The 134,107-nt window shown below is 50.0% G+C and overlaps 1 long non-coding RNA gene across 1 annotated transcript; it reads right to left on the minus strand.

Annotated features, from left to right (window-relative positions):
* Positions 1-80,180: 80,180 nt before the first annotated feature.
* Positions 80,181-116,553, minus strand: LOC134956634 (uncharacterized). Its single transcript, XR_010186039.1, has 6 exons — positions 116,450-116,553; positions 103,111-103,319; positions 102,928-103,022; positions 95,832-96,040; positions 95,649-95,743; positions 80,181-80,249 (listed from the first exon to the last, which is right to left on the minus strand). It is a non-coding gene; the product is annotated as an uncharacterized LOC134956634 (long non-coding RNA).
* Between the last annotated feature and the right edge of the window lie 17,554 nt (positions 116,554-134,107).

Here is a 134,107-nt window from a genome sequence, read left to right on the forward strand (position 1 = left end):
AGAATCAGCGAGAGAGAGAGATGACATGATAGAGCGAGAATCAGCGAGAGAGAGAGATGACATGATAGAGCGAGAATCAGAGAGAGAGAGAGGAGGTGATAGAGCGAGAATCAGAGAGAGAGAGAGAGGAGGTGATAGAGCAAGAATCAGAGAGAGAGAGAGGACGTGATAAAGCGAGAATGAGAGAGAGAGAACGTGACAGAGCGAGAATGAGAGAGAGAGGACATGATAGAGCGAGAATCAGCGAGAGAGAGAGAGAACGTGATACAGCGAGAATGAGAGAGAGAGAGAGAGAGGACATGATACAGCGAGAATCAGAGAGAGAGTGGACGTGATAGAGCGAGAATCAGCGGGAGAGAGAGAGAACGTGATAGAGCGACAATCAGAGAGAGAGAGGACGTGATAGAGCGAGAATCAGAGAGAGAGGACGCAATAGAGCGAGAATCAGAGAAAGAGAGAGAGAGAGAGGACGTGATAGAGCGAGAAGCAGAGAGAGAGAGAGAGAGGACGTGATAGAGCGAGAATCAGAGAGAGAGAAGACGTGAGAGAGCGAGAATCAGCGAGAGAGAAAGAGGACATGATAGAGAATCAGCGAGAGAGAGAGAAAGAGGACGTGATAGAGAATCAGCGAGAGAGAGAGAGGACGTAATAGAGCGAGAATCAGCGAGAGAGAGAGAGAACGTGATAGAGCGAGAATCAGAGAGAGAGAGAGAGGACGTGATATAGCAAGAATCAGAGAGAGAGAGAGTGGACATGATAGAGCAAGAATCAGAGAGAGAGAGAGAACGCAATAGAGCGAGAATCAGAGAGAGAGGACGTGATAGAGCGAGAATCAGCGAGAGAGAGAGAGGACGTGATAGAGCGAGAATCAGCGAGAGAGAGGGGACGTGGTAGAACGAGAATCAGCGAGAGAGAGAGGGGACGTGATACAGAGAGAATCAGCGAGAGAGAGAGGACGCGATAGAGCGAGAATCAGAGAGAGAGAGAGAGAGAGAGGACGTGATAGAGCGAGAATCAGCGAGAGAAAGAGGACGTGATAGCGCGAGAATCAGCGAGAGAGAGAGAGAACGTGATAGAGCGAGAATCAGAGAGAGGGGACGTGATAGAGCGAGAATCAGAGATAGAGAGAGGACGTGATAGAGCGAGAATGAGAGAGAGAGAGAACGTGATAGAGCGAGAATGAGAGAGAGAGAGAACGTGATAGAGCGAGAATGAGAGAGAACGTGATAGAGCGAGAATGAGAGAGAGAGGACATGATAGAGCGAGAATCAGCGAGAGAGAGAGATGACATGATAGAGCGAGAATCAGAGAGAGAGAGAGAGAGAGAGAGGAGGTGATAGAGCGAGAATCAGAGAGAGAGAGAGAGGAGGTGATAGAGCGAGAATCAGAGAGAGAGAGAGAGGACGTGATAAAGCGAGAATGAGAGAGAGAGAACGTGATAGAGCGAGAATGAGAGAGAGAGGACATGACAGAGCGAGAATCAGCGAGAGAGAGAGAACGTGATAGAGCGAGAATGAGAGAGAGAGAGAGAGAGAGAGAGAGGACATGATACAGCGAGAATCAGAGAGAGAGTGGACGTGATAGAGCGAGAATCAGCGGGAGAGAGAGAGAACGTGATAGAGCGACAATCAGAGAGAGAGAGGACGTGATAGAGCGAGAATCAGAGAGAGAGGACGCAATAGAGCGAGAATCAGAGAGAGAGAGAGGACGTGATAGAGCGAGAAGCAGAGAGAGAGAGAGAGAGGACGTGATAGAGCGAGAATCAGAGAGAGAGAGAGGACGTGATATAGCAAGAATCAGAGAGAGAGAGAGAGAGGACGCAATAGAGCGAGAATCAGAGAGAGAGGACGTGATAGAGCGAGAATCAGCGAGAGAGAGAGAGGACGTGATAGAGCAAGAATCAGAGAGAGAGAGAGAGGACGCAATAGAGCGAGAATCAGAGAGAGAGGACGTGATAGAGCGAGAATCAGAGAGAGAGAGGACATGAGAGCGAGAATCAGAGAGAGAGAGGACGTGATAGAGCAAGAATCAGCGAGAGAGAAGACGTGAGAGAGCGAGAATCAGCGAGAGAGAAAGAGGACATGATAGAGAATCAGCGAGAGAGAGAGAAAGAGGACGTGATAGAGAATCAGCGAGAGAGAGAGAGGACGTAATAGAGCGAGAATCAGCGAGAGAGAGAGAGAACGTGATAGAGCGAGAATCAGAGAGAGAGAAGACGTGAGAGAGCGAGAATCAGCGAGAGAGAAAGAGGACATGATAGAGAATCAGCGAGAGAGAGAGAAAGAGGACGTGATAGAGAATCAGCGAGAGAGAGAGAGGACGTAATAGAGCGAGAATCAGCGAGAGAGAGAGTGGACGTGATATAGCAAGAATCAGAGAGAGAGAGTGGACATGATAGAGCAAGAATCAGAGAGAGAGAGAGAACGCAATAGAACGAGAATCAGAGAAAGAGAGAGAGAGAGAGGACGTGATAGAGCGAGAAGCAGAGAGAGAGAGAGAGAGGACGTGATAGAGCGAGAATCAGAGAGAGAGAAGACGTGAGAGAGCGAGAATCAGCGAGAGAGAGAGAGGACGTGATAGAGCGAGAATCAGCGAGAGAGAGGGGACGTGGTAGAACGAGAATCAGCGAGAGAGAGAGGGGACGTGATACAGAGAGAATCAGCGAGAGAGAGAGGACGCGATAGAGCGAGAATCAGAGAGAGAGAGAGAGAGGACGTGATAGAGCGAGAATCAGCGAGAGAAAGAGGACGTGATAGCGCGAGAATCAGCGAGAGAGAGAGAGAACGTGATAGAGCGAGAATCAGAGAGAGGGGACGTGATAGAGCGAGAATCAGAGATAGAGAGAGGACGTGATAGAGCGAGAATGAGAGAGAGAGAGAACGTGATAGAGCGAGAATGAGAGAGAGAGAGAACGTGATAGAGCGAGAATGAGAGAGAACGTGATAGAGCGAGAATGAGAGAGAGAGGACATGATAGAGCGAGAATCAGCGAGAGAGAGAGATGACATGATAGAGCGAGAATCAGAGAGAGAGAGAGAGAGAGAGAGGAGGTGATAGAGCGAGAATCAGAGAGAGAGAGAGAGGAGGTGATAGAGCGAGAATCAGAGAGAGAGAGAGAGGACGTGATAAAGCGAGAATGAGAGAGAGAGAACGTGATAGAGCGAGAATGAGAGAGAGAGGACATGACAGAGCGAGAATCAGCGAGAGAGAGAGAACGTGATAGAGCGAGAATGAGAGAGAGAGAGAGAGAGAGAGAGAGGACATGATACAGCGAGAATCAGAGAGAGAGTGGACGTGATAGAGCGAGAATCAGCGGGAGAGAGAGAGAACGTGATAGAGCGACAATCAGAGAGAGAGAGGACGTGATAGAGCGAGAATCAGAGAGAGAGGACGCAATAGAGCGAGAATCAGAGAGAGAGAGAGGACGTGATAGAGCGAGAAGCAGAGAGAGAGAGAGAGAGGACGTGATAGAGCGAGAATCAGAGAGAGAGAGAGGACGTGATATAGCAAGAATCAGAGAGAGAGAGAGAGAGGACGCAATAGAGCGAGAATCAGAGAGAGAGGACGTGATAGAGCGAGAATCAGCGAGAGAGAGAGAGGACGTGATAGAGCAAGAATCAGAGAGAGAGAGAGAGGACGCAATAGAGCGAGAATCAGAGAGAGAGGACGTGATAGAGCGAGAATCAGAGAGAGAGAGGACATGAGAGCGAGAATCAGAGAGAGAGAGGACGTGATAGAGCAAGAATCAGCGAGAGAGAAGACGTGAGAGAGCGAGAATCAGCGAGAGAGAAAGAGGACATGATAGAGAATCAGCGAGAGAGAGAGAAAGAGGACGTGATAGAGAATCAGCGAGAGAGAGAGAGGACGTAATAGAGCGAGAATCAGCGAGAGAGAGAGAGAACGTGATAGAGCGAGAATCAGAGAGAGAGAAGACGTGAGAGAGCGAGAATCAGCGAGAGAGAAAGAGGACATGATAGAGAATCAGCGAGAGAGAGAGAAAGAGGACGTGATAGAGAATCAGCGAGAGAGAGAGAGGACGTAATAGAGCGAGAATCAGCGAGAGAGAGAGTGGACGTGATATAGCAAGAATCAGAGAGAGAGAGTGGACATGATAGAGCAAGAATCAGAGAGAGAGAGAGAACGCAATAGAACGAGAATCAGAGAAAGAGAGAGAGAGAGAGGACGTGATAGAGCGAGAAGCAGAGAGAGAGAGAGAGAGGACGTGATAGAGCGAGAATCAGAGAGAGAGAAGACGTGAGAGAGCGAGAATCAGCGAGAGAGAAAGAGGACATGATAGAGAATCAGCGAGAGAGAGAGAAAGAGGACGTGATAGAGAATCAGCGAGAGAGAGAGAAGACGTAATAGAGCGAGAATCAGCGAGAGAGAGAGAGAACGTGATAGAGCGAGAATCAGAGAGAGAGAGAGAGGACGTGATAGAGCAAGAATCAGAGAGAGAGAGTGGACATGATAGAGCAAGAATCAGAGAGAGAGAGAGAACGCAATAGAGCGAGAATCAGAGAGAGAGGACGTGATAGAGCGAGAATCAGCGAGAGAGAGAGAGGACGTGATAGAGCGAGAATCAGCGAGAGAGAGGGGACGTGGTAGAACGAGAATCAGCGAGAGAGAGAGGGGACGTGATACAGAGAGAATCAGCGAGAGAGAGAGGACGCGATAGAGCGAGAATCAGAGAGAGAGAGAGAGGACGTGATAGAGCGAGAATCAGCGAGAGAAAGAGGACGTGATAGCGCGAGAATCAGCGAGAGAGAGAGAGAGAACGTGATAGAGCGAGAATCAGAGAGAGGGGACGTGATAGAGCGAGAATCAGCGAGAGAGAGAGAACGTGATAGAGCGAGAATGAGAGAGAGAGAGAGAGAGAGAGGACATGATACAGCGAAAATCAGAGAGAGAGTGGACGTGATAGAGCGAGAATCAGCGGGAGAGAGAGAGAACGTGATAGAGCGACAATCAGAGAGAGAGAGGACGTGATAGAGCGAGAATCAGAGAGAGAGGACGCAATAGAGCGAGAATCAGAGAGAGAGAGAGTACGTGATAGAGCGAGAAGCAGAGAGAGAGAGAGAGAGGACGTGATAGAGCGAGAATCAGAGAGAGAGAGAGGACGTGATATAGCAAGAATCAGAGAGAGAGAGAGAGAGGACGCAATAGAGCGAGAATCAGAGAGAGAGGACGTGATAGAGCGAGAATCAGCGAGAGAGAGAGAGGACGTGATAGAGCAAGAATCAGAGAGAGAGAGAGAGGACGCAATAGAGCGAGAATCAGAGAGAGAGGACGTGATAGAGCGAGAATCAGAGAGAGAGAGGACATGAGAGCGAGAATCAGAGAGAGAGAGGACGTGATAGAGCAAGAATCAGCGAGAGAGAGGACGTGATAGAGCGAGAATCAGCAAGAGAGAGAGGGGACGTGATACAGCGAGAATCAGAGAGAGAGAGGGTGCAATAGAGCAAGAATCAGAGAGAGAGGAGGTGATAGAGCGAGAATCAGAGAGAGAGAGAGAGAGAGAGAGAGAGGAGGTGATAGAGCGAGAATCAGAGAGAGAGAGAGAGAGAGAGAGAGAGGACGTGATATAGCGAGAATCAGAGAGAGAGAGGACGTGATAGAGCGAGAATGAGAGAGAGAGAACGTGATAGAGCGAGAATGAGAGAGAGATAACGTGATAGAGCGAGAATGAGAGAGAGGACGTGATAGAGAATCAGCGAGAGAGAGAGGACGTGATAGAGAATCAGCGAGAGAGAGAGAGGACGTAATAGAGCGAGAATCAGCGAGAGAGAGAGAGAACGTGATAGAGCGAGAATCAGAGAGAGAGAGAGGACGTGATATAGCAAGAATCAGAGAGAGAGAGTGGACATGATAGAGCAAGAATCAGAGAGAGAGAGAGAGAGAGGACGCAATAGAGCGAGAATCAGAGAGAGAGGACGTGATAGAGCGAGAATCAGCGAGAGAGAGAGAGGACGTGATAGAGCGAGAATCAGCGAGAGAGAGAGGGGACGTGGTAGAACGAGAATCAGTGAGAGAGAGAGGGGACGTGATACAGCGAGAATCAGCGAGAGAGAGAGGACGCGATAGAGCAAGAATCAGAGAGAGAGAGGACGTGATAGAGCGAGAATCAGCGAGAGAGAGAGGACGTGATAGCGCGAGAATCAGCGAGAGAGAGAGAGAACGTGATAGAGCGAGAATCAGAGAGAGAGAGAGAGAGGACGTGATAGAGCGAGAATGAGAGAGAGAGAGAGAGAGAGAGAGAGAAAGGGGACATGATAGAGCGAGAATCAGAGAGAGAGAGGACGTGATAGAGCGAGAATCAGCGAGAGCGAGAGAGAACGTGATAGAGTGAGAATCAGAGCGAGAATCAGAGAGAGAGAGGGGACGTGATAAAGCGAGAATGAGAGAGAGAGAGGGGACATGATAGAGCGAGAATCAGAGAGAGAGAGGACGTGATAGAGCGAGAATCAGAGAGAGAGAGAGAGAGTACGTGATAAAGCGAGAATGAGAGAGAGAGAGAGAGAGAGAGAGAGAGAGAGGACGTGATAGGGCGAGAATCAGAGAGAGAGAGGACGCAATAGAGCGAGAATCAGAGAGAGAGGACATGATAGAGCGAGAATGAGAGAGAGAGAGAGAGGACATGATAGAGCGAGAATCAGAGCGAGAATCAGAGAGAGAGGACATGATAAAGCGAGAATGAGAGAGAGAGAGGGGACATGATAGAGCGAGAATCAGAGAGAGAAAGGACGTGTTAGAGCTAGAATCAGAGAGAGAGAGGACATGATAGAGCGAGAATCAGAGAGAGAAAGGACGTGATAGAGCGAGAATCAGAGAGAGAGAGAGGACGTGATAGAGCGAGAATCAGAGAGAGAGAGAGGACGTGATAGAGCGAGAATCAGAGAGAGAGAGAGGGGACGTGATAGAGCGAGAATCAGAGAGGGAGAGAGGACGTGATAGAGAGAGAATCGGAGAGAGAGAGAGGACGTGGTAGAGCGAGAAACAGAGAGAGAGAGAGGACGTGATAGAGCGAGAATCAGCGAGAGAGAGAGGACGTGATAGAGCAAGTATCAGAGAGAGAGAGAGGACGTGATAGAGCGAGAATCAGAGAGAGAGAGAGGACGTGATAGAGCGAGAATCAGAGAGAGAGAGAGGGGACGTGATAGAGCGAGAATCAGAGAGGGAGAGAGGACGTGATAGAGAGAGAATCGGAGAGAGAGAGAGGACGTGATAGAGCGAGAATCAGAGAGAGAGAGAGGACATGATAGAGCGAGAATCAGAGAGAGAGAGAGGACGTGATAGAGCGAGAATCAGCAAGAAAGAGAGGGGACGTGATAGAGCGAGAATCAGAGAGAGAGAGAGAGAGAGGACGTGATAGAGCGAGAATCAGAGAGAGAGAGAGAGAGAGAGGATGTGAGAGCGAGAATGAGAGAGAGAGAGAGAGGACGTGATAGAGCGAGAATGAGAGAGAGAGAGAGGACATGATAGAGCGAGAATCAGAGAGAGAGAGAGAGAGAGAGAGAGAGGGGGGACGTGATAGAGCGAGAATCAGAGAGAGAGAGAGGACGTGATAGAGCGAGAATCAGAGAGAGAGAGAGAGAGAGAGGATGTGAGAGCGAAAATGAGAGAGAGAGAGAGGACGTGATAGAGCGAGAATGAGAGAGAGAGAGAGAGAGAAAGAGAGAGGACATGATAGAGTGAGAATCAGAGAGAGAGAGAGAGAGGACGTGATAGAGCGAGAATCAGAGAGAGAGAGAGAGAGGACATGATAGAGTGAGAATCAGAGAGAGAGACAGAGAGAGAGAGGACGTGATAGAGTGAGAATCAGCAAGAGAGAGAGAGGGGACGTGATAGAGCGAGAATCAGAGAGAGAGAGGACGTGATAGAGCGACAATCAGAGAGAGAGAGAGGATGTGAGAGCGAGAATCAGAGAGAGAGAGAGAGAGAGGGGACGTGATAGAGCGAGAATCAGAGTGAGAGAGAGGACGTGATAGAGCGAGAATCAGAGAGAGAGAGAGAGAGAGAGAGAGATGTGATAGAGTGGGGGGCACATAAGAAGAGATAAACTGTATGGGGTATGAGATTAGCTGTGTAAGGGAGGGCAAGCTGTATGAGCGGGGAGAAATTTGAGGTGGGAGAGCTGTGTGAGGGATAAGATGTGTTGGGGAGTGAGCTGTGTGAGGGATAAGATGTGTCGGGGGGAGAGCTGTGTGAGGGATAAGATGTGTCGGGGGGAGAGCTGTGTGAGGGATAAGATGTGTCGGGGGGAGAGCTGTGTGAGGGATAAGATGTGTCGGGGAGTGAGCTGTGTGAGGGATAAGATGTGTCGGGGGGGAGAGCTGTGTGAGGGAAAAGATGTGTTGGGGGGAGAGCTGTGTGAGGGATAAGATGTGTCGGGGAGTGAGCTGTGTGAGGGATAAGATGTGTCGGGGGGAGACCTGTGTGAGGGATAAGATGTGTCGGGGGGAGAGCTGTGTGAGGGATAAGATGTGTCGGAGGGAGATCTGTGTGAGGGATAAGATGTGTCAGGGGGAGAGCTGTGTGAGGGATAAGATGTGTCGGGGAGTGAGCTGTGTGAGGGATAAGATGTGTCGGGAGTGAGCTGTGTGAGGGATAAGATGTGTCGGGGGGAGAGCTGTGTGAGGGATAAGATGTGTCGGGGGGAGAGCTGTGTGAGGGATAAGATGTGTCGATGGAGAGCTGTGTGAGGGATAAGATGTGTCGGGGAGTGAGCTGTGTGAGGGATAAGATGTGTCGGGGGGAGAGCTGTGTGAGGGATAAGATGTGCCGGGGGGAGAGCTGTGTGAGGGATAAGATGTGTAAGGGGGAGAGCTGTGTGAGGGATAAGATGTGTCGGGGGGAGAGCTGTGTGAGTGATAAGATGTGTCGATGGAGAGCTGTGTGAGGGATAAGATGTGTCGGGGGGAGAGCTGTGTGAGGGATAAGATGTGTCGGGGGGAGAGCTGTGTGAGGGATAAGATGTGTCGGGGGGAGAGCTGTGTGAGGGATAAGATGTGTAAGGGGGAGAGCTGTGTGAGGGATAAGATGTGTCGGGGGGAGAGCTGTGTGAGTGATAAGATGTGTCGATGGAGAGCTGTGTGAGGGATAAGATGTGTCGGGGGGAGAGCTGTGTGAGGGATAAGATGTGTCGGGGGGAGAGCTGTGTGAGGGATAAGATGTGTCGGGGGAGAGCTGTGTGAGGGATAAGATGTGTCAGGGGGAGAGCTGTGTGAGGGATAAGATGTGTCAGGGGGAGAGCTGTGTGAGGGATAAGGTGTCGATGGAGAGCTGTGTGAGGGATAAGATGTGTCGGGGAGTGAGCTATGTGAGGGATAAGTTGTGTCGGGGGGAGAGCTGTGTGAGGGATAAGATGTGTCGGGGGGAGAGCTGTGTGAGGGATAAGATGTGTCGGGGGGAGAGCTGTGTGAGGGATAAGATGTGTCAGGGGGAGAGCTGTGTGAGGGATAAGATGTGTCGATGGAGAGCTGTGTGAGGGATAAGATGTGTCGGGGTGTGTGACAGGACGGTACCGTACGAAAGCACTCGCCGGTTTCGCGTCCCGTTGACTGCGCACAGACTGGAAGGTCAAGCCGCACGAGGCCTGACCACATAGGGGATTCCCGCTTACCGTCAGTAACCGCCTGTTACTGACTCCACCCACTGCGTTGTGGGTGGGTTCTTGCTGCCACCACCAAACTCCTAACCTGCCGTGGCGTTTGGAACCACGGTTCTGCTCTGTATGTGCCGACGCACTGCCTTACCACAGCTGTGTGGTGCTGACGAATCCCCACTAGCCACTTGCTAGGCCTCTACCGGTAGCTGGCGGAAGGCGGAGCTTGGAGACGCTAGGTGCTTCCCTGGACAGCCGGAGGACGGGGCTAGGTTTGGCCTAACCCTGTTGGTCACAAGATGAAGCAGTCTTGAGGCAAAGATGTTTATTGCTCAAATAACCTTTAAAAAGGCTCCTCCCTATTGCTAGGGGCAACAGCATACAATCAAGATGTTTTCAGCAGAAGAAGATGTTACAATACACTCCTATGGGCCAACTGCCCTGCTTTTATCCCTCTCCAAGACCCCTTACCACAGGGGGTAAGCCCGCCCTGTGGTGCACAACCAATCAATGTTTACACATGAGCTGTGCATGCTCTGGTCTCATGCACACCTAACATTGTTCCCTATGGACAGTGGGGAGTGGTCGGTCTCCTTGGACTCTCCCATCTGGGAGAGTCAGAATACTCCCCGGTGCCGTTCAGTCTGGCTGGGGGGAAGTTTTTCCCTCCTAAACTGACTTCCAGAAACCTGCCCGGGACCCTTCTCACTGCCTGCAGCCTGGATTTGGGCTCCAGAGCTGGGCAGCCTGGCTCCCCGGTCCAGGTTTCTTGGCACTACGGCTGATCTCCATGGAGCTCCAAGAAACCACTCAGCTTGTTTCATAGCTAAGCTGCTTCTCTCTCTCCCTGTGCCTCTTGGAAATGTGAGGCTGGATGGGAAAACATTCCGTTTTTGGGGAAAAGGTCTGGGAGAATCCATCAGCCTGCACAGCTATGGATTCCCCCCTCCTGGGACACACAATCAAGTAAGTGCAATTTATCTTTAAATACATTACATTTAAATCACACTGTACATTTCCCTGTAAATATACACTGAGCCTGTGCCCTGCACAGACTCTACATACTCAGGCACTGCAGTGCCTTACAACACTCTGGGGTACATTTACTAACATTCGTAATTCCCGAAAATAGGTCAAAGTTCAATCACGAATGACATCGACAGTGTAAAACTGCAACTTTTTGAATTTATTACGATGGATTTACTAAGCTGTCGTATTCGGGTTTTTCTTTTCTTCCGATGTCGATGTCATTCGTTTTTTTTTACCTAATTTTACGGCAGTGATTAGCAAAACACTGCCGTTTTTTTTTACAATCAATCTCGGCCGGATCTGTGTGATCCGTGCTGGGGTTCTTTTTATTTTTTATTTTTAATTAAACAATGTAAAATCCCCAAAAAAAATGCGTGGGGCCCCCCCTCCTAAGCATAACCAGCCTCGGGCTCTTTGAGCCGATCCTGGTTGCAGAAATATGGTGAAAAAAATGACAGGGGTTCCCCCATATTTAAGCAACCAGCATCGGGCTCTGCGCCTGGTCCTGGTCCCAAAAATACGGGGGACAAAAAGAGTAGGGGTCCCCCATATTTTTAAAACCAGCACCGGGCTCCACTAGCTGGACAGATAATGCCACAGCCGGGGGTCACTTTTATACAGCGCCCTGCGGCCGTGGCATCAAAAATCCAACTAGTCACCCCTGGCCGGGGTACCCTGGGGGAGTGGGAACCCCTTCAATCAAGGGGTCCCCCCCCCCCAGCCACCCAAGGGCCAGGGGTGAAGCCCGAGGCTGTCCCCCCCCATCCAATGGGCTGCGGATGGGAGGGCTGATAGCCTTTGTTGTAAAATAAAAGATATTGTTTTTAGTAGCAGTACTACAAGTCCCAGCAAGCCTCCCCCGCATGCTGGTACTTGGAGAACCACAAGTACCAGCATGCGGCGGAAAAACGGGCCCGCTGGTACCTGTAGTACTACCACTAAAAAAATACCCCAAAAAACACAAGACACACACACCGTGAAAGTATAATTTTATTACATACATACACACATACATACATACTTACCTTATGTTCCCACGCAGGTCGGTCCTCTTCTCCAGTAGAATCCAAGGGGTACCTGTTGAAGAAATTCTACTCACCAGATCCAGTGGTCCAGGCTCCTCGGATAATCCAGGGTTAATCCACGTACTTGAATAAAACAAAAAAACGGTTGCCCGACCACGAACTGAAAGGTGACCCATGTTTGCACATGGGTCACCTTCCCACGAATGCCAGAAACCCACTTTGCCTTCTGGCTAAGTGGGTTTCTTCAGCCAATCAGGGAGTGCCACGTTGTAGCACTCTCCTGATCAGCTGTGTGCTCCTGTCTTCACTGACAGGCAGCACGCGGCAGTGTTACAATGTAGCGCCTATGCGCTACATTGTAACCAATGATGGGAACTTTCTGCTCAGCGGTGACGTCACTTTAGGTCAACCGCAGGGCACAAAGTTCCCATCATTGGTTACAATGTAGCGCATAGGCGCTACATTGTAACACTGCCCTGTGCCGCCTGTCAGTGAGGACAGGAGCACACAGCTGATCAGTAGAGTGCTACAACGTGGCACTCCCTGATTGGCTGAAGAAACCCACTTAGCCAGAAGGCAAAGTGGGTTTCTGGCATTCGTGGGAAGGTGACCCATGTGCAAACATGGGTCACCTTTCAGTTCGTGGTCGGGCAACCGTTTTTTTGTTTTATTCAAGTACGTGGATTATCCCTGGATTTGCCGAGGAGCCTGGACCACTGGATCTGGTGAGTAGAATTTCTTCAACAGGTACCCCTTGGATTCTACTGGAGAAGAGGACCGACCTGCGTGGGAACATAAGGTAAGTATGTATGTATGTGTGTATGTATGTAATAAAATTATACTTTCACGGTGTGTGTGTCTTGTGTTTTTTGGGGTATTTTTTTAGTGGTAGTACTACAGGTACCAGCGGGCCCGTTTTTCCGCCGCATGCTGGTACTTGTGGTTCTCCAAGTACCAGCATGCGGGGGAGGCTTGCTGGGACTTGTAGTACTGCTACTAAAAACAATATCTTTTATTTTACAACAAAGGCTATCAGCCCTCCCATCCGCAGCCCATTGGATGGGGGGGGACAGCCTCGGGCTTCACCCCTGGCCCTTGGGTGGCTGGGGGGGGGGGACCCCTTGATTGAAGGGGTTCCCACTCCCCCAGGGTACCCCGGCCAGGGGTGACTAGTTGGATTTTTGATGCCACGGCCGCAGGGCACTATATAAAAGTGACCCCCGGCTGTGGCATTATCTGTCCAGCTAGTGGAGCCCGGTGCTGGTTTTAAAAATACGGGGGACCCCTACTCTTTTTGTCCCCCGTATTTTTGGGACCAGGACCAGGCGCAGAGCCCGATGCTGGTTGCTTAAATATGGGGGAACCCCTGTCATTTTTTTCACCATATTTCTGCAACCAGGATCGGCTCAAAGAGCCCGAGGCTGGTTATGCTTAGGAGGGGGGACCCTACGCAATTTTTATTGTAAAAATAAGCACTTTCCCACCCCTTCCCACTGATATACATGCACGGATCTCATGGATCCGTGCATGCCTATCCAAACACGAATAAAAAAAAAAGTTCTGTTTTTTTTTAGCACTTTTTTACGAGTTGTAATTTTTCACGGCAGTGTTTGTTCTTTTTTTGCTTTGCACTTCTTAGTAAATGACCGAGATTCATACTTAAACAGCCGCGTTTTGACCGATGGTGTATTCATTCGTAATTTTTTACCTGAACTAGCAAAAAATTACGAATGCCCTCATCACTGCCGTGATTAGTGTTTAGTAAATGACCGAGATTAACCGAGATGACACTTTGAAGAAAAAACGGCATCTCGGTCAAAATCGGGAGCTTAGTAAATATACCCCTCTGTATGTCATTATTTAACTACTGTGTACTAGCCCTGCAGCCTGGCTGCTAGGGCTCTCTGTGTGCTGGAGGTATGGGGCTGGCTTCCCCCACCCTCCAGCCTGTCTGCCTGCCACTGGGGTCCAGGGAGCTGGCTCTCCCTGTCCCCCAAGTGTGGCACTACTTTTGTGGCCCCGCCGCACGCAGCGGCGCACCCCCCTGTACTGAAGCCTGGCGGCCCGGGACACTTGTCCCGGCCGCCGTGACCCTGGCTTGTTTCAGCGCTGAGGCGCCGGGAGCGTAGCTCCCGGACCCCAGCGCTTCACCATCCTGCTCGCCAACCTAATTTCCCCCACACCGCTAGGGAGCCGGCTAGCCCGGTCCCCCATGAGCGGCGCCTGTCTTGTAGCCTCGCCGCAGCGTCCGGCGGGGAGCCAGGCTGCGGCGCACCCCCCTCGCCGGCTAGCAGCTCGGGACGTCCGTCCCGGCTGCTGCGGCTGGCCACCTCCAACGGGCTGAGGCGCCGGGAGCAGAGCTCCCGGCCCCCAGCGGCGGCTCTTACAGAGAGCACTGCAGCGGGAGCCGAGCTCCCAGCCGCAGCGCTCACCCTTCTCCCCGGCGCGCACACTCCAGTGCGCCCGGGGCTTCACCGACCGCTGCCGGGAGCGGAGCTCCCGGACTCCGGCGGTCAGCGGCTGCCTCTCTCCCCCGGCGCGCACACACTGCTGAGCGCGCCGGGGGGCTGTCCTCCCTGCCGTGGTCTCCGGAGAGGTCCGGGACCACGGCATTACTTAAAATACATTTTCTGCAATATTTTACAAACACGGCGCCTAGCGCCCAACACATTTAAAATCTGGCGCCAAGCGCCCTTTGTTCTTTGAAAATGGCGCCGGGCACTAGGGGTTAACCCCTTCAGTGCCGCAGGCGGCCATTCTCCTCGTGGCTGGGGCTCTCCGGCCACACTCCTCCCCCTCCATTCAAGCGGGTCAACCAGGGACCCATGTCCCAACGATTTGGGTCCTGGTCCCGCAGTCCGTTGGGGTGAAGGGGACGCTACCTGGGGGGTGTAGGCTCTGGCCTAGACAGTTCATCCATAGTGTAGTGGGCCTCTCTTCGTGGGTGCACAATGTTCAAATAGTCCGCCTGAAGTGCAAGTTCAAGGCTCCACCACAAAAGTCTGTCCAATTCCCCCAAGGTAGGTTGCAGCCACCTAACAGGTAGGTGGTAAGTCACCACGGTGGGGGGCCGATTACAAACAAGTGTCACCCACGGTGTCCCAACTGTGGCATACCCCACCTCCCACCATAGCAGTTTTCTGCTCAAACAGGCCACAGGGTGCTCCTGCCCATATGGCTCTTTCTGGCTCGGTACTGCTCCCAGTCCGTGCAGTGGCGCAATAGTTCGTATCACACAGTCCTGGTCAAGAATGTGCGCCATCAGCACTGGAGCGGGTACCCGAGCTTTCTTCAATGACTGGAATGCCAACTCGCAAGCGGGTGCAAAGTACACTGACTTGGGAATGCCCTTCCTAGCCATCTCTGTCAAGGGGTTCACTACAGGACTAAAGTCATTGACAACATGTCCGTAGGGCCTTACAGGTTCTAAGGTCAGTACCGGTCTGGGTGATGTGGGTCGGGGACAGCCTCTGGTTGTCTCCACCCCCTCTGGGTTGGGCCTACCCCGTCTCCTCCCACATGGTGCCCCAGGCACTGCACCTCCGTCATACCTATCTGGCAACGGTCTGCCCTAACTGTCAGACCTGCCCTCCAATCCTCTTCTGTCAACCTATGACTCGGGAAACCTACCCTGTCACCTAGGCCTACTCTTCCCTCCTCGTCCGCTACCTGTGCCACAGTGATGGCGGCCAGACCACCAGCCTCTGGATCCTGTGTGGCATCCACTACAGGGAGGCTGCGTGTCTTCCCCGATCTACTGTGCACAGGCAATGGACCTGCTATGTCCACAGCAACTTGCTGCAAGGGTTCTCCTATGGGCAGAGGCCCAGAGACAACACAACCGCTGGAGTGCCCCGGCTGCCAACGCATGGCACCAGCCTTACATGTGGTCTGGGCGTCATCCGACATTCCAGACCAGGGTAAGCTCTGTATCAGGCACTTCAGGGTACGGTCTGTCTCCGGGTTACTGTCCAAAGGGGTTTCGCTGGCAACCGACACCGGTTGCGCAGGAACGTTCCCTGAGGGGACCAGTTGGACACATTCCCTATCTGGTCTATCCCCTCCCACTTTCCTGTCTACCCTGTACCTTAACCCTTCCCGCCAGGTCAAACTTCCCGCCCCAACCCTGTCAAGGCCGCTGCCAGAGTGGCGCCTCATGCCTTTCGGGGATGGGTCGGAGAGTTGAACCTCCCTAAACTCCTGCCTGTGGCCCTCAATCTCTCCTAAATTGGGACACTCTACAGGGGGATCTAGGTGGGGACTACTAGGGTCAGTCTGGTAGGGGTCAGTCATGGAAAAATCAGTGTGGTTTCTCATACTCACCGCCGGAGTTGGCAAACCACTTGGGTCAGGAGCATCATTGGGCACCCCCACAGGATCACACGAGCTGGAACCGACATCCTCTGCGTTGCTAGGGGACGTAGGCATACCAGAGGCAAAAGGCATGCGGGGTCGATGTACTGATCTAGCCGCTGTAATCTTTTCCTCTGGGCTGGTTGATGCTGTGGTTGGCTGTGCTGGCAGTTGTCTAGCAGCTGTAGTCTTTTCCTCTGGGCTGGGCGGTGCTGGAGTAGCTGATGTCAACGGTGGGTTTGGAACTTGACTCCGGGGAATGGCGCCAACAAACATAGTGACGATCCCACCACCCAGATCATTTCCTAGGACCACATCAGTTGGGAGACCATCCATGACGGCAACTTCTCGCAACTCTGGTCCAGCTCCCCAGTCCAGGTAGACTCTTGCCATGGGAACCGCTTTTTCTGTTCCTTCTGCCAGGGTGATCGTGGCAGTGCGACCCTGCAATACTGCAGCAGGATCTATAAGGTGGGGGCTCACCACAGTGATTGAGGCCCCAGAGTCTCTTAGGCCTTCTCCCTGCAGGGGTCCCACGTGGACTGGCTGCAGGTGCCTCCACATGTTGTGTAGGGGCTGTTTGGCCATGCAGGTGACTCTCTCCGCAGAGTGCACCTGTCTCTCGCCACACTCCATCGGACTGACTGGAGGGGGAACAGTCTCTGTAGGCTCATCTCCTCTCGTCAAACAAGCGATCCGGGCTCCAGCACTCGGATTTGGGGCACGAGTCTGGGGTGCTTGGGATGCAGGACAGTTCATCCTCAGATGTCCGATTTTCCCACAGCCGTAGCACTTCTTCTCCAGTCGTGGCACCGATGATCTCTGATCAGTTGCAGGGACGCTGCGGTGCGGTTGCTGGCTAAGAGCACCCGGGTTGGAAGATGCTTGTCTTTGGGGGTGATGAGCTGAAGAGGGGGGTCCCCTTGGTGGTACAGTCTGTTGGAGCTGGCTGCTGGCGGGGCGCTTCTGCCCCCGTGGCCGAATTGCCACATACTTGTCGGCTAATTGGGCAGCCATTTTTAAGCTGGGTGGCTCCCGATCTAGCACCCACTCCTTCACTTCTGGGGCGCACCTGCGGTAGAACTGCTCCCTGCAGATCAGGTCGATCAGTGCGTCCCATGTAGTGGCTTCCGAATCCTTCACCCACTTCACCACGTACTGCCGCAGCTGGGTGGCGAAATGCTCATGGGTGCTGCTAGGATTCTTGGGCAAGTCTCTGAACTTCTTCCTGTAAGACTCTGGAGTGATGAAGAATCGCTGGAGGAGGGCCTTCGCGACTTCGTCGTAGTTCCCACAGTCCTCCGACGCCACTCCTCGATAGGCCTCCAAGGCCTCTCCATGCAGAGTGGGCACAAGGTGTCTCACCCACTCTGACTTGGGTAGATCGTGTAGTTTACAAGTCCTTTCAAAGACTTGCAAATGTCCATCAATGTCCCCATCACTGTCTGCAAACTTGGCAAACTGAATTCGTCCTGATCTGTGTACAACAGCTGACAACAGCTCCCGGGGTACCACGGCCTGTGGTGCCCGCTCATCACGCCACATCTGGATGATGATCAAGCGCTCTTGCTCTGTTGCCCTTTCCCCCAATTCCGCTAACCGATCTGCTAGGGTATCCGGGCCGCCCCCCCTGGGACGTTGGGATCCTGGCCCTGCTAGGGATTGCTGGGAAACATTGCTGCTGTGAGAGAGGGCGGGGCTTGTGGTTCTCACCGGTTCCTCACGAAGGTCCACTGTTGGGCCGTCCTCTGCGATGCTGACGCCGTCAGTGCTTTCCGCCTCCGCCCGATGAGACTCCTCCCAGCTCCTGAGCGCCGCCTTCATGACGCTTCTGGACGCGTTGGAAGGGATATCCACACCCTTCCCCTGGCATACGATCTCCAGATCCTCCTTGGACATTCCGCTGAATTCCGCCATCTTGTGCGTTCTCCTGCGCTGCAGTTACTCCTCTCCTGAGTAACTCGGCTTCTCCAATCAGGTGATGAAAAGCCGCCTGGGATTATCCCACCGCTGCCACCAATTTCTGTGACAGGACGGTACCGTACGAAAGCACTCGCCGCTTTCGCGTCCCGTTGACTGCGCACAGACTGGAAGGTCAAGCCGCACGAGGCCTGACCACATAGGGGATTCCCGCTTACCGTCAGTAACCGCCTGTTACTGACTCCACCCACTGCGTTGTGGGTGGGTTCTTGCTGCCACCACCAAACTCCTAACCTGCCGTGGCGTTTGGAACCACGGTTCTGCTCTGTATGTGCCGACGCACTGCCTTACCACAGCTGTGTGGTGCTGACGAATCCCCACAAGCCACTTGCTAGGCCTCTACCGGTAGCTGGCGGAAGGCGGAGCTTGGAGACGCTAGGTGCTTCCCTGGACAGCCGGAGGACGGGGCTAGGTTTGGCCTAACCCTGTTGGTCACAAGATGAAGCAGTCTTGAGGCAAAGATGTTTATTGCTCAAATAACCTTTAAAAAGGCTCCTCCCTATTGCTAGGGGCAACAGCATACAATCAAGATGTTTTCAGCAGAAGATGTTACAATACACTCCTATGGGCCAACTGCCCTGCTTTTATCCCTCTCCAAGACCCCTTACCACAGGGGGTAAGCCCGCCCTGTGGTGCACAACCAATCAATGTTTACCCATGAGCTGTGCATGCTCTGGTCTCATGCACACCTAACATTGTTCCCTATGGACAGTGGGGAGTGGTCGGTCTCCTTGGACTCTCCCATCTGGGAGAGTCAGGATACTCCCCGGTGCCGTTCAGTCTGGCTGGGGGGAAGTTATTCCCTCCTAAACTGACTTCCAGAAACCTGCCCGGGACCCCTCTCACTGCCTGCAGCCTGGATTTGGGCTCCAGAGCTGGGCAGCCTGGCTCCCCGGTCCAGGTTTCTTGGCACTACGGCTGATCTCCATGGAGCTCCAAGAAACCACTCAGCTTGTTTCATAGCTAAGCTGCTTCTCTCTCTCCCTGTGCCTCTTGGAAATGTGAGGCTGGATGGGAAAACATTCCGTTTTTGGGGAAAAGGTCTGGGAGAATCCATCAGCCTGCACAGCTATGGATTCCCCCCTCCTGGGACACACAATCAAGTAAGTGCAATTTATCTTTAAATACATTACATTTAAATCACACTGTACATTTCCCTGTAAATATACACTGAGCCTGTGCCCTGCACAGACTCTACATACTCAGGCACTGCAGTGCCTTACAACACTCTGTATGTCATTATTTAACTACTGTGTACTAGCCCTGCAGCCTGGCTGCTAGGGCTCTCTGTGTGCTGGAGGTATGGGGCTGGCTTCCCCCACCCTCCAGCCTGTCTGCCTGCCACTGGGGTCCAGGGAGCTGGCTCTCCCTGTCCCCCCAGTGTGGCACTACTTTTGTGGCCCCGCCGCACGCAGCGGCGCACCCCCCTGTACTGAAGCCCGGCGGCCCGGGACACTTGTCCCGGCCTCCGTGACCCTGGCTTGTTTCAGCGCTGAGGCGCCGGGAGCATAGCTCCCGGACCCCAGCGCTTCACCATCCTGCTCGCCAACCTAATTTCCCCCACACCGCTAGGGAGCCGGCTAGCCCGGTCCCCCATGAGCGGCGCCTGTCTTGTAGCCTCGCCGCAGCGTCCGGCGGGGAGCCGGGCTGCGGCGCACCCCCCTCGCCGGCTAGCAGCTCGGGACGTCCGTCCCGGCTGCTGCGGCTGGCCACCTCCGACGGGCTGAGGCGCCGGGAGCAGAGCTCCCGGCCCCCAGCGGTGGCTCTTACAGAGAGCACTGCAGCGGGAGCCGAGCTCCCAGCCGCAGCGCTCACCCTTCTCCCCGGCGCGCACACTCAAGTGCGCCCGGGGCTTCACCGACCGCTGCCGGGAGCGGAGCTCCCGGACTCCGGCGGTCAGCGGCTGCCTTCTCTCCCCCGGCGCGCACACACTGCTGAGCGCGCCGGGGGGCTGTCCTCCCTGCCGTGGTCTCCGGAGAGGTCCGGGACCACGGCATTACTTAAAATACATTTTCTGCAATATTTTACAAACACGGCGCCTAGCGCCCAACACATTTAAAATCTGGCGCCAAGCGCCCTTTGTTCTTTGAAAATGGCGCCGGGCACTAGGGGTTAACCCCTTCAGTGCCGTAGGCGGCCATTCTCCTCGTGGCTGGGGCTCTCCGGCCACAGGGGGAGAGCTGTGTGAGGGATAAGATGTGTCGGGGGGAGAGCTGTGTGAGGGATAAGATGTGTCACGGGGGGAACTGTGTGAGGGATAAGATGTGTCAGGGGGAGAGCTGTGTGAGGGTTAAGATGTGTCGATGGAGAGCTGTGTGAGGGATAAGATGTGCCGGGGAGTGAGCTGTGTGAGGGATAAGATGTGTCGGGGGGAGAGCTGTGTGAGGGATAAGATGTGTCGGGGGGAGAGCTGTGTGAGGGATAAGATGTGTCGGGGGGAGAGCTGTGTGAGGGATAAGATGTGTCGGGGGGAGAGCTGTGTGAGTGATAAGATGTGTCGATGGAGAGCTGTGTGAGGGATAAGATGTGTCGGGGTGAGAGCTGTGTGAGGGATAAGATGTGTCGGGGGGAGAGCTGTGTGAGGGATAAGATGTGTCGGGGGGAGAGCTGTGTGAGGGATAAGATGTGTCGGGGGAGGGCTGTGTGAGGGATAAGATGTGTCAGGGGGAGAGCTGTGTGAGGGATAAGATGTGTCGATGGAGAGCTGTGTGAGGGATAAGATGTGTCGGGGGGAGAGCTGTGTGAGGGATAAGATGTGTTGGGGGGAGAGCTGTGTGAGGGATAAGATGTGTAAGGGGGAGAGCTGTGTGAGGGATAAGATGTGTCGGGGGAGAGCTGTGTGAGGGATAAGATGTGTCGGGGGGGAGAGCTATGTGAGGGATAAGATGTGTCGGGGGGAGAGCTGTGTAAGGGATAAGATGTGTTGGGGGGAGAGCTGTGTGAGGGATAAGATGTGTAAGGGGGAGAGCTGTGTGAGGGATAAGATGTGTAAGGGGGAGAGCTGTGTGAGGGATAAGATGTGTCGGGGGAGAGCTGTGTGAGGGATAAGATGTGTCGGGGGGGAGAGCTGTGTGAGGGATAAGATGTGTCGCGGGGAGAGCTGTGTGAGGGATAAAATGTTTCAGGGGGAGAGCTGTGTGAGGGATAAGATGTGTCGGGGTAGAGCTGTGTGAGGGATAAAATGTGTCGGGGGGAGAGCTGTGTGAGTGATAAGATGTGTAAGGGGGAGAGCTGTGTGAGGGATAAGATGTGTAAGGGGGAGAGCTGTGTGAGGGATAAGATGTGTAAGGGGGAGAGCTGTGTGAGGGATAAGATGTGTCGGGGGGAGAGCTGTGTGAGGGATAAGATGTGTCGGGGGGAGAGCTGTGTGAGGGATAAGATGTGTCCAGGGCAGAGCTGTGTGAGGGATAAGATGTGTCTGGGGGAGAGCTGTGTGAGGAATAAGATGTGTCGGGGAAGAGCTACGTCAGGTATAAGATGTGTCGGGGGGAGAGCTGTGTGATGGATAATAAGAATTTACTTACCGATAATTCTATTTCTCGGAGTCCGTAGTCGATGCTGGGGTTCCTGAAAGGACCATGGGGAATAGCGGCTCCGCAGGAGACAGGGCACAAAAAGTAAAGCTTTAGGATCAGGTGGTGTGCACTGGCTCCTCCCCCTATGACCCTCCTCCAAGCCAGTTAGATACTGTGCCCGGACGAGCGTACATAATAAGGAAGGATTTTGAATCCCGGGTAAGACTCATACCAGCCACACCAATCACACTGTACAACCTGTGATCTGAACCCAGTTAACAGTATGATAACAGCGGAGCCTCTGAAAAGATGGCTCACAACAATAATAACCCGATTTTTGTAACTATGTACAAGTATTGCAGATAATCCGCACTTGGGATGGGCGCCCAGCATCCACTACGGACTCCGAGAAATAGAATTATCGGTAAGTAAATTCTTATTTTCTCTATCGTCCTAGTGGATGCTGGGGTTCCTGAAAGGACCATGGGGATAATACCAAAGCTCCCAAACGGGCGGGAGAGTGCGGATGACTCTGCAGCACCGAATGAGAGAACTCCAGGTCCTCCTTAGCCAGGGTATCAAATTTGTAGGATTTTACAAACGAGTTTGCCCCTGACTAAATAACCGCTCGGCAAAGTTGTAAAAGCCGAGACCCCTCGGGCAGCCGCCCAAGATGAGCCCACCTTCCTTGTGGAATGGGCATTTACATATTTTGGCTGTGGCAGGCCTGCCACAGAATGTGCAAGCTGAATTGTATTACACATCCAACTAGCAATAGTCTGCTTAGAAGCAAAAGCACCCAGTTTGTTGGGTGCATACAGGATAACAGCAAGTCAGATTTCCTGACTCCAGCCGTCCTGGAAACATATATTTTCAGGGCCCTGACAACATCTAGCAACTTGGAGTCCTCCAAGTCCCTAGTAGGTGCAAGGCACCACAATAAGCTGGTTCAGGTGAAACACTGACACCACCTTAGGGAGAGAACTGGGGACGAGTCCGCAGCTCTGCCCTGTCCGAATGGACAAACAGATATGGGCTTTTTTGAGAAAAAACCACCAATTTGACACTCGCCTGGTCCAGGCCAGGGCCAAGATCATGGTCACTTTTCATGTGAGATGCTTCAAATCCACAGATTTGACTGGTTTTAAACCAATGTGATTTGAGGAATCCCAGAACTACGTTGAGATCCCACAGTGCCACTGGAGGCACAAAAGGGGGTTGTATATGCAATACTCCCTTGACAAAATTCTGGACTTCAGGAACTGAAGCCAATTCTTTCTGGAAGAAAATCGACAGGGCCGAAATTTGAACCTTAATGGACCCCAATTTGAGGCCCATAGACACTCCTGTTTTCAGGAAATGCAGGAAACGACCGAGTTGAAATTTCTTTGTGGGGCCTTCCTGGCCTCACACCACGCAACATATTTTCGCCACATGTGGTGATAATGTTGTGCGGTCACCTCCTTTCTGGCTTTGACCAGGGTAGGAATGACCTCTTCCGGAATGCCTTTTTCCCTTAGGATCCGGCGTTCCACCGCCATGCCGACAAACGCAGCTGCGGTAAGTCTTGGAACAGACATGGTACTTGCTGAAGCAAGTCCCTTCTTAGCGGCAGAGGCCATAAAACCTCTGTAAGCATCTCTTGAAGTTCCGGGTACCAAGTCCTTCTTGGCCAATCCGGAGCCATGAGTATAGTTCTTACTCCTCTACGTCTTATAATTCTCAGCACCTTAGGTATGAGAAGCAGAGGAGGGAACACATACACCGACTGGTACACCCACGGTGTTACCAGAACGTCCACAGCTATTGCCTGAGGGTCTCTTGACCTGGCGCAATACCTGTCCCGTTTTTTGTTCAGACGGGACGCCATCATGTCCACCTTTGGTATTTCCCAACGGTTTACAATCATGTGGAAAAAACTTCCCGATGAAGTTTCCACTCTCCCGGGTGGAGGTCGTGCCTGCTGAGGAAGTCTGCTTCTCAGTTTCCATTCCCGGGATGAAACACTGCTGACAGTGCTATCACATGATTTTCCGCCCAGCGAAAAGTCCTTGCAGTTTTTGCCATTGCCCTCCTGCTTCTTGTGTCGCCCTGTCTGTTTACGTGGGCGACTGCCGTGATGTTTTTCCCACTGGATCAATACCGGCTGACCTTGAAGCAGAGGTCTTGCTAAGCTTAGAGTATTATAAATTTACCCTTATCTCCAGTATATTTATGTGGAGAAAAGTCTCCAGACTTGATCACACTCCCTGGAAATTTTTTCCTTGTGTGACTGCTCCCCAGCCTCTCGGGCTGGGCTCCGTGGTCACCAGCATCCAATCCTGAATGCCAAATCTGCGGCCCTCTAGAAGATGGGCACTCTATAACCACCACAGGAGAGACACCCTTGTCCTTGGATATAGGGTTATCCGCTGATGCATCTGAAGATGCGATCCGGACCATTTGTCCAGCAGATCCCACTGAAAAGTTCTTGCGTGAAATCTGCCGAATGGAATTGCTTCGTAGGAAGCCACCATTTTTACCAGGACCCTTGTGCAATGATGCACTGTTTTTAGGAGGTTCCTGACTAGCTCGGATAACTCCCTGGCTTTCTCTTCCGGGAGAAACACCTTTTTCTGGACTGTGTCCAGAATCATCCCTAGGCACAGCAGACGTGTCGTCGGGATCAGCTGCGATTTTGGAATATTTAGAATCCACCCGTGCTGTTGTAGCAGTATCCGAGATAGTGCTACTCCGACCTCCAACTGTTCCCTGGACTATGCCCTTATCAGGAGATCGTCCAAGTAAGGGATAATTAAGACGCCTTTTCTTCGAAGAAGAATCATCATTTCGGCCATTACCTTGGTAAAGACCCAGGGTGCCGTGGACAATCCAAACGGCAGCGTCTAAAACTGATAGTGACAGTTCTGCACCACGAACCTGAGGTACCCTTAGTGAGAAGGGCAAATTTGGGACATAGAGGTAAGCATCCCTGATGTCCCCGGACACTATATAGTCCCCTTCTTCCTGGTTCGTTATCACTGCTCTGAGTGACTCCATCTTGATTTGAACCTTTGTAAGTGTTCAAAAATTTTTTTAGAATAAGTCTCACCTAGCCTTCTGGCTTCAGTACCACAATATAGTGTGGAATAATACCCCTTTTCCTTGTAGTAGGAGGGGTAATTTAATTATCACCTGCTGGGAATACAGCTTGTGAAATTTTTTCCCATACTGCCTCCTTGTCGGAGGGAGACCTTGGTAAAGCAGACTTCAGGAGCCTGCGAAGAGGAAACGTCTCTACATTCCAATCTGTACCCCTGGGATACTACTTGTAGGATCCAGGGGTCCTGTACGGTCTCAGCGCCATGCTGAGAACTTGTCAGAAGCGGTGGAGCGCTTCTGTTCCTGGGAATGGGCTGCCTGCTGCAGTCTTCTTCCCTTTCCTCTATCCCTGGGCAGATATGATCTTATAGGGACGAAAAGACTGAGGTTGAAAAGACGGTGTCTTTTTCTGCAGAGATGTGACTTAGGGTGAAAACGGTGGATTTTCCAGCAGTTGCCGTGGCCACCAGGTCCGATGGACCGACCCCAAAAAACTCCTCTTCCTTTATACGGCAATACACCTTTTTGCCGTTTGGAATCTGCATCACCAGACCACTGTCGTGTCCATAACATCTTCTGGCAGATATGGACATCGCATTTACTCTTGATGCCAGAGTGCAAATATCCCTCTGTGCATCTCGCATATATAGAAATGCATCCTTTAAATGCTCTATAGTCAATAAAATACTGTCCCTGTCAAGGGTATCAATATTTTTAGTCAGGGAATCCGACCAAGCCATCCCAGCTCTGCACATCCAGGCTGAGGCGATCGCTGGTCGCAGTATAACACCAGTATGTGTGTATATACTTTTTATGATATTTTCCAGCCTCCTGTCAGCTGGTCAGACGGTACCGCCACTTGTTTTGATAAGCGTGTGAGCGCCTTATCCACCCTAAGGGGTGTTTCCCAACGCGCCCTAACTTCTGGCGGGAAAGGGTATACCGCCCATAATTTTCTATCGGGGGGAACCCACGCATCATCACACACTTTATTTAATTTATCTGATTCAGGAAAAACTACTGTAGTTTTTTCACATCCCACATAATACCCTCTTTTGTGGTACTTGTAGTATCAGAAATATGTAACACCTCCTTCATTGCCTTTAACGTGTGGCCCTAATAAGGAATACGTTTGTTTATTCACCGTCGACACTGGATTCAGTGTCCCTGTCTGTGTCTGTGTCGACCGACTAAAGTAAACGGGCGTTTTAAAACCCCTGACGGTGTTTTTTTTTTTTTTTTTGAGACGTCTGGACCGGTACTAATTGTTTGTCGGCCGTCTCATGTCGTCAACCGACCTTGCAGCGTGTTGACATTATCACGTAATTCCCTACATAAGCCATCCATTCCGGTGTCGACTCCCTAGAGAGTGACATCACCATTACAGGCAATTGCTCCGCCTCCTCACCAACATCGTCCTCATACATGTCGACACACACGTACCGACACACAGCACACACACAGGGAATGCTCTGATAGAGGACAGGACCCACTAGCCCTTTGGAGAGACAGAGGGAGAGTTTGCCAGCACACACCAAAAACGCTATAATTATATAGGGACAACCTTATATAAGTGTTTTCCCTTATAGCATCTGTTTTATATATTTCTAACGCCAAATTAGTGCCCCCCCTCTCTGTTTTAACCCTGTTTCTGTAGTGCAGTGCAGGGGAGAGCCTGGGAGCCTTCCCTCCAGCCTTTCTGTGAGGGAAAATGGCGCTGTGTGCTGAGGAGATAGGCCCCGCCCCTTTTTCGGCGGCCTCGTCTCCCGCTTTTAACGGATTCTGGCAGGGGTTAAATATCTCCATATAGCCTCCGGAGGCTATATGTGAGGTATTTTTAGCCAAAAGAGGTTTTCATTTGCCTCCCAGGGCGCCCCCCTCCCAGCGCCCTGCACCCTCAGTGACTGCCGTGTGAAGTGTGCTGAGAGGAAAATGGCGCACAGCTGCAGTGCTGTGCGCTACCTTTAGAAGACTGAGGAGTCTTCTGCCGCCGATTCTGGACTTCTTCTTACTTCAGCATCTGCAAGGGGGCCGGCGGCAAGGCTCCGGTGACCATCCAGGCTGTACCTGTGATCGTCCCTCTGGAGCTGATGTCCAGTAGCCAAGAAGCCAATCCATCCTGCACGCAGGTGAGTTCACTTCTTCTCCCCTAAGTCCCTCGTTGCAGTGATCCTGTTGCCAGCAGGACTCACTGTAAAATAAAAAACCTAAGCTAAACTTTTCTAAGCAGCTCTTTAGGAGAGCCACCTAGATTGCACCCTTCTCGGCCGGGCACAAAAATCTAACTGGCTTGGAGGAGGGTCATAGGGGGAGGAGCCAGTGCACACCACCTGATCCTAAAGCTTTACTTTTTGTGCCCTGTCTCCTGCGGAGCCGCTATTCCCCATGGTCCTTTCAGGAACCCCAGCATCCACTAGGACGATAGAGAAAAGATATGTTGGGGGGAGAGCTGTGTGAGGGATAAGATGTGTAAGGGGGAGAGCTGTGTGACGGATAAGATGTGTCAGGGGGAGAGCTGTGTGAGGGATAAGATGTGTCGGGGAGTGAGCTGTGTGAGGGATAAGATGTGTCAGGGGGAGAGCTGTGTGAGGGATAAGATGTGTCGGGGGAGAGCTGGATGAGGGATAAGAAGTGTCGGGGGGAGAGCTGTGTGAGGGATAAGATGTGTCTGGGGTAGAGCTGTGTGAGGGATAAGATGTGTCGATGGAGAGCTGTGTGAGGGATAAGATGTGTCGGGGAGTGAGCTGTGTGAGGGATAAGATGTGTCTGGGGGAAAGCTGTGTGAGGGATAAGATATGTCGGAGAAGAGCTACGTCAGGTATAAGATGTGTTAGGGGTAAGAGATGTGTGAGGGATAAGATGTGTCAGGGAAGAGCTGAGTCAGGTATTAGGCTGGGGCCACACACAGCGGCCAAGCAGGTCCCTGTTTTGTTTATACTGTATGTTTGTAAATCCAGTCATCAGGACACAGAGACATGTGAGTTCACTGCTGTGCTGTTTTTATTCCACCACCAACTTCAGACAAACTGCACACTGGACCACCCACTTCCCAGCATCCCCCTGGTCTCAGGGACCATCACTGAAGATTCAGGCTTACACATATAGTAAGGGAGTGTCTACAAATATTAAGCATTCTAATACACTAACATCATATCCTCTTTTCTTTACAGATAAGCCCTGTATGCGTCAATGCAACAATTAACAACGTCTTATTGAGAACATCATCTAACACGTTTCAATGAGTCTCTCAGGTCTGCGTATTTCCCTTTTGGGTCTTTCATACACAGTCTGTGTTTCATCGACCATGTTGGATCTTTCTAGAATTGTGGTTTGTTCACCATTATGAGGATCATCATACATGTCAGATGAAGGGTATTCTTCAGTCATGTTGTCTTCATTATGGTTAGGTTGAGATCTTAAATCCACCCGATTTCTTCTTACTTCCGTTCCATGCTCTGTACGTATAGTATAAGATCTTGGTGCTATTTATGCTTGCACAATACCTTTCTGCACCCAAATACCTTTCTCGTGATCTCTGAGACGGACTTGGTCACCCAATTTTAGATCAGATAAGCTTTTTGCTCGCCTGTCATGGAACGGTTTCTGTTTCGCCTGTTGACGTACCTTACTCAGTCTGACCAACGCTGAGTTATGTGTATTAAGCAGTTCATCATGTATCGGGAGATTTGCTCTAATCTTCCTTCTGATCAGCATTTGTGCAGGAGAAAGTCCATTCTGTAAAAGTGTACTGCGGTAGATTAAAAGACTTTTGTAGAAATCTTCTTTACCTTCTTGAGCTTTTTTCATGAGACTCTTTACAGTTTTTACTGAACTTTCCACCAACCCATTTGAGCATGGATAGTGGGGACTTGACGTAGTATGGACAAATTCCCACTCATCAGCAAATTGTCTAAATTCAGCACTGGAAAACTGAGGACCATTGTCAGTGAACACTTCCATAGGAACACCATGCCTTGCAAAGATTGACTTAATGCAATTGATTACGGCTATACTAGTAGTTGTATGTAGTGTCTTCACCTCAGGGTAGTTAGAGTAATAATCAGTCATGACAATGTACGTTTTCCCATTACAATCAAACAAGTCTGTGCCAACTTTCTGGTACGGTCTCTCTGGCACTGCGTGAGGACTCAGTGGCTCGACTTGTTGTTTTGGTCTATACGTAAGACATAATTCACATGTAGCTGTAGTCTGTGCTATGTCTTGGTTCATTCTTGGCCAATACATAACTTCACGCGCTCTCCGCTTACATTTTTCTATTCCTAAGTGGCCTTCATGTATCTTGCACAGCATAGTTTTTCTTAGTCGTGCAGGTATGACAAACCTATTGCCTTTGTAAATAATGCCATCGACAACTGTAAGGTCACTGCGGTACATCCAATAATCATGGATAGACAGCGGGCACGCATGTTTTTCTGCTGGCCAACCTTTCAGAATGATATCTTTCAACACATTCATTGTGTCATCTGTCTCAGTTTCTTTCCTAATCTGTTCTTGTCTTGCAAGAGACACTGGTAGAGAAGCTACGATCAAATTAACATAGGCTTCTATCTCTTCATCCATCAGACTTTTGGAACCTTCACTTTTGTCCACAGCACGAGAAAGTGTATCAGCAATGTACATGTATTTGCAGGGACAGTACAGCAAGTGTACATCATATTTCTGTAGTCTGATAAGCATTCGTTGAATTCTCATGGGACAGTCATGTAATGATTTAGTCATGATAGCTACCAATGGCTTGTGGTCAGTTTCCACTGTAAATGTTTGACCATACACAAACTGATGAAATCGCTCACATGCATATGTGATCGCTAGAAGTTCTTTTTCTATCTGAGCATACCTTGTTTCAGCACTTGTCAGTGCTCTTGATGCATAGATAACTGGTTGCCATGTATCCTCATGTTCTTGTAACAGCACTGAGCCTAGGCCAAATTGCAAAGCATCTGCTGAAATTCTTATTCTTTTCGCAGGATCAAATAATTTTAGCACTGGTTGCTCTGTAATGATCTGTTTCAAGTTTTGCCAACTGTCTTCTTGTTCATGTGACCACATCCACTCGTTATCTTTGTCCAACAACCATCTAAGAGAGGCTGTTCGTTCAGAGAGTTGAGAAATAAACTTTCATAAGTAAGTAATCATTCCTAGGAATCTTCTGACGTCGTCTTTGTTGTTAGGATGTTCCATGTTCACTATGGCTGATATTTTCCTTGGGTCTGGTTTTACACCTTGATCCGAGACCACGTCGCCCATAAAGGTAAGTGTATTCACGCCAAATTCACATTTGTCCTTGTTTAGCTTTAGATTCACTTTCTTGACAAGTTCCATTACTTGTCTCAATCTAGAATCATGTTCTTCCTTTGTAGATCCCCAGACAATAATGTCATCCATCATTGTTTCAACACCTGGAATATGTTCAAAAATCATGTGTATCTTTTTGTGATATACTTCTGGAGCAGACCATATTCCATATTGTAGTCGAAGAAATCTGTATCGACCTTCTGGTGTATTAAATGTACAAAGCTTTGAGCTGGCCTCATCTAGCTTCATTTGCTAGAATCCTGAAGATGCGTCCAATTTACTGAACCATTTTGCTCCCGCAAATTGCGACATGATTTCATCTCTGGTTGGTAGTTTGAAATGTTCTCATTTAATAGCTTTGTTTAAATCTCTGGGGTCTAGACATATTCTGAGTTGTCCATTTTTCTTTTCAACAATTACTAAGGAGCTTACCCATTCAGTAGGCTCATCAATTTTCTGTATCACACCCAAGGCTTCCATGCGATTTAACTCTTGTTTCAGTTTTTCTCTCAGCGCAAACGGCACTTTTCTACAGGGGTGTATCACTGAAGAAACTTGCGTGTCTATATTTATTTTATGTTCTCCAGGCAAACAACCTAGACCTTCAAACAAGTCTCTGTATCAGCTCCACATGCAGCAAGATATATATTAAACCTTTGCTTAAATCTTTTCCAGTTTTCAGACAAGTTACCAGACATCAGCATGCCGGATGGAGGAGCTAGTTTATCCATGGTTACTCACTGGTTGAAGAGAGGAGCACACGGCAGGCTTTGCAGACACTGGGTATCACAGCCTTACAGACTTCTGCAAGATTCTTTCACACTCTGAGAGCACTAGCTGTCCAAGTTACACTTCTTCTGACACCATGTTTTGTTCATATGTTTGTAAATCCAGTCATCAGGACACAGAGACATGTGAGTTCACTGCTGTGCTGTTTTTATTCCATCACCAACTCCAGACACACTGCACACTGGACCACCCACTTCCCAGCATTCCCCTGGTCCCAGGGACCATCACTGAAGATTCAGGCTTACACATATTAGTAAGGGAGTGTCTACAAATATTGAGCATTCTAATACACTAACATCACAGTCCCGTTCAATGGGACCCGCTTGGCTGCAAGGAGACTGCACAGGGGTGCCTATGCAGGCGCCCACACATATGCGTCAGTCCCACCGCCGCAGGATCCAACCGCAGCATTCCATGTGTCACTGGCCGGATCTGCGTGCAGACAAAACCCCACCCCCGGCCAAGTGGGTCCTGTTCAGTGGGACCCGCTTGGCCGCTATGTGTAGCCCCAGCCTAAGACGTGTCAGAGGAAAGAGCTGCATCAGGTATCAGACGTGTCAGGGGGAAGAACTGCACATGGGAAAAGGTGTGTGCAGGAAGTAGTTCCAGGATGAACAGTGAATATGTCAATCCCAGAATGTAGATGCCGGTATGTTGACATCCTGTTACTTACAGCATGTTAACTAGACCAAGAGGAACAATTTATACATACTGCCTACCCAGCATGTTACTGTTGTAATTCCGATCCAGTTAAAATGCTCCAAGTAATGTTACCCTTGTTCATTCTGGGATTGACTTAGTCAGGGTCGATCCCACTTATCCATCCCGTTCAGTCCTCCCCCATTATTTTTGCATTCTTAATCTCTCCCACTTGCACTAATTTTAAAGTTGTGCTAGACACGTCCAATAGGTGGTGCTAGACACGCCCAGTAGGTGGTGCTAGCCACACCCAATAGGCGGTACTAAACACACCCCTCTAGTGGTGCACATCCTAATAAAATGTGCTGCGTACGCCTATGCTAGTGCTTAACCTCCGCTCTCCCCTCCTGTAGCCTAATCTTCCCCTCCCTCTAGTGCCTGACCCTCTCCCTCCCCCCCTAGTGCTTAACCTCCGCTCTCCCCTCCTGTAGTCTAATCTTCTCCTCCCTCTAGTGCCTGACCCTCTCCCTCCCTAGTGCTTAACCTCCGCTCTCCCCTCCTGTAGCCTAATCTTCCTCTCCCTCTAGTGCCTGACCCTCTCCCTCCCCCCCTAGTGCTTAACCTCCAACTCTCCCCTCCTGTAGCCTAATCTTCTTCTCCCTCTAGTGCCTGACCCTCTCCCTCCCCCTCCCCCCTAGTGCTTAAACTCCGCTCTCCCCTCCTGTAGCCTAATCTTCTCCTCCCTCTAGTGCCTAACCCTTGCCTCTCACAGCCTAACCCTCGCACAAGTGCCTAAACCCCACCCTCCCATCCCGCAGCCTAACCCTTACCCTCCCCTCCATCAGCCTAACCCTAACTCTCCCCCTAGTGCTAAACCTAATCCTCCCCCAGTACCATAGGCGAAACTGGGGGGTGGTCCGCGGGTGCACCAGACCACCCATTAGCCTGAAACACCGATTTATTAATTTAATTAGCATCCTCAGGAATGCATTTACTGACCGGGAGTACTATAGCCGCGTTGTACCTCACCCGTGTTAGCAACTAATTAAATTCTATTGTATGTGCACAGGCAGGTTTTGACGGGCGCGAATGCAGTGTGACATCATCACGTCACATCTCACTTGCGCCCTGTCAAAGCCTGCCTGGCCGCCACAGCAGAGGTGATACTGCTGTCCTTATGCCCGCCTGCGCTGTCTGACTGCCAGAACCTCTGTCCTCCTGCTGGGCACGGGCAGTGCAGTGTGCGGCCATACTACACCGGCCGGCGGCCACCCAAGCCCACCTCATCCATTACAGCTGCAAAGCTGCTGCTGTCTTCCCGACTCGAGCCCACCGTCCCGCACTGTCCTCCTGCGCTGCCTCCCCCTCCTGTGCTGTCCTCCTCCGGGGTGCAGGCTGTGGCCATTACTACACCGACCATCAGAGACTCAGAGAGAGGAGAAGAGTCCCGCCCTCCCCACTTACCATGCTGCCTGCCAGAGCCTCTGTCCTCCTGCGGACTGCGCAGCGACTACACCATCTGACTGGCTGGCGTCAGAGGTCCTCTTCTCAGGTCCTAGTCTAGACAAGTTTTGTACCTATTCTGAAACACTGTGTTAAGGGGTTGATTCAATTAGCTGGGATGTGCTGAACATTGCATTCTGGAATGGCTCATTGTGGGACCTCTAAACCTCCCCGCTCATTTCGGCCTATGGTTATGTTATAGTGCGGGGCCAAGATTAGGGACAGAGCCCCCTGCTGCCGATTCCCACACTGTCACCGCCCTGGCTGGGGGGCTCCCATGTGTACAGGTCATGGTGTGGTGAGTGATATCGCAGGGGTAGGTGATGGTGTGGCTGAGAGACGATGTAGGGGTAGGTGATGGTGTGGCTGAGAGACAACACAGGGGCTAGGTGATGGTGTGGCTGAGAGAAGACGCAGGGGGTAAGTGATGGTGTGTCTGAGAGACGACATGAGGGGGAAATTATGGTGTGTCTGAGAAACGCAGGGGGAGATGTTGTGGCTGACAGACTCAGGAGGAGATGGTGTGGCTGAGAAACGCAGGGGGAGATGTTGTGGCTGACAGACTCAGGGGGAGATGGTGTGGCTGAGAAATGCAGGGGGAGATGTTGTGAATGAGAGGCACAGGGGGAGATGTGGCTGCGAGACTCAGAGGGAGATGTTGTGGCTGAGAGACTCAGGGGGAGATGTTGTGGCTGAGAGACTCAGGGGGAGATGTTGTGGCTGAGAGACTCAGGGGGAGATGGTGTGGCTGAGAGACGCAGGGGGAGATGGTGTGGCTGAGAGACGCAGGAGGAGATGGTGTGGCTGAGAGACGCAGGAGGAGATGGTGTGGCTGAGAGACACAGGGGGAGATGATGTAGCTTAGAGACGCAGGAGGCAGGATGTGAGTCTGGTTGAACCGCTATTGTATGATGCTGATCTTGTTAATATTCTTACACAAAGAGGCATCTTCTGTATGATGTTATCTCCTACATGAATAGTGAATAACGACTGAAGACGCCGTCTGCCTTAGAGGATACAGTTCTACAGAGGTTCCACATTGTGAGAAACCATCGTACAGGTAAGGTGCATATGGAATTGAAAAGAATGTTCCCAGTGTGACGAGAAACAGGTGGCATGTCATGTGGACACGCCCCATTTTCAGTGACCACGCCCCTTCTTGTGTGTGGTCACGCCCACTTTACTTTGAGGGTTGTTGTTTTTTTGAGAGGGGGGCCCATTCTTAATCTTTCCATGGGCTCGGGGAGCATCATGTGTCAGCAAAAGGATGATGAGGTGCAGAAAAGAGGCTATGGGAATGAGCGGTAAAAGAAGGCTGTAGATTTTTGGAGACAATTAGGTGGTGCCTGCCATTTGCAAAATTTCTGGTGAGGGGTTGGAACTGGGACCACCTATTATGCCCAGTACCTAACCCTAACCCTCCACCTAGTGCCTAACCCTCCCCTCTTACAGCCTAACCCTCTCCCTAGTGCCTAACCCTCCCCCCTCACAGACTAACCCTCTCCCTAGTGCCTAGCCCTCCCCTCTCAGAGACTAATCCTATACCTCTGGTAGTCTAACCCTCCCCTCCACCTAGTATCTAATACTAACCCTCCCCTCCTGAAGCCTATCCCTCCATTTGCCTTACCCTCTCCTCTCACAGCTTATCCTCCCCTGTAGTACATAACCCTAACCCCCCTCCCGTAGCCTAACCCTAACCCTTCCACTAGTGCCTAACCCAAAGCTCTCCCTAGTGCCTAACCTTCCCTAGTGTCTTACACTAACCTCCCGCAGCCTAACCCTACCCTCCCTTCTCATAGCCCAACCCTAACCTCCCCTCCCGCAGCCTAACCCTACCCTCCCTTCTCATAGCCCAACCCTAACCTCTCCTCCCGCAGCCTAACCCTACCCTCCCTTCTCATAGCCCAACCCTAACCTCCCCTCCCGCAGCCTAACCCTACCCTCCCTTCTCATAGCCCAACCCTAACCTCCCCTCCCGCAGCCTAACCCTACCCTCCCTTCTCATAGCCCAACCCTAGCCCTCCCCCTAGTGCCTAACCCTAACCTCCTGCAGCCTAACCCTCATCTGCCACATCCTAACCATCCCTGCACAATGTCGACATTCACATTTTGACTCTGTGAACATGTCGACATTCTGCAAGTGCCAACATGTTCAGTGTTAACATTTCAAAAATGGCAACATCATTACTGTCAACATTGTGATGTCAGAATTATGACTGCATTCCCATTTCACCTGGGCTATCAGAAACCGCACAAATCCTCCACAGAGCCACCTGGAAGCAGACAATTGGGCTTCCCCGATAGTTATTGGGCGCTATTCAGACCTGACCACTCCTCTGCGGATTTGCGATCCCATAGGAGTAATTCAGATCGGATCGTAGATGTACTCAATTTAGCACATTTACGATCATTTACTCTGACATGCGGGGGGACACCCAGTACAGGGCTAGTCTGCCCCGCATGTCATGCCCCCCTCCCCCGCAAGGGTGCAAAAGCATCGCACGACGGCGATTCTTTTGCACCTGGCGAGTAGCTCCCGGCCACTACCCGCGGTGTCCTGGTTCGCAGCGGCTGCATGTAGCGTCACACAGCCACCACGTCCCCCCCTTAACGGTCCAGACACGCCTGCGTTGTCCGGACCGGCCCCACCAACGGCGTTCTACCACCATTGGCACGCCCTCTCACGCCCCGCGACAATCAGGCAGAGGTGATCGCGGCCCAGAGATGCTGTTAGCATCCCACTGGGCTCCGGGAGGGCGCAAACGCAGTGATCCAGTCTGAATTAGGCCCATAGTCACCACCCGAAAAGAGTGAATAACCACCCCGTGCAAGTCTGCGTACGCCGTGTGAAAATCTCTGCATACGCCGGTCAGCCTCAACTCACTCACCATCGAATGATTTTACCAGTCTGTGAGGTCTGTGTGTAGCCGAGGACTTACTCCTACAGTGCGGTACAATCAGGCTGATCGGGTCCGGAGCTGATGTCACACACCCTCCCAGAAAACACATGGGAACGTCTGCATTTTTCCTGACACTCCCAGAAAACGGCCAGTTACCACTTCCAAACGCCGGCCTTCTGTCAATCAGCCTGCGTACGCATAGCAATAATAAAAAAAAAAAAACTTCTGGATTCTTTTGCAGTTTGACCTCACGCATGCGTATTACGATCCGTACGCATGCGCAGTCGAACGATAATCGTCCGCCCTGCGAAAAACGCACAACAGCGATCGGGTCTGAATCGGGCCCAGTGTCAATTCGGTACTTGATGGTGTAAACCAAGAAAGAAAATAGTCAAACCGAATAAAAAGAAAATTCCTGTTTTAGACATAAAAAATAAATAAATATACAAAATAGATAAAAAGTGAATAAAATGACTGAATACCTAAAAATAAGGCGGGACTGTGCATGGGGCCTCATTCCACTTACCTGGATAAATATGGATTACCACAACGAACAATGAAGGGTAACTACAACGGGTGCATGCCCTTTGTACCCATGAAGGGAAGAAAGCCCGGCTTATAGCGAGAAAAGCTTAAGTTATAGCGGCTCCTAGTTTTCCATTTGGAAACCAAATGATTGCTGAAGATAGTGCTAATTATACTTCAGTCTAATAACGAGCTGGGTCATTTGTCTTTCTTTTATATGTGTCCGTCTCCTGCCTGGAAATAAGTCGCCAGTGAGATGAATTGATGTTTGATGCACCCATGTGACAGTTTTGCGGCAGCGGATGATGTAAGGGTCTGTCTGAGGCTCGGGCACCCGGCTGTATTCCTCATTGTGTCACTGGACGGACGTGTGAAGGCTCGGTCTTGACACTCTGGTCATTGATTCTTTTTGTCTCAGCAAATGTACAGACGCGGGAAGTCTGTAACGCTTCTGGGAATAATGTAATATGGCCTAATTCACACTGCGCGCCCGTTGTGTCCTTACGCCGTGTCAGAAGCTTCCAGTATAACAGATATTTATTACTGCGGTGACAGCGGCAACATCCGTCTGTGGACTAAAGTCAGTGTATTGCTGCTAAATACATATTCTTTCCATAAAGAGCACCAGACAGAAATATGCAGCGCACTTCCCTTATATGCACTCAGCCGACAATGATTTATAAAAATGATTCCGGCTAGTAGTTGCCAGAGTAAGCCATCACCACACGGGCAAACGCAGAACAGAAAACACGGAACCTAAGGTGTTCTGAATAGTTAATTGCTGAGCCGAAAAGTCTTGCAGGTATTGAACCACCTGTTGCCAAGGGGCTGGGTATGCGTGACCAGCGGTCAGGAGACCACCGGTCAGCATACAGATGGAGCCCTTCTCATCTATCCCTTTAATAGGATCAATAAGCCTTGGTGCACCTAAGCGCAGCAGAGAAGGCTAGATGAGCGAGGCTCCATCCGTACCTCCGCCGGTGCCCTGGCAGCGGAATGCCGGCCGCGGGGGGGGGGGGGGGGGGGGGGGGGGGGTAGCGCAACAAGCCCCATGCAGGCTTGGTGGCGACAGGTTCTATTCCCACTCTTGGGTGTCGTGGACTGTCAGGATTCTCAGGGGGTGGGATGTAGGGGGAGGTGTTATGACCGGCGGTCTCCTGATAGAATCTGATAGGATGTTGCCCATAGCAACCAATCTTAAATTGAACTCTCATCTTAGTAAATTTACCCCTAAGAGTAACCGCTGAGAAGATCTTGAAGGTAAATAGCATAGAAGTACTCCAACGACTGACTGGAGATTGAAGATACTGCAGACACAGGAGGAACTGGACGAATAACTCAATGTGATCTATAGCACTCAGTAGTTGAGAACTGGTGAACTTGAAAACACTTGAAGAAACCCTAAGTGATACACCTGTAGGAATGCTCTGGGAGTGAACGTGGAGACACAGAGTGGAGCCTGGAACTTGTAGCAGCAACACACAGCAGCATGCACTGGAGAAGGAAATTGTACAGGCGACTTCCTGTTCCCAGGATCCCACTTATATACCCTGAGACAGATAGCCATTGGATAGAGTAGTCAGCTGAGCACTTCCAGGGTTTCCATTGGGCATTACTGCAGTCAGCTGACTCTGAACATGGCTGCCCGGGGTTCTGTAAACACCAAGCATTCCACAACAGTGTAACCAATGAGGAAACAGAAGCATATATATCACGGCCCCGGCCGGCACCATAGCTGACGACTGACAGCACCCTTGAACCGGAATAATGGTGGGTAACGGCTAGCTCTAGTCCGGATCCCGACATGATGTTGACATTGTTGAAATGTCAATGTGGAACATGGTGGTATCTGCAGAATGTCTGTGTCCCTCTCCGTCTGCCACCGATGAAGCATACTCAAGTCGAACTGACGCTGACCCCAGAGACAGAGTGGCAGCGCAAGTTAACCAAGCCACACTGGAGCCACTGCAGCCGTCGGGACCTGGAAAGTAACTGCTGGGCCATTAGTCGATATTCTTCATGTTGACTCATCATTTGTGTAAACATAATGAATGCCGACATGGTGACTGGCAACATTCTAATCATGTCAACATTTCGACCTGACACAAGTCAACATGATAATTGCTGCCCTAACATACCACACCCCCATGCAACATTCAAAGGCCGCCGCTCACTAAATGACACCGCCTGCCGGCGTGGGGGGAGGCGTGTCACTGCCACACACGGTCACATCCTGGCGTACAGACCTAGTACCCAGCACTGGTGCTTTGTGCAGCATCCCCAGATGTGCAGGCGATAATCTGGATTTATAAAACCCAACAGATGAGGATAAAGCTAGTATGAAGATCCTTTCACTGCACGCAGGAGGGTTCCATCGGAATTACATTACACCAGGACCGTTCCGCTGGCTAGATACAAGCATCTCGCTGTGATCACAGATCAATAAACACACTTGTGCTTACAGCGAGGCTGATTTCTGCTTTCCATAGACCAGACGCTGAGCCGCACAGCCTCCCGGGTCTCTCCCATGCTGCGGCTGTACCTGGTACTAATAAGAACTGCCAAGAAGTGCTCTGTAGTGCAGGATGAGTGCTCGCCCTCATGATTAGGGTCACCGCTCTGCGCAATATGGAAATCCCACTGCACATATATCTAGGAGACTGTCACATAAAAGCGCCCATTGTTTATTTTATATATATATATTAATATATATACATACATACATACACACACACACATACATATATACACACACACACACACACACACACACACACACACACACACACACACACACACACACACACACACTCAAACAGTACTGTGCAAAAGTTTTAGGCAGGTGTGGAAAAAATGCTGCACAGAAATTAGAATGCTTTCAAAAAAAGATGTTAATGATTTAATTTTATCAATGATCAAAGGGGGTCATTCCGAGTTGTTCGTTCGTTATTTTTTTTCGCTACGGAGCAATTAGTCGCAAACTGCGCATGCGCAATGTACGCAGCGCGCCTGCGCCAAGTAAATTAGCACAAAAGTTTGGTATTTTACTCACGGCGTAACAAAGTTTATTCATCGTTCTGCTGATCGGAGTATGATTGACAGGAAGTGGGTGTTTCTGGGCGGAAACTGGCCGTTTTCTGGGAGTGTGCGGAAAAACGCAGGCGTTTCAGGGAAAAACGCGGGAGTGTCTGGAGAAACGGGGGAGTGGCTGGGCGAATGCTGGGTGTGTTTGTGACGTCAAACCAGGAACGAAACTGACTGAACTGATCGCTATTTGTGAGTAGGTCTGGAGCTACTCAGAAACTGCTAAGAAATTTCTATTCGCAATTCTGCTAATCTTTCGTTCTCACTTCTGCTATGCTAAGATACACTCCCAGAGGGCGGCGGCTTAGCGTGTGCAATGCTGCTAAAATCTGCTAGCGAGCGAACAACTCGGAATCACCCCCAATATTCGGTGTGACCACTCTTTGCCTTCAAAACAGCGGAGGTCATTCCGAGTTGTTCGCTCGCAAGGCGATTTTAGCAGAGTTGCTCACGCTAAGCCGCCGCCTACTGGGAGTGAATCTTAGCATCTTAAAATTGCGAACGATGTATTCGCAATATTGCGATTACACACCTCGTAGCAGTTTCTGAGTAGCTTCAGACTTACTCGGCATCTGCGATCAGTTCAGTGCTTGTCGTTCCTGGTTTGACGTCACAAACACTCCCAGCGTTCGCCCAGACACTCCTCCGTTTCTCCGGCCACTCCTGCGTTTTTTTCCGGAAACGGTAGCGTTTTTTCCCACACGCCCATAAAACGGCCTGTTTCCGCCCAGAAACACCCATTTTCTGTCAATCACACTACGATCGCCTGAGCGAAGAAAAAGCCGTGAGTAAAAATCCTAACTTCATAGCAAATTTACTTGGCGCAGTCGCAGTGCGGACATTGCACATGCGCACTAAGCGGAAAATCGCTGCGATGCGATGAAATTTACCGAGCGAACAACTCGGAATGAGGGCCAGCATCAATTCTTCTAGGTGCACTTGCACAGAGTTTGTGAAGGAACTCAACGGGGAGGTTGTCCCAAACATCTTGGAGAACTAATCACAGATCTTCTGTGGATGTAGCTTGCTCACATCCTTCTGTCTCTTCATGTTATCCCAGACAGACTTGATGTTGAGATCAGGGCTCTGTGGGGGCCATATCATTACTTTCAGGGCTCCTTGTTCTTCTTTACGCTGAAGATAGTCCTTAATGACATTGGCTGTATGTTTGGGGTCATTGTCCTGCTGCAGAATAAATTTGGAGCCAATCAGACGCATCACTGATGGCAGTGCCGTAACTAGGCATTTTAGCGCTGTGTGCAAGAAACGGCATTGGCGCCCCCCCATGTAAGATAGGAGCAGTGCACGCGTAGGCGCACAAAAAATATATAGGGGCGTGGCTTCATGGGGAAGGGGCGTGGCCACAAAATAATACCAATTCATACTACGGTGCACAGTAGTCTCCATTATTCAAATTACGCTGCACAGTAGCGCCGCTACACCAGGTAGAGCCCCTTTTACACATTACGGCAGACAAAGTCCCCCTTATTACACATTACGGCAGACAGCGTCCCCCTATTTACACATTACGGCAGACAGCGTCCCCCTTTTTACACATTACAGCAGACAGAGTCCCCTTTTTTACACATTACGGCAGTCAGCATCCCCCTTTTTTACACATTACGGCAGACAGCGTCCCCCTTTTTACACATTACGGCAGACAGTCCCCCTTTTTACACATTACGGCAGACAGCATACCCCTTTTACACATTACAGCAGACAGCGTCCCCCTTTTTACACATTACGGCAGACAGTCCCCCTTTTTACACATTACGGCAGACAGCGTCCCCCTTTTGCAAATTACGGCAGACAGCATCCCCCTTTTTACATGTTACGGCAGACAGTCCCCCTTTTAACACACTGCGGCAGACAGAATAAATATATATATATAGAGAGAGAGAGAGATACTTACCATCTCTCCCCGCTGGCAGTCAGGCTCCTCGTGCTGGCAGCTCCGGATGCAGGGGGGAAGGAGGAGGAGGGAGGGGGACTGGAGCCGCAGCAGCGCTATGTAATTGGTAGAGGCGCCGCTGCAGCAGTCCCCTCTCCTTCCGTATTGGCTGCCCGCCGCCGCTGTGAATGCTGGGATGAAGGAACCACATCCCAGCATTCACAGCAGCGCCGGGCAGCCAATAGGGAAGGAGAGGGGACTGCTGCAGCGGCGCCTCTACCAATTACATAGTGCTGCTGCGGCTCCAGTCCCCCTCCCTCCTCCTCCTTCTCCACTGACTCCGGCGCTGCTGCTCTCCTCCCCTGCCTCCGGACCGGCTTCTCCAGCGCGGTGCACACAGCAGAGGCGGCTTGTAATGAGTCAATTTGACTCATTACAAGCCGTTGTCGTTGTCCGTTGCGCCCTCAGGGCAACTGTGCTGTGTGCCAGGCACACCTGGCACACACGTAGTTATGGCGCTGCCTGATGTTACTGCATGATGGATAAGTACCTGTCTGTATTTCTCAGCACTGAGGACACCATTAATCCTGGCCAAATCCCCAACTCCATTTCCTGAAATGCAGCCCTAAACTTACAAGGAACTTCCACCATGCTTCACTGCTGCCTGCAGACACTCATTATTTCTCCATACAGTGTATATATATATATATATATATATATATATCTCTCCTATATAATAGCCCTGTGTCTCTGTGCCTGGCCCTCTAACGCTGGGTGGAGTCACGGCCTGGGAGCAGCAGCCACAGAATCCGACCACCATCCCCAGCCAGAAGCCACCAGTGCACGGACGCCCCACAGTGCCAGGTAAGCACGGACCCGTCCCTTGGCACCTACAACCCACTGACACTCAGACCACACACCTCCAAACCCCCCTCCACCAGCTCCCACATCCAGCCATGGACGGCCCAGCCACCCCGAGCCCCGACGTCCACATAACTGTCCAGCACACACCCTAACCCCACAGCACCGATCCCACCCTCCGCACACCTCCCACATACATCCGTGCCAGGGACACGCACCCCACACCACCCTGCATCCGCACAAACCCACCACCACCTAGCACACCCACCTTCCCCCCATGGCCGGACACACAGCCGCAGCCACCCCGCCGATAACATCCCCTCTGCACCATCTGTCACTTTGCAGCCGCGGACACACAATCACGGCAACACGCCGCACAGACCGCTTCCGCCCGCCCCACAACATCTCTCATACACCTGGCCCACACTGTACCGCCACACGCCGCACGCACCATGGCCGCACAGACCGCTCCCGCCTGCCCCACAACCTCTCTCATAGACCCGGCCCACACTGTACTGGCAGATGCTGTCAGCACAATGGCGCAACCCCCTCCACTTCCACATCCCTGTCACCCGCACCTGTCTGTGTGCCGGCCCCCAGCCTCACGCTACTCCTGCCCCCAGATCCACATAAAGTCGCTCCCCTCCCAGCAGCTCTCCAGGAGCCATGCTGCCTGGGGGACTGCTCAGTGTCAGGGCCGGCGCCAGCATTAGGCCGCTGCCTATGGACGTCTGCCACGCTCCCGCTCCACTAACTTTTCACTGGACTGGCAACGGAGGAGGCTCCGGCGGGGGACCAGAGCACGCTGCGCTGTGTGGGGAAGGGACGGCCTCGGGGGATGCCGGTCCACTGTCCACCTGATGGAGGCGCCGGGGAGCGGAAGAGGCTGCGGCCGCCGACCCCAACGTGCTGCTGCTGCTGTGTGAGGAGGTGACTCTCTCAGGGGCTTCTGTGGATAACGACACCGAGGAGCGGAGGAGGAGGTGCCGGCGGTGTCTAGCATACTGCAGCTGTGTGGGGAAGTAACAGGCCATGGGAATGCCGGGGCCCAGTCACAAGTGGTGAGTGCGGACAGGAGTGCAGTCGCTGTGTCTGTATATGTCCATGCTGTACAGACCAGTATCCTGCTGTGTGTATAGGAACCCGTCCCCCACCCACTGCTACCCCCACACCTGCGCCTCCACCACCCGCAGCACTTCCAGACCCCCGCCCCCATCCGCCACACCACCGCGCCTACCTCTCTTCCACCCGCACCACCCGTGCTTCTCCACCCCCACACGGCACCTCCCAACCCCCTACCCCACCTGCAGCACGCCCCCTCCCCCACCCGTGTCATCCACGCACCCCCACCACCCGTGTCACTTCCACACCCCCTCCCCCATCTGCCAAACCACCCCACCTGCCTCTCTTCCACCCGCACCACCCGTGCTTCTCCCCCCCCACACTGCACCTCTCTACCCCACCTGCAACACCCCACCTCCCCCACACGCACCCCATACCTGCCCCTCCACCACCCACAGCACCTCTGGACCCCCTACACCATCCACCACACCCCCGCAATCAGCCCCTTCTCCACCCGCAGCACCTCCGGACACCCTCCACCATCCAACGTACCCCCGCAATCAACCCCTTCTCCACCCTCAGCACCTTCGGAACTCCTCCCCCATCCCCAACAGCCCTGCACCTGCCCCTCCCCCACCACATCCCCTCTCCTCGACTATTCACACCGCCTCTGAAGCCCCTCCCCCATTCGCAGCACCTCCTCCCCAGCACCTCCCGAACCCCCTCACTCATCTGCGCCCCCCCATCAACCCCCTTCCACCCGTAGCATCTACAGACACCCTCCCCCACACAACAGCAAACACCACAACCCCCCATCCCCTACCGCCCTCAGACACCGTCCCCCACCCGCTGCAACACCCGCAACCACCCCGCAACCACCCGCCGCACCTCCTGACCTTATCCGCCACACAATTGCACCTACCCCTCTCCCACCTGCACCACCCATACATCTCCCCCCCCCACACGGCACCTCCCAACCCCCTCCCCCACCCGTGGCATCCACGCACCCCCACAACTGCCCCTCCACCACCCGCAGCACCTCCGGACCCCCTCCACCATCCACCGCACCCCCGCAACCAGCCCCTTCTCCACCCGCAGCACCTTCAGAACCCCTCCCCCATCCCCAACAGCCCTGCACCTGCCCCTCCACCACCCGCCACACCCCCTCTCCTCTACTATTCACACCGCCTACGGACCCCCTCCCCCATTCGCGCACCCCCCCCCTCCCCAGCACCTCCCTACTCCCTCACCTATCCGCACCCCCCCCTCAACCCTCTTCCACCCGTAGCATCTACAGACGCCCTCCACCACACAACAGCAAACCCCGCCCCCGTCCCTTCCCCACCCGCGCCACCCACCCCTCCCCCACCCGCGCCAACCCCCCTCCACCCGTACCATCTACAGACACCCTCCCCCACACCACAGCAACCCCCGCAACTGTCCCTTACCCACCCGCACCACCCACCCCTCCCTCACCCTCGGGACCCCCACAACCCCCCCTCCCCTACCGTCCTCGGACCCCGTCCACCACCCGCTGCAACACCCGCATCCACCTCTCCACCACTCCTGACCCTATCCGCCACACAATCGCACCTGCCTCTCTCCCACCCGTGGCACCCATTCTCCTCCCCAACACACGATACCTCCCGACCCCCTGCCCCCCCCGCGCTACCCCCCCCCCCCCCGCCCACACCCGTTTCATCCACGCACCCCCCCCCCCCTCCACCACCCACAGCACCTCTGGGCCCCCTTAGCCATCCACCCAACCCCCACAACCAGGCCCTTCCCTACCCGCAGCTCCTTCAGAACCCCTCCCCCCATCCCCAACAGCCCTGCTCCTGACCTCCCGCATCACCTCCGGACCCCGTCTCCCATCCACTGCCCCCACGCCCTCGCCTTCAGCACCTCCCGACCCCCCTCACCCATTTGCGCCACCCCCATCCAGCCCCTCCACCCGTAGCATCTACAGACACCCTCCCCCATCTGCAGCAACCCCCGCAGCTCCCCCATCGGCACCCCTCCCCATCCGCCTGCCCTCCACCCGCAGCATCTACACACACCCTCCCCCACCCGTGGCACCCCCACACCCGCAGCGCCTCAGAAAACCACACCTGCCCTTCCCCCACCCATAACACCACCGGACCCCACTCCCCCGCCCATCCCCACCCGCAGCACCTTCCAACTCCCTTCCCCATCCGCCCCTCCACCTGCAGCATCTACAAACACTCTCCCCCATCCACGGTCCCCCCCCCCCCCGCTAAATTCTCTACATCGTGCCTTGCAGGCGCTGTTCACGCCGTAGCAAGAGTCGATGCCCCCTTCACCATCCACTGGCCTTAAACTGCGCAATATTTTACCACTAACAACAGTAGGAATGCAGGTAATACTCCATATAATACATATATTCAACCACACAAAGGCATGCAGGGTTGAAGGGGGCATACGACGGTGTGAAGAGCGCCCGTAGGGCGCGATGAAGCACCTAATATATATATATATATATATACACACACACACTGCTCAAAAAAATAAAGGGAACACTAAAATAACACAGCCTAGATCTGAATAGTTGAATGTGCTGACAACAAAATCACACAAAAATTATCAATGGAAATCAAATTTATTAACCCATGGAGGTCTGGATTTGGAGTCACACTCAAAATTAAAGTGGAAAAACACACTACAGGCTGATCCAACTTTGATGTAATGTCCTTAAAACAAGTCAAAATGAGGCTCAGTAGTGTGTGTGGCCTCCACGTGCCTGTATGACCTCCCTACAACCCGCACAAGTGGCTCAGGTAGTGCAGCTCATCCAGGATGGCACATCAATGCGAGCTGTGGCAAGAAGGTTTGCTGTGTCTGTCAGCGTAGTGTCCAGAGCATGGAGGCGCTACCAGGAGACAGGCCAGCACATCAGGAGATGTGGAGGAGACCGTAGGAGAGCAACAACCCAGCAGCAGGACCGCTACCTCCGCCTTTGTGCAAGGAGAAACAGGAGGAGCACTGCCAGAGCCCTGCAAAATGACCTCCAGCAAGCCACAAATGTGCATGTGTCTACTCAAACGATCAGAAACAGACTCCATGAGGGTGGTATGAGGGCCCGACGTCCACAGGTGGGGGTTGTGCTTACAGCCCAACACCGTGCAGGACGTTTGGCATTTGCCAGAGAACACCAAGATTGGCAAATTCGCCACTGGCACCCTGTGCTCTTCACAGATGAAAGCAGGTTCTCACTGAGCACATGTGACAGAGGTGACAGAGTCTGGAGACGCCAAGGAGAACGTTCTGCTGCCTGCAACATCCTCCAGCATGACCGGTTTGGCAGTGGGTCAGTAATGGTGTGGGGTGGCATTTCTTTGGGGGGCCGCACAGCCCTCCATGTGCTCGCCAGAGGTAGCCTGACTGCCATTAGGTACCGAGATGAGATCCTCAGACCCCTTGTGAGACTATATGCTGGTGTGGTTGGCCCTGGGTTCCGCCTAATGCAAGACAATGCTAGACCTCGTGTGGCTGGAGTGTGTCAGCAGTTCCTGCAAGACGAAGGGATTGATGCTATGGACTGACCCGCCGTTCCCCAGACCTGAATCCAATTAAGCACATCTGGGACATCATGTCTCGCTCCATCCACTAACGCCACGTTGCACCACAGACTGTCCAGGAGTTGGCGGATGCTTTAGTCCAGGTCTGGGAGGAGATCCCTCAGGAGACCTTCTGCCACCTCATCAGGAGCATGCCCAGGCGTTGTAGGGAGGTCATACAGGCACGTGGAGGCCACACACACTACTGAGCCTCATTTTGACTTGTTTTAAGGACATTACATCAAAATTGGATCAGCCTGTAGTGTGTTTTTCCACTTTAATTTTGAGTGTGACTCCAAATCCAGACCTCCATGGGTTAATAAATTTGATTTCCATTGATAATTTTTGTGTGATTTTGTTGTCAGCACATTCAACTATGTAAAGAACAAAGTATTTAATAAGAATATTTCATTCATTCAGATCTAGGATGTGTTATTTTAGTGTTCCCTTTATTTTTTTGAGCAGTGTATATATATATACATACATAATTCGGTTTTACTCGGCTTTACTCGGTTCTCAAAACCGAATCTTATTGGCTATCCAAAACACGTGACATCCGTGAGCCAATAAGATTCGGTTTTGAGAACCGAGTAAAACCGAGTAAAACCGAATCCGCTCATCTCTAACATACATACATACATACATACATACATACATACACACACCAGTCAACAGTTAAAACCAATATAATTACCATAGGCAGAATTACAATTGCAATATATACTGCATTACACAGAACGTGTTCTCATATTCTGTGCACACGGGCGTAGGCGGGTTTCCATGTAATTGTTAAAAATAAAAAATCATTAATCAATAACACAGCAAATGGCATTTTTCTTATTAGTGTCCTTGCATTCTGCTGCATAATCCCGGAGCCCCATCACATTTCTTCATGAGAACACACAGACGTTTCCTTTAAACCGTAGCCTCTATTAATCAAACCCTATTTAAACCTGTAACATTTTATTCAGCAATATTGTCAATTAAAATGGCCGGGCGCAGCGACAGCTCAGGACAATGGAAACGGGAAAAGAGCAAATCAGTTACAATTACGGGGTATTTCTTATGTGATAATTGCAGAAAGTGAGTCATAGTGGAAGAAGGCTGCAGATAAGTGTGACACTCTCAGCCCATTGTTACAGTAATGAGCGTCTATTTCAAACAGAATAAAAAGGCCTCATTTGGTGACATTTTCCTCAGTCATGGGTTTGATCTATTTTGTATATAAAAACCTTCATCTTCTAACGGTACGTGCACAGGCCTAAGAGATAAACCAATAAATGCTGCACTTTTTTCTTCTTAAAGAGCAACTAACTGCCTCACACAGCGAAGGCGGCCATTTTGTATGTTGAACCAATATTCATGACGATGGTGAATAAATGGCAATTTACTAGGAACCAATTCCTTGTGAGTAGTGCATACCAACGGCTTGACTGACCGTCTGGCAGCGCCGTAACTACCTATGTGCCAGGTTTGCCTGGCACACAGCGCAGTTACACTGAGGGCGCACGGCGAGCGGCATGTAATGAGTCAAATTGACTCATTACATGCCGCCTCTGCTGGGTGCCGTGCGCCGCACTGGAGGGAGAGCAGCGCCGGAGGCAGAGAAGGAGGAGGAGGGAGGGGGACTTGAGCCGCAGCAGCGATATGTCATTGATAGCAGTGCCGCTGCAGCACTCCCCTCTCCTTCTGTATTGGCTGCCCGGCGCTGCTGTGAATGCTGGGATGCGGTTCCCTCATCCCAGCATTCTCAGCAGCGGCCAGCCAATACGGAGGGGAGTGCTGCAGCGGCGCCGCTATCAATGAAATAGCGCTGCTGCGGCTCAAGTCCCCCTCCCTCCTCCTCCTTCTCCCCTGCGGCTGCCCGGGATCTCTGCCAGCACGAGGAGCCTGAGAGATGGTAAGTATATAGCTCTCTCTCTTTCTCTCTCTTTCTCTCTCTCTCTCTCTCTCTCTCTCTCTCCCCCCTTCTGTCTCTCTCTCTTTTTCTCTCTCTCTCTCTGTGTCTGTCTGCCGCAATGTGTAAAAAGGGGGACTGGCTGCCGCAATGTGTAAAAAGGGGGACTGGCTGCCGTAATGTGTAAAAAAGGGGACGCTGTCTGCCGTAATGTGTAATAAGGGGGACGCTGTCTGCCGTAATGTGTAATAAGGGGGACGCTGTCTGCCGTAATGTGTAATAAGGGGGACGTTGTCTGCCGTAATGTTTAAAAAAGGGGATGCCGTCTGCGGTAATGTGCAATAAGGGGGACTCTGTCTGCCGTAATGTGTACTAAGGGGGACGTTGTCTGCCGTAATGTGTAAAAAGGGGGATGCTGTCTGCAGTAATGTGTAAAATGGGGGACGCTGTCTGCCGTAATGTGTAATAAGGCGGACGTTGTCTGCCGTAATGTGTAAAAAAGGGGATGCCGTCTGCCATAATGTGTAATAAAGGGGACTGTCTGCCGTAATGTGTAAAAAAGGGGGACGCTGTCTGTCGTAATGTGTAATAAGGGGGACGTTGTCTGCCGTAATGTGTAAAAAAGGGGATGCCGTCTGCCGTAATGTGTAATAAGGGGGACTCTGTCTGCCATAATGTGTAATAAGGGGGACGCTGTCTGCCGTAATGTGTAAAAAGGGGGACGCTGTCTGCCGTAATGTGTAAAAGGGGGACGCTGTCTGCCGTAATGTGTAAAAAGGGGGACGCTGTCTGCCGTAATGTGTAAAAAGGGGGACGCTGTCTGCCGTAATGTGTAAAAAGGGGCTCTACCCGGTGTAGTGGCGCTACTGTGCAGCGTAATTTGAATAATGGAGACTACTATGCACCGTAGTATGAATTGGCATTATTTTGTGGCCACGCCCCTTCCCCATGAAGCCACGCCCCTATATATTTTTGCTCCTGTCTTGCGTAGGGGGGCTGCCAATGCCATTTCTTGCACACAGCGCCAAAATACCTAGTTACGGCACTGCCGTCTGGCACTTGTGGCACCATGGTCTGAATGCCTGGCCATGCAGTTCTGCCTCCCGACGCTCTACTCACCCTGTATACTGACAATGGGGGAGGAATTCAAATGTTTTTGCACCAGCAGCCAGTAGATGGCACCCAAATGGAGCTATTCATTTGCAGCTCCGTTCAGGCCCGATGGCTGCAGGTGTCTGCATTTTAGCTTGCACCCTCCGGGGAGTGGCAAGCAGTAATGCGCGAAAAGTGACCCGTTTGGGCACCTAAACGGCACTTTTAGTGATCGCGCTCAGTTTTGCCACTTTACGCGGCTAAACCCGACTGCTATGGGCGCAATATGTGCGATAATGAGGATCAATTGAAAATCGTCCTGCGATCTCCCATCACTTTAAACAGGTGATCGGGCGTGATAACAATTGAATATCGCCCTGGGAGTGCCGTGGGGTCACGCCCCAAGCCTTGTGGCTACACCCCTTTTTCCTTGCACCAAAGGTACCAGAACCGAATAGTCCAAGCTGGGCCATACCTCATGAATATTAGCGATAAAGGGGTATATACATCAGTGCTTGGAGAGAGATAAAGTACCAACGAATCTGCTCCTAACTTTGAAAAATTACAGTGATGAGCCAGTGGCGTGCGGTGAGGTCAGTGGCTGGTGAGGCACTACAGCCATAATGTCCGCCGAATCCTGCCGATGACCCCTACCGCCGCTGAGCCAATGCCCGCTACTGCCTCTGAGCCGATGCCCGCTGCCACCGCCAATGGCTTACAAACTTGCCCACCATCAACTGACCCAGCCCTCTGCCACTAATTTGCATCTCAGTCCGATGCCGCCAATGCCCACTGCCTGCCTGCTCATCATACTTGTGATATATTGTACATTTTTATAGAAAAAAAATTATAATTAGTGTTTGGGACTGGGAAGGGAGTGGGAGGAGGACATGTCATGAATGCAATTTTTTTGTCCAGGGCTTCTATTAACTTAATGGAGAAGGGTCTGAATGGGTTAAAAAATGTAAAAAAAAAATGCGTGAGGTCCCCCCTCCTAAGTATAACCAGCCTCGGGCTCTTTGAGCCGGTCCTGGTTGTTTAAATACTGGGAAAAAATTGGACAGGGGTTTCCCGTATTTAGACAACCAGCACTGGGCTCTTAGTCCGGTCCTGGTTCCATAAATACGGGGGACAAAAGATGTAGGGGACCCCCGTATTTTACCAGCACCAGGCTCCACTAGCCAGGGACATAATGCCACAGCCGGGGGACACATTTATGTAGGTCCCTGCGGCCGTGGCATTACCCCCCCAACTAGTCACCCCTGGCCAGGGTTCCCTGGAGGAGTGGGGACCCCTTAAATCAAGGGGTCTGCCCCCCCTCCAGGCACCCAAGGGCCAGGGGTGAAGCCCGAGGCTGTCCCCAGCACCCCTGGGCGGTGGATGCCAGGCTGATAGCCATAAGTGTGTAAAAAAAAGAATATTGTTTTTTGTTGTGGAACTACAAGGCCCAGAAAGCCTCCCCCGCTTGCTGGTACTTGGAGAATCTCAAGTACCAGCATGCGGGGAAATAACGGGCCCGCTGGTACCTGTAGTTCTTCAACAACAAAAAACCCAGAGAGAGAAATAAATGAATATTATGCTGACGCGGGAAGACGTTAGCACAGACAGGGGAGAGTGCTGCTACTGGCTGGGAGGATGGAGCAGGCGACCCCAATAGTTGTGAGCCCAGTAGCTTTGCCCCCTGTAGCAGTGCCCCCTGTAGCAATGCCCCCAGTAGTTGTGACCCCTGTAGTTGTGACCCCAGTCGCTGTGCCTCTTGTAGCTATGCCCCCTGTAGCTTTGCCCCCAGTAGCTGTGCCCCTTGTGACTGTGCCCCCTGTAGCTGTGCCCTCTGTAGCTGTGTCCTGAGTAGTTGTGCCCCCAGTCGCTGTGGCACCTGTAGCTGTGCCTCCAGTAGCTGTGGCACCTGTAGCTGTGCCTCCAGTAGCTGTGGCCCCAGTAGCTGTGGCCCCAGTAGTTGTGACCCCTGTAGTTGTGACCCCAGTCGCTGTGCCCCCAGTAGCTTTGCCCCTTGTGGCTGTGCCCCCAGTAGTTGTGACCCCTGTAATTGTGCCCCCAGTAGCTGTGCCCCCAGTAGCAATACCCCCAGTCGTAGTGCCCCCTGTAGCTTTGCCCCCTGTAGCTGTGCCCCTTGTGGCTGTGCCCCCTGTAATTGTGCCCCTTGTAGCAGTGCCCCGAGTAGTTGTGACCCCTGTAGCTGTGCCCCCAGTCGCTGTGCCCCCTGTAGCTTTGCCCCCTGTAGCTGTGCCCAAAGTAGTTGTGACCCCAGTCGCAGTGCCCCCTGTAGCTGTGCCCCTTGTGGCTGTGCCCCCAGTAGTTGTGACCCCTGTAATTGTGCCCCCAGTAGCTGTGCCCCTTGTGGCTGTGCCCCCAGTAGTTGTGACCCCTGTAATTGTGCACCTGTAGCTTTGCCCCCAGTTGCTGTGCCCCTTGTAGTTGTGCCCCCTCTAGCTGTGCCTCCTAGCTGTGTCAGTGCCCCAAACACAAACACATAAAAAACCCCAAAATAAAACACACATACTTACCGCTCCTGCAGCGCTGTCCTCCGTCTCCGACCGCCGGATCCTCTCTACTATGGGAGAGACGTCATGACTCACGACGTCTCTCCCATAGCAGCGCCGCTCAGACACTAGGGGTCAATTATGACCTCTAGTGTCAGTCAGCGGCGCCGGCTGCAGCGGGCGCCCACACAGCCCACGGCGCCTGCTGCAGCCGGGAAGGGGGCCCGCTACTGATTGGGCAGCGGATCCAGCACTGGATCCGCTGGGCCAATCATATCTGAGGGACTGACAGGGGCGTGCATTCATCGGGGCTGAATGCACGCCCCTGTCATTGAGGCACCAGTAAAGGTGCCGCTTCCCCGTTCTTTTTCAATGGGCTTTCACAGCCCATTGCTGCGCCCCGCCCCCTGCCCGGACTTTAATGTTAGCAGCGGGAGGCACCTCTCCCGCTGCCTCCCAGCCCAACATTTTCACGGGGGGGACACATTATTAAAATAATAAATGAAGATATTTATCACAGACTCTGTTATAAATAACTTCTTTTTATTATTTTAATCATTATGACAGGGGAGGCACTGCCTCCTACCTCCCCTGACTGCACGTCCCTGTTATGAGCCCCATGGTTGGTAGTTTGAGGTCTATGTACTAAGTTTTGGAGAGAGATAAAGTACCAGCTCCTGTCATCTTTCAACCACAGCCTGTAACATAACAGTTAGCAGCTGGTAGGGCTGGAGCTTTATTCCTCTCCACCTTATCTCTCTCAGTCCTCCAAAGCTTAGTACATAGACCTCTTTATCTCTGTCCACTTTTACCTCTCTCCAAAGGCATGACGCATCGCATTTTGCACAAGATGCACTCCGCCACTCTTCGCAAACATAGTGGTGTTTGTTTATTAGCGCGGTATGCTTGAAAAAAAAATCACAAAAAGGACAGGTCTCCTGGTAAGAGCCGTCCTTGGCGATAGACGGGCCGCTAGAAAGTCCTACGCATTTGTCGAGTGATGCACGTGCCGCAGTGGGGTGCTGGGAGGAAACAAACTGGATCCATCTAAAGGGGGGAAACGTGAAAAAGAAGCCCCTAGGTCCTAGGCCACCGCATCCAACCTTCAGAACATATCGCATTCCAGAGCTTGGTGCATATGCAGTTAGTGGCCAAACCTCCAAAAATGGCATTTTTGTAGGGTTGACCGCAAACATGCATTGCTGCCTCCTGCCCCAAGTCTTAGTACATACACCCTATAGTCACTTATAGGCCCTACACACTGGGCGATAATACTCATAGATATGAACGATCTTGATCATTAATGAACGAGATACCGTTCGTATCTTTGAGTGTGGAGGCACCAGCGATGAACGATGCGCGGCCCCGCGCTCGTTCATCACTGGTGCCGCGTCGGCTGTGCATGCAGGCCAATATGGACGATCTCGGCCATATTTGCCTGCACTTCTATGGAGCCGGGTGACAGGGGGAGTGAAGAAACTTCACTCCCCCCGTCACTGCCCCCCCACGCCGCCGGGTCGCCCGTCGGCTGTATCCGCCGTCGGCCAGCTCGGCGGCAGATCACTTCTAGATATCTTCCCGATATCCTCTGTAAATCACACAGAGATCACAAATAACTTAATAAAAGCAAAAACAGCCAGATTGCCTCATCTTCCCCAATGTCTGTTTTCTCGCTACATATATATATATATATATATATATATATATATATATATATATTTATATTAGGACAGAGTATTACAGGACACCGCTAGCTCACATCACATTTTACCCTGTGTTGGCTTTTGCAGCTTCCACATGAAAAGATTGAGTGAAACATTAATGCCGTCTATATTGCGCTGCTTTGTGAAAATGTCATAGATTTTTCAACTGTTGGAAATGAAATCTTTCGGAACATGTCACAGTGGCGACACTCATTTCCCCGCACGTCTTTCTTCAGGTGGGATCATAATCAGTTTAGATTTTCCGCCAGCAAGGTGTAACATTGCAATAATGTCAGAGCATCTGCAAAGCTGTGTAAGGGGAGAAGTATACATAGGAGTATGATGCTGTCTGCAGGACACACTTAGTAACAGGCCTGGTTATGGGGGAAATAAACGTATAAACTTTTGTTTTATTTTTTGGGGGGCTATTTTGTTATTCTGTAAGTTATTCTGCACCTACCACTTTATGGCCCAGATGTAACTGCCTGCGGGCTGCGGGCTGTGGGCTGTGGCGAGATTTTGACAATACGTTCTCTGAATTTAAAACAGATTAAAAATATTTTTGTTTTTTACTTTTAAATCCAACCTGTTTTTTGCCTTTAAATTTTTTAAATTTTTTTTAATCGCCATTATAAATCTGGAGGACACGTTGCCGACATCAAAGCCCTGGGGTATTACATTTGGGCATATATCTCTATATACAATGGTTGTTAAAATTATTCCCCTCTTGGTGATTTTTCACATTGTAATAAAAAAAAAAAAAAAAATTCTAACTAACAATAAAAAAAAATATTTAAATGTGCCAAGGCGTGCTCTCTGTGCGGTCTTCTTGTAGGTGACAGTGGGACTACAAGTCCCACTGTCACTGTGGCATGTGCGCACTACAAACACCATACGCTACCTGCATTAACCCACTCCTGCCTGGATCTGTCTCCTATTGCATGTTCATGCATTGTGCTGCATTAAATATGTGCTTACCTCCCAAACTTTCCCCCCCACCCACGGAACACTGCGGCCCGTGGGTGGCACAGCAGGACAGTGTCCGAACAATGGGACAATTGGGAGATATGCTTGGGTTATCTCACATCCTGCTGTTCTGCCGAGTCCAGAAACCAATCCCTGGTTAATTTATTCATGATGTGGACTGACCTCCATCACACACCGCTGACCCCTATCAGCATAGGTTCTACCCATAGTTACTGACATTCTGGCTGCTCTCTGCGGGAGAGAGCAGCCAGGTCGGCTCAGAGGGCGGGCAGGGGAGGCTGTGATGAAGAGGAGGGGGTGGTCCGGAGGCGGGATGGGGGTGGAGCAAGGGCGGGACCACAATGATGCCTCCTTTAAGCCACACCCCCGATCTGTAATACCGCGATCACCAGCATTACACTGCAGGGGGCGTGGCTATGATGACGCGATTCTGCAAGAATTGCGTCATCGACTGCCCGGACCGCCCACTTTACACACTAAGTGGGCGGACGGGCAGGGGCGACCCCGCGAATCGGTAGACTTGCCTGCTCTTCCGTGGGGCCGGGAGGGTCACCCGATTTTCGGGAGCCTCCCGGCCATTTCGGGAGAGTAGGCAAGTATGGTTCTACCAGAAACATAAACATTCAGATATATTTCCTAAAGCACACCTGAAATACCCCTATCATCTAGATCAGTGGTTCTCAAACTCGGTCCTCAGGACCCCACACAGTGCATGTTTTGCAGGTAACCCAGCAAGTGCACAGGTGTATTAATTACTCACTCACACATTTTAAAAGGTCCACAGGTGGAGCTAATTATTTCACTTGTGATTCTGTGAAGAGACCTGCAAAACATGCACTGTGTGGGGTCCTGAGGACCGAGTTTGAGAACCTGTGATCTAGATCCAAGTGGCCTAAGGGACCTTTTCCGTCAGGGGGAGGAGCCACGACACAAGGGGGAGGAGCTACCCCAGCGGTACAGTTGGTCTAGTATCCACACCACCAACTATTACCTTTAGTAATTAGGTGGCGAGCGAAGCGGAGCGAGCCACCGTGCCCGAAGCGTGGCGAGCGAACTTTTCGGGTACCTTGTTCGGCCGCAGCTCCTCCCCCTGGGGACGGGTCTCCTCCCCTAGGTACGTCAGAAGGTCCCTTCTCCCACTCCAATATAGAACCAACCATCATGTTAGGGGCCTGCCTGATGAGGTTACCTTGACGATGGTGGGCTGGCTCATACTATTGGCCAATTTTATGCCAAATACCTGAGATATGATGAAGAATTAGTAAATTTCTTATAATTCTAATGGTCGTATGGTGCACCTGCTCTTGTTTCTATGTTATATCCCTGGTGCAATCAGAGGTTGCAGGATTAATGAACTGGAGTCTCTCTGGGCACAATTAAATGTTTTAATTGATTCAAGAACAAATCTAGCTGTCTGCGAGAGGTCTCACAGTAGTTTAGTCAATTTACAGTCTAAGTGAAAGCTTTACAAGTAACTAGGAAAGGTGGCTGGCAGAGCTTAATTCAATATATATGTGCCAGGTCCCTGCTAAAGTAAGGGAATGGAGGGGGGTCCTGCCGAGTTACTATTAGGAGTCGTCTGCAGGGCTGCTGACGTACACTGATAAAAACTGTGGACAGAAAGCTTTTAGTGCGTCATGGTGTACGAGGCTTTATATAGAAGTACGCTCTGGTCTGGAACTTCCCTGCAGCTACCTGTGCTATGTACTCAGCCACCGATTTTATTGAGCTGTATTATACTGTACGGAGAGTTAATGCAGCCGGCCGCTGAAGGCAAAGACAAAACTTATACAAAGAGAGCACTTTGTGAAACGTTCCAGTCACTAACGTTACGACGATTAGTACTAAAGTGCTTTCAATTGCGGATTTTAGGACAGAAGCTACATGTGTATATACTATATACAGCCACAACCTCACTAAGTGCCCGAATCCCAGTTTGTGAAATTCTATTATCTAACCCTGGATTTTTTTTTACCCACAAGCACCGAAAAGTGATTATCTATAGCAATGAGTGATGCAGGCCCCTCGCTGGCCTGAAGAGCGCAGGGTGCGTTTTGTAAGCAATAAAATGAAGCCTCGTTTATTATAATTGCATACAGAGTTTGTCTTTTGTGCCGCTCAGAAAGAACTCCGGCAAGAAAGTCGCTCGGGGATTTCTGACATTTGATATAAAGGGATTTTTTATTTTTTTCCCCCCGCTGTATTGATCAGATTATTTGAAATTCCTTTAGAAGTGACTTAATACCACGGTCTTAGTTTAAGAAGTCTTCAAAAGACAGCGGAGGGGTAAAAGCATGGGAGATCCTGCGGGGAGCAGAAGAAAGACCTAGAATAAGGGAAGGAGAATACGCGCGCTTTGTACTTTCTTACAGACAGGACCCATACTGTACCTGCACAGAATTATAGATTGGAAAATAAATCGCAGCTTACTGGGCTATTGAAGAGGGCTTAAATAGTCTAAATTTACTTACATTCCCAGTAGTTGCCTCATCTGCTGCAGGAGTGGAACAGAAATGCTGCAACAGTACGCAATTTATATATATACTAGGTGCTTCATCGCACCCTACAGACGCTCTTCACACCGTCGTAAGGGGCTACCCCCTCTTAACTCCTGCACGCCTTTCTGGGGTTCAATATATGTATTATATGGAGTATTACCTGCATTCCTAGTTTTGTCAGTGGTTAAATACTTCACAATGAAAGGACGGCCGATGGTGTAGGGGGCGTAGCCCCTTGCGACGGAGTGAACAGCCCCTGCAGGGCAGGATGTACAGAATGTAGTGGGTGGGGGGGGGGTGACCGCGGATGGGGGAGGGTGTCTGTAGATGCTGCAGGTGGAGGGGCTGATGGGGGAGGAGGTCGGGAGGTGCTGCGGGTAGGGATGGGCGAGGGAGTGGGGTCCGGTGGCGCTATGGGTGGGGGAGAGACGGGGGTGCTGTAGGTGGGGTAGGGGCAGGTGCGGGGATGTTGCGGATGAGGGAGGGGTTCCGGAGGTGCTGCGGGTGGGGAAGGGGCGGGTGCGCCGTGGGTGGGGTACGGGTCCGTAGGCACCGCGGGTGGGGGAGGGGCGGGGGTGCTGCGGGTGGGGGAGGGGCAGGTGCGGGGGTGGTGGTGGATGGGGGAGGGGTTCCGGTGGCACTGCAGGTGGAAGGGCATGGGTGAGGGTGCTGCAGGTGGGGTAGGGGGTCAGGAGGCGCCGCGGGTGGGAGAGGGGCGGGTGCAGGGGGGCCTGCGGATGGGGGAGGGTGTCTGTAGATGCTGCGGGTGGAGGGGGGCGAGTGCAGGGGGCGCGGATGGGGGAGGGGGTTGGGAGGTGCTGCGGGTAGTGTAGGGGGTCCGGAGGCGCCGTGTGTGGGGGAGGGGCAGGTGCAGCAGATGGGGGAGGGGGTCCAGAGGCTCTGCGGATGGTGGAGGGGCGAGTGCGGGGGTGTCGTGGGTGGGGTAGTGGGTCAGGAGGCGCTGCGGGTGGGAGAGGGGCGGGTGCAGGGGGGCCTGCGGATGGGGGAGGGTGTCTGTAGATGCTGCGGGTGGAGGGGGGCGAGTGCAGGGGGCGCGGATGGGGGAGGGGGTTGGGAGGTGCTGCGGGTAGTGTAGGGGGTCCGGAGGCGCCGTGTGTGGGGGAGGGGCAGGTGCAGCAGATGGGGGAGGGGGTCCAGAGGCTCTGCGGATGGTGGAGGGGCGAGTGCGGGGGTGTCGTGGGTGGGGTAGTGGGTCAGGAGGCGCTGCGGGTGGGAGAGGGGCGGCTGACTGCGGATGGTGGAGGGTGTCTGTAAATGCTGCGGGTGGAGGGAGGGCGGATGCGGGGGGGCGCGGATGAGGGAGGGTGTTTGGATGTGCTGTCGGTGGGGGAGTGTGGGCCGCGGGTGGTGTTGGAGGTCCGGAGGTGCCGCGTGTGAGGGAGGGGTGGGGGTGCCGCTTTTGGGGGAGGGGCGGGTGCTGTGGTGCGGCGGATGGGGTCCGGAAATGCTGCCGGTGGTGGATGGGTGGGTGCGGGGATACCGCAGGTGATGTAGGGGGTCAGGAGGCACTGCAGATGGGGGAGAGGAGGTTGCGGGGGATGACCGCGGATGGGGGAGGGTGTCAGGAGGTACCGCGGGTGGGGTAGGGGGTCAGGAGGCGCTGCGGGTGGGGGAGAGGCGGATGCGGGGGATGACCGCGGATGGGGGCGAAGTGTGGCGAGCGAAGCGAGCCCATGAGGGTACATTTCGGTTACCCTGTTTGGCCATGGCTCCTCCCACTGGTGATGTGGCTCCGCCCCCTGGTGACATCAGAGGTCCCTTACCCAACTTTGATTTAGAACCAACAGTCACTATAGCGCTGTACCGGACAGCCGGGGAGCACTGCAGTCTGTGGTGTCCCTGCTCCCATGTAACCCGCTCTGTTACCGTGCAGGCTGCTGCCTCTCATCTCCCCCCCCCGCCATCCGCCCCACATGCAGCGGTCCGCACTGGCCACAGCAGGAAGCCAACTTGTCTGGAGCAGGGTCTGGTCCGGCTCTACCGGGCGCACAGGACGGAGAGCTGTGGGAAGGCTGTGCCGGCAATGGGAGCGTCAATCCTCGCTGTGTCGGGGCGTTGCATGGACCACTGTGACAGCCGGCAGGGAAGAGGCACCGGCGCTCAGATAGGTGGGAAGCGGGAGTGAGACCCGCACAGCGTCAGATGGAGAGCCGCCTACCGCCCTCAAATCACCGCCGCGGCACCGGGGGGACGATGGATCCGGCTGGACCAGACCTTGGTCGGAAGGCTGGGGACATGAGCGCTGAGAAGAAGCATGTTGTGTGGCAGAGAGTGAAGCTATTCCGCGCCAGCGAGCCCCTGCTGAGCGTGCTGATGTGGGGGTCAAGCACACGGTGAGCCGCTGCCCCTGTCTGTCTGTACGGCGTACCCCCTCACACACCCCTGCCTGTGCCATGCCCGTGCCAGCTGCTCTTCATTGCCAGGCGTCACTGATCTGCACCTAGTCTCCTATAGATTAGCCAACATCTGTGACACCGCCCAGCACTGTGACTCCGCCCAGCGTTATACACACAGGCACAGAGTCACAGATCTGGGCTAATATATAGGAGATGCTCTCAAAAGGTCTAATAATAGAAAAATGCATTTACATAACCCCTAGTTGACAAAGCAATAGTTGTATAACGTCGATGACCAACACTCTGGCCCATAGCGGTACAATGGAATCCCCGGTGGGCCCCAGTTCCTGTGAGCCCCAACCCCTCCTTTAATGTCAGGTTCTATTGTACATTATTACTCTATTAGAGGGTCCGTTACCTGGCAGAGCAGGAACATGGATGAACATTGTGTCACAATCCTGACTTATTATTCTCAGTCATATTGTATTAGCACTAGCAGTGTCAGACTGGGGCAGAAGGGCCCACCGGGGAAATGCAGTGAAAGGAGCCCATATCTAGGGGTGTGGTCAGGCTGCACAGAGGCCTGAGTAACATTTATATATATATACTGCTAGTGCATAGTAATGTACAAGATTAATAATAAAAGCAATGCACTGTAGAGGATACACCACATTCCTGTGCAGTATAATGTAACATCACAGTAACACAGTCTGGACTGGAACCTGATTCATAAAGGAGGGGGCGGGCCCTTAGGCAGTGGGGCCCAACGGAGGGTTTCCTCTTGTACCCCCTGTGGGCCAGTCCGGCCCAGTATACTAGTTCTCTACTAGCTGTATGTGTCTGTGTTGCTGGTGATGGGTCTCCTCTGATTATGCACCTGAGAGTTCTCTGTGAAGTCTGCAAAATCCTTCTTACAGCAGAGGTTGTAGTCCAGCTAGCAGTGCTGGTCCTAAACTGCAGAGATCACATACCTCCCAACACAACCCTCTACAGGAGGACACAATGCTCTGCTCCTTCTCTTACCTCTTACTGTATGATTACCATCACCTGTGCTGTACCCTAATACTGACCCAGTGCTCATACCTATGTCATACCTCCCAACACAACCCTCTACAGGAGGACACAATGCTGTGCTCCTGGACTTCCCTTTTACTGTATGATTACCATCACCTGTGCTGTACCCCAATACTGACCCAGTGCTTATACCTATGTCATACCTCCCAACATGACCTCTCCAGGAGGACACAATGCTCTGCTCCTGCTCTTCCCTCTTACTGTATGATTACCATCACCTGTGCTGTACCCTAATACTGACCCAGTGCTCATACCTATGTCCTACCTCCCAACATGACCTCTCCAGGAGGACACAATGCTCTGCTCCTGCTCTTCCCTCTTACTGTATGATTACCATCACCTGTGCTATACCCTAATACTGACCCAGTGCTCATACCTATGTCATACCCCCCAACATGACCTCTCCAGGAGGACACAATGCTCTGCTCCTGCTCTTCCCTCTTACTGTATGATTACCATCACCTGTGCTATACCCTAATACTGACCCAGTGCTCATACCTATGTCATACCTCCCAACATGACCCTCTCCAGGACACAATGCTCTGCTCCTGCTCTTCCCTCTTACTGTATGATTACCATCACCTGTGCTGTACCCCAATACTGACCCAGTGCTCATACCTATGTCATACCTCCCAACATGACCTCTCCAGGAGGACACAATGCTCTGCTCCTGCTCTTCCCTCTTACTGTATGATTACCATCACCTGTGCTGTACCCCAATACTGACCCAGTGCTCATATCTATGTCATACCTCCCAACATGACCTCTCCAGGAGGACAGAATGCTCTGCTCCTGGACTTCCCTTTTACTGTATGATTACCATCACCTGTGCTGTACCCCAATACTGACCCAGTGCTCATACCTATGTCATACCTCCCAACATGACCTCTCCAGGAGGACACAATGCTCTGCTCCTGCTCTTCCCTCTTACTGTATGATTACCATCACCTGTGCTGTACCCTAATACTGACCCAGTGCTCATACCTATGTCATACCTCCCAACACAACCCTCTCCAGGAGGACACAATGCTCTGCTCCTGCTCTTCCCTCTTACTGTATGATTACCATCACCTGTGCTGTACCCTAATACTGACCCAGTGCTCATACCTATGTCATACCTCCCAACATGACCTCTCCAGGAGGACACAATGCTCTGCTCCTGCTCTTCCCTCTTACTGTATGATTACCATCACCTGTGCTGTACCCTAATACTGACCCAGTGCTCATACCTATGTCATACCTCCCAACACAACCCTCTCCAGGAGGACACAATGCTCTGCTCCTGCTCTTCCCTCTTACTGTATGATTACCATCACCTGTGCTGTACCCTGATACTGACCCAGTGCTCATACCTATGTCATACCTCCCAACATGACCCTCTCCAGGAGGGACACAATGCTGTGCTCCTGCTCTACCCTCTTACTGTATGATTACCATCACCTGTGCTGTACCCTAATACTGACCCAGTGCTCATACCTATGTCATACCTCTCAACACAACCCTCTCCAGGAGGACACAATGCTCTGCTCCTGCTCTTCCCCCTTACTGTATGATTACCATCACCTGTGCTCAGGGGTGTATCTAGGGGTCTGAGCGCCCCTGGCAACTGACGTAACTGGCGCCCCCACCTCCCCCAACCAGGGACACAGAGGGGGGAGTTACAGATAGGCTGAGGTCAGGGACACTGACAGGGAATTACGGGGAGGGTGCGGGCAGGGATACTTAGGGGGAATTATGGGAAGGGTGTGGGCAGGGATACTGAGGGGGAATTATGGGAAGGGTGTGGGCAGGGACACAGAGGAAATTACAGGAGTGTATGGGCAGGGTCACTGAGGGGGCAGTTACAGGGATGGTGCGGGCAGGAACACTGAGGGGATATATGCACACATACATACAGTTAAAAATAACCTCTCTAGTGCCAGTATTTACTAAAAATCCGAGTATGGCCGATTTGTGTTTTTTTTTCTAAGTCCCAATCCGGGAATTCACTAAGCAGAAAACTCGGCAGTGTCTGGTCTATTCGTAATGGTTTGATTGGCAAAGTTCTGAAATACGAATGAATAGTCCACCGGTCAAACGCGGCTGTTATTTCATACAATATGGGCATTCACTATTCATTCGTATTTGGGTGTTAGTCTCTGAGTGCTCAAGTGCGGGTCTATTTTTTTTCGATTCGTTAAAAAAAGCAGCAAAAACATAGACCTGCTTTTTCCAGTCGAGTTTGGATAACCATGCATGGATCAGTGAGATCTGTGCATGGTTATCTATGGGAAAGGGTCTGTTTAGTGTAAAACAGGAAAAAAAATTGCGTGGGGTCCCCCCTCCTAAGCACAACCAGCCTCGGGCTCTTTGAGCCGGTCCTGGTTGACAAAATATGGGGGAAAAAATGACAGGGGTTCCCCCATATTTAATTAACCAGCACCGGGCTCTGCACCTGGCCCTGGTTCCAAAAATACGGGGGACAAAAAGCGTAGGGGTCCCCCGTATTTTTGAAACCAGCACCGGGCTCCACTAGTCAGAGAGATAATGCCACAGCCGGGGGACACTTTTATATAGGTCCCTGCGGCCCTGGCATTAAATCACTAACTAGTCACCCCTGGCCGGGGTACCCTGGAGGAGTGGGGACCCCTTAAATCAAGGGGTCCCCCCCCCTCCAGCCACCCAAGGGCCAGGGGTGAAGCCCGAGGCTGTCCCCCCCATCCATGGGCTGCGGATGGGGGGCTGATAGCCAAGTGTAAAATAAAAGAGTATTGTTTTTTGCACAAGAACTACAAGTCCCTGCAAGCCTCCCCCGCAAGCTGGTACTTGGAGAACCACAAGTACCAGCATGCGGGGGTTAAACGGGCCCGCTGGTACCTATAGTTCTTCTGCAAAAAAAATACCCAAATAAAAACAGGACACACACACCTTGAAAGTACAACTTTATTACATACATTCCGACACACACATACTTACCTATGTTCACATGCTGACTCGGCCCACGTCTCGACGGCGATTCCAGGGTACCTGAAAATAAAATTATACTCACCTAAATCCTGTGTGTCGTGTCCTTTTGTAATAATCCACGTACTTGGCAAAACAAAAAAATGGAAACCCGACCACGCACTGAAAGGGGTCCCATGTTTACACATGGGACCCCTTTCCCCGACCGCTACATCGTGGCACTCTCCTGATTGGCTGTGTGCTCCTGTAGTGTCTGTGAGGCAGCATTATCTCTCTGACTAGTGGTGCCCGGTGCTGGTTTCAAAAATACGGGGGACCCCTACGCTTTTTGTCCCCCGTATTTTTTGCACCAGGACCAGGCGCAGAGCCCGGTGCTGGTTGATCAAATATGGGGGAACCCCTGTCAATTTCCCCCCCATATTTTTTAAACCAGGACCGGCTCAAAGAGCCCGAGGCTGGTTGTGCTTAGGAGGGGGGACCCCACGCAATTTTTCCCAGATTCTTAAACACTTTAAAAACCTTTTTAAGGTACACAATGAAGCCCTGCACGGATCTCACAGGATTCCTTGTGTTTTGTCAGGCAGTGTTTTACTCATCACTCCCGTAAAACACTGCCTGATATTACGAATCACATCGACATCGGAAAATACGAATTGTGAAAAGTCGGCAGCTTAGTGAATGACCGTATCAGGATTCAAAAAGTTGCAGTAAAATGCACCCGATACCATTCGAGTTCAAACACCTTTCAAAACGGCCAAAACACGAATCTTTGTAAATATACCCCTAGGTGTGATGGCACTACATGTCCCAGTAAATCCAGTTGACAAGGTGTGCTGGGACTTGTAGCCTCAACACAGCTGGACAGGCAGTCACTGGTCTAGATACCTCTCCATACAGAGCTCTTTGTAACCTGTGATCCAGACTGCCAGGATAGACCATGCAGTGCAGCTACGGTACCGCAGACAATGTACAGGTATGCTCATGCTGCACTGCTGACTGGTGCTGATTGTAGTGGCTGGTGTTTGGAGACAGACCGCGTGGGACCAATGAGAAGGGGAGCGGATGAGAAAGAGGAGGTGCCTCGCCCCTCCCCATACCTGGAAGTGCCCCGCTCCCCGGCTATATTCACCATCATTGTGACTGTAGTCACAGAGAGTGTCAGAGTGCAATACGCTTCTGAAAGTCAGGCAGTGGATGAGCACTGCTAAGGGATGTACTCAGTGAGAACTACTATGTCATTCAACCCCCCGGCGTGGGTGGCACTGCCGGGAAGCGCCCCCTCCTTGGCCGGCGTCCCTGGCAAGTGCCATCCTGGCCAATAGGAAGATACACCCCTGCCTGTGCTGTACCCTAATACTGACCCAGTGCTCATACCTATGTCATACCTCCCAACACAACCCTCTCCAGGAGGACACAATGCTCTGCTCCTGCTCTTACCTCTTACTGTATGATTACCATCACCTGTGCTGTACCCTAATACTGACCCAGTGCTCATACCTATGCCATACCTCCCAACATTACCTCTCCAGGACACAATGCTCTGCTCCTGCTCTTCCCTCTTACTGTATGATTACCATCACCTGTGCTGTTCCCTAATACTGACCCAGTGCTCATACCTATGTCATACCTCCCAACATGACCTCTCCAGGAGGACACAATGCTCTGCTCCTGCTCTTCCCTCTTACTGTATGATTACCATCACCTGTGCTGTACCCTAATACTGACCCAGTGCTCATACCTATGTCATACCTCCCAACATGACCCTCTCCAGGAGGACACAATGCTCTGCTCCTGCTCTTCCCTCTTACTGTATGATTACCATCACCTGTGCTGTACCCTAATACTGACCCAGTGCTCATACCTATGTCATACCTCCCAACATGACCCTCTCCAGAACACAATGCTCTGCTCCTGCTCTTCCCTCTTACTGTATGATTACCATCACCTGTGCTGTACCCTAATACTGACCCAGTGCTCATACCTATGTCATACCTCCCAACATGACCTCTCCAGGAGGACACAATGCTCTGCTCCTGGACTTCCCTCTTACTGTATGATTACCATCACCTGTGCTGTACCCCAATACTGACCCAGTGCTCATACCTATGTCATACCTCCCAACATGACCTCTCCAGGAGGGACACAATGCTGTGCTCCTGCTCTTCCCTCTTACTGTATGATTACCATCACCTGTGCTGTACCCTAATACTGACCCTGTGCTCATACCTATGTCATACCTCCCAACATGACCTCTCCAGGAGGGACACAATGCTCTGCTCCTGCTCTTCCCTCTTACTGTATGATTACCATCACCTGTGCTGTACCCTAATACTGACCCAGTGCTCATACTTATGTCATACCTCCCAACATGACCTCTCCAGAACACAATGCTCTGCTCCTGCTCTTCCCTCTTACTGTATGATTACCATCACCTGTGCTGTACCCTAATACTGACCCAGTGCTCATACCTATGTCATACCTCCCAACATGACCTCTCCAGGAGGGACACAATGCTCTGCTCCTGCTCTTCCCTCTTACTGTATGATTACCATCACCTGTGCTGTACCCTAATACTGACCCAGTGCTCATACTTATGTCATACCTCCCAACATGACCTCTCCAGGAGGGACACAATGCTGTGCTCCTGCTCTTCCCTCTTACTGTATGATTACCATCACCTGTGCTGTACCCTAATACTGACCCAGTGCTCATACCTATGTCATACCTCCCAACATGACATCTCCAGGAGGACACAATGCTCTGCTCCTGGACTTCCCTTTTAATTTAAGTTTGCCCTCACCTGTGCTGAAACACCTTTCTCCTCAATTAACTAGTTCTACACAGGTGATGGCAATCATACAGTAAGTGGGAAGTCCAGGAGCAGAGTATTTTGGGGGTGATTCTGACCTGGCCACTATTGCCGCATGTGGCCCCGGAGCACCCAGGTGTGTGCACAAAGATGTGGCCCCCAGGTGTGTGTAAAGGTGTGGCCCCCAGGTGTGTGTATGTGCAGGTGTGGCACCCCCAGGTGTGTGTATGTCATACTTGCCTACCTGACCCTCTCCATGAGGGAGAAAATGCTCTGTTCCTGGACTTTCCTGGTAATGTATGATTGCCATCCCCTGTGGTGAAACACCTTTCTTATCAATTACCTAGCTCACCACAGGTGATGGCAATCATACATTACCAGGAGAGTCCAGGAACAGAGCATTTTCTCCCTCATGGAGAGGGTCAGGTAGGCAAGTATGGTGTATGTGCAGGTGTGGAGCCCTGAGGTGTGTGTGAGTAGGCGTGGGGCTCCCAAGTAAGTGAGAGAGAGAGAGTGAGTGTGTGTGCACAGGTGTGCCCTGTGTGTGTGTGTGTGTGTGTGTGTGTGTGTGTGTGTGTGTGTGTGTGTGTGTGTGTTTACAAGTGTGCATACCTGCCAACATGACCCCCTCCAGTAGGGACACAATGCTCTGTTCCTGGACTTCCCTCTTAATTTATGATTGCCATCACCTGAGTTAATTGAGGAGAAAGGTGTTTCAGCACAGGTGCCGGCAATCTTAAATTAGGTGGAAAGTCCAGGAACAGAGCATTTTGACCCCACCCCACCCTCCTCCTCTGAGTTATATAAGCCAATGCGAAGCAGCAGCTGGCGGTATGCTTGCGGGGTGGGAGCAGGGTAGAGCTCCTGAAGATAGAAGACTCCGGAAGGCCTGGAGAGGTGGTGGCCATGCAAAGGGGCTTAAAAGTCCATGCCTCCCAGGTGAAGACGCTGGAAGCCCTGGAAAAGCGGCGGACACCCAAAAGAGCTTAAAGGCCGCTGCCCCCAGGTGAAGATGCAGTATAATAAACTATTAAAACATTAGGTGTTGTGTTTTTATTTTTTATATTTTCTTTACAATGGACTATGGGTGCCAGCGGGCCCTTAATTTTGGGGCTTGCTGGCACTTCTGGTTCTCCAGTTGCTGGCATGCTTGGGGCAGGCTTGCTGGGACCTGTAGACCGCCTGCAGTAGCGGATCTTGCCACGGGCAAGCAGGACTTTTGCCTGGGGCACCGCCTTCTGGAGGGCGCCGGCGCCATCCGGAGGGCGCCGCACCATGGCAAGATCCGCCACTGTGCCTCCCGCTGGTCCCCCGCTGTGAAGGGAACCAGACGCTACGCATCTAGTTTCCCTTCGTGGAGAGGACCTTTGCTGTGCGGTGCGCGATGAATGCATAATTGACCTCTAGTGTCTATGCATCCGAGGAGAGGAGTGGCGCCGGCGGAGGTCTGCAGCGGTCTGGAATCAGGAGCGGGGATGTAAGTATACTTTTTTTCTTTTCTTTCAGCGGCGCTACAAATGGGGGCGTAACTGACCACGCCCCCGTATTAAGCCATGCCTCTAATGGATTTTTTTTTTTTGCCTGGGGCGCCACAAGGGCAACAACCGGCCCTGACCGCCTGTAAAGAACAATATTAGCATACCATGAACTCCGCACCCACCACCACCAGGGGTGCGAGGCACAGCACTGCTGGTTGTTGCTCAGGAGGGGGGGGGGGACTCCATTTTAATTTTTGGGGTCCCCACTTTCTGAGGAATTCCAGCCCTGGGCTGACTGGCTTGGGGGGTGATTAATGTTATGGCAGGGGGACCCCACGCTGAGCGTCTACCCTGCTATGGCATTATCCCCCTGGCTGGTTCAGCCTGGTGCTGGTTTTGCTTAAATAAGGGAAATCCTATGTTTTTTTGAGTCCAGGGGGGGGCCCACACCGCACCCATTTTAATACTTACCTTTCCGGAGTCCAGCGCTGCGGTCGCGGCAAAAATTGCCGCTAAAATGGCTGCCGCGCATGCGCAGTAGCCAAATTGGTCTCCGGATTATGGAGGGCGCCATATTTCCGGAGACCTGCACATGCGCAGTAGACTCGGGCACAATGCCGGAGTCTACAGCGCTGTACAGAGGAAGAGGCCCACCCGGAGGTGCACACGGGCCCCTTCCTCTGTTGAAACGCCCCTGCCCTAGTGCTTCCTTCTATTGTCACTGTCAGGAGCACTGCTACACATGATAACGAGTAGAGGGACGGTACGCACGCTGTGACGAGCTGTGTTACACTAGCGTACATTTCTGCAAGAACAGTAGAACCTCATTATGTGTGAATCATAGGGTGGAATCTGCATATGCTAAAAGTGGATCTTCGGCAACTGACTGCATAGAAAAGAAAGACTGCGTAGGTCATGAATGTGACCGAGACAACATAAACTCACCGGCTGGGCATGCGGCACGCCTCTTAATGCATCACTCTGGCACGGAAGGGGTTACAGTTTCTGTGGGAGGAACGTAAGGAAAACGGCCTGGATTGTGATTGGCTGGATTCTGTATAGGGGCTGGTCTGACATACATATAGTCTTCAGACCTAGGACAGCCTGCCTCTTTCCTGTTTTTTCCGTGACCCACCCGCCCGCCCTGGGGAGTTGGTTTTTGTTGCTCCCCTGGGGTTGCTTGTGTTGGCTTTTGGTGGCCGGTTTCTGAACGGTTATTTTAGTTTAACTTAAGGAGTTTATTGTTAGTAAGTTCGGGTGAACTTTTAGGTAATTTTATAGTGTTATTATTAATTGATGGGCACCACCGTACCTGGTGAGCCCATATGATAGATCATAAACATGTGTGGATATCGGGGCCAGTGGCCCTATTTTTTACCTGTTGGTGGCCAGGGGTAGTGGCAGAAGGTCGACCTCTGGCCTTGGATTTTTAGATTTCCGATGTCTGGGCTGGAGGCAGGAGGCCGATCCCGGAACATCTGGGGCAGAAGGCCCCCTCACACACACACATGTTTATTGCTCTATTTCATCATATAATTTTGGATTACCCTTATTAAGTTCTTTATCATGCTTAACCGTTCTTCTCCCCGCCACCTTAGTTAGAGAGGGAAGTCTGCATTCTTAGTTTTAGTATTAATAGGCCTCCCTCTCAGTCAAAATAAAAAGCTGACCCCTTTCACGCCAATTACGGTTGTTGTGTCTTTATTTATTAAGATAAGTGTGCTTGAGTGGCGTGCGTATGCATCTGACGTGTGAAGTTTAAGAGCTTTCCAAATCCAGCGGCGACATTTCGGAGAGTCTGGTACCACCCCGTTGAAAAATAAATCCATCACATATTTCAAGAGGATCTCACTGACTTTTAGGCACAATGTCAGCATCAGCCACATCCACACAGGTATAGTAACTGCAGCTCCCATTATAGAATGTTGCTCTAAGTAAATGTAAGAGTGGAAATGTAACTTAATGTTTAATGCTGGCAATTACGCCAAACGACTAATGAACCTATTAGATGCCAGAATTGGCAATTACTCTGAAGCTTATTGGAATACAGCTGTGAAGCAGTTATACAGCGGAATACTTAAGGATAGTTATTAAATAGAAAAATGCATAGTGTTTATACTTGAACAATCAGAGCTTCTCCTAAAACATAATGGGACCTCTGGATGTTACATCTGAAGCAGGAGGAAAAAAAAAAGATCTCAGTAATTACAGGCTCAGTGCATGATAAATAACAGGCCCAGTGACTTATCTGACTGAAGGTAGCACATGCACATACGGCTGAGGAAAGGGGATATTTCGCCTCTACCCCTTTTCTGATGATTCATAGTGTATATAAAGCTACTGTAACAAGTTTATAATACTAGCGTAACTTTAGTTCCTTATAGAGGCACCTGCAGATGAAACCTATTGGGGAAGAGAACTATCTGTAAATGGAGTTGAGTTGATTGCGACTTTGTTCACAGCGTAAGAACAAGTCAGACTAATATTTAAGTAAAAAAAGGTTTAGATTACTGCAGGGGGCACAAAGTTATGATACTTTTACTTTTCCCATGCTCATATTTCCCAGGATTTGCAGCTGTAAATGGATAATGATTATACAGGGGAATTGATAAAGATTGGGGAGCTGCAACGTTCTCCCACCTGTGCTTGGCAGATAGTAAGTAGGCACACTCGCAGATAAAGGATGACATGGGTGTGATACAGTTTACCGGCAGTCGGGATGCCAGCGGTCACATGACCGACAATGACATCCTGACAATGAGAATGCTGTCAGGGGACAGGGTAATTATTTTACCCCTCCCCTGTCCCCTTCCCTAACACGCCTGTGGTGGTGGCTAGGGCTAAGATTTGGTGGGTGGTGGCTAGGGCTAAGACTCTGGGGGTGGTGCTAGGGCTGAGACTCGGTGGGGAAGGCGGCTACACTGTCAGTGGACGGTGTTCCGGTGCTGGGATTCCAAGTGGTGTCAGGATTCCAGTGTTGGTCACACGACCACCGGCATCCCAACTGCCGGGAGGCTAACTGCATTCCGATGAGATATATCGCACCTTCTAAAGAGGACAAGGGGACACGCGCCCATAGCAACTAAGCAGCATCTAGCTAGCTTTTATCAAGTATATTCTATAAAATGATATAGAATGACTTCTGCTGCTGCTGCTGCTGCTGGTGGTTCTAATCAAAAGTGGAGAATTCACCTATTGGACCTTTGGGTTAAAAGATCTCTTGTGGAATGTGGCAATATAGTAAGGCTTCTTCCGTGCTGCGTACACCTGTGATCACTCTTATGTAAGGTGCACCTAGGGGATGGAGAAATCAAACGTTTAGTTCAGAAAAAGTAACCTTTAGGGGGGAATTCAAAGGTTTGAAAAGTCAGTTGGATGTCTTTTTTTCCTGTCTATTAGATGGATGTGGATCATCAAATCGACAGTGTCTAGGTCGACAATGTTTAGGTCGACCACTATAGGTTGACAGTCACTAGGTTGACGGGGTTTGAAGGTTGACGTGTGCTAGGTCGACAGGTCAAAAGGTCAACATGAGTTTTTTTTATTGGTGTCGTTTTCGCTTGCCATGCTTCGGGCAAGGTGCCTCGCTTCGCTTGGCACAGATTACCGTTCCAATCGTAGTCCACGTGGATCGTTAAGTATGAAAAAGTTCAAAAAAAGAAAAAAAAAGTGAAAAACTCATGTCGACCTTTTGACCTAGCACATGTCGACCTAGAAACCCTGTCGACCTAGTGACTGTTGACCTACAGTGGTCGACCTAGACAGTGTCGACCTAGACAGTGTCGATCCTATTAGATAGGAAAAAACACTCGCCCAACTGACTTTTCAAACAATTGAATATCCCTTAGTCTTCAAGTTTTGACATTTAATGGGATATTGGACTAGTGTAGGATTAAGCAACCATTCACAGGGATCTGGAGATTATTAGTCCTTCAAATTAGTTTTAAACCTTTTCCATGGTCAGATCAAGCGATCAAATGTACTGTATTTGTAATGAGGATAGTTTAGGTAGTCCTATTACACTGGAGTTAATATACTTTAGCAAATCAGGCAATAGATTTAGTGGCCAGAGGAATATTGTTGAAATAGTCAATCCCTGGGATGTAAGGTATATCAGGAATCAATTTCTTTGAGGAAAGCATTCTTTGAGAACTATGTGATCTCAATGAGAAAGAGCAGGGGTGCATAAACTTTATGGTCCGGGTGCCCATTCAAGGATTGTAATCACTTGAAGGGGTGGCAGCAAAACATAGAATAAAACTAAAATATAGTTTAATGTAAAATATGCTGAACCAACCTCTATATTAACAGTTCCTCCTTCACCCCTCCCATTATCATATTACCTCTTCCATATTGTCTTCCCCATTCCTCCCCTGTAATACCCCCCACCTCTACACTAACACATTTCCTCCCCCACCCCTCCCATTATCATATTACCTCTTCCATATTGTCTTCCCCATTCCTCCCCTGTAATACCCTCCATCTCTATACTAACACATTTCCTTCTCCACCTCTCCCATTATCATATTACCTCTTCTACCTTGTCTCCCCATTCCTCCCCTGTAATACCCCCCACCTCTATACTAACACATTTCTTCCTCCACCTCTCCCATTACCATATTACCTCTTCCATATTGTCTTCCCCATTCCTCCCCTGTAATACCCTCCATCTCTATACTAACACATTTCCTCCTCCACCTCTCCCATTATCATATTACCTCTTCCACCTTGTCTCCCCATTCCTCCCTAGTAATACCCCCCACCTCTATACTAACACATTTCCTCCTCCACCCCTCCCATTATCATATTATCTCTTCCATATTGTCTTCCCCATTCCTCCCCTGTAATACCCTCCATCTCTATACTAACACATTTCCTCCTCCACCTCTCCCATTATCATATTACCTCTTCCACCTTGTCTCCCCATTCCTCCCCTGTAATACCCCCTACCTCTATATTAACACAGTTCCTCCTCCACCTCTTCCATTATCATATTACCTCTTCCATATTGTCTTCCCCATTCCTCCCTAGTAATACCCCCCACCTCTATACTAACACATTTCCTCCTCCACCCCTCCCATTATCATATTACCTCTTCTACCTTGTGTTCCCAAATCCTCCCCTGTAATACCCCCCACCTCTATACTAACACATTTCCTCCTCCACCTCTCCCATTATCATATTACCTCTTCCATATTGTCTTCCCCATTCCTCCCTAGTAATACTCCCCACCTCTAAACTAACACATTTCCTCCTCCACCCCTCCCATTATCATATTACCTCTTCCACCTTGTCTCCCCATTCCTCCCATATAATACCCCCCACCTCTCTACTAACACATTTCCTCCTCCACCACTCCCATTATCATATTACCTCTTCCACCTTGTCTCCCCATTCCTCCCCTGTAATACCCCCCACCTCTATACTAACACATTTCCTCCTCCACCCCTTCCATTATCATATTACCTCTTCTACCTTGTCTCCCCATTCCTCCCCTGTAATACCCCCCACCTCTATACTAACACATTTCCTCCTCCACCCCTTCCATTATCATATTACCTCTTCTACCTTGTCTCCCCATTCCTCCCCTGTAATACCCCCCACCTCTATACTAACACATTTCCTCCTCCACCTCTCCCATTATCATATTACCTCTTCCATATTGTCTTCCCCATTCCTCCCTAGTAATACCCTCCATCTCTATACTAACACATTTCCTCCTCCACCTCTCCCATTATCATATTACCTCTTCCACCTTGTCTCCCCATTCCTCCCTAGTAATACTCCCCACCTCTACACTAACACATTTCCTCCTCCACCTCCCTCATTATCATATTACCTCTTCCACCTTGTCTCCCCATTCCTCCCATATAATACCCCCCACCTCTGTACTAACACATTTCCTCCTCCACCCCTCCCATTATCATATTACCTCTTCTACCTTGTCTCCCCATTCCTCCCCTGTAATACCCCCCACCTCTATACTAACACATTTCCTCCTCCACCACTCCCATTATCATATTACCTCTTCCACCTTGTCTCCTCATTCCTCCCCTGTAATACCCCCCACCTCTATACTAACACATTTCCTCCTCCACCTCTCCCATTATCATATTACCTCTTCCACCTTGTCTCCCCATTCCTCCCCAGTAATACCCCCCACCTCTATACTAACACATTTCCTCCTCCACCTCTCCCATTATCATATTACCTCTTCCACCTTGTCTCCCCATTCCTCCCCTGTAATACCCCCACCTCTCTACTAACACATTTCCTCCTCCACCTCTCCCATTATCATATTACCTCTTCCATATTGTCTTCCCCATTCCTCCCCTGTAATACCCTCCATCTCTATACTAACACATTTCCTCCTCCACCTCTCCCATTATCATATTACCTCTTCTACCTTGTCTCCCCATTCCTCCCATATAATACCCCCCACCTCTATACTAACACATTTCCTCGTCCACCTCTCCCATTACCATATTACCTCTTCCATATTGTCTTCCCCATTCCTCCCCTGTAATACCCTCCATCTCTATACTAACACATTTCCTCCTCCACCTCTCCCATTATCATATTACCTCTTCCACCTTGTCTCCCCATTCCTCCCTAGTAATACCCCCCACCTCTATACTAACACATTTCCTCCTCCACCCCTCCCATTATCATATTACCTCTTCCATATTGTCTTCCCCATTCCTCCCCTGTAATACCCTCCATCTCTATACTAACACATTTCCTCCTCCACCTCTCCCATTATCATATTACCTCTTCCACCTTGTCTCCCCATTCCTCCCTAGTAATACCCCCCACCTCTATACTAACACATTTCCTCCTCCACCCCTCCCATTATCATATTACCTCTTCCATATTGTCTTCCCCATTCCTCCCTAGTAATACTCCCCACCTCTATACTAACACATTTCCTCCTCCACCTCTCCCATTATCATATTACCTCTTCCACCTTGTCTCCCCATTCCTCCCCTGTAATACCCCCTACCTCTATATTAACACAGTTCCTCCTCCACCTCTTCCATTATCATATTACCTCTTCCATATTGTCTTCCCCATTCCTCCCTAGTAATACCCCCCACCTCTATACTAACACATTTCCTCCTCCACCCCTCCCATTATCATATTACCTCTTCTACCTTGTGTTCCCAAATCCTCCCCTGTAATACCCCCCACCTCTATACTAACACATTTCCTCCTCCACCTCTCCCATTATCATATTACCTCTTCCATATTGTCTTCCCCATTCCTCCCTAGTAATACTCCCCACCTCTAAACTAACACATTTCCTCCTCCACCCCTCCCATTATCATATTACCTCTTCCACCTTGTCTCCCCATTCCTCCCATATAATACCCCCCACCTCTCTACTAACACATTTCCTCCTCCACCACTCCCATTATCATATTACCTCTTCCACCTTGTCTCCCCATTCCTCCCCTGTAATACCCCCCACCTCTATACTAACACATTTCCTCCTCCACCCCTTCCATTATCATATTACCTCTTCTACCTTGTCTCCCCATTCCTCCCCTGTAATACCCCCCACCTCTATACTAACACATTTCCTCCTCCACCCCTTCCATTATCATATTACCTCTTCTACCTTGTCTCCCCATTCCTCCCCTGTAATACCCCCCACCTCTATACTAACACATTTCCTCCTCCACCTCTCCCATTATCATATTACCTCTTCCATATTGTCTTCCCCATTCCTCCCTAGTAATACCCTCCATCTCTATACTAACACATTTCCTCCTCCACCTCTCCCATTATCATATTACCTCTTCCACCTTGTCTCCCCATTCCTCCCTAGTAATACTCCCCACCTCTACACTAACACATTTCCTCCTCCACCTCCCTCATTATCATATTACCTCTTCCACCTTGTCTCCCCATTCCTCCCATATAATACCCCCCACCTCTGTACTAACACATTTCCTCCTCCACCCCTCCCATTATCATATTACCTCTTCTACCTTGTCTCCCCATTCCTCCCCTGTAATACCCCCCACCTCTATACTAACACATTTCCTCCTCCACCACTCCCATTATCATATTACCTCTTCCACCTTGTCTCCTCATTCCTCCCCTGTAATACCCCCCACCTCTATACTAACACATTTCCTCCTCCACCTCTCCCATTATCATATTACCTCTTCCACCTTGTCTCCCCATTCCTCCCCAGTAATACCCCCCACCTCTATACTAACACATTTCCTCCTCCACCTCTCCCATTATCATATTACCTCTTCCACCTTGTCTCCCCATTCCTCCCCTGTAATACCCCCACCTCTCTACTAACACATTTCCTCCTCCACCTCTCCCATTATCATATTACCTCTTCCACTTTGTCTCCCCATTCCTCCCCTGTAATACCCCCCACCTCTATACTAACACATTTCCTCCTCCACCTCTCCCATTATCATATTACCTCTTCCATATTGTCTCCCCATTCCTCCCCTGTAATACCCCCCACCTCTCTACTAACACATTTACTCCTCCACCTCTCCCATTATCATATTACCTCTTCCACCTTGTCTCCCCATTCCTCCCTAGTAATACTCTACACTAACACATTTCCTCCTCCACCTCCCTCATTATCATATTACCTCTTCCACCTTGTCTCCCCATTCCTCCCATATAATACCCCCCACCTCTGTACTAACACATTTCCTCCTCCACCCCTCCCATTATCATATTACCTCTTCTACCTTGTCTCCCCATTCCTCCCCTGTAATACCCCCCACCTCTATACTAACACATTTCCTCCTCCACCACTCCCATTATCATATTACCTCTTCCACCTTGTCTCCTCATTCCTCCCCTGTAATACCCCCCACCTCTATACTAACACATTTCCTCCTCCACCTCTCCCATTATCATATTACCTCTTCCACCTTGTCTCCCCATTCCTCCCCAGTAATACCCCCCACCTCTATACTAACACATTTCCTCCTCCACCTCTCCCATTATCATATTACCTCTTCCACCTTGTCTCCCCATTCCTCCCCTGTAATACCCCCACCTCTCTACTAACACATTTCCTCCTCCACCTCTCCCATTATCATATTACCTCTTCCACTTTGTCTCCCCATTCCTCCCCTGTAATACCCCCCACCTCTATACTAACACATTTCCTCCTCCACCTCTCCCATTATCATATTACCTCTTCCATATTGTCTCCCCATTCCTCCCCTGTAATACCCCCCACCTCTCTACTAACACATTTACTCCTCCACCTCTCCCATTATCATATTACCTCTTCCACCTTGTCTCCCCATTCCTCCCCTGTAATACCCCCCATCTCTATACTAACACATTTCCTCCTCCACCTCTCCCATTATCATATTACCTCTTCCACCTTGTCTCCCCATTCCTCCCCTGTAATACCCCCCATCTCTATACTAACACATTTCCTCCTCCACCTCTCCCATTATCATATTACCTCTTCCACCTTGTCTCCCCATTCCTCCCCTGTAATACCCCCCACCTCTCTACTAACACATTTCCTCCTCCACCCCTCCCATTATCATATTACCTCTTCCACCTTGTCTCCCCATTCCTCCCCTGCAATACCCCCCTGCCTCTATACTAACACATTTCTCCTCCACCTCTCCCATTATCATATTACCTCTTCCACCTTGTCTCCCCATTCCTCCCCTGGAAAACAATTCCCTGGATAACAGGTGACCACTTCCCTTTGCAATAACACATTTCCTGTCCATCCCTCCTCCTGTACATCCGGCATCCTCCTGCTACCTGCTGAGAATGGACATGTGAGTGGGCTATGCACTAGTTAATTAGAAGAAGGTTTCTTGACAATTGAGCTATTATGAAGAATCAGATGGCGCTACAATCAATGACGTGGGTATGATTTGTGTGCAACTGTGAAAGAAAAGGGCTTTGAGTTTGCTTTGGGGCATACATCTTGTGTAGAATAGAATGAGACGAGTCGATAAAGAGATCTACACGCAGAATATTCTATCAGCCCTCAAAGTCTATCCTGATCTCATGATGTTTTCTTTGTTCCTGTGATGTGAAAGATGCGGAACGTCTGATGCCAGAATCTAGGTGCATGACCTTTCTCATTTAGTACACCCAATACATATACACATATATACTTGTACACATTCCAAACATTGTTGCACCAGGGGGCATTCACAGAAAAATACCAATATTTACACAGTGCCCCAACCCGGTGTGGGTGCATTATTTATAGCAAAGTTTTGGGATTTGCAACAAATAAAAGGAAATTAAACAATCCGTCTCCAAAAAAGTAAAAACTGACTTGGTGCAAAAACTTCCAGAGTTTCTAAATACTCTAATTAATGACTCATTTATTACAAGTAAAGAATCCTCTGAACAAGCTACAAGGAAGAGAATTTAGAAAACCAATGATTAATGGTTACAGGACTTATTTATTTATTCTAATATTTTTTTATCCTTCCATATAATTATTTCAGTTATTTATATATTTATCGGTTTAATTACTCATTTTCACAACTTAAATTTTCCAAACCGATTTCTATTAATTCTGTTGTATCCATTTAATTAATTCCATTCCATTGTTACAATATATCCAGAATTCCCATCGCTAGCAATTTTTTTAGTTCCATTACTTACTATTCGTGTGGATGGACAGAGCACCAGCAACATCTTTTGGCAATGCGCTAGTTTATGTTCGGCCCCGGTAATTCTAGGAAATACCAGCACGTCAGAGGATCTACGGCAGACGTTCTCAAACGCGGTCCTCAAGCCACCCTAATGGTCCAGGTTTTAGGTATATCCATGACTCAGCACAGTTGGTTAAATCAAATTGACTGAGGTGCTAATTAAGTCACCTGTGGCCAAGCATGAATATACTTAAAACCTGGACTGTTGGGATGCCTTGAGGACCTCTGATCTACGGGATAAAACTATTGAGTGGACAGAGTGGACATATGGCCAGTCTGTAAATATGCCTGTTAATGAGCAGCTGATCCAAAGGAAGGAATTCTACTCTTTGACACCGCCACCCCCCTCCCCGTTCCCCTTCCCCCCATCACCCCTGCTTTCCGTTGTCACCCTCTGCCTCTCCCTGTCACCCATTGCCATGTAGCATATAGTGAACTTGTGTTGGGGTGGAGGAGGGGGGCCCAAATTACATTTTTGCACCTGGGCCCACCACTCGCAAGTTCCGCCAATGGCCTCGTCTTTGCTTTCTCCCTGACAGTTCCTGAATTTCTGGCCGAGTTGCTGAGTTTTGTCTATTAAAATTATTAGAATAATACAAAGACGAAGTTTATAATTTTATAAATTCAAATCATTTTTATAGTCAAACCTCAGCAAAGTTGTACTAGAGTAAGACAGGCGAGGCTCTGCCTTCCCTGACTGCACGTCACAGCCTGTAATATACATTCTGTACATTGGCGCAAGGTGGTGGCACAGCTGTTGTCTCAGAGTCAACCATCTCTGAACAGGCTCTGAAAGGTCCTGATGATGCTCCACTCAAACCACTGACCAGAGACAGACCTATCCATCACCTAGAAGCAGAATATTTCATATTTACTCTGTAGGAGAGCGGAAGTTCTCCCGGCCACACTTTAGGATATGAATCAGTACAACCAGCAATATATTACATGTCTATGTGACACTATGGAGCTTGTTTAAGTGCCGATATGTTCTCATAACAGCCTGTTTTGCTGCGCTAGTCGTGTTCTTATAACAAATATGTATTCTGGTGAATGGTGACAACGCTTTCCCTGCTACGTATTACTTAGACAATGTTATCTTAAGTGGCTACCTCTTAGCGATATGTTTGATGGTGACAGCGCGCAGAATTACATCCCCGGCTTGTCGCAGTAATGCACACTAAGAGCCGCCTGCCCTGAGATGGATCTCACCAGCCATGGCCACTAATATATTTTCATAGTTTAGAAGGGACGGTGAAATTTTTATTAAACAGCCTCAGAAGGACAGGCCGGAACATATCCATTACACCTGTATCCGGAGCTCCGAGACAACTGTCTAAAGGAAATTTACAACTAGAGCACAAAAAATATTTGATGTATTTATTTTTTTACAGAAAGAACAAAATCATTCACAAATATATATATCTCAGAACTGTGTATGTCTCTGTGAACACTTCCATATCTTTCCGTATCGTTTCCAAAATTGATGCCCTAAAAAATAAAAATAAATAAAAATATTATATATATATATATATATATATATATATATATATATATATATATATACTGGTTGAGTATCCCTTATCCAAAATGCTTGGGACCAGACGTATTTTGGATATCGGATTTTTCCGTATTTTGGAATAATTGCATACCATAATGAGATGTCATGGCGATGGGACCTAAATCTAAGCACAGAATACATTTATGTTTCATATACACCTTATACACACAGCCTGAAGGTAATTTTAGCCAATATTTTTTATAACTTTGTGCATTAAACAAAGTGTGTGTACATTCACACAATTCATTTATGTTTCATATACAGCTTATACACACAGCCTGAAGGTCATTTAATACAATATTTTTAACAACTTTGTGTATTAAACAAAGTTTGTGTACATTGAGCCATCAAAAAACAAAGGTTTCACTATCTCAGTCTCATTCAAAAAAGTCCGTATTTCGGAATATTCCGTATTTCGGAATATTTGGATATGGGATACTCAACCTGTATATATATATATATATATATATATATATATATATATCCTATATAATAGCCCTGTGACCTGGGGAAGACCATTACAAAGCTTGATATTATGTTTAATAGATTTGTGGAAAAGGGGTATCCGTGTAATGAACTAAGGCAGGCGAAAGCCAAAGCACTAGGTCATGCACTGTAGTCACTCTTAGTGGATAATACCTTCTTCTTTTTATCTAACACAATTCCATGGATCACCGAGTATAATACTCAGAGTGGGGCCATTAAAAAGCAGGTTAAGAGCTGGTGGCCACTCGTTGCCTCTGACTCTGACCTATCTACATTACAGGGTACTCGTCTGATGGCAGGGCACACTAGGAGTAGGAATATTCGGGATGTAGTGATGAAAACGGATATAACTGGATTTGCGAAAGCAAATAAACAACATTTTTTGAGCCGTAAGAACGGGTGTTTCCGCTGTTTGGGGTGCACCACATGTGGGTATCTCCACACAGGGGACACCATAGTACATGCCCACTCAGGCAAGAGGTTTAAGATCAGGTGGCCTCTCACATGTACGTCCAGGTTTGTTGTATATGTTTTATTCTGTCCATGTGGGCTTCAATACGTGGGTAAAACCACTTGCCAATTCATAGAATGGCCATTAGGTCGGTCCTTTCCACTGGACAGAGTGAACAGCCGGTGGCACGCCATTTCCTAAAGATGGGTCATGGTGTTGCCACCATTCGTTACAAAATCATTGACCATGTGCCGCTTACTTTAAGAAGAGGGAATAGACACAGGAAACTGTTGCAGTTAGAGGCCAGTTGGATTTTTCGACTAGATACCATGCACTAAAGGGGTTGAATGAGTCCCTGGGTCTTAGTTGTTTCTTGTGAGATATACCATGAGGCTTGAGGATAGTGGCGTGTGGTACAGTTAGGTTTCTCTAAGCGGATTTACTCTTTAAGGTTGAGCACAGATACAGGATTGAGTGCATTATATTTCTATTATGCAGTAGATTGGAGGCAGTTGGAGAACGAATTGACAGAATAGGAGAGGAGTGGGTTAAACCTCAGCTAGTCTGGGGGCAGGACGGTAAGGCATTACGGGAGTTTTATGGTTAGCCAATAGGAATGAATGTTGGGGGTAGGTGGAATGGGTTCTTAAGCCTGAGAAAGGGTCTGGGTCAGCCTCTTCTGCTTTTGTCGTGGTGAGGGTGAGTGCTCTTCCCCCCTTGTCTCCTTGCTGTGCTGCTTGCTATTGTGAAATATTAGGTTGCTGCTGCTGTGGCAGTGTGCTTTATACTGTGCCTCCTCTGTCCCCATTACCTGGGATTAACTTGCATACCCTCCAACATTTTACACAGAAAATCGTTACAAATCCGAAAAAGGGGCGTGGCCGCGGGTAAGGGGGCGTGGCCACGCCCCTTTTCCTATGCTTTCAATGGAAGTTTGGAGAGCCAAAAATCGGTACAGACCATAAAAAAAAGGTACAGTTGGAGGGTATGAACTTGTGGCCTGCCATGCCCCGTCCCCGCCGCTCCTCTGGCCCCCCTGCCCACTATATTGATGCAGCTCCTGCTCGGGAGCCGGCGTCCAGTGCCCCGGGCCTGAGCACTTTGCTCACGGCCGGGGCTGAGCCTGCTGGCGCTGCTGTGGGCGCCCGTCCACGGGCGCGTGCGTCCGCCCCTTCGCCGGCTAGGCCGCGGGCGCCGGGGGATCCCTCCGGCGCGGCGGCGGCTGGCGGGGGACAGGGCAGCGGCTGGTGGCGAACTGGATCTGGCAGCCGGTGGGGGAGCCTGCCGGGGTGCCCGCTGGTGTGAATCCCCCATCGGCTGCTGCGGCGCGGGGACGCGTGCGCGTGCGTTCCCTGCGCCCTCCACCGCTGAGAGTCACCGGCGGCTCCCCAGAGAATGAGGGGACTGCTTGTAGGGATGGGGCCAGTGGCTCTTCCACTGGCCGTCCCTTAAGCCAGGCGATTTCCGTGTCGCAGGCGCGCGCGCGCCCGTGGGGCTGCTGGACTCCCTGGGCGCTCTCCTTGCTCTAGCAGGGGGGGGCTACCGGGGGCCTTTGGTGGTGTCGGCACGGGACCAGAGGGGAAGGGGGTGATGCCTGGGGGCGGGGGTCAGCGAGTTCTCCCCGTGGGGGGGCCAGGGCAGCGCTGTGGCTCATCGTGCACTGCAGGAGAGAACGGGGGTTCTTAGGGCGGCTAGCGCCGGTACCAGGCGGGGCCGGCATGGGCGGCGTGAAGACGCGGTTGGAGCCATCCCTTCTTCGGACCGGGGGGACCACTGGGGCTGCGGCCCCGGATCCCTCCGCCGTGGCGGCGGCAATGTCGACCATGACGGCGGCGTTTGCGCCGTTTCTGTCGACTTTGTCTCCGGGTGGCGTTTCCGTGGTTCCCGCTTCGGTCGACGCGGCCGTTCTCCCAGGTGCTTCTGGCCCCGCCATGGCGCAGTTTCTACAGGCGTGTTGCAGTCTGGGCTCCGCCGCTGCGTTGCTGGGTAGCGCTACCCCATCGCCCGCAGGGGCATCTGCTTTCATTCCCGCCGGGGGGGCTTCGGCTCCTGTGGCGGTTGTCCCTTCTTTTTCAGGTGCGGATCCGGATGGCGATCAGGACGAGGAGCCAGTCGTGGCCGGCGTTTCGCCTTCCATAGGCGGGCCTGCCGGTGAGTGGGACGCCGATACAGTTGCTATGTCGTTGGGGTCCTCTTCTTCCACGTACGGCAGTACGTCAAGTAGATCTTCTTCCTCTTCTTCGTCGTGCCAGTCTGCGGTTAGTAGCACTGCAAAGGCTAGGAAGAGGGCTATCAAGTACGCGCGGCGTGAGGCACGGCACCGAGATAAACGGTCTCGGAAGAGTAGTAGTAGTTCCCGTCGGGAAAGGAGGAGGCGTAATTTGCCGGGCGTTGTTCGCTTCGAGTGCACGGCAGTCTTGCGAGGGTTGCGTGAGAGTTGCAGGAGGAAGATTAGACGGGGGGAATACGTCAACCTTTTTACGTTGACGGAGGACACCAAGAGGGAAGGTAAGGAAGCGCTTGCGAAGGGCGGTATTGGGGCGGAGGCCTTCCGCTCGTATGACAACTGGTTGGCGGGTTTCTGTGTCTTCGCGGCGTGCTACTTGGAGGATCGCCCTGATGAGCACATCAACGTCATCAGGTACATTCACCTCGTGCATGACATGCAGCGTCAGTCTAAGGACGATTCGTGGCTGCATTATGACAAGCAATTTCGTCAGAAGCACAATTGCCTGCATATCATTGACTTCGGATGCAAAGATGTGGAGGTATAGCTTCGGGTCACGTGAGCGCAGGATATGAAGATGTGACTAAGGGGGCGGCTGTGGCGCAGGCCGCGGCAGCAAGTCAGTTTCGGCCCGCGGTTGAGGCTCCGCCGCGCCGCCCTTGGACCGCGGCCCGTTCTCCGCAGCAGGCGCCGGCGAAGGGGAAGTGTTTCGCGTTCAACAATTCCACGTGCCCCCTCGGGCAACGGTGACGTTTTCGCCACCTTTGCTTACGATGTAACGGATCCCACCCTGCTTCCAATTGCTTCCGCGGGGGGCGACCGGGTGCCAGGGCAGCCGCGGGCCCAGCCGGAAAAACAGCTGGGGGGCTTGCCGCTAGTTAGGGCGCCGACCCCGGTTCGTTTGGGGGCCATGCTAAAATGGTCGGGGTGGTACCCAAACACAGACGACGCAAAATTTCTGCGGGAGGGTTTTGCGTCGGGTTTTCGTTTACCAGTGGTAGGGGGAGGTTTTGGTTCGGGCCGCCAGGAACCTGCAGTCTGCTCGGGATTTCCCCGACGTGCTTCGGGAAAAGGTTGAGCAGGAGGTTCGCCTGGGGAGAATGGCGGGCCCCTTTGCGCTGCCGCCTGTCGAGGATTTGATTATTTCCCCGGTGGGGGTCGTGCCGAAAAAGGCTCCGGGTAAGTTCCGGCTCATTCAACATTTGTCTTATCCATCTGGGTCCTCGGTGAACCATGCAATTTCGCCGGAATATTGTTCGGTGGTGTATCAGTCCTTTGAGGATGCTTTGGACATGGTTCGGGGCTGTGGCCCCGGGGCCCTCATGGCTAAACTGGATGTTGAATCGGAGTCGTTTCGATTCATGGGTTTCCGCGTCGGGGAGGAATACTTTGTAGACAAGTGTCTGCCTATGGGGTGTTCCGTTTCGTGTGCCTTTTTTGAAAAGTTCAGCACCTTTTTACATTGGTGTGTGGAGTTTTCTTGCGGAGGTAGCGGGATTGCACATTACCTGGATGATTTTTTGTGCATGGGGCCAGCGCATTCTCCTCGCTGTGGTTTCCTGCTGTTCTCGTTGCGTGCTTTGCTGGGGCATTTTGGCGTCCCGGTGGCCGAGGATAAGACGGAGGGGCCCCTCTCCTGCTTGTCCTTTTTAGGTATCGAGATCGATACGGTCGCGGGGGCGTGCCGGCTGCCTCGGGACAAGGTCGTGCAGCTACGGGAGTCCATTGCGCAGTGCTCGGAACGAAGTAAGGTTACGTTTCGGGAGGCGCAATCCCTCTTAGGTCGGTTGAACTTTGCCTGTCGGGTGATTCCCATGGGCAGGGTTTTTTGCCAGAAGTTGGAGCGGTCCACGTCCGGGGTGTCCAGGCCCCGCCATTTTGTCCGTTTCTCGGCAGAGATTAGGCGGGACCTCGCTATGTGGGTTTCGTTCCTGGCGGATTTCAATGGTGTACGGATCTGGATGGCCCCGCTCGTTGACAGTTTCGAATTGCAGTTGTTTACAGATATGGCGGGCTCCTCTGGGTTCGGTTGTTATCTGGACGGGGCTTGGTGCGCGGCCTCTTGGCCCGAGTCTTGGTCGAGGGAGGGGCTGACCGGCGACCTGTTGTTGCTGGAGCTCTTTCCCATCATGGTGGCCTTGGAGGTTTGGGGGGAGAGAGAGCGCGATCGCAGTATTCTCTTCCGTTGCGATAACTTGGGGGTCGTGCACGCGGTTAACAACCAAAGGGCTAAGGCCCTGCGGGTCCTCCGAGTGTTGTCACGGCTCGTGCTAACCTGTTTGCGCTGCAATATTCTGTTTCGGGCGCAACACGTCCCCGGGGTAGATAATGGGATCGCCGATGCATTGTCCAGGGGGCAGCGGGATAGGTTCCGATTGTTGGCCCCGGAGGCTGATTCGGTAGGTTTGGCGGATTGGAAGGGCTAGCAGAGCTGTCTTTGGCTCCGTCCACTCTCGCTGGATACCGTCGGGCCTGGAAGGAGTGGGAAGACTTTTCCCGTGACCAAGGGCCTAGAGGTAAGAGGGGTCAGAGCTTGTTTCTAAACTTCGTTTGGCAACTCTTCGTAACGGGGAGATCGAGGGCCGTGGTGTCTCGGTACCTTGCCGGGATATCCTTTTATTCTAAATTGAAGGGTATGCCGGATTTTACGAAGGGTTTCCTGCTGGCAAGGGCGCTTAGAGGTTGGGCGCGTTCGGCTCCGGTGCCTCCCGATGGCCGACGCCCTATTGATGCGTCCCTGCTTTCTTCCCTCTTAGGGGCGGTGGCGGGGGTGGCGGACTCCCGTTTTGAAACGCTCCTGTTTCAGCTGGCTTTTTCCATGGCGTTCCATGGTGCATCCAGGGTTTCTGAGCTGGTTGCGGCCTCTAAGAAAACTGAGGCCTTTATGCGGCGCGTGGATGTTATTGTGGGTGGGGGGTCCGTGCTGTGCAGGCTGCAACGCTCCAAAACTGATCAGATGGGTAGAGGTCGTTGGCTCACTTTGACACCATCGGGTGGTGGGGACTGTTGTCCGGTGGCATTGGCTGGTCGGTATGCGGAGAGGAGGGCCCTCGTCTGAGGGGTCTTGGCTCCTGCATTACGACGGGTCGCCATTGACGAAGTACCAATTTACATGGATGATGCGGCGCTGCCTGTCCAGTTTGGGCCTCTCGCCTAGGGACTTTGGTTCCCATTCCTTTAGAATCGGGGCCGCCACTTCCGCAGCATCTGAAGGGCGCGCTGTGGACGAAGTTAAGGCTTTGGGCCGCTGGAAGTCGGCTGCTTATAAGCGTTACATTCTGCGAGTTTGTTCTACTAACATGTTGTTTGTGTTACTGCGTTGTGTGTTTCAGTTCAGTGTGTTCTTGCTGTATTGTTTGTCTCCCCTGTCCTCCCTACTCGGATGGCTAGCTACTCGCCACTGCTGGCAGTGGGGGTCTGGAGTGCTTCGCGATTTTTTGCCTGAACTGACGAACTGATTTGGCTTAATTTATTCAATTCGGCTAATTGGCATCTAATTACAAGTTCCTCAGCAGGTTTTTACGTTTCACCTCCAGCCGAGTTATTCTGTGTTCCCCCCAAACCCCTCCCAGCTCTAACCTCCCCCCCCCCCCCTTTTTGTTATTTTGTTTTTTCCTTTTGTTTCTTTCTGTTGCTTCGATTGACCTGAAGCTTGTTCAAGAGGAAAGTTATAGTCCTCTATTCAATTTTTTCTTTTTGGCAGATCCTCGTTCTGATAGTTGGTTCCTGTTCTGGGCTGGGTTTGGTTTTATCTCCCATATTCACATTTGTTTATCTGTTTTTTCCCTTTTAGGTTGGCGGTGGATGTGTGTGATGTGTGGGTGATTGGCCATTCCTATGTTTATTGGGCAGCCAATTTTTTGGCTACGGAAGGGGCTCCTTGCTTTGTGGGTTCGGATGATGTGCGATGGATAGGTGTGTGTGGTATGCTTTGGCATGACCTGAAAGCGAAGCTTATGGAGCAGGTTCGGCGGTTTGGCATCCCCAAACTGTTGGTGATTCACTTAGGAGGGAACGACCTAGGTAGGAGGAAGGCAGTGAATCTTCGATTGGCCATTATTCAGGATCTGCAAGTGATTTCGGGCGCTTGGCCAGGCTGTAGGCTTATCTGGTCTTGTATGGTGCCGCGGTTGTGTTGGCGTGGAGTGGTGGTTTGTCGGGCGATCGATGTGGCTCGCCGGAAGGTGAATGCGCGGTGGCTAAGTTTGTGGTGGCCCATGGCGGTGCCGTGGTTTGGCATCAGCGGATCAAGTTTCGGTACTTCTACTTGTTTAGACCTGATGGTGTGCACTTGACAGGACAGGGACTATCTATGTTTTTGGAGGATCTGTTTTCGGTGGTTGGTTCGGTAGGTTAGGGGTATGGTGGCGGTGCGTAGTTTCTGTGGAACAGAACTTCGCTGTTGGCGGGAAAGAACGGCAAGTTAACATTTGTTGTATTAAAGAGTGGATTGGAGGTCGTTTGGTTGTTGATTTTTAGGTGCGCTCTCCGCTGACTGGTTTTACATCTGCTGGACCGCCTTCACGGGTGGCAGCCTCATCACCTTCACGGGTGGATAGTCAGGATGGAGGTTGAGCGGATACCTATTTGTTTGTTGGAAGGTTTACGTCAGTTCTTTTTTATAAGATAGTTATTTATGGGATAGGGTTGTTTAGCCGTTCTTTCTGGCCACCATACTTTAGTTTTATTATTCACAGTTAATGGTTCACTTAAATAAATAGCTAACAATTTCTGCCAAATTCAAGTCTCCGTGTCTTTATTTATTATAATTAAGTGTTAAGATGTTATAGTTTATGTTACGGACAATCCTCAGACTATATGAGGTTTAATGCGGTTTGGCTGTAGGTTTATTATGAATATATATATCGATATGGTATAGTGAACACCAGTTTCCTGATGTTAATAGGGCCCACTACTATATCGGATATGTGTGGTGAGGTTCATATAAAGTTAAATATTTACTATGCAGCAACTAAAGAAATGTCTTTTATATAATTAATATACGGTTGTTTCACTTATACACCGTATTTTATGCGAACGCTGGACTGCAAAAAAACACTAGCGAGCAATCAGGTCTGAATTAGGCCCATTGTCCTGCAAATGGACGTTGCCTTTACTTACTGCATACCCTCCAAGTGTACCTTTTTAATAGGTACAGGACCTTTTTTTTATGGTCTGAACCGATTTTTGGCTCTCCAAACTTCCATTGAAAGTATAGGAAAAAGGGCGTGGTCACGCCCCCTTTGCCCGTGGCCACACCCCCTTTTCTAATTTGTACCGATATTTATGTGTAAAATGTTGGAGGGTATATTACTTATATTAGTATTCTAACGACGTCCTACTTAGCTCCCTAATCACAGTAGATAATTATATTGGTTACTTTCACCACTCCCAGTTTTAAGTGAAAACTTTTTATCATCTTAGCGCTGTAGCCTAGCAGTCTAGCAACTGCTCCCATTACGAGCTGCATTAGTATTTGCTTTGTGTCCAGGATGGAATATATTACTATTGTCGCTTACAATACAACAAGGTAAGAAAATTGCAAAGGTCATAGAAGCCCAGGTCTCCCTGCTACTCAGTATTCCTACCAGGAACCATACAGACAATGAACCAAAGGTCTCCTGGCATTGTCCCCCTACTCCCACCACCGACCCCTCCTGTTTGGCGTCACCTTAGACCCCTCCAAAGTATCTTCTACTCAGCTCGCTGTGGCGTATGATTGTGACATAGCGTACAATGCTAGCAGGCAAGACCCCTATATTTGTGTTTTTACAGCATCCATCACAGTTTCTACGCAGTGGCGTCCCTTTCTAGGTCTTTTTCTGGCGCACATCTGTGACTTTATGCAAATACCTCTGCAAGCTCTTCCCTGGTGTACAGCCGTGCGTCTGCATGTGCAAGGACTGAGATGCCCAATTTAACCGTCTTTATACACTCAAATTCCACTTGGTGCGTCTTCAGATTGTCCCATCATGGAAACTTGCACCAGCCTTATAGTAGTTGCAGATTATCCATCGGAGTATGACCTCCAGTTTTAGTGATTAAGCATCCGTGACAACCCCTATCAGTGACACGTCTGTGACACTTCCACAACACCCCAACATAGCGTGCGACACAGCATCATGTCCTAGTAATCTCTCTGCTAAGTTACGCTCACAGACAATGGAGGCCTCCCGTAAATTGCGCCTATTAACCAGACGCAGAGCTAAAGGCCAGTGTCTGATGCTCCCACACTGCATACACAGAACTACTTGGCCGGTATGCAGGTTGTTCTCATCTTTTACGGTGCACCTGCACCCTGTCCGTGCGATTATCTTGATAGTCATCGTTATCATTGTTGCCCACCTGCCTACAGTTGGTGCAAAGTATACACATTTGGAAACAGCCATACTTACACTTCCATCCTAGTGTGTACGTGGGTACTGGCCCACAGGTGTACAGAGGAAATGCCTGGTAGACATCACAGCCTGTGGACCCCACCTCTAGGGGTCAGAGTCCAGATCATGTACTTAAATTATTCATTGTCACTCTACTAGAGGTTCAGTAGCTTGATGGAGCAGGACCATGGATGCTTGGTTTGTTTCTATGGAAACTACACCAATGGCAGCCCGCCTACCAATCAAAGTGGATGGTCCGGTCACACCCTTGTCTCCTCCTTTATAAAGGGGTCCTGTTCTGCAGGTTGACAATGACCTCTCTAATGGTTGTGGGATACCCCACTAAAGCACCCTGTGTCTGGACTTACAGGGGTAACCCATTTTCAAGTGCATTTAAAGGGCTGCCCTCTTACTCCCCACGTGTATGACAGCTGGAGGGACTCGAGGCCCCTGGAGCCGGTAGCAGTGAGATGCTGACACCTTCTAATCGAGGGTGATATAAACCCGCTGGCCCTCACTAGACAAGTATGGTGCAGGCTTGTCCACCAAGATTTCCGGTGGCAATTTCGCCCTCTTTGCATATTCTCTTGAAGGTGGCGAGAATAGGTAGTCAGCTGACATTTTTGCAGATAACCTGCCTCAGCCTAGTTGCAAACAAAACTCTCCTCCCAACTTGACCACTATTGGCTGACACCTACCATACCATCAAACAAACAAAGAGGAAGGGGGGTGCAAATCCCCACCCCCAAATTCCCTTCCGCACACTGAAAATGACCTGTAACCATCCCTGAATCTATCTGGTAATAAAATTCAGAGAATTCGTCACAAATGTTTGCAAACATTTGTGACGAATTCTCTGAATTTTATTACCAGATAGATTCAGGGATGGTTACAGGTAATTTTCAGTGTGCGGAAGGGAATTTGGGGGTGGGGATTTGCACCCCCCTTCCTCTTTGTTTGTTTGTCTGTGACACCTCCCCCTTCCAGCACCTGATATATAATTATCTCCAGGTATGATTGAGCAGCTTCCAAATTGTTTGTCTGCTTGTGTGCATGAGGCATTGAATGGGAGCAGCATTTGGAAGGCATGCTGTTCCTTGTAGTGCCAATGGGAGATCCTGGGGGTGGCTCCCTGGTAAGTTAGCTCTCAGTCTGGAACTGTTTTAGTAATGGCCTTTATTATGAGGCATACTGTGACAAATTACATGGCCCAATGTGGGCACTGCTATCAAGTAGTTAGGACTGCTCTATCAGAGAAGCCGTGAAGTGGCCAGCAGCTAAACATGTGTTTGCAAACATTTGTGACGAATTCTCTGAATTTTATTACCAGATAGATTCAGGGATGGTTACAGGTAATTTTCAGTGTGCGGAAGGGAATTTGGGGGTGGGGATTTGCACCCCCCTTCCTCTTTGTTTGTTTGTCTGTGACACCTCCCCCTTCCAGCACCTGATATATAATTATCTCCAGGTATGATTGAGCAGCTTCCAAATTGTTTGTCTGCTTGTGTGCATGAGGCATTGAATGGGAGCAGCATTTGGAAGGCATGCTATTCCTTGTAGTGCCAATGGGAGATCCTGGGGGTGGCTCCCTGGTAAGTTAGCTCTCAGTCTGGAACTGTTTTAGTAATGGCCTTTATTATGAGGCATACTGTGACAAATTACATGGCCCAATGTGGGCACTGCTATCAAGTAGTTAGGACTGCTCTATCAGAGAAGCCGTGAAGTGGCCAGCAGCTAAACATGTGTTTGCAAACATTTGTGACGAATTCTCTGAATTTTATTACCAGATAGATTCAGGGATGGTTACAGGTAATTTTCAGTGTGCGGAAGGGAATTTGGGGGTGGGGATTTGCACCCCCCTTCCTCTTTGTTTGTTTGTCTGTGACCCCTCCCCCTTCCAGCACCTGATATATAATTATCTCCAGGTATGATTGAGCAGCTTCCAAATTGTTTGTCTGCTTACCTACCATACCATTTAAGAAATAAACAAATCATAACACAGCACTCAAAGTGGCAATACGCAAAACCGCTTGTGGTTTAATATGATCTCAATGTTTATATAGAATCAGCCTTCGGTCAGACTTATCTTGCAAGAGGTTCCTCACTGAATTACAGCTTGCTTAAATGAGACTGATTCAACACATTTGAGTTTTCAGCCAGAGAACACATTCAGCAGAAAAAAAAAACTTTTTATCCTTTAACCCTTTCTCTGATGCACCAATTACACAATTTGCTTTCGCTTGCATGTAAATTCATTAGCAACAACCCAATTCTCTCCAAGGACAGTGTACACATAATGCTTGTGTGTTAGCAAACCCTGTCTTATACAGCATTCAGGTAAACTTACTGTATTTACAAACCGCTTGAAAGAAACGTTTTGCTATTAAGGTTTGCAAGACTCACCATCCTGGATTTGGAGCTGGTTGGACACAGAAGATTCTGGCTGTTCTTTAACAATCCCACGATGACACCACTTGTGGCACTTATGGTAATTACTGAATGTCCACGCAAGTTTTTGTTGACTCACTGGGATGTAGTTTATTTACCAAATTGTCAGGATGGCACAAAACAACATTATTTATGCTTACAGCAGTCACATCAGCCAAACATTCCAGCAACTCTGTCAGTGGATATACACTCGTCACCTACCTAGTGACCGGCCAGCTTACCCAGCATTAGCCAAATGGCCTAAACAGGCATTACCCTAGATCAGTGGTGCCCTAGAGTATCAGAATTTTTATCACGGCACCCCTAGGCCAAAAGTTTCTTATTGGGAATTTTATAAAAAATATGAAATTAAGTAAATTATGTTTTTATGTCGTGCTTAGGTTCAGTTATGTGGTGAGGGACAAGATTTGCTTCTGTTTGTACACATATTTTATGATTGGCAGCCACAAGTAGTAGTTTTGCCTATTACATGGATAATAAATATTTTGAATTGGTCCTAGACCACCAACCCAAGGCACCCCTGCAAGTGTCCCGCGGCACCCCAGGGTGCCACGGCACACAGTTTGGGAACCACTGCCCTAGATTCTTACTCCCCCTCCCAGACTGACGGGCTAACCACACTCCCACCTTGCCATTAAAAGGGAGCTCTTTACAGGTGTTCTGACTTGATCAATCAGGCTACCAGGTTGAAGGAAGAGACACATAGAAATGGTAAAACATGGTAAAGCACGCATTTTATACTTCAAATGCAGGACTTCTCTGGGCTTACTAGCTAAACACCCCTGGTTCCTTCGTAGCACACTACCTCTTTTACCACACTAGCTTTCCAGTCTGTGCAGTTCACATATCACCTCACGAAGTTAAAGTGCTCTACGAGTCCATTTCCAAGTTTATCCAGTTGATTCCTGCACATTCTATGTGCTCCAGTACCCCAAATTTGGTCAAATACGGTATGATTTGAACATTTTCCCAAGAAGTTTAATAAAGTGAAATCCAGCCACTTCTAAATCTTAATATACAACAACCCCTTGCACCACCTTAATATATGTGCACCAACGCAAGCTATACAGTGAAGACTAGAGACATTACTCCAGGACGTACAGAGAGGGACTTTGTGTTTCTTATTGATTATTTAAAGAAAAGCATTACACCAAACAGGTAATGATAATAAACATTCCGATATTGTAATGTGATGCACAGATTGTTATTGATATGGGGGGTCATTCCGAGTTGTTCGCTCGGTATTTTTTTCTCGCAACGGAGCGATTAGTCGCTAATGCGCATGCGCAATGTCCGCAGTGCGACTGCGCCAAGTAAATTTGCTATGCAGTTAGGTATTTTTCTCACGGCATTACGAGGTTTTTTCTTCGTTCTGGTGATCGTAATGTGATTGACAGGAAGTGGGTGTTTCTGGGCGGAAACTGGCCGTTTTATGGGTGTGTGCGAAAAAATGCTACCGTTTCTGGGAAAAACGCGGGAGTGTCTGAAGAAACGGAGGAGTGTCTGGGCGAACGCTGGGTGTGTTTGTGACGTCAAACCAGGAACGAAACTGACTGAACTGATCGCAGTTGCCGAGTAAGTCTGGAGCTACTCAGAAACTGCTAAGAAGTGTCTATTCGCAATTCTGCTAATCTTTCGTTCGCAATTTTGATAAGCTAAGATTCACTCCCAGTAGGCGGCGGCTTAGCGTGTGCAAAGCTGCTAAAAGCAGCTAGCGAGCGAACAACTCGGAATGACCCCCATTGTGTTTCACTGATTGTTATTGTTAGTTAGATGTAAAGTAGCTATTGTCAGATTACATTGATAACTGAGAAACTACTATTCTAAAGGCGGTTACACACTACCTGACGGCGGAATGGCAGCGATGGACGATTGTGATACCCAGAAAGAAAGATTGCACTGACTATAGATCTTAGGGTATCACTTAAGGATAGGAACCCGAATTAGGGTAGCAACAGGGAGAGAAATCAAAAGCTGACTATTATGATGGAGAGATGGATTGTGTAGTTACTATGGAGACGTGGAGTGCTCAAGCAGAACTTGTGACCTGTGAACTATTACAGGGAGGACGGAGGCCCGACTAACTGCCGGATCACGAGCGCTCGGCGGGAGACATACGGGGACTTAAGGGAAGGAGATAAAGAAGAGAGGGCTCGAGCGGTGCGGCGGTTGGCGGCGTGAGCAGGAGCTGAGAGAGAGCGGAGTGACTACGGAGCAGACGCCGTGACAAGCAGCGGGGAGCGGAGTACGCCGAGCGGATAGTAAGTCGTGACTTACCGAGAGAGAATCACCAGGTGGCAGCAGAGACAAGGGAGAACCAGAAAGTGAAGTGTCAGAACGAACGGAGGAGACGGACCGTGAGTACGGGAGGACTGGTGCGCTGCAGCAGAGAGAGACGGCATCTGGTGTGGTAAGAGTCGTTGAGCCGAGACTGAGGCCACACGCTGAGAGTATTAATCGTGCCCAATACAGCACCAGAGATAAAAAATAGTGCCAAAACCTAACTCCCTAATCGTCTCAAAAGGACACTGTGTAGAGAGAATGGCTACTCCGCTTACAGGACATTCTGTGGATTGAGTCTCTACTCCCTCCTCAGACGCTGCGTAGATTGAGTCTCTACTCCCTCCTCAGACGCTGCGTAGACTGAGTTTCTACTCCCTCCTCAGACACCGCGTAGATTGAGTCTCTACTCCCTCCTCATACGCTGCGTAGATTGAGTCTCTACTCCCTCTTCAGACACTGCGTAATTGGACTCTCTACCCCACTTCTAGGCTACTGCGTAGACAGATGCCCTATTCTCTTCAGAGAAAGTAGTAGAGACAGAATCCCTACTCGTTTTCCAGATAGCTGCCTAGTTGAAATAGATAGCAGTACAGGACTAGTAACAGGAAGAAAGTGACCCCGTCAGGAGTGTACTCGACTACAGGGAGCAACAAATAAGAAAGAGAGAAAGGCGGAGGCAATACCCTAACTAATACCTGTCTGGTCTCTGATGATGGTAAATGGACAGCGAATCCAGATATATTTAGACCTAGTCTGGACGGGAGTATAACACTAGTTTTGATGAAACTCAGTAGAGGCTTGTAAGGAAAGACTATTAAGCCACAGTCAGCAGAGAGAACAGGAGTCATTCAGACGCTGGAATTTGACATAGGTATTTTAAGAGCCTCCTTACTAAAAATCCCATTCAGAGATCTCCGAGTTAGTCAGCTCGGATCTACTAACCAGCGGATATACAAGTGGCATCATTGATCACCCTAGAAATACAGCATCAAGGGATGTTAGTGATTCAGATCAAGCGACACTTAAGCTACTGAGCATACTTCCGATAAACACCTACCGGGTTTTCTATTCCTCATTGTGCACCAACGTACGAATAGTCAGCTGAACTTTAGGGATACTGTCAGTAGGAGTTGGGAATATCCGTATGGCATACTAGGGGAAAATAGTATTGTTAGTTGTTTAATGATAAGTGTAAAGTGCATAAGTTAATATATTATTGCAATATATATGTTATACTAACCTTTTAACAGAGCCGAAGATAGATCCCAGACAGGATTCAATGAACGTGATGTTCCAGTATAATAAATAATTTCGGTTCAATATTTGTCTTACATTGATTTAGGGATAAACCAGATCAGTAGTCAGAGTATTTATTGGTGTCATAAAAGTAGTGGAATTGTTATTCTCGTCCAATTCGTCTGGCTACTATCGTTCCGGAGTTAAGGCGACCTGCGGAAACAGAAAGTTGGAAAATAAAACTACACCCCCCAGTATAACTTACCTGTAAATTACGGTGAATAGACCCTACACTTATACAAATCGGAACCGGTTAGAAACTAGAACAAGAGTTCTACATACTAAATAAGTGGTGTCACGAACAGGATACCTACACCAACACGGGGCAGATTCTACACCAAAGACATGTCTAAGGAACCAGAGCAGTCTCATCCCTCGGCTAGTGGAGAAACCAGCCAGTCTCCTTCGGGAATCCCCAGTATGGCTCAAGTAAATCCTATTACGTTACCCTACTATTTTGGGGCCCCGTGGCTTCCCACCTATTATGGCGATAGAATCCATTCCGAAGGGAATACTTTGACTGATTTCAAAAATAAGATGAAGTCTATGTTTCGTCTATATCCCTTAAACGAACAACAAAAGGTAGAGATTCTAATCGGACAGTTGAAAGGGTCGGCGCAGCGTGAAGTGATTTCATGGCCGGCTGGAGAGAGAAAGACCATTGAACAGATACTCCAGAGATTAGCTACTACCTTTGAGTTACATACCATTTCAGAACTGAAGATGAGATTTTACGCTAGGAAACAGCGCCAAAATGAAACACTTCGAGATTTTGCGTTAAGCTTGCAGGAATCCTTAAAAGCGATCCGAACGGTAGATGAGAGTGAAATGGAAAATAGCGATGAGACGCTAGTATCCCAATTGATCGAAGGAGCAAATAGAGAAGGCGTAAGAGCTCAGCTGAGATTACTTAGAATGCAGAAACCTGATCAGTCATTCTTAGATTTTAAAGAAGCGGCGATCAAAGTAGTGGGAACAGAGATAACGCCAGAGGTCAGTTTTCCAGAGATGCCGGGTTATCGGGAAGATCAGACGCCCGGTGAAGATGGCTCTCTTCGTACAGTAAGGAACAAGAGGAGCACTGATATTGGCAGTCAGAATTTCCAGAGTCATCCGGATCCCATCCGAACGCTACAGAGCCAAATAAAAGAGCTCGTTATGGGTATGACAGAGATGAGTAAAGAAATTCAGAATGTCACTAGAAAGCAAGCCTCCTTTCCCAATGAAAATCGGTGGTCCCGGGAACGGCGGAGAACACGGAGCGATTGGTGGACTCCACCACCCAATAGTGGCCGAAGAAGTACCGATCAGTTTGATCCTCAAGGACGTCCAATTTGTCGGCGATGTCATCGACCGGGGCATATCGAACGAAACTGTGAATCAGCGGAAGATTTAAACTCCAATGTCCCGAGGTTGGGGGCCGAGCCTCGGGGGGAGACACCCGAATAGGTCCAGAGGCTGAAGAATGGTGGGCCCAGTACGTGGGACAGTGTCCGCATATACGGATTTCTATCAATGGAGTAGAGATTACGGCTATGGTGGATACTGGTTCACAAATAACCACCATTCAACATTCCACCTTCCTACAATACTGGGGAGAGCAGCAAATGGTGTCCCCGCCACCAACCTGGTTAAAATTGATAGCCAGTAACGGATCAAGCATCTCGTGTATGGGTTATTGGGAGGCTAATGTAAAAATCGGAGATAAGGACTTACCTCGGCAAGGATGTCTGATTACCCATACTAGTGACCCGAACGCAATCCCAATCATTTTAGGGATGAATATCCTGCAAAGTTGCCCGGATGAATTAATTACGATCCTGAAGCGGTCCCTTGCTGAACAGTTGTCCCCTGATCGGAATGTTATACAAAAGACCATTAAGACCCTGCAAAGTCAACGGGCCTTTATACAGTGTGGAGGTTCCGTGGGGAAAGTACGGATTACTGATGGTAAGCCTATAAAGTTGCCTCCCAACTCCGAAGTCATAGTTTGGGGAAAGGCTCGTTGCGGACCGAGGGGAAAAAGTTACGAGGCCCTGGTTGAACCTTGTGAAGGTAATGAAGAGGACGGCATTGTGGTGGCCCATTGTCTGGTACAGATTACGAATGGACGAGTGCCAATTCGGATCATGAACCCTCACAACCACCAGATTAAATTGTATCGCCAAAGACCGATTGCCAAACTCACGTGGGTCACCTTTCAGGATGTTATGCAGGCCCAAAACCGGGTTCATCGACCAAGTGAGGATGGTACCAGCGGCAAAAAGAATATCACCAATGAATGGTGGGAGGGTATCCAAATTGGAGGCGAAACCACCCCGTTGGAACAAAAAGGAGTATTAAAAGTGGTAAAAGAGAATCCACAGACTTTCAGCAAAAATCCGTTGGATTTTGGTACAGTGACGACCGTCACACATCATATAGTAACAGGGAATGCAATACCTATCCGAGAAAGACATCGCCCGGTAGCCCCAGCTCTATACCAGCCAGTTAGACAAATGTTAGAGGATATGAAGGCAACTGGGGTCATCCAGGAAAGCCACAGCCCTTGGGCTGCCCCGATGGTACTAGTCAAAAAGAAAAACGGTCAGTTACGATTCTGTGTCGATTATAGGAAACTAAATCAGATAACCCACCGGGACGCCTATCCACTGCCCAGAATAGAAGAGTCGTTAGCAGCTTTGAAATCAGCTAAATATTTCTCCACGCTAGATCTCACCAGTGGATACTGGCAGATTATGGTGGCAACTGAAGACCAAGAAAAGACGGCTTTTACCACCCCCATGGGACTCTATGAATTCAAGCGAATGCCCTTTGGATTGTGTAATGCTCCGGCCACTTTCCAAAGGATGATGGAACATTGTTTGGGCCATAAAAACTTTGAAATGATCCTATTATATTTAGACGATATTATTATATTTTCTAAGTCATATTCAGAGCATTTACACCATCTGCAAGAAGTTCTGCAACAACTGGCCCATTATGGACTGAAAGTGAATCCAGTTAAGTGTCACTTATTAAAGCCACAAGTGAATTACTTGGGACATGTGGTAAGTTCCGAAGGGGTAGCCCCAGATTCCGAAAAAATTAGAGTCGTCCAAGAATGGCCAATACCCCAGACCGTCAAAGATGTACGAAGGTTCCTGGGATTCGTAGGGTATTATAGGCGTTTTGTGAAAAATTTTGCCAAAATAGCTGCACCCTTACATGAGTTGCTTAGGGACGTACCACAAATCAGCCAGAGCAAACGTCTACCGATTGCATGGACGTCACGACAACAAGTCGCGTTTGACCAACTTAAGGAACTGTTGACCCAAGCACCTCTACTAGCGTACCCCGACTACAGTAAACCTTTCATCCTGCAAACTGACGCTAGTCAAAAAGGACTCGGTGCGGTACTGGCCCAATTACAAGACGGTAAAGAAAAAGTCATAGCCTATGCCAGTCGAGGCCTGCGGAAAACGGAACGTAATGACGCTAATTATAGCGCGTTTAAATTAGAATTCTTGGCGTTAGTTTGGGCCATCACAGAGAAATTCCGAGATTATTTAACAGCTACTCCGTTTGTAGTTTACACCGATTGTAATCCATTAGCCCACTTGGCTACCGCTAAACTGGGAGCGCTGGAACAACGATGGTATGCCAGATTATCTAACTATCAATTCAACATCCAATATCGGCCCGGACAAACTAATAAGAATGCGGATGCCTTATCCCGCCTTCCAGAACAAGAGGAATCAGAAATGGAAGATCCAGCTGAAGTGATAGAATTACCACCTTTCCAGAGAGACCAAAAACGAGTGGTACAACACCAAACTAGTTCTAAGAGAAATAAGTCGGAAACTACTGCGGAGGTAGTTGATTTGAGCGAATGGCAGAAATGGCAGGAAGAATACCCACCGTTTTGTCAATTGAAAAGGTTACTACTAAAACAAGAAGTCTTTACCAAGACAGAACGACAAGTAGCAGCAGTAGAAGTCGTCAAGTTATGGAGACAGCGAGATCGGTTGGAATTACAGCAGAATGTTATAGTCCGGAAAAGTATTCATCCCAAAACACATCTGACCGTCTTCCAAGTACTGGTTCCTCGGAACAAAATATCCGTAATATTGAATGGCTACCATAATCGATCAGGACACTTCGGCATTCAGAAAACTGAAAATAACATCAGACAACGATTTTATTGGGTGGGAATCCGCCAAAGTGTAGAAGAATGGTGTCAGAATTGTTCTGAATGTACTCTTCGGAGGACACCCCTTCAAACAGAAAGAGCACCGCTACATCCAATAATCAGCAACCAGCCACTAGAACTAGTTACCATCGATCATCTCAAATTGGAGAAGAGTAAATTAGGGTATGAATACGCGATCATGATCGTGGATCATTATACCAAATTTGCAGTAGCTCTGCCCGTCAAGGATATGACAGCAAAAACCACAGCAGAAATCTTCTGGAGGGCCTTTGTGAGGCCATATGGATTCCCAGATAGAATTCTAACAGATCAAGGGCCAGCATTTACGTCTCAGTTATTCCAAGAACTATGTTCTTTGTACGGATGTAACAAGATTAAAACCACCCCATATCATCCCCAAGGGAATGGGCTCTGTGAAAGAACGAACCAAACATTAATACAAATGCTGCGGACCCTTCCAGAACAGCGACGACAAGAATGGCCATTATTGTTGACAGAATTCATGTTTATTTACAATAATACCACGCACAGTTCGACCGGCTATACTCCATACTATTTGCTATTTGGCCGACAAGGGAGGCTACCAGTAGATATGAGCTTCAATAGAAAAATCACACCGGAACCGTTCCTGGAAACCGATTGGGTAGACGAACATCACCGGCGCCTGAGAGTAGCACAAGAATTAGTTAAACAACGTAGGGAGATTGTACAGGAACGGCAAGAATTATATTACAATTTGAACGCTCACGCAGAACCATTGCCAATAGGATGCAAAGTATTAAGAAAAAACAATCGACGCCAAAGTAAATTGGATCCTCGGTGGGAACCGTCGCCATATACAGTCATAGAAAAACCGAATCCAAACATAGAAGTGTATCTAATTAGATTAGAGAATGGAACACGACAAAATCTAGTACATCGAGACCAGTTAAAGTTATGTCCTGACTGGCCGGAACAGAAAGAGGGAACCGTCTCATCTCCAGGAATGACGTCAGAAATAAATACGTATCCAGACGAGATGATGAATCTTTGTTGGCCGATATTGACTACGTTCGGAACACTCCCGGACCTAGGGGGAAATGACAATCTAACTACCACTGTTATCGAATCTGAACGGCCTGAAAGTATGATATTGAGGCGTTCAGAGAGAAGCACCAGAGGGAAATTGCCTACTCGGTATCAGCATTAAAAATCATACCATAGAAAGTAAAGTAAGATACGAACCAACTGTTAGTAGGTACAATGGTTGAATAGAAATAAATAAATTGTACTGAATGTAAGAATTGTTATAATAGTAGCAATAGTAAAGAGAAATGTTATTACAACGTTAATTTGTATTAAATAGATGTGTAAGGATACACATCCGATTACCGGGGAAGTATGTGATACCCAGAAAGAAAGATTGCACTGACTATAGATCTTAGGGTATCACTTAAGGATAGGAACCCGAATTAGGGTAGCAACAGGGAGAGAAATCAAAAGCTGACTATTATGATGGAGAGATGGATTGTGTAGTTACTATGGAGACGTGGAGTGCTCAAGCAGAACTTGTGACCTGTGAACTATTACAGGGAGGACGGAGGCCCGACTAACTGCCGGATCACGAGCGCTCGGCGGGAGACATACGGGGACTTAAGGGAAGGAGATAAAGAAGAGAGGGCTCGAGCGGTGCGGCGGTTGGCGGCGTGAGCAGGAGCTGAGAGAGAGCGGAGTGACTACGGAGCAGACGCCGTGACAAGCAGCGGGGAGCGGAGTACGCCGAGCGGATAGTAAGTCGTGACTTACCGAGAGAGAATCACCAGGTGGCAGCAGAGACAAGGGAGAACCAGAAAGTGAAGTGTCAGAACGAACGGAGGAGACGGACCGTGAGTACGGGAGGACTGGTGCGCTGCAGCAGAGAGAGACGGCATCTGGTGTGGTAAGAGTCGTTGAGCCGAGACTGAGGCCACACGCTGAGAGTATTAATCGTGCCCAATACAGCACCAGAGATAAAAAATAGTGCCAAAACCTAACTCCCTAATCGTCTCAAAAGGACACTGTGTAGAGAGAATGGCTACTCCGCTTACAGGACATTCTGTGGATTGAGTCTCTACTCCCTCCTCAGACGCTGCGTAGATTGAGTCTCTACTCCCTCCTCAGACGCTGCGTAGACTGAGTTTCTACTCCCTCCTCAGACACCGCGTAGATTGAGTCTCTACTCCCTCCTCATACGCTGCGTAGATTGAGTCTCTACTCCCTCTTCAGACACTGCGTAATTGGACTCTCTACCCCACTTCTAGGCTACTGCGTAGACAGATGCCCTATTCTCTTCAGAGAAAGTAGTAGAGACAGAATCCCTACTCGTTTTCCAGATAGCTGCCTAGTTGAAATAGATAGCAGTACAGGACTAGTAACAGGAAGAAAGTGACCCCGTCAGGAGTGTACTCGACTACAGGGAGCAACAAATAAGAAAGAGAGAAAGGCGGAGGCAATATCCTAACTAATACCTGTCTGGTCTCTGATGATGGTAAATGGACAGCGAATCCAGATATATTTAGACCTAGTCTGGACGGGAGTATAACACTAGTTTTGATGAAACTCAGTAGAGGCTTGTAAGGAAAGACTATTAAGCCACAGTCAGCAGAGAGAACAGGAGTCATTCAGACGCTGGAATTTGACATAGGTATTTTAAGAGCCTCCTTACTAAAAATCCCATTCAGAGATCTCCGAGTTAGTCAGCTCGGATCTACTAACCAGCGGATATACAAGTGGCATCATTGATCACCCTAGAAATACAGCATCAAGGGATGTTAGTGATTCAGATCAAGCGACACTTAAGCTACTGAGCATACTTCCGATAAACACCTACCGGGTTTTCTATTCCTCATTGTGCACCAACGTACGAATAGTCAGCTGAACTTTAGGGATACTGTCAGTAGGAGTTGGGAATATCCGTATGGCATACTAGGGGAAAATAGTATTGTTAGTTGTTTAATGATAAGTGTAAAGTGCATAAGTTAATATATTATTGCAATATATATGTTATACTAACCTTTTAACAGAGCCGAAGATAGATCCCAGACAGGATTCAATGAACGTGATGTTCCAGTATAATAAATAATTTCGGTTCAATATTTGTCTTACATTGATTTAGGGATAAACCAGATCAGTAGTCAGAGTATTTATTGGTGTCATAAAAGTAGTGGAATTGTTATTCTCGTCCAATTCGTCTGGCTACTATCGTTCCGGAGTTAAGGCGACCTGCGGAAACAGAAAGTTGGAAAATAAAACTACACCCCCCAGTATAACTTACCTGTAAATTACGGTGAATAGACCCTACACTTATACAAATCGGAACCGGTTAGAAACTAGAACAAGAGTTCTACACGATTATATCATTGAACGATATAGCATTCGACTATATAGCGCGTACACACTGAACGTTATCGCTCAACGATAACGTTCAGTGACGTCATAGCCGCTATTCACAAACATGCAGCTCAGCTCGACATTGACAGGTTGAGCTGCATGTCAGCTCAATATTGATGAACGCTGAGCAATGTGCGGGAGCGCGCGTCATTCATCGTTCATCAATCTGACCCCCATACACACTGGCCGATTTCAAGCGAAAAACAAGCGATAACGACATAAATGTAGTTATCGTTTATTTTTTATGCAGAAATCGGCCAGTGTGTAGGCCCCTTTACGTCACTTAAGCCACAGCATTAGTTTTGCATTTGCATGTTCTAACCTTTACCCTATACAGTACTAACGTGACAGAGTGCTCCCGCACAATAAAACTTAACATCGCCTTCATAGGGTATGATTACTGTGCTGGGTTATGGGGGATCTTCTGTCCCTCTGCCGCGGTGGGAGGAGCTCAGAAGAGAAATTGTCATGTTATATCTGGTGACTCACTCCCATGCAGATCCAAGAAGAAGCCGGTGCGATCCACACACAGTAACACAATCCACACACAGTAACACAATCACGGACACTCACCAATAAGGGGTATCACAGTTGTCCAAGTGGTGACTGGCCACACCCCTTCTGATGATTAGCCACACCCTTTAAGCTTGGGTTCCTACCTCTGCATTCATCGGTGGTCCCTACGTGCCCCAGTCTGACACTGAATGTATATACAGATGGAGCCCTGCTCATCTATCCCTTTAATAGGATTAATTGAGCCAGGACAGTCGGATTTAGGGGGTCATTCAAACCTGATCGCACGCTAGGTTTTTTCGCTGCGCATGTATATGCACCGCAATGCGCAGGCGCGTTGCATGAGTACAAAGCTGTGCAATGGATTTAACGAAGAATCTATTTGCACTGCTGATCGCAAGGAGACTGACAGGTAGAGGGCATTTGTGGGTGGCAACAGTGGCGTAACTACTGCCCCCGCAGCCCTCGTGGTGGCTTGGGGCGAGGGGCTGCGGGGGCGCCACTGATTTAGCGCAGATTGACATGCGGACGAGCCGTCCGCATGTCAATCTGCAGTCTCCTCCTTCCCTCCGCTGCTGTAAGGAGGGACATGGAGGGCACAGCGCGCGCCTCTCTAGTGTCCCTCCTGCGTCTCCGGCGGGTCTAATAAAGGAAGTGCCGTTCATGAGCTCTGATTGGCTCACGAACCGTCACTTCCTTTAACAGACCCGCCGGAGACGCAGGAGGGACACAGGAGAGGCGCGCGCTGTGCCCTCCGTGTCCCTCCAACACAAAACAGCGGGGGAGCGGGCGGGGGGGGGGGCACACTGGGGGAGCAAGGGGGGCACTGTGGGAGCATATGTGGCACAGGGGGAGGGGGGCTTATGTGGCACTGGGGGCATATGTGGTACAGGAGGGGGGCTTATGTGGCACTGGGGGCATATGTGGCACTGGGGGGTATGTGTGTACCGGGCACATGGGGAGAAGGGGGCTGTATTTGGCACTGGGAGCATGTGAGTACCTGGCACTGTGGGGGAATATCTGGCACTGGGGGCATATGTGGCATTGGGGGGGTATATGTGTACCTGACACATGGGGTGGGGAGGGCTATATTTGGCACTGGGGGCATGTTAGTACCTGGCACTGTGGGGGAATATCTGGCACTGGGGGCATATGTGGCACTGGGAGAGCACAGCCCTAGCAACAAGCACTACCCCCTGGCAATGAGCATGACACCCAGTGCATGAAACCCCTGGCAACGAGCATGACACCAGTGCATGAAACCCCTGGCAATGAGCATGAAGAATTTTTTGGCTTGGGGAAAAAAAAATCTAGTTACGACACAGGGTGGCAACTAAGGAAGTGTTTGGAAAAATGCAGGGGTGTCCAAGCGTTTGCAGGGCGGGTGTCTGACGTCAATTCCGGGCCCGAACAGGATGAAGTGATCGCTGCGGCTGAGTAAGTTCTGAGCTACTGAGAAACTGCACAAATCATTTCTGTACCGCTCGGCTGCACATGCGACCGCACACTTGCAAAGCAAAAATACACTCCCCTATGGGCGGCGACTATCTGATCGCAGCACTGCAAAAAATAGCTAGCGAGCGACCAGGTCTGAATGACCCCCTTAATCCTCTGCTGTAATGACTTAATCCCCTGCTGTATTGTTCTCTCTGTATTGTATTGCAGCTGAGAACAATAGATGAAGGGTTTATGCTAATAAGCCTTGGTGCACCTAGGCGCAGCAGAGAAGGCTAGATGAACGAGGCTCCATCTGTAGCCTGCAATTCCTTGTATACAACCTATTACAGCCCAGCTCTCCAGAGGAGATGCGTAGGACTTGCTTGCACATGTGGTACTGGAGCAGTGCACATGACACGATGGGGATTGCAGCTATCCAAGGCAACGCACCAGCTCAGCAGCTAATATTATTCCTGGAATTTAATATCAGATATTGGCAGCTAGTCGCTTCATTTGGGGGGGCTGTCATCTGTGAGGGTCCGCCTAGACCTTACTGCGCTCGTTGAGCTTGCATGCTTCGCCTCTGCAGCAATCTGTGCCTGGAAACTATATGCTGAGACGTTGGCAAGTGCAAGCAGAGTTTAAAACTGGCATGGAGGGGACAAGGCCCATTTCAAAATTGTTCCACGGCCCCATTCAATTGTAGATAGACGATACCTCCAGCCAAGTCCCTGTAAAGTTGTAATACAGTGAACCAACAGCCCATGTGATTTATTAACACATGTATTTGGGTAACACTAATTATGAAAGCACATTTTTGCTGAAAGGAGCAGCCGGAGTAACGCGGGATTCTGCAGAGCTGTCACACACTGTTCATTTTCTAAAACTCTCGCAGACACTTATTGCCCATTCATTTGATCAATGTCTTTTAAAACACATTCCCACCTGGCAGGGAGTTTGCAGATATTTTTCCACAGCTCTTCATCTCAGATACTTAATGGTTCAGCTCTCCAAACGACAAATTTTGTCATTCATTGTGATTTGAGAGAAAACTCCCATTGACAGCAGAATTAATTCCAATCTAAATTGCTGAAAGCTGTGTCCACAATACGCGGCGTAAATCTCTGATTAGGGAAATAACCAGGAATGTGCAGAGCTCTGCGGCATTAACGCTTTATTACAGGTTTCTATACCTTTTTTATAGCGCACTTACTGTACCCACGTTCCTGTAAGGGCTCCCTACCTCTAGGCTGTGGGTACCCACCATGAGACTGGGCATCTGTAACAAAGGCTTGGGTAGACTAAAGCTCTGCAGAGTTTTTTCATATATTTTCTTATTCTACCATTTACATAGGCAGCAGTGCATGCTGTCACTTGTAGTGCCACAAGTGTGCACTGCAAGTATTGTCCCCCATAGGAGAATAAAAAACTAATTATGCCCAGCTTAGTCTAATAAGCAATGAATTGTGCCCCCATTGCCACTGATATAAATTATTTGTTCCCATTCTTATATTACTATTTTTATAATTATTATTATGATTCCCTCCATAATAGTTTCTGTAGTGTAATATGCCTCATAGATAAATAATTTCCTGGACAATCGGATGCTCTCTGCGTTGTATGGAGGTTGCTGGAATGCTCTCTGTATTGTATAGAGGTTGCTGGAATGCTCTCTGTATTGTATAGAGGTTGCTGGAATGCTCTCTGTATTGTATAAAGGTTGCTGGAATGCTCTCTGTATTGTATGTCATCATTATAATGTACTTTGTAGTGGCTGAAAGGTCCTCTAAACCTAAACTGCAGGTTATTGGGTTTTTAGTACAGAAATAGTTACAAATAACTTCAGATAATTTCCGTCAGATTATTAGACAATGATCTCCTTTTAAGGAAACACATGTTACGGTAGCCGACATATTGCTGCAGGATATAGCTGGCCCTTATGTGGATGTTTCTGGGAGGTAAGTACACTTACCGGCAATGTTACGGTCTGGGTGTGTGCTGGGCACACATGGTAGAGTGGGGACTTGCAGAGAGTTGGGGTCCCCTGGCAACGGGCTGCAAGCTTAAATGTTTTGATAAAAATATGACAAAATCCACTGTTTAATTTGCAACATACACACAGATAAGCAGTATATTACTGTTAGCACCAATAGCAAAAATTGTGTTATTTTGTATACATATATGGCATTAATACTGCCACGCAGCTGGTTCCATGTACAATATGGGTAAGACCATGCGTGGGCATATTTCTTTTCTGTTTTGTTTCAAACCTTTGCAGAAAATAACTGATAACAGCGGACAATAGCTTACATTCAGTACAGTGGCGTAAATTCATCCCAGTTGCCCGGAGGCAAGATAAATATTGGCGCCCCCCCTATTTCCTCTATTAAGATAAATAAATGTATGTATGTGTGCGTATATGTGTGTGCACGCGTGTGTGGAGTGTTCTGAAAAAAAAATGTATATACTGTATTTATACATTTAATTGTCTTATTTTAAATCACACAATTCTTAACAGTCATACCCAGGATTAGAACCCATGACCTGTTACACTGACAGCAGACACTTTACTGACGGAGCTATTTGCGCCTGTATGGGAAGCATGAGAATTCTAACTATATGAAGTTACGTGTAATTGTCAGAGAAAAGATAGCGGCAGCTATTAATTAACTTAATTCAATGGTGTCACAGAATGGGAGGAGAGGTGCCCCCTTCAGAGCAGGAGCCCGGCTGCAGATGACTCCGTTGCCTCCCAGAGTTCTGCCTCTGATTCAGTATACTATAAAGGAGAGAAATATTGGACTTTATAAGCATACAATCAGCATATTTTCTCAACTTCCATCATGTAGACACTAAAGAAATGTCGTCATGATTGAAACGTTGAAAAACTTTTTTGATGGTCTTGTGGTAACTTACCTGGTTCAGTGTGTCCAGCCGCTTAGCGGCTCTTCCCAGGTCTGGCAGTCAGACAGTGACTGCTGATCTTGCATCGGTTCCGGCAGTGACTATCGCTAAGTCCTAACGCCTGTCCAACCCCTTAGGGCCTAACCCTAACGTACCCTCCTGCAGCCTAACCCTCTGCTGTCACAGCCTAACCTTCCGCTACTGCAGCCTAACCCTAACCCTCCACTTCCACAACCTAACGCTCCGCTACCGAAGCCTAACCCTACTCCTTCACTGCCACAGCCTAACCTACCACTACTGCAACCGAACTCTTCGCTGCTGTATCCTAACAATCCACTATTACAGCCTAACCCTCCACAGCCTAACCCTATCCCTCTGCAGCCACACCCTAACCCAGTGTCAGACTGGGGCATGTAGGGCCCACCAGGGGAATGCGGTGGTAGGGGCCCATGTTTAAGGATGTGCCCAGCCGCCACATTGGTTTGCCTAACCATTTTGTAAGTGTTGGTCCCCTAGATATATATATACAGTAAATACTGCAGTGCATGCAAGATAATGTACTAGATTAGTAACAGTACAGTCTGAAACCTGATCCCTAGAGGAGGGGGTGGGCCCCCAGGCAGTGGGGCCTACCGGTGGTTCCCCTGTAACACTAGTGGGCCAGTCCAACCCTGCCCTAACCCTCCGCTACTGCAGCCTAGCCCTCTGCTGCATCAACCTAACCCTCCACTACTGCAGCCTAACCCCATTCCTCTGCTGCCACAACCTAACCCTCCCCTACTGCAGCCTAACCCCATTCCTCTGCTGCCACAGCCTAACCCTTTGTTACCGACTTCCGGGAACATGGACGGCGGAACTTACACGCTGCTCTTTTCATCTATTTAAGGTAAGACATGTACACTGGCTAGTTTTGTTCTTTTCCTTTCACGAGCACATGCAGCTTGAGAAAACGCCGTAGGGCGTTGAAACGTCAGATCATGCACTATGCTTGAAATATTGTATTGAAAAAACTGTTATAAATCATCCCGTTTGAAAAAATCCGTGGAGTGCCGCCTGGTTCCTGTTATGTATGGGAGAGGACGTGCAAGTCTTACTAAGGAACCCCCTCTATTGTATGTATGTATATATATATATATTATATTATATTGAGTCATCCGTTATATGTACACCATACATGTATTTTCTCTTACTGTTATTGGAGGATGAATCATCCCCTGCACAGAACATGTTATCTGCAGAATGCATTTCAGCTGCCAGTGTTATAAGGGTATAATATAATATGAACACTGGAGGCTTTTTTGAAATACATTTTTATTTGAGTTGCAGTAGAACACCAGCTTGTTCCCATGACCTTTGTATCCTTTCTATAAAAGTTACCAAATGGCTAAAAGACGCACGTCCTATGGTTCTACCATCATTTAGTATGATCAGGCCACTGGGTGGCGCTGTCTTTTCTGTCTGCAGGCAGATTTATTTGCATTAATATTTTAGCTCAGGTGCGGCTACAACTGACTTTATTAAATTATTAGAAATAGTAAATAAATGTCTTTATTATAATATAAACTATTAGCCATCATTTAAGCCCAATTTCCTATATGCATTCTGAACTAATAATATATAAGATAGGTCTACATGTGCCTAGTGGCATGGCCGTTTATGGGGGCCATTCCGAGTTGATCGCACGTTGCCGATTTTCGCTGCGCTGTGATCAGGTCTCTACTGCGCATGCGTATGCACCCCAATGCGCACGCGCGTCAAACGGGTACAATGCGGATCGTTGCTGAGCTATGGATTTAACGAAGAATCCATGTGCACAGCCGATCGCAAGAAGATTGACAGAAAGAGGGCATTTATGGGTGTCAACTGACCGTTTTCTGGGAGTGGTAGGGAAAACGCAGGAGTGTCCGGGCGTTTGGAGGGCGGGTGTGTGACGTCAATTTTGGCACCAACAACACTGAAGTAATCGCAAGGGCTGAGTAAGTTCAGAGCTACTCTGAAACTGCACAAAATGTTTTTGGAGAGCTCGGCTGCACAGTCGTTCGCACACTTGCAAAGCGAAAATACACTCCCCCGTGGGCGGCGACTATGCATTTGCACGGCTGCTAAAAACAGCTAGCGAGCGATCAACTCAGAATGAGGGCCTATATTGGGTGGAGAAATGTGTCTTTCAGACCCCAGACTGAGTACTGAAGCTCTGCCACCCATCAGAAATGTATTAGTAACTAGTGACGTGCGGTGGGGTGAGGTAGGCGAGGCAGAGCCTTTCCTGTCATACTAACATATACGTCAGAGTTCCATACCTCCCAACTGTCCCGATTTTCGCAGGACAGTCCCGTTTTTTGGGGACTGTCCCACCCGCGGGCCGCAGTGTCCCGCGGTGGGGGGGGTGGGGGGGCAGTTGGGAGGCTCTGTCTGTCGCTGCCCTGCTTAGCAGAGCAGCGGTTAATAGACGCTGTGCGCATAGCGTCTATTCACTGGAGTCAGAGGGAAAGGGGGCATGCCAGCGGCTCACAGAGCGCTGGGCATGCCCCCTCAGTGATTAAAACGGGGCGTGGCTCGTGATTGTGGGTCCTGTGCAAAGCCACGCCCCATTTTTATATGCCACACCCCTTTTCGACGCGTGTGTGTCCCTCTTCAAGCAAGGGCAAAGTTGGGAGGTATGGAGTTCTGGCTGTATAAAGTATATGAAAAATACAAAGAATATATTAGAAATATCTTCTTTGCATTATTCAAATCATTTTTATAGGCAAAACTCTGGAGTTAAAAGTCTATGGCAGGTGACACAGTGGGAGTAAAAAAAAACCACCACAGTAACTTTGCACCTGGAACAAGCCATGCCGCACTGAAAGGGGGGATAATTGCATTTATTACCGGCTGCACAAATGCTGGGTAGCTTTATTCTTACACTGCAATTTATATTTGAGTCTGGACACCCCCTCCCAGATCTAACTCCCTCTGCACATGTTACATCTCCCCCTCCCGTAGTCAGTGGTGCCGAGAGAGGTGGGGAGAGGGTTCAAATTACCCAGGCCCAGGTCTGATGGAGGGGCCCAGGCCCCCTCCCCCTTACCTGGTAGCAACAACTGCAGCTCTTCTCCTCTTCTAAGGGTACATGACCACACCTCCTGTGATTAGGCCACGCCCCTTGAAACGTACCTGGGCCCAGTCCGGCTCTCGACTGCCCTGCCTGCAGTGCAGCGTGGTTTTTCCCAGGTGCACAGTTCCTCTCATCTCCGAATGAGCCCCATGCCTGTTTATTTGCCGACACGCTGAAACTGGAACTGGAACGATAAGCCGGCTGAGAGCGCAGATGATTACTCTGCTTGGAATACATTTCCATGGTAGTGTAGTTATTGGGGACACAAGGTGACATTTCCAATCTCCCTCACTGGGAGGCTTAGAGCGTAAACCTTTATTCCGGACCAAATTGATGTATCCACAGTTCAACCTCCCCCCCCCCCCCCAGAAAGTCTGCGCTGTGCCGACGTGGTTGGTAAATGAGATTTATTGTAATAAACGTCCCCTGCGCGGCTCTGCGAGAGGTTGCAGACAGCGACACAGCAGGTGAGAGGGGCTCATGTTAATTGGAGTGTGCTTGATGGAATCGGTTGTATTTCCAGTTTCTTTTATCACAGTTTCTAGTTTCTGATATATCTCCTTCTGCATCGCTGCGGCCCTGCCGGTGAAAAACATTTTTGCTTTCATGTAGAAAATCCAGCAATCCACTAATAAGGGTTTATGATACAGTATATTCCAGCGCCTGCTTCCAAACTCATCTCATAATGTTACCGTGGTTATACGTCTTCGGAAGAGTTTCATTTACTGGTTTATTATGAGTCCTTCTACAACTTCTGCTTCAAAATATTGCCTAATAATTTACGGCAGCCTCCTGTGTTTTTCATCCATTTATTTACATCATAATGCAGCGAAATGTACTGATCGGTGCTCTGATGCACGTGTCCATTGCTCACAGCACTAGATATACAATTATATACAGCTGTGCGTCTTATCCCAGGGCAACGGACTCTGCCTCCTGATATAAAGACATGACTGAAGTGCACATAAAATTGTTAGAAAGAAAAAAAAGTTTTAGTGAATGGGGTAGGAGGTCATTGGTCAAAGCTGAAAACCCCCTTTGAAAATAAAGTATGATGTAAGAGTTGGACGAAATGAGGTCATTACTCATTAGGGGTCATTCCGAGTTGATTGCTCGCTAGCTATTTTTTGGAGTGCTGCGATCAGATAGTCGCCGCCGATAGGGGAGTGTATTTTAGCTTTGCAAACGTGCGATCGCATGTGCAGCTGAACGGTACAAAAAAGTTTGGTGCAGTTTCTGAGTAGCTCAGAACTTACTCAGCCGCTGCGATCATTCCAGCCTGGTGGGACTGGAATTGACGAAAGAGACACCCGCCCTGCAAACGCTTGGACACGCCTGCATTTTTCCAAACACTCCCAGAAAACGGTCAGTTGACACCCACAAACGCCCTCTACCTGTCAATCTTCTTGCGATCGGCTGTGCGAATGGATTCTTCATTAAGTCCATCGCTCAGCAACGATCCGCTTTGTACCCGTACGACACATCTGCGCACTGCGGTGCATACGCATACACAGTAGTGACCTGATCGCTGCACTGCGAAAAACGGCAGAGTGCGATCAGGTCGGAATGACCCCCACGGTCTCTGGGTATATCTAGCACAATAGTCCAGGACAGTGAAACCAGGATTTATGGTAGTGACTTCCCAATACATACAAACAATCGTTTAAAGAAAAAAGATTATTTCACAAATGCGCTATATTATTTGCCTCATCTCTCTAATTGCATCCAAGTAATCTACAAAATTAAGAGGTAATGAGCAATATTTCTTTAAAACGCTTTAAACAATACTGTCAAAATGCAAATTTATTCATTAAGTATAAATGAGGTTGGTAAATATTCATGAAGTGTTGCTTGCAGTGTATAATTAATCTTCTGTACTATATGTCCAAAGCCATTTAGTGATGCAGAGAAATTTCTCCCGTAGACGGAAGACAACATCAGGAGTGAGGGAAGAGACTGGAATGGCCGCTTTAGTGTTCAGAGCGTTTGTCTACAAAATACAATATTCAAGAAGAGCGTGGCGTCGTCGTTACCGTCTGGATGGTGCGCCGTAAAGGCAGAGGAGAGGGTTCTGTGCTGGGAACGGTACCAGAGGTTCAGTGACAAAATAATGTTCCATGATAAATATCCCAACACTATTTTAGTAAAGAAAAGAAAAATTCATTCAAAAAAGGGTCCTCAGAATGAACAATGCCTGTATAGACAACTGTACTATACAGGCACGGGTGACCGGCTCGTGACCCCATCCCCCCCCCCCCTCCCCAGTGGTTACCCAGAATCTGGTTTTGGGGTTCCCCTGAGATGGTGATAGCAAAAACAGGGTTCTGGCAACGGGGTCATTCCGAATTGATCGCATGCTGCAACTTTTTGCTGCCCGTGCGATCAACTCAACGCCGCCTATGGGGGAGTGTATTTATGCGTAGCAGGGCTGCGAACGCTTGTGTAGCCCTGCTATGCTAAAAAAGTTTTGTGTAGAACAAGACCAGCCCTAGACATACTTACGTGGTGCGGTTATTCCAGTGATGTAGGTTCCGGAATTGAAGTCAGACATCCGCCCTCCAAACGCCTGGACACGCCTGTGTTCACCGCACCACTCCCAGGAAACGGTCAGTTGACGCCCCAGAACGCCTTCCTCCTGTCAATCTTCTTGCGGTCGCCACTGCGACCGCTTTCTTCATTTGCAGCGTTGCTGTCGCCGGGCAACGATGCGACTGCATGCGCGGTTCCAACCCAATCGCACGGCTGCGAAGAAGTGCAGCGTGCGATCGGGTCGGAATGACCCCCCAATATACTTAATCCTTTTTATATAGCCTTCCGCGTGATTTTCATTGTGTGTGGGAATACATACAGTATCCCGGCCACCGGGATGCCAGCTGTTACATGAATGACCGTGGGGGGGTAAGTATTTCTACCCCCTGTAACCCTTGGAAGGGGGAAGGGTGGCAGGGCTAATCCCTCACCCCAGTGCAAGCCCTATACCCCCCCACGAGCTCTAACCCATACCCCGATTCTGACATCGGTAACATGACCACGTGTCCGCACGCGCACTGCAAACAGGCACATCCATCCATTGTTCAACACACCACCCCTAATCCCCTGCTACCCACGTTCTCAGAGTACCTAAACAAAACCTCCCATAAAGTTGTCAATATTTGTCACCCATAGATTCACGAACAGCGGTAATCGTGTCCTTCAGGCCTTCCGTGGTATCTAATATGTGGTTCCCGTTCCACACACCTGCAGTCTTTAGATTTTCATTGAGCATTTAGTTCTCTGTTTCATATATAAGTGGCTCTGCTGGTTTCCTTGGCGTGGCCAAACGGTGGCTGTGGCCACAGTGGTTCATTATGGGGCCTGTTCATTTTAACTAATGGGCCCATTACCACACCTGCCTACTCTCCTGGAATGGCCGGCAGGCTCCTGAAATTTGGGTGGCACTTTCCATCCGGAAAAGTGGGTAAGTGTCTCCAGCATCCTGGTCGCCTCTGCCTGCACCAACGATCACCCCCGCTCATGGATGAAAAGCAAACAGGGCGATGACGCTTTGCAATGCCAATAACGTGGGCAATGTATGTATAGCGGGGGCGCCACCTAGTATTCAGCAATTTTGAAAACTTTCTTGGAATTTGCCTGCAGGAATCGCCTTCATATGTGTATAGGGAAGGGATGTGAAGAGGGATCCTAGCAGATCCCTCCAACACTTCTATAGTGAGTGGCCTGTGGCCATGTGCATGCAGCCAGACGGGCACCAGAAAGTATCCAGTGCTACTGATTGCGGAGGCGGCTGCTTTCCAGCAGAGCAGCTGTCCCAACACCGGAAAAATACAGAATTGCTCCAGTAATTAAGCTTCCAGGTAGGCCCCTAAAACTCAAGGAGGGAGGCATTGCTCCTCCATGGCTGGAAAGGGCTCCTGATGGGTCCTACAGACAAGCCCGGGCAATTTGTACCCATCCCACCGCCCTCTCGGCCCCCAGAATATATCTCACTGTTTGCTGTCCTTTCTCACTTCTCACTGCTGTTTATATTTCAAATTTTACCTAAAAAAAATAAAATAAATTGCACTTCTATATCCTCTATGTCCTTTATTATGTTCTGTGCTCGGAAGAGCTTAAAATCAGATGAATCCAGTCACTCTGATCCCTGTCACATAAGCCAGGATGTCGTTATTGATCGGGAGGATGCTGCAAATCTGTCCAAGTATCTGTGGGGGTCATTCCGAGTTGATCGTAGTTGTGCTAAATTTAGCACAGCTACGATCTTCTTCCCTGACATGCGGAGGGACGCCCAGCACAGGGCTAGTCCGCCCCGCATGTCAGTCCGATGCCTTTGCACTTCAAGAGTAGCTCCCGGTCAGCGCAGCTTTAGCGTGCTGGACGGGAGCTACTCGTCGCTCCCCGACCCACAGTGGCTGCGTGTGATGTCATGCAGCAGCTGCGGCCCACCCCCCCGTTCGGTCCGGCCACACCTGCGTTGGCCGGACCAAACCCACGAAATGGCGGACAAACGCCGCCGTTCCGTCCCCTCTCACCCAGCGATCGCCTCTGCCTGTCAATCAGGCAGAGGCGATCATATCCTTGCTACGGCCTTCGGCCGTCTGGCATGCGCCGGTGCACTACTGCGTCGGCGCAGTAGGGACCAGGCTGCATTAAAACACAGCGAGCGAACCGGTCAGAATGACCCCCTGTATCTGTTCATCTGTTTCAGTATAGTGCTCTGTATATAAGAATATAAGAATGTACAGTAAATATATATATATATAGTAGCATATCCTTCCCCACCTGTGGCTCAGGTGTGTGCGGCAAAGGAAAAGAGGCGGCACTCCAAGGTCTTTGTTAAAGCTTGTATTCAAATCATGGTGCAAACAGGACAAACGTGTTCATGGCAATAAAAAGACATGGCAGGTTGCTTACGACGTTTCAAGGCATCAAGCCTTCTCCTCAGGTAAGAATACCCATGTGCAATGAGAACATAAATGAAAAAAGAACCAAAACCGAAGCATGAAGCACTCACCTTTTAAGAAGTGTGCAGGAGCAGGTGTTCCCGGCGTCTGTGTCCGGGACTTCCGGGTGCGTCACACGGGCGGCGCATAGATGACGTATCCGTTGCTAGGCAACGGTTGCGCTGACAGGCGCCGGGGAAACCTGACAGTGAGCTGTGAAAAGATTGAAACCTGTGAAATCAGGCATGCAAGAAACATACGTATGACACCCAGAGGCGGGCCACTAGTGTGTAAAAGTGAAAAGAGTTAAGAGCATCAATAAAAATTAAAAGTTACTTATAGTCAGCTGGAGAGTAACCAATGTGAAGGACAAAGCCCAAACATTACCATAGCAATTAGCAACGTGAAGAACTAAATGAAACGACATGTGATCAGATGAAATCATAAACTAGATGTTATTTGAAAGTATATGGTATATTGGTGGGCTGAAACATAGTTACTGGGTTTTAAATTAAATCCCAAACGGTTACACATCACATCAAAAAAGGAGGTAGGAGCAGCAGGAAAAAAGGAAAATGGAAAGGGATGGGAAGAAAAAGGAAGGGGGGAAGGGGGAGAAGGGGAGAAGGTAAGGGGGGGGGGGGGGAATGAGAGTCCGAAAACTGAAACAAAAGCGCCTAATGTAATGGCAGGTATTAGAGAAATACATTCCAAGTGAATTTTTCTTTCAGTCCTTTGGGTGACAGTGTATCAAGTAAAAAGATCCATTTAGATTCACATTTAGATAGTATATATGTATAAGTAGCTGCGCTTGGCACTCACTGCTCACCCCTCCATAGGTTATTGGTTCCCGGTGCTTTCCATATTAAATGACATATACCTCCAAAGTCGGCAGCACTCTCAGGTAATAAAAACAGAAGTCTGAGAGTGCCGCCGACTTTGGAGGTATATCTATATATATATATACACGAGTTTTGCTACTCAGCAACATACACCATGAATTAGCTGTAAATTCCCCATCGCCTTGATTACTTATTCATTTTCCTGGAGGTTTAATTCTGTCTATTTATAGACACTGTATAATTCCATTCGTTTGCTGTGTACATTACTAATAATATAAAGCTGCCACTCTGCTGTTATAGTCCTAATCATCAGCGGCGCAGATATCACGGCTTCGTACAAAAATCGTTTTAGAGAAGAGGCGGCAGTACAATGGCACTTACCCATAGGACAGTCTCCCTTGGTTTCTGTATTGGGTGAATGGTCCTAATTTTGTTGGATGTGTTTTGTAGATTTTATATACATCCTTTATTACTGGTCCACGCAAAAAAAAAGTCATATCAAACCCATAAGGGTATAAAAGTTGTTATAATGCACATTCTTTGATTTATTATGTTTATTATTAAAAAAATTATAGTTTAAAAGAGATTTTTAAAGCAGCGTTATTTCTTTCACTGTTTATGTTATCACTTTTTTTTGCTTTAGATCAGATTTGTCTATGATTAATTGGCTCCATTCTAGCTCAGTAATAAGACACGTTTTGTAATATTTTAAAGTAGTGATGGGCAAGAGGGTGCCCTGGGGCCACCTGCGGCCCTCCAAGTCTTCACTAGTAGCCCCCAGCTCCTTCCTGCTTTGGGCCTAATTCAAGGTTGATCGCAAAAGCAAAATCTTCATCTAATGGGCAAAACCATGCTGCACTGCAGGTGGGGCAGATGTAACATGTGCAGAGAGAGTTAGATTTGGGTGGGTTATTTTGTTTCTGTGCAGGGTAAATACTGGCTGCTTTATTTTTACACTGCATTTTAGATTTCAGTTTGAACACACCCCACCCAAATCTAACTCTCTCTGCACGTGTTACATCTGCCCCACCTGCAGTGCACATGGTTTTGCCTATTAGAGAAAGATTTTGCCTGTGAAATCAACCTTGAATTAGGCGGATTGTTGGCTATAAAGCTTGTGTAAAATTCCTACTAATGAGTTATTACAGGCACCCCCTAACGTCCGGCACCCCCCACACGTCACGCCTGCTACTACAGCATGAACACACACAGTGATGCCCGCGAGATACCGCCTGTGCTGCTCATTGCTGTTCTGTCACTGTTCTCCCCCCACACCCCCTCCCGCTGCACCCGCCGCCCAGTCAAAGTCAGACTCTCAGTCTTGTGGGTGGCCGCACTGCGCACCCGACGTCACGCTCCGACCGCTGTGCCCTCTCTCCCCTCATGCTGCACTGTCCTACTGCCCGCGCTCAGTCTCCCGCCTGCGCTCAGTGTGCCCTGCCTCTGCCGACACGTCAGTACTCAGGAGGACTCGGAGCTGCCGCTGGAGCAGCTGGACAGGCAGACACTTCAGCAGAGAGAGTGACACAGGACCCTGTCACTCATTAACTATCAGTAAGTCACTGCCAGCCAAGGGTATTGAAATGATGCATATTTTTACAGTGCAGTTTGCGCATGATCAGTAAATTAGCTACCCAACCCAAAAACATTATATCTGTGGACTGTGGGAGCAGTGTGCACTCATGAGAAAAAAACTACAAGGGTTACATTATGACACTTCTTTTCTATATATATAAGGGGTAAAAGTATGGCATACCATTAAGAGACTGTCAGCCGGTGCGCCGTACCGCCGACCGCCTTGCAGCCTTTACACTGCACCGCCAAGCGCTGTACTCGGCGGCGCAGAAGTTCCTGTTGAAGACTGCTGGGAGCGCGTTGTCACACGCGTCGGTCGCTCCCTGTCCTGCCCTGCGGCTGTGCAGAGAAGAGGAGCATGAATCTGGTTGAATCTTTGTTGTGTGACGATGACACAATGTTGTATTCCTACACAAACAGGCATCTTCCGGACCATGTGATTTCCAACATGAATAATGAATACCGACTGGAGACGCTGCCGACCAGGGAGAATACATTTTGTCAGGGGTTTCCTATTGTGAAAAAAACACCAAATAGGTAAGGAGCATATGGAATGAAAATGAATGTTCTCAGAGTGACGAGAAATGGGGGGTGTCATGTTGACACGCCCCAATTTCAATTGGCCATGCCCACTGTGGCACGTGATCTTCGGCGCACACACACTGTAATATATATATATAGGTTAACTTACCACAAGTGGCGCTATTTTTTCCTTTTTTGCAAATATATATATATATATAAATATAAAATGTGTGTGTATCTATATCTCTATCTATATATGTGTAAGAAAAGAAGGGTTGCATATAATATATATATATATATATATACTAGGTGCTTCATCGCGCCCTACGGGCGCTCTTCACACCGTCGCAAGGGGCTACGCCCCCTTAACCCTTGCATGCCTTTCTGGGGTTTAATATTTGTATTATATGGAGTATTACCTGCATTCCTTTGTTAGTGGTTAAATATTGCACAATGAAAGGGCGTGCGATGGTGAAGGAGGCGCAGCCCCTTGCGACGGCGTGAACAGCACCTGCAGGGCACGATGTACAGAATGTAGCGGGTGCGGGGGGGACTGCGGATGGTGTCTGTAGATGCTGCGGGTGGAGGGGAGGCAGAAGTGGGGGTGGGGCCCGGATGGGGAAGGTTCGGGAGGTGCTGCGCGTGGGGGAGGGGCAGAGGAGTGGGGGATGCAGATGGGGGAGGGGTCCGGAGGCACTGCAGGTGGGGGAGGGGCAGGGGTGCCAAGGGTGGGAGAGGGGCAGGTGTGGGGATGTTGTGGAAGGGTGAAGGGTTCCGGAGGTGCTGTGGGATGGGTGTGCCGGGGGTTGGGTAGGGGACCGCAGGCACCATGGGTAGGGTAGGGGCAGGTACGGGTGTTGCGGCGGATGGGAAAGGAGGTCTGGAGGTGCTGCAGGTGGTGGAGGGGCAGGTGCGGGGGTGCCATTGGTGGGGGAGGGGTGGGTGAGGGGGGGACCGCTGATGGAGGAGGGTGTTTGCAGATGCTGCGGGTGGAGTGGGGCAGGTGTGGGGGCAGACGTATAAGGGAGGTGAATGGTGGAAGGGGCCTGGAGGTGCTGTGGGTGGTGAAGGGGTGGAGGAGTGGGAGCCACGGGTGGTGTAGGGGGTCTGGAGGCACAGCATGTGGAAGAGGGGTGGAGTGCCGCATGTGGTGGAGGGGAAGTTGCGGAGGTGTAGTGCATTGGGGAGAGGTCTGGAGGTGCTGCGGGTACTGTACATGCCATAAAAGGTAGTTGGAGGGTATGCAGTAACAGGGCCAGGACAGGGGTGACAGGGTCAGTACAGGGTTGACGGGGCCAGGACAGGGGTGACGGTGCCAGGACAGGGGTGACGGGGCCAGGACAGGGGTGACAGGGCCAGGACAGGGGTGACAGGGCCAGGACAGAAATGATAGGGACAGGATAGGGGTGACAGGGCCAGGGTAGGGGCGGCAGGACCAGGACAGGGGTGACGGGGCCAGTATAGGGTTGACAGGGCAAGCACAGGGGTGACAGGGCCAGGATAGGGGTAACAGGGCCAGCATAAGGGTGACAGGGCCAGGATAAGGGTGAAAGGGCCAGGATAAGGGTGAAAGGGCCAGAATAAGGGTGACAGGGCAAGGCCAGGGGTGACAGGGACATGACAGAACACAGGGCACGGGAGAGATTGGTATTAGGGACAAAACAGTGGTGACAGACAGATGTGTCTTACCGGAGTCACTGCTGCTGGCTGCTGCTGTTCCATTCCAACCTGTTGGGATCTGCTGCTGCTGGAGACTTGGCATGGCTGACTCTCTCAGGCTGGAGTCCTGCTTTCTCTGCCCGTCCGCATCCCTCCCCCCCTCCTCAGTCACACACCGCTGACCTCGCACAGCTGCCGGGCACTGTGGTAAGGTGAGACTGGAAATGACTGGTTAGCCCCCAGGAGATGCTGCGGCTGGAGGGAGGAGGGGGTCATAGCATGCACGTGGTGCGGACCTCACGGCTTCCGGGCACTGTGGTAAGGGGAGACTGGGAGTGACTGGTTAGCTCCCAGGAGACGCTGCGACTGGAGGGAGGAGTGGGTCAGAGCCTGCAAGCAGCTCGGATTTCAGCAGCGCTACCCGCCAGCTAAAGTGTGTGAATGAGCTGGGCGCACTCCACTGCGGGTGGCAGCGCTGCAGCTAGCGGTGGGGTTGCCGGGGCTGGAGATAATTGAGGCAGTATGAAACCTGCACAGCGGCAGGTGCCCCACTAAACTGCAGCTAAGAAGCGTGGAGTGTGTCAGAAAGTGACGCTCCTCCGCACCAGAGAGACCCTGCTGAGTATGCCGATGTGGGGGGTCAAGCACACAGTGAGCCGGTGCCCGTCTGTCTGTATGACATACCCCTCACACACCCCCATACCTCCCAAATGTCCCGATTTTCGTGGGACAGTCCCATTTTTTGGGGTCTGTCCCGCTGTCCCACCCGCGGGTCGCAGTGTCCGGTGGTGGTGGGGGGGCAGTTGGAAAGCTCCTGTACTCGCTGTTCTGCTTAGCAGAGCAGCGGTGAATAGTGGAGACAGAGGGCGAGGGGGCATCAGGGGGTACGGATTACGGGGGGGGGGGGGGGGTTCCAGCAGCAGAGCCGGATTAAGGGGGAGGGGGGTTGCCAGGGGATACGTACCGTTGGCCCCACAGTTTTAGGAGGCCCCCCGGCTGGAGTAGCTCTGTCCCAGCTCAGACGCTCCCCCCGTCCTGCCAGCAAGAGCAGCAGCATTGTGCTACAGTCAGCACACGCTGCTGCATATTGGCAGGTCTGTGGTGTTGCAGGGAGGCAGCAGTCTCCCTGCTTTCTTCTCCCTGTGCGGGTGTGTAGGGGGAGCGACCACGTCCTCTGGATTTAGCCCTAGCTGAGGGGCCAAAATCCCATAAAAAAAATAAAAATAAAAATCGGGATTTGCATAAGGGGGCGTGGCCGCGCGGGCCGCGATTAGGCCACGCCCCCAACCCACAGCAGGCACAGCAATGAGATAGGGCTCCCCTGTCTCAAGTGCCCTGGGCCCCCCGGACTCATAATCAGCCCCTGGGGGCATGCCAGCAGCTCACAGAGCGCTGGGCAAGCCCCCTCACTGACGAAAACGGGGGCCCTCCCGTGAAGCCACGCCCCCTTTTCGCCGAGTGTGTTTCCCTCCTTCTGCCTGGAGAAAGCTCCTGCAGAAAGCTGGGAGGTATGCACCCCTGCCTGTGTCATGCCCAATGCCCATGCTATCTGCTTCTGCTCCTAGTCTCCTGTAGAGTTGGCCAGATCTCTGTGACTCATTTGAATAACTCCGCCCACTGTTGTGACTCCGCCCAGCATTAGCAAATGAATCACAAGGTCACAGAATAGGGCTATTATATAGGAGATATGTACCAGAGAAGCTACCAGCGCCACAGATACAGTATCTAAAATCAAAACATCAGTATCGGAACCATGTATTCTGAAAAATTTACAAGGTGAACTCGTTTTTAAAACAGAAAACGATCATTTTAAAGACTATAAGCACCCAAAAAAGAAGTTCTTCTTTTTGACCCTTGCAAACTGTTTCATCAGTGATAAGTCAGCAAAGTTCATAGAAGCTTGAAACATGTGAAATAATTTAAGAGGAGCTATATCAAGCCTCAGAGCGATATAGGGTGGGATGCATCCCGGCACTCATCGGAAGTATAACGACGTTTAGTAACGCTATAAGCTTGAAAAAAATCACAAAAGATTGTTCTCCCGATAAGAGCTATCCTATGCGATACAAGGACTTCCAGGGGTTAAGACTCTGGGAGGGATCTGATTGGATCACTCTCTATGCACATTGCAATAAGAAACCCATATGCCACTATTGGGTAACGCCATCTGCAGATGGTGTTGCCTCCTACCAGGTCCAAGCTCTGGAGTGTGTCACGTTCCGGAGCCTGGTGCATAAGAGAAATGCAAACCTGCAAAAACTGCATTGTTACGGTTGCTGCAGCCCGCCCATACAGTGGAGACGTTTCCCAACCCGCCCATACAGTGGAGACGTTTCCCAACCCGCCCATACAGTGGAGACGTTTCCCAACCCGCCCATACAGTGGAGACGTTTCCCAACCCGCCCATACAGTGGAGACGTTTCCCAACCCGCCCATACAGTGGAGACGTTTCCCAACCCGCCCATACAGTGGAGACGTTTCCCAACCCGCCCATACAGTGGAGACGTTTCCCAACCCGCCCATACAGTGGAGACGTTTCCCAACCCGCCCATACAGTGGAGACGTTTCCCAACCCGCCCATACAGTGGAGACGTTTCCCAACCCGCCCATACAGTGGAGACGTTTCCCAACCCGCCCATACAGTGGAGACGTTTCCCAACCCGCCCATACAGTGGAGACGTTTCCCAACCCGCCCATACAGTGGAGACGTTTCCCAACCCGCCCATACAGTGGAGACGTTTCCCAACCCGCCCATACAGTGGAGACGTTTCCCAACCCGCCCATACAGTGGAGACGTTTCCCAACCAGCCAATAAGCTTCTGTTAATTAAATTAGGGGGCATGGCCACGCCTACGTCATTTTAGGGGCGGTGCGGCCCACAGACGCTACTATAGAGAGCGTCTGTGGCCGGCGACGTCACTGTTGGGGGCGTCGGGGCTGGGCTTCCCCCAGCTCTCTCCCAATGCGTGAATGGATGCCGCGCGCATGCGCACGGCATCTATACACGCCGGGAGGGCAGGAAGCGGGCGGCTGTTCTAGCAGGTCACCGCAAAAGGGGCAGGGCGGGTTTTGCCTGCTAAAAAACGGGCAGGGCGCGGCGCCCTGCTAAAACAGCCTAGGGTGAACACTACATCCCAAGATGCGATTCTTAGGAGGTCTCTGAGCCATAAGTATTTGCATTTGTGTGCCTGACGCAGGGCTACCATGGTGTATATTGGGATATTACGTGTGTATGTAGAGTTGGACTAAGCATGCATTCTTTGTGTCAGGATTGTAACACCCATGTGCAGAGAGCACATAGGGGGTCATTCCGAGTTGATCGCTAGCTGTCGTTGTTCGCTGCGTAGCGATCAGTGGAAAAAAAGGCTAATCTGCGCATGCGTATGCTCCGTAATGCACACGCGCGTTGTATGGGTACAAAGTCCTTTGTGGTTTTGCACAGGTTCTAGCGACGATTCCAATCGCACAGCCGGCCGCAAGGTGATTGACAGAAAGAGGGCGTTTCTGGGTGTCAACTGACCGTTTTCAGGGAGTGCTTAGAAAGACGCAGGCATGGCAGAAAAAACGCAGGCGTGGCTGGGCGTTCGCTGGGTGGGTGTGTGACGTCAAAAGCCGTCCCTCCGTTGTTAGAATCAACGCACAGGATAAGTAACTACAGGGCTGGTCTTGTTTTGCACAAAAAGATTTTGCAGGCGCTTTGCTGCACAAGCGTTTGCACTTCTGCAAAGCGAAAATATACTCCCCAGTGGGCGACGACAATGCGTTTGCACGGCTGCTAAAAACTGCTAGCGAGCTATCAACTCGGAATGACCCCCACTGTGTCCAACCCTTGTGTGAAGCCCCAAACTCAGCCGTTTCCTCGCCATGGGAAAGGCGTCCTATGTGCGGCTCCTCTCCTTAGGTATTCCTGAGAAGAGGTTTGTATTGATTGTGTAATCAGTACACAGAGCGGCCTCCGCTGTCTGGCGCGTTATCTTCACTTTGTATAGTCAGATAGAAACTTTTCTATTTATCTCAGGCTGTGCTGCAGAAGATATTGGACGCTCTCCGAGTTTTAGCTTATTGTCATTTAAGTGTCTCTAATTCTTTGTAGGATTGCATGAGAACGTTCTCAGATGAATCATTAAGGCGAATCGTCAGAGACGTACTCGATTATAACTTTAAAAGTGGAACATTTTGAATAGTTAAAGGGTGAGTCCTGAGGTCCTGGCAACAAAGAATGAACATCGTACGGTCAACCGCCAAACAGCGCACAGTGTCCAGCATCGCACACTATGAGCCGGCATCACATACCGGGAGCAGAGAAAGACAAGGCAATATAAAGTCACATAATAGTACATTGGGCCTCCAGGTGTGTGCGGCCTGTAGGCCCCGTGATATTGGATCTACCAATGTCTGGAATTGTGCTGGGCGCATACTGCACCCCTGGGTGATGGTGGTAGGCATTGTTCCAGAAAGTCCCTTACTGTAAATGCATAATGGGCTCAGATCTGGTGACATACGGATTACCCGGTTTCATGCTCCTCAGACATTGGGCGGCCTCACTTGCTCAGCGAAGGGGGGGTGGGGTTGCCATGGAAGACATCCCTCCTATTGGCCAATTCATCTATAACTGTCTTTCGTCGTATTCAGATGGACGCACAATCCTGGAGTATGCCGGCCCGCTGTAGCTGCTGATGGTTCCTTTGGGGTTCCATGTGGATGTAATTCCTGGCTTCTGTGCACTCGGGGCGTGAAATGCTTCTTCTCTATCAAAGTAGACCTGGAATTCGGTTTTGAAAAATCTAACATTCATAGTACATATAGTATAGCACATTACATTGCGGAGTATAGTATACAGAGGCTAAGTATATAGTATAGTATAGCACTGTACATAAATACTTTTCCAGAATGTACGGGAGACTCCCTATGTTTCGGGTATTCCCCACAACCCCCGGAAGAAGGGGTGTATCTCCTGAATCCCACCAACTTCTTAGCGAAATAGGTAGGATGGGGGTAGGAATAATTCTATGAATCTCGGATGCTACGGAGGGGGCTGGGCTAAAATTACGCAAAAATTGCATCATTTTAGCCCCACTCCTTCTCAGCGAATCCGCTATTCACAGCATTTTGCCGCGACAGGGGTGGAGCCTAATGACGTGGAGAGAGAGATCAGCCCCAAAATGGTAGCTGCTGCTCCTCTCTAGGCTTTTCCCAGGGAGGGGGGGATACCTAAAGTAGACAAGTAAGAGTATGGCACAGCACAGATTACAATCCAAATTGCGGTGTGGCTATTATAATGCCCATAACATGACAGACATTGGCTATAGAAGTGCCAATCCCTCTCTGTCTTACATGCCTTAGCTATTGTGCCCGGGTCTAGCTGTTCTACCCGTTCTTCACACGGGAGTTTCTGATTTTCACGGTTGTACATATAAATGAGTTTTAATAATTTGGAAAATCTATAGAGCTGTAAATGTGAGACGTCTTAATGTAAGTAAATATTAGTCCATGGCTCTTGGCGTTACCCGAGGAGCACCCGTAGCAGATACGGTAAAAAGCGACAGGACTGTTTTTGTAGTTTATTAAATTGTACACCCTGGAGGTGCAATCCAAATTTTGATCTGATCGTTTGGGCGTTATTGTTCACGCAACGCAAGCCACACATCGATAATGACATCATTATGTCATCCCCCTTTTCATCCCCTTAGAGGAGGTTTATTAAAATTCTAATTACATATTTTTTCTATTTCCCATCTGAAGAATACCTGTGATAAATTTCAGCTTCCTAACATAGTGGGAAGCAAGAGAATTAGTGATGAGTGAGTGAGTGAGTGAGTGAGTGAGTGAGTGAGTGGGTGAGTGAGGGCTTTCACACACACACACACACACACACACACACACACACACACACACACACACACACACACACATATATATATATATATGCAGATGAACAGAAAGAGGCGGCACTCAGCATGTAGACCAAGGGTTATTCCCTGAGGAGGGCACCGGAGCGAGTTACACCCACTGTTTGGGGAGGCCTTGAGTGCCGGAGTACCTTTTGTTTATATATATATATATATATAATATTATTTAAAGTAGCTTGTGAGGGGAGAGGTTCTGGACCCTGAGCTCATGTGATCACTCAGAGCCAATCTACTGACAGCTGGCAGTTTGATGATGTCATAGGAAGTTGCTCGGTTCATTGGCTGCAATACTTATAAATGCCCACAAGTTGACACACTTCATCCAGACATGTAAAAGTGTACATGTGCAACACACAGAAAAATGTGACATGTTTAGCTTATGTGTTGTCTGTTGAGTTAATGGGCGGTATTCAAATATACCTCGCCCAATCTCCTTTCTAAAGTGATCCCCGTTATCGCTCTTATCGCACCCATAGTAATCAGGTTTAGCTGCGTAAAGGGTTGGGCGCCGTCGCTACCCCAGGGGTAACGAGCTGAAATTATTATACCACGACTGTTAGCAGAAAAAGAATGGGTGTGGAAGGGGGTGAAAAGAATTGAATACCGCCCAATGTGTGGTTGTGTGTAGGTGACCAGTGTACCATAAAGAACAAGGGAAAAGGGCCCTAATTTGCACACCTTAATTAGGTAGTGAGGTGCTACTCTGCTTGAGACTTAGTAAAGTGTACAGAGGGAAAAGGTAGCAGGTGCACTATCTCACACTAGCTCAACCTGTAGTAACCAGAGGCACTTAGCATATTCCTGGCCAGGGCTATGAGCTTACCCACCGCATCAAGGTAGCCTCTCATTGGGTAAGTCCCTAACACTAACTATAGTGGTTCAGGTCCGGGGGGCAGGACACCCCAGAGCCACCCAGCCAGACAACCCCAGGGCATCGCAGGAGTGATAAAAATATAAGGTTAAAGAGATAGGAGCAGCTGTTGCTGCATGTGTGAATAATGTGAGGAGTAAAAGAAAATTATGTGAAGGTGTTACATATATATAAAACAAACTATAAGGGCCATGGAGTGATGAAATAGTGTTAAATTGCGATGCCCCAGGGACACCCAGCCACGGCAGGCACAGGGAGCCCCGCACCCCAGAGAATTCCCCCCATTATGGACTGCCATATTAAACAAAATGTAGGAGTCTTACCTCAGTGTGCTCATTCCAAATGTAAAGGCTAGAGTGTTGGACTATTTAAAATCAGAGGGGTGGGTGGGGCAGGGTGCTAAATTATGGTGAAGGTGTCTCCTACCTTCAAAAATGTATGAATACATCAGTTACAGAGGGAAAAGGGCCCTAATTTGCACACCTCCTCTCACTCTCCCTCCTTCTCTCTCTCTCACTTTCTCCTCTCTCTCCCTCCTTTTCTCTCACTCTCCCTCCTTCTCTCTCACTTTCTCCTCTCACTCTCCCTCCTTCTCTCTCACTTTCTCCTCTCACTCTCCCTCCTTCTCTCTCACTTTCTCCTCTCACTCTCCCTCCCTCTGTCACTTTCTCCTCTCACTCTCCCTCCTTCTCTCTCACTCTTTCTCCTCTCACTCTCCCTCCTTCTCTCTCACTCTTTCTCCTCTCACTCTCCCTCCTTCTCTCTCACTTTCTCTCCCTCCTCTCTCACTCTCCCTCCTTCTCTCTCACTTTCTCCTCTCTCTCCCTCCTTTTCTCTCACTCTCTCTCCTTCTCTCTCACTTTCTCCTCTCCCTCCTTTTCTCTCACTTTCTCCTCTCACTCTCCCTCCTTCTCTCTCACTTTCTCCTCTCACTCTCCCTCCTTCTCTCTCACTTTCTCCTCTCACTCTCCCTCCTTCTCTCTCACTTTCTCCTCTCACTCTCCCTCCTTCTCTCTCACTTTCTCCTCACACTCTCCCTCCTTCTCTCTTACTCTCTCTCCTCCTTTCTCACTTTCTCCTCTCACTCTCCCTCCTTCTCTCTCACTTTCTCCTCTCACTCTCCCTCCTTCTCTCTCATTTTCTCCTCTCACTCTCTGTCCTCTCTCTCTCTCTCTCACTCTTTCTCTTCTCACTCTCCCTCCTTCTCTCACTTTCTCCTCTCACTCTCCCTCCTTCTCTCTCACTCTCACTTTCTCCTCTCACTCTCCCTCCTTTTCTCTCCCTCTCCCTCCTTCTCTCTCACTTTCTCCTCTCACTTTCCGTCCTTCTCTCTGACTTTCTCCTCTCACTCTCCCTCCTTCTTTCTCACTTTCTCCTCTCACTCTCCCTCCTTCTCTCTCACTTTCTCCTCACACTCTCCCTCCTTCTCTCTCACTTTCTACTCTCACTCTCCCTCCTTCTCTCTCACTTTCTCCTCTCACTCTCCCTCCTTCTCTCTCACTTTCTCCTCTCACTCTCCCTCCTTTTCTCTGACGTCCTAAGTGGATGCTGGGGACTCCGTCAGGACCATGGGGAATAGCGGCTCCGCAGGAGACAGGGCACAAAAGTAAAAGCTTTAGGATCAGGTGGTGTGCACTGGCTCCTCCCCCTATGACCCTCCTCCAAGCCTCAGTTAGGTTTTTGTGCCCGGCCGAGAAGGGTGCAATCTAGGTGGCTCTCCTAAAGAGCTGCTTAGAGTAAAAGTTTTATTAGGTTTTTTATTTTCAGTGAGTCCTGCTGGCAACAGGCTCACTGCAACGAGGGACTTAGGGGAGAAGAAGTGAACTCACCTGCGTGCAGGATGGATTGGCTTCTTAGGCTACTGGACACTAGCTCCAGAGGGACGATCACAGGTACAGCCTGGATGGGTCACCGGAGCCGCGCCGCCGACCCCCTTGCAGATGCTGAAGAGAGAAGAGGTCCAGAAATCGGCGGCTGAAGACTTCTCAGTCTTCATGAGGTAGCGCACAGCACTGCAGCTGTGCGCCATTGCTCTCAGCACACTTCACACCAACGGTCACTGAGGGTGCAGGGCGCTGGGGGGGGCGCCCTGGGCAGCAATGAAAATACCTATACTGGCTAAAAATACATCACATATAGCCTCTGGGCTATATGGATGTATTTAACCCCTGCCAGGTTGTCAGAAAAACGGGAGAAGAAGCCCGCCGAAAAGGGGGCGGGGCCTATTCTCCTCAGCACACAGCGCCATTTTCCCTCACAGAACTGCTGGTGGGAAGGCTCCCAGGCTCTCCCCTGCACTGCACTACAGAAACAGGGTTAAAACAGAGAGGGGGGGCACTTATTTGGCGATATGATTATATATTAAGATGCTATAAGGGGAAAACACTTATATAAAGGTTGTCCCTGTATAATTATAGCGTTTTGGTGTGTGCTGGCAAACTCTCCCTCTGTCTCCCCAAAGGGCTAGTGGGGTCCTGTCCTCTATCAGAGCATTCCCTGTGTGTGTGCTGGGTGTCGGTACGTGTGTGTCGACATGTATGAGGACAATGTTGGTGAGGAGGCGGAGCAATTGCCTGTAATGGTGATGTCACTCTCTAGGGAGTCGACACCGGAATGGATGGCGTATTTAGGGAATTACGTGATAATGTCAACACGCTGCAAGGTCGGTTGACGACATGAGACGGCCGGCAAACAAATTAGTACCTGTCCAGGCGTCTCAAACACCGTCAGGGGCTTTAAAACGCCCATTTACCTCAGTCGGTCGACACAGACACAGACAGGGACACTGACTCCAGTGTCGACGGTGAAGAAACAAACGTATTTTCCTTTAGGGCCACACGTTACATGTTAAGGGCAATGAAGGAGGTGTTACATATTTCTGATACTACAAGTACCACAAAAAAGGGTATTATGTGGGGTGTGAAAAAACTACCTGTAGTTTTTCCTGAATCAGATAAATTAAATGAAGTGTGTGATGATGCGTGGGTTTCCCCCGATAGAAAATTATTGGCGGTATACCCTTTCCCGCCAGAAGTTATGGCGCGTTGGGAAACATCCCTTAGGGTGGATAAGGCGCTCACACGCTTATCAAAACAAGTGGCGTTACCGTCTCCAGATACGGCCGCCCTCAAAGAGCCAACTGATAGGAGGCTGGAAAATATCCTAAACAGTATATACACACATACTGGTGTTATACTGCGACCAGCGATCACCTCAGCCTGGATGGGCAGCGCTGGGGTGGCTTGGTCGGATTCCCTGACTGAAAATATTGATACCCTTGACAGGGACAGTATTTTATTGACTATAGAGCATTTAAAGGGCAAACGGGCAAAAGGCCAGTCATATCTGCCCAGGGATAGAGGAAAGGGAAGAAGACTGCAGCAGGCAGCCCATTCCCAGGAACAGAAGCCCTCCACCGCTTCTGCCAAGTCCTCAGCATGACGCTGGGGCCGTACAAACAGGTGCGGTGGGGGGTCGTCTCAAGAGTTTCAGCACGCAGTGGGCTCACTCGCAAGTGGACCCCTGGATCCTACAAGTAGTATCCCAGGGGTACAGATTGGAAATTCGAGACGTCTCCCCCTCGCAGGTTCCTGAAGTTTGCTTTACCAACGTCTCCCTCCGACAGGGAGGCAGTATTGGAAACAATTCACAAGCTGTATTCCCAGCAGGTGATAATCAAAGTACCCCTCCTACAACAAGGAAAGGGGTATTATTCCACACTATATTGTGGTACTGAAGCCAGATGGCTCGGTGAGACCTATTCTAAATCTAAAATATTTGAACACTTACATACAAAGGTTCAAATCAAGATGGAGTCACTCAGAGCAGTGATAGCGAACCAGGAAGAAGGGGACTATATGGTGTCCCTGGACATCAGGGATGCTTACCTCCATGTCCCAATTTGCCCTTCTCACCAAGGGTACCTCAGGTTCGTGGTACAGAACTGTCACTATCAGTTTCAGACGCTGCCGTTTGGATTGTCCACGGCACCCCGGGTCTTTACCAAGGTAATGGCCGAAATGATGATTCTTCTTCAAAGAAAATGGACGATCGCCTGATAAGGGCAAGGTCCAGAGAACAGTTGGAGGTCGGAGTAGCACTATCTCAAGTAGTTCTACGACAGCACGGGTGGATTCTAAATATTCCAAAATCGCAGCTGTTTCCGACGACACGTCTACTGTTCCTAGGGATGATTCTGGACACAGTCCAGAAAAGGGTGTTTCTCCCGGAGAAGAAAGCCAGGGAGTTATCGGAGCTAGTCAGGAACCTCCTAAAACCAGGAAAAGTGTCAGTGCATCATTGCACAAGGGTCCTGGGAAAAATGGTGGCTTCTTACGAAGCGATTCCATTCGGCAGATTTCACGCAAGAACTTTTCAGTGGGATCTGCTGGAAAAATGGTCCGGATCGCATCTTTAGATGCATCAGCGGATAACCCTGTCTCCAAGGACAAGGGTGTTTCTTCTGCGGTGGCTGCAGAGTGCTCATCTACTAAAGGGCCGCAGATTCGGCATTCAGGACTGGGTCCTGGTAACCACGGATGCCAGCCTGAGAGGCAGGGGAGCAGTCACACAGGGAAAAAATTTCCAGGGAGTGTGATCAAGTCTGGAGACTTCTCTCCACATAAATATACTGGAGCTAAGGACAATTTACAATGCTCTAAGCTTAGCAAGACCTCTGCTTCAAGGTCAGCCGGTATTGATCCAGTGGGACAACATCACGGCAGTCGCCCACGTAAACAGACAGGGCGGCACAAGAAGCAGGAGGGCAATGGCAGAAACTGCAAGGATTCTTCGCTGGGCGGAAAATCATGTGATAGCACTGTCAGCAGTGTTCATTCCGGGAGTGGACAACTGGGAAGCAAACTTCCTCAGCAGGCACGACCTCCACCCGGGAAAGTGGGGACTTCATCGGGAAGTCTTCCACATGATTGTGAACCGTTGGGAAAGACCAAAGGTGGACATGATGGCGTCCCGCCTGAACAAAAAACTGGACAGGTATTGCGCCAGGTCAAGAGACCCTCAGGCAATAGCTGTGGACGTTCTGGTAACACCGTGGGGGTACCAGTCGGTGTATGTGTTCCCTCCTCTGCTTCTCATACCCAAGGTACTGAGAATTATAAGACGTAGAGGAGTAAGAACTATACTCGTGGCTCCGGATTGGCCAAGAAGGACTTGGTACCCGGAACTTCAAGAAATGCTCACAGAGGACTCATGGCCTCTGCTGCTAAGAAGGGACTTGCTTCAGCAAGTACCATGTCTGTTTCCAAGACTTACCGCGGCTGCGTTTGACGGCATGGCGGTGGAACGCCGGATCCTAAGGGAAAAAGGCATTCCGGAAGAGGTCATTCCTACCCTGGTCAAAGCCAGGAAGGAGGTGACCGCACAACATTATCACCACATGTGGCGAAGATATGTTGCATGGTGTGAGGCCAGGAAGGCCCCCACGGAGGAATTTCAACTCGGTTGATTCCTGCATTTCCTACAAACAGGAGTGTCTATGGGCCTCAAATTGGGGTCCATTAAGGTTCAAATTTCGGCCCTGTCGATTTTCTTCCAAAAAGAATTGGCTTCAGTTCCTGAAGTCCAGAAGTTTGTCAAGGGAGTACTGCATATACAACCCCCTTTTGTGCCTCCAGTGGCACTGTGGGATCTCAACGTAGTTCTGGGATTCCTCAAATCACATTGGTTTAAACCGCTCAAATCTGTGGATTTGAAATATCTCACATGGAAAGTGACCATGCTGTTGGCCCTGGCCTTGGCCAGGCGAGTGTCAGAATTGGCGGCTTTGTCTCACAAAAGCCCATATCTGATTGTCCATTCGGACAGGGCAGAGCTGCGGACTCGTCCCCAGTTTCTCCCTAAGGTGGTGTCAGCGTTTCACCTGAACCAGCTTATTGTGGTACCTGCGGCTACTAGGGACTTGGAGGACTCCAAGTTGCTAGATGTTGTCAGGGCCCTGAAAATATAGGTTTCCAGGACGGCTGGAGTCAGGAAAACTGACTTGCTGTTATCCTGTATGCACCCAACAAACTGGGTGCTCTTGCTTCTAAGCAGACGATTGCTAGTTGGATGTGTAGTACAATTCAGCTTGCACATTCTGTGGCAGGCCTGCCACAGCCAAAATATGTAAATGCCCATTCCACAAGGAAGGTGGGCTCATCTTGGGCGGCTGCCCGAGGGGTCTCGGCTTTACAACTTTGCCGAGCTGCTACTTGGTCAGGGGCAAACACGTTGAAAAATTCTACAAATTTGATACCCTGGCTGAGGAGGACATGGAGTTCTCTCATTCGGTGCTGCAGAGTCATACGCACTCTCCCGCCCGTTTGGGAGCTTTGGTATAATCCCCATGGT

The sequence above is a fragment of the Pseudophryne corroboree genome, chromosome 9 (genome assembly GCF_028390025.1).
Source record: "Pseudophryne corroboree isolate aPseCor3 chromosome 9, aPseCor3.hap2, whole genome shotgun sequence".
NCBI classification, from domain to species: domain Eukaryota; kingdom Metazoa; phylum Chordata; class Amphibia; order Anura; family Myobatrachidae; genus Pseudophryne; species Pseudophryne corroboree.